The following is a 144,179-nucleotide window of genomic DNA, read 5'->3' on the forward strand; positions in this document are numbered from 1 at the left end:
AACCTACTACAACCTGCTTACCAGTCATTGACCGGGTCATGGATGGAATTATGAACGAGATACAGGCTATTGTTACAATGGATTCGCCACTCCCAAGGTGATATTAATGACTGATAAATGCTATGGAATTATAATGGAGAGTGTTGTTGGAATAAAAGATGACAGGAAAAACTAGAATACCCGGAGAAAAACCTGTTCCGCCTCCGCTTTGTCCAGCAGAAGTCTCACATTGAAGGACCGGGATTTGAACCACGGTATCCAACAGTGAAAGGCCGACGCGCTGCCGTCTGAGCCACGGAGGCTCCAATGTTTGTGCATTACTAATAAACAAATTTATGTGACGTTAGCACAGACGTTTTCGGATGTTATGCATAAAAGGTAACCTAAATTAGATCCCTGTGGAACACTGTTGGATGTCAAGTATTATAAGTTCTTAGTGTACAGGATGACCCAAAATTCCGTTAACGAGGCAATATTGCAGGCAGAGTGGTAATAATTGACACACATGATTCGGTTTTATTGACACCAAAATAAAGTACCGTACACAAAATGACCAACAGTTGACGCTAGACAGCAACACGTCATATGCAAATAGCCATACATGCTTTACATGACATGGCGGTTTTATCGACACCAACAAGGAGTGCATAAACAGGCCACATATGGTGCTGGAAAGTCTGTGATGCCACATGAGACCCGTGTACGAGATAAAAGGAGCTTCTGTGATAAGGCGTCGGATGCTCCTGCAATCGCGGCATGTTATTGTTTGGCCTCCCCCTTCCCCCAACCTCAATCCGTGTGATTATTGATTGTAGGGTTACCTGAAGTCGCAAGTCTACTGCGATCATCTGACGTCGTTAGAGATGCTAAAAGACAACATCCGACGGCAATATCTCACCATACCTACGGATATGCTGTACAGTGCTGTTCACAACATTATACCTCGACAACAGTAATTGTTGATGAATGAAGGCCGACATACTGAGCATGGGTTATAAAGAACATCGTCTTTACTAAACCTCGATTGTTATGCAAGTTATTGTCTGTGTTTCGTATGAAGCGCCATCTGTTGGTCATTTTGTGTACTTTATTTTGGTGTCAGTAACACCCTATGTCATGCCAATCATTTATGTGAGTTATTACCTCTGTACCTCCAATATTCGATTAAGTATTGCCTCGTCAAATGTTGTCGGACTTTTGGGTCAACCTGTATTACAGTAGAGAGGGTATACATTTTGGTGAACAAGTAGAAATATGTACCTTGCATAGTGCATATATGTGGTGCCAAGGTTTCCATTCTTGTGTACCAATAGCGAAGGCTTCTTCTTGCCCTTCCAGTTCCACGGTATGTGCTCGTCCAAGCTGGTAAAGGTTCATTATCCCGGCTATAATCCAACGCATCACTTGGCTGTGCAGTAGATGAGTGTTTGGAGTAGTTAAGTCAAGGTGCGTTGCAGTGGTCGACCTTCTGTGGTACATTTCCATGAGTGGTAGAGAATGAAGTCTTATCCAGATATACGGCTGCAGACTAGGAGGAAGCTGAATATGTCCCACTGGATCTTCGAACCTGCGCAGTAGCCAGAATATGATTAATTCTACTCTAAATTCTGATCGAATGAATGCTTCCCCTCTTAGAGGACTGCCTGAAACGAGGGAGTATCATACAACTTGACACTATCAGATGTGCCGTATAGTGACAATTTATCGGGTTAAAAAGATGTTTCTTATTTGACGCAGAAAGTAAATCGGTTAGAAATTATAGTGGAACCTTGAGATCTCGAATCACCTACGGAGCTAAATTTTATTTCGATTTATCGAAATTTCGAGATATTGAGAATATGTAAACCACGAACCTGCTACGTAGCAGGGGGAGAGGTGATACTCCCACGTGGCGCGTCCCAGGTGGCGGATAGGGGGGTCCTAACCGGCTTGCCGGCGGACTTGAGGGAAATAAAATAACTCTCGCGGACCAAACACACGCCCCATGCGGGTGGGAGACGCACATGTAAACTACACCCGCGGTATCCCCTGCCTGTCGTAAGAGGCGACTAAAAGGGGCGACCAAGGGATGATTGAATTAGGACCATGAAACTACTTTTGATTCGTACCATCACGCGGGGAACACCATGGGTTGCCTGTACTTGCGAGTAGTACCACTAAATTAGGTACGAAATAGGTTTGTGATTAGTTGCAGTAAAAAGCCTGGCCTGGTGGTTTCCAGTACCCGTGCATCGTACAAACGTGAGCAACACCGCGGGTCTGGGCGTAGCCTGTGAGTTGTACCGCTATATGAGCGGCACCGTGGATCAGCGTTGCCTGTGATTGGTGCCCACTATGTGACTAGTACACCTAGGTGAGGAGACTGACCGGTTTGCGTTGGCTATAAGTGGCGCCATTGTGTGCGAGACACCATAGGTCTGCGTTACCTGTACTAAGTACAATACTTGTGAGTAAAACCATCTTGTGTGGAACACCGTGAGTCTTCGCTACTTTTGATTAGTACCCCCAACATGACAAATACCATGGTTCTACTTTACTCGCGACATGTACCATTCTGTGGGGCCTTAGTCGTGGATTTTGCACCCCTGTAGACATCAAGCATCATTGTGCTTTATAAATTGTCCCTTGGTCAGTAATATTATTATTCACGAACTGTTTTTGTGTCTGATCCACTGTTTTGTAGGGTTCATGTCCATCCATTCATTCTTCATGACATTTTTTATTTTATTTTGTTCAGTGGATTAATTTGAACTTTTTGTTATTTCATTTCGTACCATTAGGGGCAGATGACCTCTATGTTAGGCCCCTATAAACAACAAGCATCATCATCATCATCAACAGTGTGTAAAGATATATCGACGGCCCCGAGGCGTGGGGTAGCGTGCCTGCCTGTTACCCGGAGGCCCCGGGTTCGATTCTCGGCCAGGTCAGGGATTTATACCTGGACCTGAGGGGTGGTTCGAGGTCCACTCAGCGTACGTGATTAGAATTGAGGAGCTATCTGACGGTGAGGTAGCGGCTCCGTTCTAGAAAGCCAAGAATAACGGCCGAGAGGATTCATCGTGCTGACGACACGCAATCTGCAGGCCTTCAGACTGAGCAGCGGTCGCTTGGTAGGCCAAGGCCTTTCAAGTGCTGTAGTGCCATGGCGTTTTGTATGTAAAGATATACAAACAAGCTCGTATTTTACGGCATCTCCCTTATTATAGTAATGTTTTTGAAGACGAATGTCCATTAAAAACTCCTCGGATTCAATTCCTCTCAGAATTCTCTGAGCAGTCCTCCTCCAGTCGAAATGCTTCAAGTGTTTAATCAATCCTTGGTTCATGTGCTGTAGTTGGGAGTTACGTTCGGTGGCAAGAAGATCATGCTCGCTGCCTTCAACTGCTGAGCGAGCACCTCGGGATCATCAGGGAAGTTGTTTATGAAAGCGATGATTTTCGTCCCTTCAGCTTGCTTCTTGCCAATACCACGCAGCCAACATTCGTGAATGGAGCCCGTCATCTGCGACTTCCGGAGCTGTTTTCGAACGTGACCGGTAATGAATTACACCCGAGAAACAGCGAGGCTTCGCCGATTTTCCAATCACTAAAAATTTTAGTATTTCCGTTCCTGTCATATTAGCTCCCAGCATCACTGTAACCCTTTCTTTACTTCTCGACTGTTCCTCACAAACCACAAACGCTGATTGCACAGTTAATTTTGTACAAAATTCGAGTTACGGAGTAGCTTATTTTTTGCTTCAAGGGAGGAAGCTTTTGCTTCGAGGAATCGAGAAATGTGTGTAAGCGAATTTTTAGTGACAGAGAAACAAATACATCTGAAGAATAGGATAAACGTCTGGAAAATTGAAGTTACTTCGAGATACTGAAAATTCGAGATATCGAGGTTCGACTAAATTTAATTTTGGCAAAATCATAAAGATGGAATACGTGAGGGTCATAAAATATATTTTAAAAAACCCTTTTTTTAAATCCAATTCCTTAAACTTATTGGTAAGAATAATACGTTTTACACTGTTCTTATCCATATTCAGAAGCGATGTATAATAATAATAATAATAATAATACCTAGCTCGATAGTTGCAGTCGCTTAAGTGCGGCCAGTATCCAGTATTCGGGGGATAGTGGGTTCGAACCCCACTGTCGGCAGCCCTGAAGATGGTTTTCCGTGGTTTCCCCATTTTTACACCAAGCAAGTACCTTAATTAAGACCACGGGCAATACCTTCCTATTCCTAGGCCTTTCCTATTCCATCGTCGCCATAAGGCCTATGTGTGTCGATGCGACATAAAACAAATAGCAAATAATAATAATAATAATAATAATAATAATAATAATAATAATAATAATAATAATAATAATAATAATAATCATAAAGTGTCTCTCCAAGCATGCAAAACTAAGACACTATAATACAGTAATAAAACCAGAATGCCTCTATGGATCAGAGACACTAATTTTGAACAGGAAAACTGATCTAGAATTTTCTAACATTCACAGCGACATCTGAAAACGCAGATTAAGATTCTTTGGACATATAAAAAGGATGAACACAGAAAGACTTACCAAGCAAATAGTTGAATTTTATGAAAACCGAAGTAAAGCCAAAACGGACACAATAAAATGGATTGGCGAAATTAAAACAGATCTAAAACTGGCAGGAATTACACCTGAAGACATCCAAAGCCGGGTTATCTTCAGAGCCAAAGTTCATAAGTGGCAAGTTGACCAAGAGGAGGAACCAAGGAAGAATATCGGAACAACATGGTCTCAAGAGAGAAAAGAAGCACACAGCAAACGAATGAAGGAAGTGTGGGCACAAAGAAAGGCAAATGCCTGTCTCTAAGTACCTTGCGTAGTCCTAATGGGCTCATTCGCAAATAATAATAATAATAATAATAATAATAATAATAATAATAATAATAATAATAATAATAATAATAAAGTTCCTCAAACATCGAAATTGACATTAAGAAAAGCCGAATGAAATTCTTCGATCATCGTCATCTCACTAGATTACCAGAAAATGTATTGACAAAAATGATAATATATCATATAACCTCACTTAATAACTCAACACCCTGGCTTAACGAACTTCGAAAGGACCTCAAAAACGGAAACATAAGCTCAACCGATATTCTAGAAAGAGACATCTTTAGTCCGAAAGTAAACAATTGGGAAGCTACATCAGAGCAACCACAGCAAGGACAGTACAGAACAAAGTGGTCGGAAGAACGTAAACAAAAAGCCTTCTCGGAAAGAATGAAATCCTGTTGGAACAACAAGAAGGACCCACAGATGAATTCATTGAGTTATTTGCTTAACATCTTCCAATATTAAGAGCATTCTTTAATATTATTAATAATAACAATAACTTTTTCTGGTGTGAACTGCGTCAAATTTTAACACTGACATATGTTTCGTCCGTGTCATGATGTGGCATTTTCAGTGACACTAAAATAGTGTTGAATAAGGATACAAGGATGTACAAGGGTACACTCAGCCTAGGGAGGTCAACTGAGTTGAGGGGGGTTCAATTCCCTCCTCAGCCAACCTTGAAGTGGTTTTCCGTGTTCTCCCACTTCTCCTTAAGGCGAATACCGGGATGGCACCTAACTTAAGGTCACGGCAGCTTCCTTGCCTCTTCCTTGTCTATGCCTTACGATCTTCCCATCCCTTACAAGGCCTTGTTCAGCATAGCAGGTGAGGCCGCTTGGGTGAGGTACTGGTCTTTCTCCGCAGTTGTGTGCCTCGACCCAAAGTCTAATGCTCCAAGACACTGCCCTGGAGGCAGTAGAGGAGGAATCCCTCGCTGTGTCCGACGGAAAAACCATCCCTGGAGTGAGAACGGATTAGGAAAGAAAGAAAACAATAATAATAATAATAATAATAATAATAATAATAATAATAATAATAATAATAATAATAATAATAATAATAATCGAGAGGAATGGTCACGCGTGTTGGCGTGCTACGGCTATGGAGCCAATCTTTTCATTCGGGAGACAATTGGGTTCGAACCGTACAGTCGGTTGTGCTGAGAATGGTAGCACATATGGATTTGTTAGTGTTATACGGACGGATGCCCTTCCTGAAGACAACCCTAAGAGTAGGGATGTATTTAACGTGCATAAGCATTCCGGACAAAAAAATGTCACCCCTGCATAAATCATTACAAGCATGATCTAATACCGTGTAACTCCGCCTCTGAACTTGATGACCGCTTGGATTCGGTTAGGAAGGAGGCAACCAGGTTGTGAAGGTACGTTGCATTCAAGTTAAGTCACTCGCTGAGGATTTGATCGCACAATTTCACCAAATTGCGGGGAAGCTAATGTCGGCGTTTTAGTCGCTGTTCCAACTGATCCCACAGATTTTCAAAGGAGTTCAAGTCAGCTGACTTTGCAGGCCAGTCCAAATATAATAGGGTGAGGGAGTGTTCATAAAATCCGTCACATATGGGTCTAGCCCGATGAAGTCTGCTGTTGTCATCTTAAAAACACCTGATCATCCAGAATGTTTAAACATGCAGATTCATATTAGTGGTCGCCTCAGTGAGCGGACCCAATCCATGATACGAAAAACACTCCCAGAAAGTCAGACACACCTCCGGCTTGTACCTGACCTTGCACAAGTCCAGGACGAAATGCTGCATTTGGCCTTGGGTGCTCTCGACGACGTGCGTCGTTGGAATACAGGCAAAAATATGATTCGTCAAATCTCATTAAATCCCGCCAGTCAGCTACTGTCCACATCCAATGATATCTAGCCCATTGAAGACGCAGTTTTATGTGCCTGTGTGAGCAATCTTCTCATGCGTGGTGACCAATTCCAAATATATTCATTGCACGCAATTCCTGTCGCAATGTTATCTCGGTAACAGGTTGGGATAGGGCCTTCATTCACTGGCTGTAGCAATTGCTGTCGGGTTTGAAAGCGATTTTTATTCACAAGCCGTGAAACGCGTATCCGATCCCTCTCAGTCAGGATCTTTCTTCCGATCACAATTACGACGTCGTGTTTCGTGCCCACGTGTAGTACACCACTGCTTGTAGACACGTTGAACAGTCCGGTACGGAACACCAACAAATCCATCAACTTCACGCACCCTGTGGCCATTGGCACGGCCAAGCACTATTGCCCTTTTTGCCACTCTGTCACATCCTTACATCTACCCGTGTTGACGTACACTGTCCGCTTGACACAATGTCTCACTGATCACTACTGTTTTATGTTCACGTAGAGGTAGTGCACGTACGTTTGAGGGTTGTGTCTTGATTGCGAACAAGGCAAAAACCGTCCAGATTCAGAACAGCTAAATATACCCTGTCCAGATTGCGAACAAGAAATGAAATGTCGTATGGCTTTTAGTGCTGGGATATCCCAGGACGGGTTCGGCTCGCCAGGTGCAGGTCTTTTGATTTGACTCCCGTAGGCGACCTGCGCGTCGTGATGAGGATGAAATGATGATGAAGACAACACTTACACCCAGCCCCCGTGCCATTGGATTTAACCAATTAAGGTTAAAATCCCCGACCCGGCCGGGAATCGAACCCGGGACCCTCTGAACCGAAGGCCAGTACGCTGACCGTTCAGCCAACGAGTCGGACTGCGAACAAGAGATTAGTGTTGACGTGAGATACATAAAACAGATACAATTTTCAAAACACTCTCATGTGTAATTTTTGTTCTAGTAGTATTAACATTAACTGGTACATTGGGATATTTTACATAACCTAACCATATTTAAAAACAATATTTTTCGTATTGAAAATGTTTAATAATTTAGTTTGAGGTAATCTTACCATTTAGAAGATTATTTTTTTAATTGTATAACATAACTAGAGGGCTAGTTGTTTATGGTGGATTGGAGAGATTATTATTATTATTATTATTATTATTATTATTATTATTATTATTATTATTATTATTATTATTATTGTTACGGAGTTATCCGTGGTAGTTAGAGGTGAAAGAAGGTGCTGGGATGAATAGGTCTCAACTTACGAAATTAAAAATTAATTTAAAATTTAACAAAGGTTATATTTTCTTTTCGAGATCAAGAAATAACAAGTAAAACAGGAACACAGTTGTATATCAACAAGTTAAGAATGTACAATTTCAGTTTATTAATGGATTTTGGGCTTCGAGCTTTAGATTCACAATCCCTGAGCAATGAGCTCAACTTTACTTATGAACAAGGTTCAACAAAGGGGCAGAAAACCCCAATCATGCCAAGGAGCACTAGCTCCCAATTACCAGTTAAGCCTGCTCGAGGCACACAAAAACCAAATTTAAGAAAGAGCAGCCCGCTCTCAAAGTTCAAGCCTATTCAAAGGCCACACCAAACTCCACATAAGAACAGGGGGTTATAATACCTAATCTACTGAGGCCTATTAAGTAAAGAAACAGGTCAATTACATGGCCCCAAAATATCAACTTGAGTGGAGGCGTAACTTGCACTCCTAATACACATTTTTAAAACCTATTTGGCACTAGGCCGCTTATGCAAGGGCTAATCCTATACTACGGAGGTGACACGATAGGAAAACTTTATTACATTATGAAACGACGAAAAACGATTATGAAAACGTAGTCACCTCAAAAACAATATGAGAGGGAGCTCGAGAGGGTTAGGCACTCTCTATCCCGATTTGTAGTTAAAGAGACGGAATTTTATACCAAGTGTCTTTTACATTTTAAAGGAAGGTTACATGATAAAAGTTTCGAACCCGCCCCGAGGGTTAAACTGCTGAGCTAGCAAGCAAAGAATTTATTAAAAGGCCATTACCTGATGGATGAACTGCCGCCTGAAGAAAGAGGCGCTTCCCGCCCCCTGCTACATAATCACACTAGGAAAGATGTTACTGAAGTGGCCAGGAGACAAGAAAATCAGCAGTTTATATATCCTCGCGGAAAATTCGAGACGTTTCATGAATGAGAACCCACACCCCCCTCAACTTTATTGGCTAGGATCAAGCAACATATCCATATCGGAGAAGACACAAATTATTGGTTAAAAATTAATTAAAGAAATTAGGGATTGGCTAAATTCAAAACAAGCGGAAAGAGAAGGGTTATACTGCCAACCCAAAAAATGACTGAAAGAAATTTAACAAAGAACAAACTTATGAACACAAAATTTCTCAAAAAACAGTTCCTTCACTTCGCACCAGGGTGCACAATTGTAGTTCTTCAGTAGTGCCATCTAGAAGAGAATGTTCACACTTCTCACTACAGAGAAAACAAATATAAATCGAAAAAGACACAGTTCAGAACTCTTCAAAATTTGCAATAGCGACATCATCTGAGAAACTTTAGAATGAACATGGTTGTTAAAGTTCAGGCTTCCTCCAGTAGGGGAGTTTCAACTGGCGCAATGTTTAAATTAGCGGCGTGGAGGTGTACCGCCCGGTAAAATTATTATTATTATTATTATTATTATTATTATTATTATTATTATTATTATTATTATTATTATTATTATTATTTCTATTTCTTTTTTGCTAGTGGCTTTACGCCGCACCGACACAGACAGGTCTTATGGCGTCGATGTGATAGGAAACGCCTGGGAGTTGGAAGGAAGCGCCCGTGGCGTTAATTAAGGTACAGCCAAAGCATTTGCCTAGTGTATAATGGTAAACCACGGAAAACCATCTTCAGGGCTGCCGACAGTGGGATTCGAACCCACTATCTCCCGGATGCAAGCTCACAGCCGCGCGCCCCTAACTGCACGGCCAATCTGGACTGTTCGCAATCAGGACGACATCCGTTTGAGCATGGGGCTCGTTCGCTGCGCTATCTGTGCAGGCTTTACCTAGTAACCGTGGGCTTTACGATCCACCTGTGCGCGCGTACTAGTGTGACTCATTTGTTTGTCAGGTGATCTCCTTTCCTTAATTTGATGTGGTGTTGCGTGACTTCGAAAGGGAGAGTATTAGGACAAACACTAACATCCAGTCCACTAGTCTGAAGAATTAGACATGCGCGATTAATATCCCTGAAAAGGCCGGAGAATCGAACCTGGCATCCTCTGAAACGAAGGCCTCAACGTTGACCATTCACAAAGCAGTAAATGAAAGCCTTCTTCAGTTTTCCCTATCCAGGCTCATTTTAGATTGGGCCGAGAGTTTTAGGACCGAGTGCCCTTCCTGACAGTTCGTAAATTTTGTTATGAAAATTCCAACCCGAGAACGAACGGAATTAGCACCTAGCCTTCAGAGTGAGCTAATCACTGAGCTAACCACGCCCCCTCCATAATAATCCTCATAAACGAGCGGAGGAAAAGGAAATTCGTTGTGATGTCGGACGCGCATACACTGCGATATTGTCACAGCTGACGATCGAACTAAATAGGAAGCTGACCCCTTGTTTGCCGCTAGCAGTTGTCTCCTGTTGCTAACCACTGTGGCTCGCTTTTCCTTGCAAATGTTCTGTAGGCCACTGTTTTTTTCCCCCGAAGCGTGACTATTGTTTGAGGTTTACGGTTTGTTCTCTGTCAATCTGTCACAAAATGAAAATATGTAAAGTAAACATAAAGGTAGGTATTAGGATTAGATACTCTTCAATGTCCCGTGCGAATAGCGGAATATTTGTAGTAGCCTGGATGTTTGACAAGCCATCAGCAAGGCGAAAGTGGGGGGGGGGGGGAGGGGAGGGAATTGAGGACGTCTGGCCCTTCAGTCTCACACGTAGGGTTTCTTCTTCTTGTTCCCTACGACTAGACGGAGGTTACTGCTGAAGAGTCTTCACTCTGCTCGGTAGAAAATTTCCTAATTACACGATGTTAATTCAGAGGTGTCCGGCTCCATGGCTAAACGGTTAGCGTCCTGGCCTTTGGTCACAGGGGTCCCGGGTTCAATTCCCGGCAGGGTCGAGAACTTTAACCACAACTGGTTAATTTCGCTGGCACGGAGGCTGGGTGTATGTGACGTCTTCATCATCATTTCATCCTCATCGCGACGCGCAGGTCGCCTACGGGAGTCAAATCATAAGACCTGCATCTGGCGAGCAGAACTTGTCCTCGGACACTCCCGGCACTAAAAGCCATACGCTATTTCAATTCAGAGGTATATTGTATTTGTGGCATAAATCCTTCTAAATGTGTTTTTGTATTGTAGATCTATATACAGTATTTTCTTTCTTTCTTAATTCTTTTAACCTCCAGGGTTGGTTTTCCCTGAGACTCAGCAAGGGATCCCACCTCTACCTCCTCAACTGGGTTACAACTGGGAAAAAAGAACAAAACCTCTCCCAGGCGGCCTCACCTGCTATGCTGAACGGGGACCTTACTGGGGAATGGAAAGTTTGAAACGGATAGACAAGGAAGAGGAAAGGAAGCGGCCTTAGCCTTAAGTTAGGTACCGTACCGGTATTTGCCTGGAGGGGAAGTGATAAACCATGGAAAACCACTTCAAGGCTATCTGTATTGGGAATAGAACCCCCTACACGCAGTTGACCTCCGACGCTGATTAGACCACGTTCCAGCCCTCCAACCGCATTTTAAATTTCGTGGCAGAGCCAAGAATCAAACCTGGTCCTTCGGGTGTGGCAGCTAATCACATTAACCACTATACCACAGAGGCGGACCATTATTTTCTTACTACACTTTATTAGATACGACTAAGACCCTAACTAGGAATGGTTCCTGTATATGGGGCTCTCACCAAGATTACTTGATAATAGAACTGTAAAAATATCCAAAGAAAAGCAGCTCGATTTGTTACAACAAAAGCGTAGCGTTACGAAATGTTGCAAAGTTTGGGCTGGGTAGACTTCGGAGAAAGGAGAAGAGCTGCTCGACTAAGCGGTATGTTCCGAACTGTCATTGGAGAGATGGCGTTTTATTGAGCCCTTATTAAAGTGCTCATTTTATTGCTGTATTGTAATTGATTGGGAGTACAGTGAACATTCATTTTATTATGTCTGGGAAACTTGGGCGTGTCCAGGGCATACGTTTCACAATTCGTCAGGAAGTTCGGTGCCGGTGGTCTATTGTCTGCAAGCTAATTTAAGAAAGAGGGCTTGCTACATGGTGTGCGCACGACCTTCGCGTGCGTGCTTCAGAACAAGGGAATTACGGAAAATAATGGCAGAGACCAATGGACCACATTTCGGAAGCCCGACACGAGGCTAGAATGTCATACGACATAAGTTTAAAGTAAGCGTAGGTGACGCGAAGATCTGACCCAATGAAATGGAAGACTCATTTCAATATTGGCAATACATTGCTGAAATCGAGACATGTGCCCTGAACGAGCATAGGACAACGTCTGTGTAGGCGAACTAATAAACGTGATCAGCGCGTGGGAAAGAAAAATGGTTAGCGGTCCATTCGGCAGGAGTCTTCGAAGTAGTCAGATTGTGAGAAGACGTGTGCGCGGAGTTAGAGAAGCCAGGTATTATAAGTCTTGATCATGTGTTGGAACATCCTTACACTAGCTCTGTATGCTCAGACCTTACTTTTCATCATTAGAAGCGAGCTACGAATATTTGTAGGCACGGGGCCTGTAAGAACAATGCGGAGATAACTTGGTCATTACGCACTAACATTTCTGGGTGGTAGTGAACTTGATAAATTCAACACTTTAGCGTCTGCAAAATTTAGGTATTTCAAGTTTATACTTGGGTGGAGTAAATTAGATTTACCTCGGACATGTACGCTTGATAGACAGCACAATTTCTAGTCCAGCATTGTGTACTGTAACCATATGTAGAATTGTGACATAATGCGGGTGAAGTGTGGAGTGAGAGGGAAAATTGACGTAGTTACGTTGTTAGATAAGCAGTGAGTTGTCGCACGGCTGATTGCGAACTGGTTTTCACAGTTACGGTGTTGTAATTAATATGTGGCAGGTTGTATTGACCCAGTTGTAATACCGTTGAATGAACGGAATGTTGTAGTCAAGTTCCGAACCATCAGATGCAATAAGACGTCGGAATCGTCATTTCTTCGCCAGGATGAAGATCCACGGACCCCATGTGTTTCAGTTTGAAGACATCGCAGTAAGAATGGCCCGCTGACCATAAGAACGCGGCGGAATCGACAAAAGATGAGTTTTAGATTTGCACTGTCATAATGTACTTGCGCACGTGTTTTAATGTAGCAAAGGGGATAGGTTAGGGTTCTTTATTTAAGTTCAGTAGGTTTAGCTGTTGGTTGGGAAGACTACGTCCTATCTCAGTAAGCTATATGGAAGGTTTAAATGTAAATAACTGTAAAGTACATGTGGACCGATTGCATGAGGTTACAGTTTGCCTTCCTATTATCGTGATTCTATGATTGAGTGGAAAATTGTCATATTTTTTAAAGTCATATTCTAGCTTTTAGCCATATTTCATAATTTGTTTTTGTTTGATGTTTGAGACGCAGTGAACGTCTCGGGAATTAATTATAAATGCTAAAGGTGTTTCAGTTCAGACTAGATTCATTAGATAATGGGATTTCAAAGTGTACGGGAATATGCCGTCACGTTTTTCCGATTTATTGCCTGAAGTGTGGATGAGAATGTGTCTGTTTTTCATTATTGGTGTTCATTTGTGATTGGTTCACAAATTCCTCGATCGCAGTTTTTCGTATTTCAAGTTCGGAATATTAGAATCAAATTTCTTTAAATCTTGTCATTATTATTATTATTATTATTATTATTATTATTATTATTATTATTATTAATGCTATTTTCTCGAGTGGAACGTGTAAGATATTTCAGTAACTTCCACATTTTCAAACATAAATTAAGTATATTTCCAGCTGTTTTTTTTTTATAGCAGAGTTGGTCATTGTATTTAAAGTTTATCGTAACGAGTGCGAATGCTCTTCTATGTGACCAGTGCGATATATATTTTTTGAGAGTTGAAATTATGAAGACGTCATTTATATTTGTATCGGATTTGGCATCTTTAGGACATGTGATATATTGTGTGGTGATCAGTAAGGGGACGCGTTCCTCATTCTTAAAAGCCTGCATTTTCATATTTGGGTAACTAGCCTCGGGTAGACTTATGAGCAGCGTGTGTTAAGGGTTGGACCCCGGATATTTTTGGTATTTGCTGCAATTTTGGGAGACTGAATCTCCACTTTGAGTCATTCGGCCGTGTGATAGGCGAGGATGATTTGTGTTTCTACCGAGGAGAGTTTTGTATAGTGGCCTATTTTGTAAATTTTATTGGTTATTTGTCCATGTTACTACGGTTGATGCTCTAGACGAGAATTTTATAGCGTGACGCCTAGAGTTTGACTAGTACTTCATGATATGACTGCGCTGAGGATTATTTGTGTCATATAATCTTTTTCAGAGACCCACGTTGAGTTATGTGATGAAGGTCAAAGCCCACTCTGTTTATTTTCTTGAATTTTGTGTAATGCATTTTATTTCAGGAACCCACGTTGATTTAAGCTTGACGTTGTAAGGTTCGTATTAAATAACACTAGTATGTTTTATTGTTCACCCACCTATTCAATACAATACAATCTTAACAATTAGGACTGTTTCCTTATCAAAATTGTTAACAGAAAATTAATACATTGGATGGTACATGTTTCGCCTATCAATAGTAGTCATCATCAGCCATATTTTTTACCTTAGCAATAGATCAGGTACCTGATTGGAAATGACTTATGAATACTATTAAAAACTATGTCTTTAGAATGGATTAGAGATCGTTGAACAACCATTACAATATAAAAAGTAGTATAATATTACTTAACAATATTTGTGTTAATATTTGAGTCTAAAAACATGGCAATTATTTGAGGATTATGACATAAGTGGTTGGTTCTTGATATTAAAAGATATTACAATGAAGACAAAAATCAGAAAGCACATTCCATTTAATTGTCAAATGGCGTGTTTTTAAAAACTTCAGGAAAGTTGAGCATTGGTAATGGTCGTTGGTTCTTGAAGTTAATACGTATTGATTTTCATTTACATGCTTATAAATTTTGAAGAATTTTCATATGGCGTGGTTCTTTTATGAGATAATATTGGTTGGAATGCTGGGGCCATAGGCTATATTGAAGTTTGTGTAGACGTCATTAGGCCATCTTCCTTGATGTGATATTTGTGGGAAGAGTTTGTGATACCTTGTTGTTGGAGGTGTTGCGGTGAGCGTACTAGTCGAAAGGGACCGTTGTTGTCAATCGATGGGTAGCCAGGTGTGTGATGAAATGAAAAATGAATTTTATCACATCTAATGTTTAACGTGCACCAGATGATTGCTTTGTGTCATGTAATCTATTTTAGGAGCATACGTTGAATAGGATGTGATTACTCAAAGTGTGAAGTTCATTTCATTAATATTTTCCATCGAGACTGTGTGTCCAGCTCCATGGCTAAATGGTTAGCGTGCTGGCCTTTGGCCACAGGGGTCCCGGGTTCGATTCCCGGCAGGGTCGGGAATTTTAACCTTAATTGGTTAATTTCGCTGGCACGGGGGCTGGGTGTATGTGTCGTCTTCATCATCATTTCATCCTCATCACGACGCGCAGGTCGCCTACGGGAGTCAAATAAAAGACCTACATCTGGCGAGCCGAACATGTCCTCGGACACTCCCGGCACTAAAAGCCATACGCCATTTCCATTTCATCGAGACTGTGTGATTGAGAGTTGCCTGAATGCGGTATGCTTTTCTTGGTGATGTCAGGGAAAATATGGCAACATGTTTTTGTTCTTTGACTTGTATACATTTTGCTATTTATGTGATTTTTTATTGTGTGTGGCTCCGATCCACAGGTGATTTGTGTTGAAGTGGATATTCGTTATTGAGCTGTATAATTTTTGGTAGGATGTTTTACCACTCAGCGTATATTTTATGTGTTTCGTTAGATTAGTTATTTTCACCCCGAAGCGCATTAGAACACGTTTTTCCTTTATGATTAGGGACCTCTACTGAAATGTAAAGTGTGCAGGAAATGGTAAATACTCATCTAAAGTGGAAGGAATTAACAAACCAGTCAGAAGCGTGCTGCGTGCACGCAGGTCACAGTGTCAAATAGCAAATTGTCAGGAATTTTCTCGACAAATGTTAAGTATGTTTGTCAGCATACACTAGATTAATTGTAATATTATACTTTGATCCTCAAGATGAACTCTATAACCATTGCGAAAGATCTGAGTCATGTATTTGTCACGTGTGATTTCTTTTTGCTATAATTTTCGTATTTCTTGTTTATTCTTAATAAATATGTTTTACGCAAATCTGCCGTCATGCCTCGACTTGTATCATTTATAGCTATTAGTTGACCTCGTCTCGCCCATATTAGACATACACTAGCGTCAGAAAGTTTAGACTCACTATGAAAGATAATAATTTTCTTAAATAATTGTTTTCTGTGTAATGATAAGTGGTACTTTAGTTTTGTTACTTATGTATGGATGCTTTCAGCACTTTCATAAGGTTATTTCAGTGTACGTTGTGAGATATTTCTTTATCTTTTCAAAGAATTTGACAGATTTATTGTCCCCATCTCTTACTGCCAGCTTTTAACTGGATAACTTCCGGCCATTTCCCAGGTAATAAACGTGCCTCTCACGTGATGACTTGTCCTTATTGTTTCCTCGCTGTCTTGGAAATGGACAGTTAGCCTACAGAAGTTATCCTGAGCAGTTGTATGTTAGTCTCTGTACCAGATTGTTCGCAGAGCAGTGAGACGCAGAGGGGAAACGGGTAGTCATGAGAATCGACCACGCAGTGGACGACCAAGGAGGACTTCTACATTTGAAGATAACCGTATCTTAATCCTCAACAAGCGTGACAGAAGGCTTACAGCGGTAGATATTTTCTCGGAGATAAATAAAAGAAGAGAACAAACTGTGTCTGTGACAACAGTGAAAAATCGTCTGCTTGAGGCGGGATTGTTTGGTAACGTAGCAGCATGAAAACAATATTGTTGAAAATCTTACACATGCAGAAAAGGCTACAATGGGCCAAAATGCATGCTAACTGTACCGATGAACAATGGAAAAAGGTGCTGTTGACGGATGAATTTAAATTTGAAAAATTCGGTTCCAGTCGTCGCCAATACGTTCGTCGCCGCCCCAACAAAAGTTATGGAATCCTGCATAATTCCGTCTGTGAAGCATGGTGGAGGAAATGTGACGGTGGTGTGGGGATGTTTTGGAAATAATCAGGTTGGTGATTTTGTGAAAGTAGAGGGAATACTGTAAAAGAAACAACATCACCGTATCCTTTCGCGCAATGCCGTATCATTTGGAATGAAACTGGAAAGGAAACAAGCTGAAGGAAAATTGGAATGAATTGTCTGGCGTCCTCAATCACCGGATCTGTCACTTATTGAACTTTTGTGGGAAGAACTTGGCAGGAAAGTGAAAGAAAAGGCGCCAAGCAGTGTGAATGGGTTGTGGCAATGTCTGTTAGAAACTTGGGGATGTATAAATACCGAGACTTCGGAAAAATTAACAGCTAGAATGCCACGCATCTGTAAAGCAGTAATCAAAGCAAATGGTGGACACATTGATGGAAAATGTGTAATAAAACTAGTTAGTTCTAAAACATAGGTATTTCCATGTTGATTTTCAACAAATAGCCCCTAATATTCATGGTAAGTGAAAATTCATGGGTGAGTCTAAACTTTCTGACGCTAGTGTATGTTCCCCATCAAATCCAGGGTGTGATTTTTAGTTATCTTCGTAATTTGAGTTGTGCGAAGTGACCACGTCTGGGAGCGACTGACTAGTCTGGGGCAGATTACCTTGATGGTAGAAAAGGGGACAGTATGACATTAGTAGACGAATAAGTTCGAGTGGTGTTTTTAAAAGTAGGAAAGATCACATTACGAAGATAAATTTGGAATTAAAGAGGACAATTTTGGGCAAATATTCGCTTATGGGAGAGGGAGTTAGGGATTGGAATAATTTGCCAAGGGAGATATTCAATTAATATCCAAATTCTTTGTAATTATTTAAGAAAAGACTGGGTAAACAACGGATAGAAAATTTGCCACCTGGGTAACTGCCCTAAGTGCAGATCAGTGGTGACTGACTTCATAGAACTAAATAGCAGTAAATTCTACGTTCCTTCAAATAGCATCTTGATGTGTGCCTTACTGTTGAATTTTCCACTGAATATCTTAAAAATTAGAATCTATCCAGGAAATGTTGTGGACAACTGCAGCAACATTAATTGCTAACCACTTTTATTGAGTGGGAAGTTATCCATGTGACTCATGATGTGTTAAATTATGCCTAACATGTAGAGGTCGTCATGCGGATTCCTGGAAAAGTGAACAAATTTTGAGGATTTGGCCTTCATTAAAAATACGTTTTCCCTGTTCGGGTATTTTTGCCAAAGGGCCTTATTTTGTTCAAAATTTAACATTTAAAATCTCTACTCAAACTTTTGTCCGTCTCTGTGGTGTAGTGGTTCGTGTGATTAGCTGCCAGCCCCAGAGACCCGGGTTCGATTCGCGGCTCTGCTACGAAATTTGAAAAGTGGTAAGAGGGCTGGAACGGGGTCCACCCAGCCTGGGGAGGTCAACTGAGTAGAGGTGGGTTCGATTCCCTCCTCAGCCATCCTGGAAGTGGTTTTCCGTGGTTTCCCACTTCTCCTCCATGCAAATGTCGAGATGGTAGATCACTTAAGGCCATGGCCGCTTCCTTTTCTCCTCCTTGTCTATCCCTTCCAATCTTCCCATCCCCCACATAACAGGTGAGGCGGCCTGGGCGTGGTACTGGTCATCTTCCCCAGTTGTGTCCCCCGACCCAGTGTCTGAAGCTCCAGGACACTGCCCTTGAGGCGGTAGAGTTTGAATCCCTCGCTGAGTCCGAGGGAAAAACCAACCCTGGAGGGTAAACAGAATAAGTAAGTACTCAAACTTTTTTAGTCTTATTCCCATACGTATATCTGGCTTGTCTCCGTGGCGTAGTCGCTAGCGCATTGGCGTTGGGAACTGAAGTTTCCGAGTTCGAATCCGATCTTGACTTTCCTTTCTTCTCTTAGTTTCATGTTTTTCGTACAATATTTGATTTTTAGACTACGGCAAATGCTTTAACGTTTGTTATTATTCCTTCTGTTTACAATGTTAATATGTAATTACTGTTTACATTATTTACAATATTTGTCACATTTTCACAGTTCGTCTGATAATGAAGCTTTGAACCAAAGCATTTCGCGACAACGTCACATTTATTAAATGCAGGTGCAAAGCAAGAATAACACCTTGACCTCATTACTTCACGCAAAAAACAGATGTTGTTAAAAAATTAAAAAAATTCAAGGCTGGATTCGAACTCCGAAACTTCAGTTCCCAACGTCAATGAGCTAGCGACTACTCCAGCAGGCAAGTCGAAAATAAAAACGCTCAAACAAGGCTAAAATATTTTTAGTGAAGGGCAAATCCTAAGACTTTGACAACTTTCTAGGAAACCATATGGTGACCTCCGCTTGTAAGTTCCTTTAATGACATGGTGTAAAATGTCCCATGTCTTGACACGGATACTGGGACCCTTTCTAAGAACGTCAAGGTCTAGAAAAAAAGAGGATGAAGTATTTACCTGTGTCCAGAATTGTCCAGCAAATGCCGCTTTAAAAGGCGGAGTCCGCGAAGTGTTGAATTCTTGTCTCTCATAAAGCATCGAACAATACTAGTTTGTCTTGCAAAGAAACAATTAACCGAGGTCTATAGCTGCAGTCACTTTCGTGTGGCCAGTATCCAGTATTCGGGAGATAGTAGGTTCGAACCCCACTGTCGGTAGCCCTGAAAATAGTTTTCCGTGGTTTCCCATTTTCACACCAGGCAAATGCTGTGGCTGTACCTTAATAAAGGCCACGGCCGCTTCCTTCCCATTCCTAGGCCTTTCCTGTCCCATCGTCGCCATAAGACCTATCTGTGTCGGTGCGACGTAAAGCAACAAGCAAAAAAAAAAACAAAAAAAAAACAAACGATTAAATCCCTGAAATGACTTGTAATGTCGGAGAAAAGGGGCAAGGTCAGCAACCTAGCGCAAGCTTCCTTTTATCACCACAACCCCTTTTGTGTGGGGATGGTAGAATACATCGACGGTATCCCCTGCCTATTGTAAAATGCGACTAAAATGACTTAGTGACTTTCACCTTGGGAGAATGTGTTGGTGATCACAGGTTTCCTAGCAGAGTCTGTCATTTATTCCACTTCTACATATTTCCTATCCGACCTTCCTTGGTCTATTCTAGTTCTTTTCCGATCACGACGGCTTTAGGTTTGCGACGCAAGACTGTATTTTATTTTCATGCCTTTCATGGCCCTCCACTTTCTTTTTCCGATACCTTCGATGTGTTGAGCCTCTTCCATTTTCCTCCGATTTATGTTAATAGAGGCTGGTTGCCCGTCTCATTGGCCAAATGGTCAGCGTTGAGGCCTTCGGTTCGGAAGATACTAAGTTCGATTCCTGGCCGCGTGGAGATTTAATAGCGTGTGATTTTGTATCTCTAAACTCAGTGTTTGTGTTTGTCCGAACACTTGCATCTTCATATTCAGACAACACACTACACTACCAACCACCACAGAAACACGCAGTAGCTATTACATCCCTCCAAATAGGGTTGGCGTTGTGAAGGGCATCAGGCCCTAAAACCGGGCCACATCAAAATACGTGTGGCACAGTTCGCATCTGCGACCACACAAGGTATGGGGAAAGTGGTAGGAGACGAGCGTTAATAGAGGACCGTCGCAGAATTGTAAGCTCACTGCACAAAAGGATAGTCACTATAGTGCGCACGCACAGATCGATCGTTAAGCCTGTACAGATGGCGCAGCGAACGAGTCCCGTGCTCAACCGCACGCGCACTGTCTCCACGTGGCGATCAGTAAGTCATTGATGTTTCAAACGGACAGTATACGTCAACATGAGTAGATGTAAGGATGTGACAGAGTGACTATACGGTAGGTAAATTTGCCGGGTGTGTTGGTGTTTTTGCAGCGAACTGTTCAACATGCAGTGGTGTTCTACATGTGGTCACAAAACACGACGTCAGAATTGTAGTCGGAAAAGGATTCTGACTGAGAGGGACCGGATACGCGTTTCACGACTTGTGAATCAAAATCGCTTCCAAACCTGACAGGAATTGCTGCAGTCAGTGAATGAAGGTCCATCCAAACCTGTTAGCGAGAGGACGTTGCTATGGGAACTGCATACAATGAAGATTGGGAGTCGGTCACCTTGCACACAGGCACATGAAACTGCGCGTTTTCAATGGGATAGAAATAATCGAACGTGGACAGTAACTGGCTGGCGGAACGTAATGTGGTCTGACGAATTCCTTTTTTTGTCTGTATTCCAATGACGCATGTCGTTGAGTTCGCCGAAGGCCAAATGAAGCATTTCATCTTGGATGTATGCAAGGTCATGTTGAAGCCGAAGGTGAGTCTGTGATGTTTTGGGAGCTTTTCTCGTATCATGGATTGGGCCCGCCCACTGAGGTGGCCGCTAACATGAGCCAGTGTGTTTATTTAAATATTATGGATGATCAGGTGTAGCCTTTCAGTCAGAATATGCATGATGATTATACTTATTAAACGCCAAAATTGAAAAAATAGTCATAAAATTAGAAGTGCCGGGGGAGTATCGGGGTGTGGTGGAGAGGTAGGGAGGAGTGAAGCAGCGGACGTGAACCAACCGGGCTGCGTCGAGCTGCGCTAGCAGCCAGGTAGCGTATAGTTAGCGCGCTCCCCTTAACTTCCCGATCAGATGTGCAAAACGAAAATATGAAAACAGCACATGAAACAAGTTACACAGGACGATGTTTGAACAACGATGCCAATAAGGTTTGAAAAATTACAATGAGTAACAAGAACTCGGGCATGCCGAGACGCATATTTTCATTGTTTAGAGTTATCAAAAAACTGTTCACAACAATATGTAATGTAATATAAGTACTTGTTTTGCATTTTACTAGGTTTTCATAAATATTGCGTTAATTTGAATTAGCAAATAAATATCCCGTACTTGAAATTCGTATTGCACATTCCATGTCAAAAAATTCTGTGACACCATATGGCGTCACACATGACCATGGTATGGTGAGATAAAATTTACTTAGTACATCATATAAATACATCCCAAGATGATATAAACAGACTACAACGCGTACAATTGCTTTGGCACCAGCGGAATGCAATTCAAGAACATGCCTGGCACCAGTGGAATAGTGTGCTACAATCGACTCGGCACTCAACGTGTTAATACCCCGATTTTTCAAGATGACAACAAAGCAGTTCACCGGGTTGGACTCATATGTGACTGGTTTTATGAATACACCTCCACCCTATTACATCTTGATTGGCCTGAAATATCACCTGACTTGCACCCCATTGAAAATCTGTGGGACATGCTGGAACAGCGGGTAAAACGCCGACGAAACTTCCCCGCAATTTGGTGAAATGGCGCAGTCAGATCCTCAGATGCGACGTACTTGTACAACCTTGCGGATTCTCTTCTTAACTGAATCCAGGAGGTTTTCAAGTCCAGAGGTGGAGTAATAGTGTTTTAAATGATGCTTGTAATGATTTCTCCAGGGGGAGTAAACTTCCCCTTAACACAATAATTACGACAACGGTGCTCTTATTTGTTTATCTTCCCTTCACACTGCCAACAACTCCGCTGGTACTCTGTCTCTCCCGGGCTTATGTAGCCAAACGGAAAAGGGTGTAAGGAAGTGCACTGCTGGCGACAGTCGCGACAGAGCGTGCAGCAGACGAGGATTTTCCCTCAACGGATAAGGTCCCTTGTGCTTTAATTAAATAAAGGACACATACAACGTAGCAGAGCAAAGGTGAAACTCCTCTGTGAACAATCATAAAAGAATTACAAAACATATTCACATATCAGTATCGTTCCCTGTACACAATTCAATGTGATTTCCAGTATCATTTGGGAAAGGAAATGCTCAAGGCACCGAATGTATATAGAAATATCACTACACAACACACGATGCTGAGTCCTAGCGCGCTGGATTGACTGCTGACCGGCCCGGAGTAGGGTCAGGACTGATCGAGCAGAGTGGTCAGCTGCGGGAAATGAGCCGACGAAGGGACCGGCGCACCCCGCGAGTTGAGTCCCTGCTTGCACTGCGGGCGCCCGTGTCTACTTCCGCTGCAACTGACTACGGGGTTTTGAAACCGAATTCCTGCAGGTAGATTTACGAGGTTGTCCCCAGTGGCTCAGTCACCTTTCGTCATTGCGATGTACATTAATGACGCCTGAGTGTACGCCTACTGAAGCTCGGCCGAGTCTAGGCGCGTCCAAGCCAAAAGAAACAACAGAACTGTAGTAGCACCATGGTGATCGCGTCCTGCAGGTCCAAAAGGCTGGACACACACAATGTGGGCTGCGATATGGAGATATCAAACACATTGAGACATGGTAGGATGTACGGCCAGGTAGAAATACAAGATGTTTCCTTATTTGACAAGCTGACAAAACATTGCACTTCTAGTAATCCTATCCAGACTGAATTAAAATGTACTTACAGTTCTAATTGTACCGGGCGGTACACCTCCACGCCGCTAATTTCAAATGTGCGCCAGTTGAAACTCCTCTGCTGGAGGAAGTCTGAACTTTATCGACGGTATTAATTTTCAAGTTTCTCAGAAGATGTCACTACTTGGAAAGTTTGGAGTTTTTGAACTGTGCCACTTTTGATGTATTTTTGTTTTACCGGTAGTAAGAAGTGTGAACTTTCTCTTCTAGAGGACACTACTGAAGAACTACAATAGTGCACCCTAGTGCGAAGAAAAAGAACTGTTCTTTTGGAGAAAATTTAATTTCAAAAGTTTGTTCTTTGTTAAATTTCCTTCTGTCATTGTTTAAGTTGGCAATATTAACCCTTTCTTTCCCCTTGTTTTAAATCCAGCCAATCCCGAATTTTTTTAATTAATTTTCCACCAATAATATGTTTCTTCTTCGTATTGTGTAGGGGTTTTCTCGGTGAACCAATAAAATGATTGTGGGCGGGTGTTTTCCTTCCTGAAACGCCTCGAACTTTCCGCGAGAGTATATAAACTGCTGATTTTAGGGTCTCTGTGCCACTTCAGTACCATCTTTCAGTGTGTAAAGTACATAGCAGGGGGCGGGGAGCGCCTCTTTCTTTGGGGAGCAGTTCTACACCAAGGTAATGGCCTTTTAATATCTTCTTTTCTTGCTAGCTCAGCATTTTAACTCTCGGGGCGGGTCCGAAGCGTTCCTACCATGTAACCTTTTCCTAAAATGTAACGTCTCTTAACTCTATTCTCTTTAAAGTCACATATTGGGATAGAGAGTGCTTAACCCTCTCGAGCTCCCACTCATATTATTTATTTTGAGGTGAACTTATTTTTCACAACCGATTCTTCCTTAATATAATGTAAATTGTTCTTTTCTGAAGTCACCTCTGTAGTATGGGATTAGCCCTTGCATTAACGGCCTAGTGCCAAGTAGGTTTTAAATAAAGTGTATTAGGAGTGCGGAGAGCTTCCTTTCAAGTTGGTATTTTAGAGGTCATATAATTAACCTTTTCTCACTTCATAGGCCTCAGTAGATTGGGTATTTTACCCCTGTGTTTATGTCCGTTGAGGACAGCTTGAAGGTGGAGTTTGGTGTGGCCTGGGAGAGGCCTAAATTTGAGAGCGGGTCGCTCTTTAGTGTAAATTGTTGTTGTTGTACGCCTTGAGGAGGCTTTACTGTGTATTTGGAGCAAGTGCTCCGGGGCTTGATTGTGGTCTTCTGCCCCTCTGTTAAATCTTGTTTTGAGGTAAAGTTGGGCTAGTTGCCCAAGAATTGCGAGGTCGGGGCTCGAAGCCCAAATCCTGTAAATACTGTAATTGTACTTTTGTTGCCTTGCTACTCTGTACCTGCCATTCGTGTTATTTCTGAATTTTGGAAAGAAAATATAACCTTGTTAAATTTTATATTAACTTTAATTTCGTAGTTTGAGACCTATTCACACCCGCACCTTCTTTCACCTCTACCTACCACGGAAATCTCCGTAACACTAATAATTACATTATCAGAAATTATTTAGTAGAACAATTACATAGTATTATTATAATGAAATAAGTAGTTGTGAAAATGTAAAATATTTTTATTTTGCTAGGGGCTTTACGTCGCACCGACACAGATAGGTCTTATGGCGACGATGGGATAGGAAAGGGCTAGGAGTTGGAAGGAAGCGGCCGTGGCCTTAATTAAGGTACACCGGGCGAGTTGGCCGTGCGCGTAGAGGCGCGGCTGTGAGCTTGCATCCGGGAGATAGTAGGTTCGAATCCTACTATCGGCAGCCCTGAAGATGGTTTTCCGTGGTTTCCCATTTTCACACCAGGCAAATGCTGGGGCTGTACCTTAATTAAGGCCACGGCCGCTTCCTTCCAACTCCTAGGCCTTTCCTATCCCATCGTCGCAATAAGACCTATCTGTGTCGGTGCGACGTAAAGCCCCTAGCAAAAAAAAATAAATTAAGGTACAGCCCCAGCATTTGCCTGGTGTGAAAATGGGAAACCACGGAAAACCATTTTCAGGGCTGCCGATAGGGGGATTCGAACCTACTATCTCCCGGATGCAAGCTCACAGCAATGTAAAATATAATAGATTAAAATCTCAGTAGCACTAACCGTCTGAGATCAATGTACGTCCAACTCCCTGCACATTTCTATCTTCTTTTGAGGGCTTATGTAGTCAATATGTCCTCGTTCAAATAAAACTGGGTATTTTTACACTTCTTAGATCAGTCCTTCGTGTTCATTTCGATCCGCCTCCGTAGCGTAATGGTTAGTGCTATTAGCTGCCGTCCTCAGGGGCCCGCGTTCGATTCCCGATACTGCCAGAATTTTAAGAATGGCAGGAGGGCTGATATATGGTTGAAATGGTACATGCAGCTCACCTCCAATGGGAGTGTGCCTGAAAAGAGCTGCACTACCTCGGGATGAGGACACGAGTTTACTTTTAAAGCTGCTTCTGTGGATCCGTGGTAGAGTGTCGGCCTCCGGATCCCAAGATAGCGGGTTCAAACCGGGCAGAGGTAGTCGTATTTTTGAAGGGCGGGAAAAAGTCCACTCGACACTCCATGTCGTACGATGTCGGCATGTAAAAGATCTCTGGTGATACATTTGGTATTTACCCGACAAAATTAATTAAATCTCAGCCATAAACGCCCATGAGAGATCCGGTTTACTCTGTCTGACATCTAGTGGGCCTAGAGTAAAACGGAACGTCGAAATTTACGAGACAGCCAGATGGCGTCAAATCGAAATGTCTGCACACGGTAGCTGAGGCCATACGATTATTATTATTATTATTTCAAGAAAGAACTCGATCAGTCCATTCGTGTCCATTTCAAGAAAGAACGCAATGAACTACATGGACAACAGGCTCGAAACCCAATTGAGCGCTGCCCGTTACATCCGGGATGAGATCGTTATCGCAGACCGGTATGTGTTTGACAGAGGTGATGCAATAATACGAAACACTTTTTGGCGTCCAGCCTCCTGCTCGTACGGGAATTCCAGCTCTTTGACTTATGTCGGCGGGACGAGCTGCGTCCATCTGTCGTGCCCTGGTGGGCGACCATGGTGTAGAGGTTGCTGGTTCGGGGGCTGCACCAGAGCCCGGCGTCTTCTATATATGAAAGCTGATCAATTCGTTGGTGGATCTCGGGCATTTGTTGTTGATCTTGTCGCATCTCTGTTTTGGTCTGAATGGAGGATCGTGTCATGCCTTTAGGTAGGTCGACTCGTTGTAGGATAGCCAGGAAGTCTTCTAGCGACTGTAAGTTTTTGGATTGGTGTATTGTTACGGGTATGCCTGTAGCCTTTTCTGTGGTAAGCCTGGGAGTAGTGGCTGTACCTCTGCTGGCGGTGGAATTGCCCTGGATGCGGCGGATGATCTGCTTCTTCTTGATCTCCGGAAAGGGTGGTGTACTCATGCTCAGATGATCCAAGTACTTACTGTCGGATTCAAAAGTATGAACACTCGAGTTTTTACGTCTATAAAAAACGAATTGGTGCACCAATCTGAAACCTAATTGCTCCTAATTATAGCTCCGTTCTTTTTGCGTTTAACAGTGGTATACAACTATGTTTCACTTGTGTATTACTGAAGCTTTTGTGAATGTAACGAAAAATGACGGAATTTTTGGCATTCTACGCACAAACCTCGAATTCAAAACTAAGTAACTTCAAAATACGTCATCCGAACGTAATAAATAAATAAATGACAATATCTCGTAGCCTTACAAGAGTTTATTACCATAGCTTAAGAAGCAGTTATCAGTCAATGGGTTTCACAGTCCAGCGAAGTCGAACAAAGCTGTGGTTAACATCGTTATGAGCACTGCAATTAACTGTTTTCACAATCGATATTTATAGAAAACCTATACGATCTACAGATGTTAGTTATACTGAATGGTATTTGAGCAAGAAATTGCATTAACTCAAAGCGAGGAGGACAGCTATACTGTATAACTGCCTGTAAACCAGGAGTGTTAAGGTCATGAGCTGAATGACAGCTCTGCGTACACGAGAAACAACTGTTCCTAGCTCTAGCTCATGACGTAATCAGCCTGGAGGGGTGTACATTACATGAGCCGGGCTGAGTGGCTCAGGCGGTTGAGGCGCTGGCCTGCTGACCCCAACTTGGAAGGTTCCATCCTGGCTCAGTCCGATGGTATTTGAAGGTGCTCAAATACGTCCGCCTCGTGTTCGTAGATTTACTTGCACGTAAAAGAACTTCTTCAGGACTAAATTCCGGCCCCTCGGCATCTCCGAAAACCGTAAAAGTAGTCAGTGGAACATAAAACCAACAACATTATTATTAACATTATTATTATTATTATTATTATTATTATTATTATTATTATTATTATTATTATTATTATTAGAGCTATTTTGTGTGGCTATTGCTAGCCTGGCACATCCTTCGTAAGGCAAATCCTCCGACGAGAAAAGACAGCATCATCCATGAATGTGTAACAACGTGTTACTGTGTGTGGTTTGCGAGTTGCAGGATTGTTGGTGACATCACAAATGCCCAGTCCCCAAGCCAAGGGAATTCAAGGTTTAAAGTCGAAATCCCTGCTGAAAATAGAACCAGTGTACCGAAGCCCACGGGGCTGAACACTCGGCCATAGTACCGGTATTCAAAAAGACCCGAGTTAAAAATATACGTGCTGAAAATTGGATATCATTACAGCAAACATTTTTAGTACAGCGATAGCTTACCGTACATGATCTAAGAAAGCCAGTGAACTGGATCGTAGTTCACTACGAACTTTGTGAACTGTAGAACGTTGAGTATCCCAGCGTTCATTGTTCAGTTCGGCGTCACTCCACTCTGGCCACGGAGGAAGAGCGTAATGCGGCAGATTTTCGTCCTCTGTATGCCTCTTCTTCTTCCGAACGTACGCTGAGTCACGTCTGTTTCGTCTGCTTATACTCACCGTTGACACAGCCATGTGGGAAACTGCAACAGAATATGAGACAGTCTGTGTACAGATCATCGATCTAAGTAGGCTACCATATTCCTAGTTATCTTATGCGCTGCTACTGATGATCATTGTTTTAGGTGAAATGCTCTGTCTCAGAGATGATGAGGTCAGAAGGCCAGCGATTAAATATCATTAGAGCCCGGATTTTTATGCATTAATAGGTTACAATGCAAACTTACTGAAGCGAGTAGCAAGTATAGTGTACCTTCACAACGTCTGTGCTATGGGGTTTGCATAAACTTTAGGTGCACGGCCCATCAGAAACCCTATAATTTATGTTACTCTTGCTACATTTTGGAAGAGCGGGTGGCCGACACTTCCTACTAACCAAATAAGTTTGCAGTCTAACCTGTTACTGCATAAAAATCTGGGCTTTAAATATCATACTTCATGGCCTGTCAATCAGGATTACAGTCTTCTATGTAATACCGGCGATAACACCGACGTCAACTAAAACACAAACATATCATTAATATTGTATAATACATGTACATACAATGCTCAAATATATTCTCATGTTAGTTTTTCATACAAAACCAATACTTCTCATAATTATCTGAATTTAACTAACTTAACACCAAGGCACTACAACCGTGAAGAGCCTTGGCCTACCAAGCGACCGCTGCTCAGCCGGAAGGGCTGCAGATTACCAGGTGTCGTGTAGTTAGCACGACGACTCCTCTCGGCAGTTATTCTTGTCTTTCTAGACCGGAGCCGCTCGCTCACCGTCAGAGTCGGACCACTTGCTATGAGGAGGACACAGAGACTTTGTAAAGCAGACAATAATCATTGGACCGGGCGAGTTGGCCGTGCGCGTAGAGGCGCGCGGCTGTGAGCTTGCATCCGGGAGATAGTAGGTTCGAATCCCACTATCGGAAGCCCTGAAAATGGTTTTCCGTGGTTTCCCATTTTCACACCAGGCAAATGCTGGGGCTGTACCTTAATTAAGGCCACGGCCGCTTCCTTCCAACTCCTAGGCCTTTCCTATCCCATCGTCGCCATAAGACCTATCTGTGTCGGTGCGACGTAAAGCCCCTAGCAAAAAGAAATAATCATTGGAGTCTGTTCATTCATGGCTGAATAGATTTGTGTGTATGTGAATATGTGTTTACTTATCCGGTCATCCTAGGAAGAAATTCGGGAGACAAAACAAGAATTGTTTTTTTTCGGAAGCGTATTTTTCAAAATTTACTTCGGTACATGAACTCAAAACTTTGCTATAGTATGTCAGTCTCCCTACGTTTCAAAAAGGGTTCTATTTATTTATGGACTAGCTGGTGTACCCGTGCTTCGCTACGGAATTCTACATTGCATACGGAATTCTCGTGTACACGTTGTGAGCAAGATTGTATTAAATTGCGTAGCTCTTAAAGTTACCCTAGAAACGCGACGGGGAATTCACCAAACCTCTTTTCTCATATGAAGACTGAGTTAGGGAATTTTCACTGTAATGGTAGACCCACTTGCCTACCATCAGTCACAATCAGGTTGGGGAGTTCCATTATAATTGTAGACACTCACTCCCACCTGCCTTTTTTACATCCTCAGAAAGACTGTCCTAGTCGTTTTCCCAACTGCAATGACGTCAGTGGGAATGGCGCGACTAAAAGCAATGCTTTCATATGAAGTACTAGATCAAACGAAACACCACACATTTTCTCACTTTTAACGAACAGGACTACACTGCCGATCTAACAGTCCACAGTTCCAAAGCTGGAATGACCAAGCCGCAGACAGCCGTGATTCGTGAACACTCTTCGTCTTTTTTCGGCGGGAAAAGGGTCGAATAGTGGAGACTCCCAGGGCAAATATATGCCCTTTTACTAATCTGTTTCCTAGGAATACCCGATGAGTCGGAAAATATCAACTCACTACACTGGCGGCGGAAAAATCTATCTAACTTGGGGGCAAATTTTCCTCCAAGCCAGAGGAGAAACCCCCTCTTCACTGATAATTTGGAATAAAATGAATGTAGAATTTAATACAAGTGAAGAGAAAGAAGCTTTTGTTAAGAAACGGATCTTTTCACGGTTGAATTTTGAGTTATTAAGTGAATTGTGGTTCTATAATTTGGAATAGGTCTAAATTGTTATTCTAGACCAGATCATACTACTACTACTACTACTACTACTACTACTACTACTACTACTACTAAGAAGTCAGCCTCTGCCTTAAGTATGCACAGTGCTCATTCAAACCAGCGCGTCAGATTAGGGATCGAATAACTGTAATACCGTACTATGAAGAAAGAGTATGTTACGTTCCAGCTGTATCAGAAAATGTATGAACCAGAGGAATGGCATGCTAAAGAAGAACGTTTTCTAACTCCCCGGCTATTTCCCGCCAATATTCAGCCAGGCTTTTGTACTCGGAACGCAGCAGTAATCCCATCTATCGGAGTTGAGAGGCTGCATAAGGGACAAATAACATCACAACAAACAATGGTCAATGTAATGTTATTGTTGATCAATGTTACGCGCCTTCGATATTGTAGGCCTTCACATTTAGTTTTCTTCCGATTCTGAAATACCACTCATCATAGTCGGTGCAGTAAAACTTAATAAAACATAAACGATCGGAAATTGTATTCTCTGTAACTGTTGTTATCTAGCACTTTTCGATAGGACCAAAATCATAGGTATTTAAAAATTGAAATTTAGGTGCCTTCCCCTAAACTACAACTTCATCCAGGGTGAATAAAATTGTTTATAGCTTAGACTGTAGTTCCTTATTCCCGACTCTATATACGGATTTTCATTAAATTCTGTCAACCCATTTTCTCGTGGCTCGGCGTCGTTATGGACTTAGCAACAAAAATACAAATTCATGAATATCTGTGTTATCATAGCCGGTACGGTAAAAATGTATAAGACCTACATGGACGGAAATTTAATTCTATAAAATTTTGGTTATGTAGTATTTATCGATACGACCACTAATAATATTAATATTTGAGAATTCAATTTTAGGCCTTCCGCTAAACTACCATTTCATTCAGCGTGAATAAAATAATATATAGCCTAGATTATAGTGGCTCATTCTCAGACTTTGTATACCTGTTTTCAATGAGATATGACCACTAATGACGTAAATATTTAAGAATTAAATTTTTGGCCTTCCCCTAAATTACCATTTCACTCAGCGTAAATAAAATTATTCATAGTCCAGGTTGTAGCGACATCGCAAACCAATTTTTATTTAGATAGGACCACTAATAATGTAAATATTTGAAAATAAAATTTTAGGCCTTCCCCTAACCTACCATTTCTATGAGCGTGAATAAAATTATTTATGGCTTAGATTGCAGCGGCTTTTTCTCTGACTTTGCATACTGATTTTCATTAAATTCTCTTTAGCCGTTTTCTAGTGATGCGTGTACATACATACATACATACATACATACAGACAGACAGACAGAAATTACGGACAAGTAGAAAGTGCATTTCCTTGTTACTGTGGACATGACCGATACATAAATACCATTCTTTTCAAATTCTGAGCAATGTACAGACAAGACTCTTATTTTATATATTTATAGACGTAGCATTTTTCGTTTTCTCAACGAGTGCACATCACCAAACATATGCTAACTATAGGGACTAATTCAGGTAAAAAAGGATAATTTTACACATAAGCCTCATTTTAAATACATGTTATAAATTCTTGATATTGTCATTTTAGTGTGATTTCAATAAGAACATGCCTTACTCAACATATTTTAAATAGTCTTATTCGGCCTAATGTGGCAGAAGGTCAAGCCGGATAACAAAAACGCCGGATAGCCAGGAGTTCTATAAATACTCTCTCCCAACCTCAGCCGTTGGATTTAAAACATCCTTTCTAATATCACAACCGAATTTTATTAATATTCTCTGACTTCTTACGCAACACATGCTATGTTTAAAAAATAAATCACTTTCCTCTGGACTTTCCACTGCTTTTAAAGATCTATTATTTATGCTGTCAGCACAAAGAAGACCGAAAATAAAGAGTCTGATGTGCAGGATACAGAATTACAAAAAAATATTTTCTTCACACCAGTAAAAATAATTTGAGCCGAAAAAGGTGGGTAAGAATTTCGGTTTAATTATTATTAATGGTCTTCATTTACGTATTTGTTTAAGTTCTTTATATACAAAAATAAAGTAATTTAACAGCGTTGTGAATAATCATAATAAAAAGAACAGTAATAATTGGTCAAAACAGAGCATGTTACATTTTTGGCGACAATTACACTGTTTAGAATGATGTGAAAGGTATATTTACTTTATATATCACCGGGCGAGTTGGCCGTGCGGTTAGGGATTCGAAGCTATGAGCTTGCATCCGGGAGATAGTGGGTTTGAACCCCACTTTCGGAAGCCCTGAAGAACTAAGGGCACGGCTGCTTCCTTCCCACTTCTAGGCCTTGCATATCCCATCGTCGCCAAAAGACCTATCTGTGTCGGTGCGACGTAAAATGAATTATATATACTATGAAACTGTTCACTATCAGATAAGAATAAATGTTGTCCGGCTGCATGGCTGAATTGTCAGCGTTCTTGTCTTCGATTTAGGGGGTCCCGGGTTTGATTCCCTGCCGGGTAGTGGGTTATAACTGCGTGCAGTGAATTCCTCTGGCTCGGAGACATGGTGTTTATGTTTAATCATATTACACTCCTCTTTGTCTACATACAACGCATCAGACTAGCATCCACCTCCAAAGCGCGCAATAATGAGGACATTTCTCCACATAATGATTGTGTCAGTAAGGGCACACGTCAGTAAAACTGAGTCAAATATCAAGCCCCGATCCCAATAAATTGAAGTGTCAGAACGAAGAAGAAATTAATAATAAATATTTCCTTCGTTACTACTTTTTTAAGAAAGAACCACGTGGAATAATCTACCATCTGAAAATTCTTCTCAGTTCCGGATCACTCTATTCCAAAATACTTCAGCACTCGGACTAATTATTTATACACTCCAACGTACATTAACACTAAGTATATTACAATCAGTTTAGTACCAGTAGCACAATTTAAAACTTACTGCTTGAACGTGGCGAACGTCCCGCCATGCTTTGGTCCTAAAAAGAGCTCTTTCACGACTAAAGGCCGGATATTACGAGAACAATTCTTGTAATTATGCTTTCTATTAGACTGTTGTAATTCTGTAGATTGCGACTTTTGACAGCAATATTCTGCAATTAATTCTTTCTATTTGTAACTCAATTCAAATTGTTTCTATGGTGATAAAGTTCCAGTATCGAAGTGCGTTGTTAGAGTATTATTGGGTTCGACAGCGCACATTGTTGTATGTGATACTTCATTTATGAGCTAAAAAAATGTTTTTTTTTCTAAGCGAGGAACATGTAGGTTTAAGGATACCCGAAAAAAGTGCCATGAAAAAACGCTTTTAAGGGATGATACTCATGTAAATAAGAAAATTACAATATTACTAGCCTATGTGTTACGTCACAGACATTCTCCCGCTTTAGTGTATGAGGATTCTCGTCCAAGTGCATCAATGTGGTTGACATCCGGCTCCAAGGATAAATGGTTAGCGTGCTGGCCTTTTGGCCACAGGAGTCCCGGGTTCGATTCCCGGTAGGGTTGGGAAATTTAACCATCATTAGTTAATTTCGCTGGCACAAGGTCTGGGTGTATGTGTCGTATTCATCATCATTTCATGTTCATCACGACTCACAGGTCGCCTACGGGCGTCAAATCAAAAGACCTGCACCTGGCGAGCCGAACATGTCCTCGGACACTCCCGGCACTAAAAGCCAAAGGCCATTTCATTTAAATGTTGTTGACTATGGGTTCTTACAAGGGAAGCTTCTGGACTTTCAGATCATAACTTACCTGGCATTTTGTTGATAGGATGGATGTGTAAGGGCAACTTGCATCAAAAACCAGTTACGAGTTGTAAATAGAAGGTCTCGAAATCAAGGCTGGAAATATTGCTAGAAACTTCGGCTTGAGGCATGCCTATCAACTTGGTGACTGGAGACGCTGCGGGGAGGGGAGTGTTAACTGCCAGCTGTCTGTTGTTCGCTCTGCGTTGTTTTTCCTGGGGTGATGGTAGTGATTATTGTTTTAGGAGGAAATACAGCTAGGCAAACTTCCTCTATATAACACTAATCAGAGAGAAGAATGGAAGGAATCCGACACTTCGAAAAATTAAGGTATCGGCCATAGAGACAAGGGCTACGAAGGGCGTGAAAATGGAAGACTCGGAGTAGAAAAGAACAAGAGTAGACCAAGGGAGGTTGGACAGGATAGATGAAAGTCACAAGTAGAAGCATTGCGATGGATTTCTTTTAAAACCTCGCGTGTTCCGATGCTCTTCCTACCCATTATATTCCTTAAAACTGGTCATGCCTCTCAGCCATATTTATATGTAGTCCATCAGAATTATTTTCGTTGTGTTCATTTTACTATGTTAAGGTCCATTTTCCTTTATACATTATCATATCGTATTACAGGGATATTCTTTACATGGCAAATTTACGCACTTCTACAGCATTATGTATTTAAGGTTCATTCTCCTTTACTCATTAGGACAGGAAAGTCAATATCACGAAAATTACTCTGATGGACTGCATATAAATATGTGGCTAGGGCCAGGACCAGTCGTAAGGAGTATAATTGGTTGGAAGTGCACTGGGACATGCGAGGTTTTAAAAGAAAGCCATCGAATGCCAAGACTCAGTTAAGGGTGGGAAAAATGTTTATGAATGAGGTGATCCACGCAGCTTGTCTGTCGTGTACGCGTGATCTACTGCACACAGTCAAGCCCTTAGAGGGGTTACCTATGCTAGTTGGTACAAATGACACTTCTTACCTTGCCTTTCACCACATATTCCGATGTAATTTTGGAAACTGACAGTTGAAATTCGCAGTTATTTTTGATGACCATTTCATGGCACGTAAATAAAATTATGTGAGCAAAAGTTCACGTATTTTGCTATGTTATCACAGTAAAGCTTCATTGTCAGATGGCTAAACTAACCTATTCTAAAACCACAAGCTGACATCGAATCTACCAAAACCTGGTTAACATTTCTTCTCTGACTTACTCGTACTTACCTGCGATCACTTTTATCGGACTAATGCCGTCCTTCTTCATTTGAGGGTACATGACTTCCTTTGGAAAACGAGTATTGGGCAGGAATCGAGGCAATGTGACCAGCTCATCAAAGTTGTCGTTTGATCACCGTTGCTCCATTACTCGTTGTGTTTAAGATGCTGATGTTACTTTAAAGGTCCTCTTATTCTAACTTTCGCCATTACTGTATTCTAAGATAATGTGTCGTGGTATTTTGCAAACATTTTAAGTGTCCTTTGTAAGTATTTAAAGTCTTTCATTCTAGAAGTATTTGTTAGTATGTGATAGCTTCATCTAGGCTAGAGTTCTGGGCTAACCTATTAAAATAACCAAATCGCCAACTAGATAGGAAAGGTTTGGATTATAGGATGCATTCAAAACATCTGTGCCATGCAAATTGTATATCGGATCGGTGAAAGAATGTTCGCCTCGGTTAATGCAAATTAGTAAGTTCAGGTATGAATATTAAAAGAAGACAGTGTGTTTTAGTACTAATTCCGTACCACACAGAGTGGGAAGTAATGGGGTAAGGTGGATAGTATACTCCAAAATAACCGCTATGACTACACGTCCTCCGGCCGATCATAGAGTTAGTCTTCCCAACTTTGTAATGGAAACTTTTTGACAGTAATCGGGACTCTGGTTGTGGAACATTATACGTAGGTATAGTATCCCAGATAAATTTGTCGCCTTCAGAAGCTTGTAACATAATAGCAGTTATGTAAAGGCCGATAGTGGGACAATGAACTGCTCCATCATCGATACAGGTATCAGACAGGGATTTATTTTATCACACTTTGTGTTTCTCCTCATCATCAGTGTTGTTATGCGGAAATCGTTGAATGGACCACATGCAGCTTGATTTTGCCGACGACGTCGCATTGCTGGCGGAAACCAGTACTTCTCTGCTGGACATGACAAAACAGCTTAGACACCGAAGCTGGAAAAGTTGGACCACGTATTAGTGTTGATAAAACAATAACCATGTTGACTGGCAATCATTCTACCATCTCACCGATCATCATTGCGAAGCTGTCAGTCGAATAAGTGAAAAAATTCACTCACCTGGGTAGCGTCTTCTCGCAAGATGGCAGTGTAGATGTAAATATCCACTATAGAATTGACAAAGGCTCAGCTGTCGTTCTTCGCTTGTGCCCCATCCAGTCCGCTTCAACGGTTCATAAAGATTTGTTAAGAAGGAAGCCATACTTTAACATCTGGACAACATTTGCACTTTTTAAATTAACCCCGAATGAATCCCACAGGAGGTAATATATGACTTAAACGACTGGAATGTGGGTTAAGATATTCTTATCTATAGTAAATTCTCCAAACTTTACGACCGTCCTTGACACTCGAGACGATATTTAAATTACACTATCATATAACCAGGCGAGTTGGCCGTGGGATTGGAGGTGTGCAGCTGTGAGCTTGCATCCGGAAGATAGTGCCATCGAACCTCACTGTCGGCGTCCCTCAAGGTGTTTTACCGTGGTTTTCCATTTTCACATCCTGTACCCTAAGGCCATGGCCGCTTCCTTACCATTTCTAGGCCTTTTATATCCCATCGTCTGTGTCGGTGCGACGTAAAACACTTTGTAAAAATAGACTATCATATATCACTAAAATAAAAATCACAAGGATTCTCCTAATAATAATAATGATAATAATAATAATCATAATCATAATAATAATAATAATAATGATAAGGAGAAGAAGAATAACTGCGAATATAGTTCTACGAAAGCCTAAATTTAAAAAAAATGAACATTAAAGCGAACTAACCATTCAGTTAATAAAAGCTCATTGTACTATCCCAAAATAAACGAATTGGCGGTTATAAGAAATTAAAAAAATAATAAATACGAAAGCCATTCACGTAAACTTAAATTACATGATCATTAAGATCCTCATTAAGAAACCCTTACATAGTTTACATAAAGAATTGAAATACGAGTAATAATAGCAACAACAATAGGAATGAAAATAATAAACAACGTGGCGGTGACGTGTCAAGGACAAGGGCATGACGTGGCGGAAGTAGGTCAAGGGACTTCAGCTTGGACCCAGACCAATGACAGACCAACGGTTATCTAAACGTTTCGCGGTTAATATGCAGGATATTATTAAGATCAGTTCTAGAATTTAAGTTCCTAAATATTAAAAAGCGATAAACATTAATATTATTTCTAAATATTTGAGTGTGACTTGACAGAATCTGATGTTGCTCTTTTGAGAACGAAGCATGTCATTCTTTACTAGGGTGTATTTTTATCCCTTGTTTAATGATGTTTGTGTACAGGTATATTGTTGTATAATATTTATATTTAAACCGTGTGTTCGACTGACTGAAGAGCTGCCGACAGTGGGGTTCCAATCCACTATCTCCCGGAAGCAAGCTCATAGCTGCGCGACCTTAACCGCACGGCCAACTCACCCGGTTTAAGTTATATTGGTCGACAAAGAGATGAAACTCGAACTTTATAAAACATCGTTAGGCCAACAGCGATTTATGCTAGTCAGACATGGGCAGTTATGGCGCAGACAGCATGGAATATCACCGTACTCCACCTACGTTGCTTCTGAAAACGTTTTAGGCGTCGCTTGGTGCGATCGAGGCACCAATGAGGAAAATTTGCGACCAAGTGGCTGTAGAAAATTGCAAGATATTTTGGCGGTACGTCGAATGCTTCTAGCCGGCCATATTATTCCCTTACCAGACAGCCGATACTCGAAGAATGGTATGCGTTGGAAGGCACCAGGAGGCAGGTGGAAGCCGGGCAGACTATGCAAAAAATGGCGTCAAGCGTTCGAAAAAGACCTACGAATAGTTACCAACAGGTAGGACAGTATAGAGAACGCCGCTTCGAACAGGACTCGTTGGCGGAAGCTTGCTGCTCGATGGGCTTCTCGCGGAGAGAACCAGTGGTGATGATGATGGTGATGATGATGATGATGATGATGATGATGATGATGATTAGATGTATTTGTATTAGCCTTAGCTGGCACATTCCATGTCAAGTGAGCCTTACCTGTCACCATGTTGATGTACTAGCAGGGATACTGCATTCTAACACACAAAGTCCACGACGCATCTGAATGCACACCACCTTATTGACAGCCACGTCCAAACACTCCAGGCATTCCATGTTTCCGAAGGCAACGATCAAACGTAGGACATACAGTATGTTTAGAGAAATTGTTGTTGAGGCGCAGTATCCACCCGTGATTACTTCCCGCATGTTTGGGAACATTCATTATATGTACAATCTACTTTGAAAATGGAAAATTTCAATTTCCTCAAACTGTCTCTCAATTTAATAGGGAAGGAAAGTTCATCGACTTGCTGATATCCTACACAACTTGCTGGAAGTTGGAATATTCGGCTGAATCTCTAACCTTGCCGGTCGCTCCCTGACCGACAAAGCATACACTCGGTTAGATGGTCAATTTTAAAGATCTTTCATCTAGGCCTGATGGCATGGTTGCCGATTACTTATATAAGGAAACGAAGTAACACAGCACTGGCGCACAGACATGACGGTTTATAAAAAGGAGCAGATGTTCTGACATGAAATTTTAAGTTGATCAGTCTGGTACCCATAAGTTCAATTAATCTCTGTGATTTTGATTACTCTATTTAAAAGGCATTCGTGTTAAGGTATTTGTCCTCAAGCGACGAAGAGAGATTACTTTTTATCGGAGAAACTGATGGGGTAGTCGGAAAGCGTAAAGAAAAGCTGTAAACGCAAAATTCCCCTCAAACTCTAATTGACTGGATCAAAATGGTGTTCAGTAATGAGTACCTAAGCGTCGTGTTCTGCTGAATTATCAAGACACTTTCCCATGACAGTTATCTGTCTATAAAGGTCCGGCCAAATCTCCAGTGCTCTTCTTCCTTGTGAATGGTGCCATAAAATGATATCTGTAGAGTTGATCACCAGCGACGGTAGACAGAATCCATGATTGCCTTAATCAATTTGGCCTATGTCTTGATATCTGCAAGAACGAGCAACTTACTGCACTCAAACACCTATTCAAATTGATGGTCCGCAAGGAAGATATAAGAACCTTCCAATTAAGTATCATCTCTATTACACCGTGATCGCTGTACAAATGAAGATTTGTGAGCCAGCGACAACACAACATGTATGCCACGGAGGGAGTTCACAGGTGTTCTTTGTGATAAACGAATGCCATTCCCTCAGAAATATTATATCTATTGGAGAAAGGTATGGTCAGTTGCTCTATAAGATGCCGAGGTTTATGCCAGTTATTGATGTACTGAACCATAGAAGTACGTGTGTGCCTCATAAAACGCCAGAATATTCTCCATGCGAGATAATGTCTGCAATAACACTAACCGAAAGCGAATTGTAAGTTCTCGTCAACAAGAACTGAGTGAAGTTACACTAAACTGGTATTGACACGTTCTGAGAATAGCAGCCTTCATTGTAATTCACGACTGAACAGTAGCCTATTGGCAACCAAACAACGTAGGTTGTATTCCATAACTTGCCTGATACCTGATCAAGGGTAAATCTAGACGTTGGTACCTGGTCAGAGCCCACCAGCTACGTCAAGGTTCCCTCTGATCAGATTCTCAACCGAACTTCTCTTGCAATAGAATTGGCAGCCGTCGCCGTAAGACCTATCAGTGTCGGTGCGACGTAAAGCAACTAGCAAAAAAAAAAATAAAAAAAAAATAAAAAAAAAATTGGCACTTCGTTTCCAATCCCATTCTAGCCAACAGGCATGGGCTACCCATCCAAGCGGTTACCATAGCCAATGTTTTGAGAGCTCACGGGATCCAGTGCTTCAACGTGGTTACGGCGTTGGGTACGCACCATGAACGTCGATATACAATTCATCCACTCACACCGATAATATGCAATCCATCCGACTAACAGGCATTCATTGACATTTGAAGCGAACTCTGGACCAGTGAAATAAAGACAAGATATTGAAGGAAGATGTTGGACTGGTCGAGGAGTGTCCAGTTTTTGTACACATCAGATGCAACTATGTCAATTGCGTAACCATGGTGAAACCTCTAAGATCTCATTGCTAAGCAACAATCAGCCTCCCAACAATTGAATGATAGAACACGTGATGTTGGTTAGAGTAAGAGCATGACCCCACAACTGGTAAACTGGAACTAAGTTATCTCATCCCTAGTTTCTCAACCTAGCTGACCGGGCGAGCTGGCCATGCGGTTAGGGGCGCGCAGCTGTGAGCTTGCATCCGGGAGATAGTGGGTTCGAATACCACTGTCGGCAGCCCTGAAGATGGTTTTCCGTGGTTTCCCATTTTCACACCAGACAAATGCTGGGGCTTTACCCTAATTAAGGCCACGGACGCTTCCTTCCAACTCCTAGGCCTTTCTTATCCCATCATCGCCATAAGACCTATCTGTGTCGGTGCGACGTAAGGCCACCCCCAAAAATATCAACCTAGCGGGAAGCATCGACTAAGCCGCCAGTGTTCAGGTTTCGATGAGGCATAATGTTTATTAGTTTTTAAAAGTTTCGAAGGTTTATGAACACTTTACAGAGGCTTCTTTCAACAATTTGCTGCGATATCCTTCTCGTTTTAATTATGAGTTATGCGTGGCAAATCTTGTTTTCGTCTCGCAAGCTCAGTTGCGATCTGCCGACATTAAGGGGGACCTACACATTTGAACATAGAAAAATGGCGTGTATTTACATTCTCTTCCCACGCAATGGAATTGGTTACTAAAAGGAAACTTAGTATGATAAACACGTTATTCCTTAAAAATATGCCTACATATTTAGAAATCAAACATATGCCATTATATTGTAACGCAAATGTGCAACATAGATTATTTTGGCATAGTATATTTGCATCGGCGCTGTTTGAAAAACAAGATGATTCCAAAGCAAAGGCGAGAATATGTCACCAATTCTCCTGACAAGGTTGATGAAGGCAAGATTCTGCGTAAAACAAGCAGTAACGAGCAGTGTGATAGGAAGCAACACTGGGGTGGGGGGGGGGGATAGAAGAGGTTTCCGTGGTAGGTACCAGAAATGAGAAAAGGACCATCATTCGACAATTCGGATAATGGAATATATTAGACAATTGACTTTGTAATTACATACACAGATTATCATGGGATTTGAAAAAAGTCCAAGAGATAACATAGATGAAGTCCAGTAATGCGTTTTCCCACTTTCATTAAAGACCACAGAGTTCGAACAATCAAAACAAAGGAAGAAACTGATACCCAAAATCTTCTCACAAACTTCAGAACGATTTACACATATCGTAGACTCATAACATTCCTTTTTAGGATAACAAGGATAAACTTTTCATTAAGCAACATTTTTAGCATGACAACCATAATTTTTGGTCACGGTTTTAAAAAAAACTAACACCTCCAGGGTGTTTCACAAAACTCTAATAATGCACGCAAAGGAGGGACGGGAGGGAAAGGAGGAAGATGAAAAATAACAAGGATGAAAATTTGTAAATTTTGGTTTGGTGGAAGATGGAGTTTTCGGTAGGTAATTATGATGGGTAATAGGAGGAGTATGAGTGTATAGTAAATTGAATAAGTTATGATATGTGATATGGTTTATTTGCGGATGATTGCGTGGGAGTTGGGAGGTGGTTTTATTGTATTGGTGTTTGGCATGACTATTTAATTTTTGGAGCTGGAGAGAGGTGAGTTTATTATCATTTTGTAAATTTAGGTTTGTTTGTAATATAGCGAGTAAGTTATTAAATGTTGTGAGGACGAGTGTGTGCTAGGGCTGAAATGTGGTGTTGGAAGTAGAGGTGGTAAATGTTGAAATGTGGTGTTGGAAAGGTATGGAGAAGTGGTGGAGTACTCATGAGTAAGTTGTATTGAATGTGATGATGGTATACGAGTGGGTGGTATTTGTAGATGTTGAAATGTGGTGTTGGAAAAGTATGAAGTTGTAGTAATGTAATTTGGCTATTTGTAAATTTTGGTTTGGTGGAAGATGGAGTTTTCGGTAGGTAATTATGATGGGTAATAGGAGGAGTATGAGTGTATGGTAAATTGAATAAGTTATGATATGTGATATGTCTGTTAAATAGATTGTGTGAGTGTAATTGTCGGAGAAGTAGAAGTGGTATATATAGAAATGAGGTGTTGGAAATGTGGTTATGAGGTGATGTATGGTTTGGTATTGAGATGGTTTATTTACGGCTGAATTCGTAGGAGTTGGGAGGTGGTATTGTGTCTGGTATGAGTATTGAATTTTTAGAGTTGGAGAGAGATGATTTATTATCATTTTGTAAATTTTGGTTTGTTTGTGCAGAAGGGACGAAGAAATATGTTGTTGGAGAGGTGTTGGTATATGATTGCCGAAATTTTCAATGTTATTATGGAGTGTTATGACGGAATGAAATGAAATGAAGCAATATTACCGAGGTTTTGTGAAAGTTGTGGTATGGTGGATTGGAATGTAATGACGGAATATTGTTGTTATTTTGGCTGGTTTGGTATGTATTTGTGTAATGTTGCTGTGGTAGTTTATTTTGGAGTAGGTCAGGGAACAATAAAGCTGATGAAAATGCTGAAGGTAAACATAGGCATGGTTGGCCTGAGCACAAAGCAGAGTAGGTCAAACAGAAAAACAATGGCGGTGTGGGAATGTGCTGAGTAAGAAAGGACAGTTGGTGGAAGGTGTAGTCTTGCCCCGGGATCACATATGAGATATATTGCAAGTAAGGCAAACGGTTCGAGGGAATCTACCGTTGGCCAGTTGATTATTAATATTATTATTCCTTTATTATTATTGTTTTATTATATTATTATTATTATTATTATTATTATTATTATTATTATTATTATTATTATTATATTATTTGTTTATTTATTCAGCTATTTATTTAGTTGTAGGGTGGCTTAGGTAAGACTCTATTGTGAACATGTATTGGGGCTAAACGCCTGTGTTGTTCATCAATAAATATGTATGTATGTAAACAAGGATGAAAGAAAAACAGGAATCCGACTGCGCAATACTTAGAGAGAGTTCTTTCACCGGCTACTGTGCTAATTAAAAGGTTTGAACATATCATGTCGACGATGGTCACTGTTAGTCGAAATTTTAGATTTTCATCTTCATTTTATGTCGTGAAAATTTTAAGTCCAAAGAACGTCGAAACAGATTAGACACAGAATAAGGCCTTCAATAAGCAGAATGAATAAACAGACAAGTGCCTGAAAGGGCGATTTTAGTTCTAGCAAAATTACAAGTGAAGTGTTTGCTCACCCAGAGTCCCAACGATACGATGTTTCCAGGTGGACGGAAAAGACTTGCGCTTGAATACAGCAAGCCGCACAAGGACAGTGGCCCCCTCCACACACACACACTGCATAGAATTCGATGCCAGGCTGGTGAGACGAGCACGGCAGTGCATTATACAGTATGTACCTATTCTATTCGTACTTCAACGTACTGCCAGAAAATAATAAACTGAAAAGGATTTTACTCACTCAACATACATTCAACAAAGCCTTCAGAAAACTTACAGTCATGGGAAAAAGTATACGTACACCTTAAACGTTAAGCAATATTGTCGTTTGTAATTGACGCATTGTCCATAGGCCGCTAGAAATTTCACCACTTTCCTCTATTTCGGTATTTCACGAAACATGACTATGAATATGTACCGGAAATAACAATAGTACTTTGGTAATATTTGTTTTAACAAGCATATCATCCAATAACTTCGAAATATAGATGCATAAAAAGTATTCGTACAGGTGGAAAATCTTCAGATCAAAAACCTTGATGACATCACTTGCAACGCAGGAAAGCAGTAAAGGTCACGTCTTTTACCAAGTCAGTTGTGCTTCAATCGTTGTAAACAACAAGTGATACAGTCTATCAGTAAGATGGGCCGCAAAATGAAAGAATCAACACAAGAAGGGAGAATGATTATAAATCGGACTCATAATTCCTGTAAATCTCTCTCGGAAATATCTAAATTTGTGAAGAGACCAACATCTACAATTCAGGGAATTATTGACAGGTATGGTGAGAGAAAATCTTTCAAAAATGCACGTAGATGTGGACGTCCATGCACACTAGACGAACGAACTGAAAGACTAAACTTCAGGAAACTTAAGAAAAACCCTAGAATCAGTGCTGCAAAACTGAGGTCTGAACTAGGAAATGATTTAAAACTTCATATCTGTGCTTCCACAATTCAAAAGGTTTTATATACGAATGACTATCATTCTAGAAATGCCAGGCGAAAACCTTTAATTACCCCAGCAAACAGGAAGAAAAGACTACAATATGCTACAGACTACAAACACGCTTCTCTACAATTATGGTATCCAGTTATATTTACGGATGAAAGAATAATTCACTATTTTTCAAGAACATTGCAAAAAGGGGCGTAGGAAAAAGAACACAGAACTCGAAGAAAAAAATCGCTTCCTTCAGTGAAGCATGGTGGAGGTTGTTTAATGGTTTGGGGGTGCTTGAGCTCAGCTGAAGTAGGTTCCTTAGAATTCATAGATGGAAAGGTGGACCGTAAACATTGTATTGAAGTTTTGAAGAAACGTCTAGTATCTAGTGCCGAAAACATGGGACTTCTGGGTGATTATGTAGTCATGCAGGATAACGGCCCTGGATACACGACTGTGGATTTTGTAAAACACACCAACATATATGGAACAACTCCCCGCACCACCTCCAATCCCCGAATATGAATCCGATTGAAGATGTGCGGGATTATCGTAAAGAGAGACTGGGCACAATTAATATTTCATCAAAGCCAGCTTTGAAAATAGCTCTCTTGGAAGAATGTGGGTAAGATTGACCCCACCTTCACCCCCAAGCTAGTTCATTCAATGCCTAGGCGGCTTGAGGCCATTGTAAAATCAAAAGGATTGCCAACAAATACTAAATATGCACTAAAATCAGTAGGGAATGAAAGTAAAACCGGACTGTACGAATACTTTTTATGAGTATGAAATCAAGGCATTTTCATTTATTTATGTATTAATGGCAGGGACGTCCATCAATTGTATGTTTTATGGTGTATATGTCTTTACATAGTGTACAGAAAGCTAACATGGCAATAAGTGCACTAAATAAAGTATTTTTTGTTTCAGTATTAAGTGTATGAATACTTTTTCCTATGACTGTATATCTACTGTATCTGTCTGCAATCATGTTAACCAAACATACAGCTTCTAATAAAGAAAAGCGCGCCCATAATCTTGTATCATTCCTATTCGTACAATCAAACTGCACACTTAAAATAAACAAACAAATAAAGGGTTCCTGGAACATGTTAGTATCTACTGGAATGTTCCTAAGACTTTTTAATTGCCTGACATCGTCGCCGCATAGAATACACTAATTTCTTGCACTTGCCGGGGCTGATTTTCTGCCATTCCTGAAGAATCACACTTTTAAGTTCCTCCTCCGTACGCATACGTTGTCTACGGTGATGTAGCCCAAAGATGTTCGATGGGGTTTTAATCCGGAGACTGGGAAGATGTTCTAAGCTGCTTAGGAATGTTCCAGATCAAACATGTCTTTTTAATATCAGCAGTGTGGTTTGGTTGATTATTATGCTGGAATATATAAACAGGTGCCATCACCACATTTTCAGCACTCTGCTTCACGTTTGCCCACGGGATTGCAATACAGCCCTCCTTGTTCTTTATTCCGTCGATGAAATGTATGTTACGCACATCTTTGGCTGACATACAGCCCCAAAACATTACAAACCCACCACCGTATTTTATGGTTGGGAGTGTATTCGCCTCATCATTGTCCGTACCAAATTTTCTCCATAGTCTCATCAGACTAGATACCATCTTTCCAGAATTCTTTCTCCTCATTTATATGCTCCTTAGCGAATGCTAGTCTAAGCCGTCTGTTTTTTCTACTTGCATATGGCATTTCCGAGGGATTCTTCCATAGTACCCATGCCGATATAGGATCCGGCGGATGGTGAAGTTGCTGATATTCTTTCTAGTTCGTTCCTCCGTGAGTTGTCTCAATAATGGTGCACTTAATTTGGAATCTGTCTTTATCAACCGGACAATAAATCGTTCTTCCTTTTCACTTTAACACTTTCTCCTGGGTTTCCTTGGCTTGTTCTTAACAGTGCCTTTGTATTTAAGTTTATCAACCACATATTGCACCGTAGAATGTGTTCTATTGACTAGCTGCCCAATCTTTCGTAATGAAAATCCTTTAAGTGCCGGTTTATGTACAGTGTTCTTAAGCTCCGTACTTAACTCTGCACTCGTACCCATGTCCACCACAGATACACTAGGAATAGGAGAGAAACGCACTTGAGCAGACGTATGCCGTCATTGGGACTTTTCCGTGCATCGCAAACAAACAGTGGGCATCATCCTGTCCATGTGTACGGATACAACTGGTACACGCATTTCTTGATGCCGGTACATTCACATAAAATATTCTTGCCTGTATGGAAATAAGTATGGTTTTCACTAACGAATTATCATTGACAAACTATGTTTTTTTACCCGTAATGTACGTTTTATTTCAATTTTTCAATCGTTAATGTGAATATACGAGTCTTCATAAGAAACTGAAGCCTGTACGAATAACAGAGACACATACTGTATATACGCCAAGAAAGGAAGCCCAGTAACTTCGAGAAGTTTTGGGTGACGTAGCAGATGACGTAGACCGTAGAATATAAACACAGAATGGCAGTCAGTATGTAGTGAGACACGGAAAGGAAGAGACGGGTGAGCACCAAATATGATCAAACCATTAATACATAGATGATGATAATAATAACAGTAGAAAGCATATAGTCCAGTAGAAATGTAGATATTGCAGGGTATATGGAGACGTAGATGCGACGCTGGTTCGAGAAGCTTGAAGGACGTAGATCGAAGGGTTATGGCAGGAGTACGTTACAATATACAATTAATCATTTAAAATGGCAGTGTACCTCGGCCACTATTTTGCCATCTCCTGGATAATTTCTAAACACGTGAATCTTTCTTACTAGTGGTTTTACGTCGCACCGACACAGATAGGTCTTATGGCGACGATGGGATAGGAAAAGCCTACGAGTTGTAAGGAAGCGGCCGTGGCCATAATTAAGGTACAGCTCCAGCATTTGCCTGGTGTGAAAATGGGAAACCACGGAAAACCATCTTCAGGGCTGTTGATAGTGGGATTCGAATCCACTATCTTCCGGATGCAAGCTCACAGCCGCGCGCCTCTAACCGTACGGCCAACTTGACCGGTCATGAATATTTTTGTATGATTCTTTTTTATTACGATTAGTAATGTTATACTACAACCTGTACTAGAGTCAGTGAAGTCCGTCAAGTATAAATTACTTTTTCATATTTTCAAGTAGTCAATTTTTAATTAATTTTAATTTAAAAATATTATTTTAAAACTTAACCAACAAAGCTAGTTCGATAATTTTAGTGTGTCTTCATCTCTATGAAATATACATGCGTGAAAATTTTTATTTTCATATCTTAAAAACTCTGAGTTATCACGGAAACGGTTCTGAAAACTGAATGTTACGAGAAACGAGCAAGAAACTTACCGATGAAGGGCCTGCTTGAGTGACAGGGCTTCACGTTTCTGGTCATATCTCAGAGAGTGTAGGAGATATTAGTATATTTTGCTCTGTTATAAAGAGAAAAGTTTGCCAGTATCCAGTAGGTTCGAACCCCACTGTCGGCAGCCCTGAAAATGGTTTTCCGTGGTTTTCCATTTTCACACCTTAATTAAGGCCACGGCCGCTTCCTTCCCACTCCTAGTCCTTTCCTGTCCCATCGTCGCCGTAAGACCTATCTGTGTCGGTGCGACGTAAAACAACTAGCAAAAAAAAGAAAAAAAGAGAAAAGTTTAAATTTAAATAAAAGTAAATTGAAAAATTGCGTTTTTGTTCGAAGAAAGGTGTTGGTCCCCCCCCCCCCCCCCTTAAGCCTTGTGGTTCTCGGATGCCACTGGAGGATTAACTTCTTCCACCGCTCGTCATTCTGTCCCGCAAAGTGATCCGTCCAGGGCCACTTGAGTTTGACGATACGTCGAGGGGTGAACGCGGCCCTCACTATCAAAATAATTTTGCTGTAAATGTGCGGAAGCCGCAGATAGTGGCGTGTAACTATGAGTAGCTGTTCACAGGAGTGTCAGGGTTGAGGGGAATTAGTCAGAACGCAACTGCACCACGTTCAGTAAGTTCAGTGTTACTGAACTGTGCACTACTACGTACCAGTGAGCAGAGCGCTCACCCTAGACCATCCCTGATATACATTTTTCCTGATTTTGTTTGATCCTCGATTTCCATATTTTGTATTTGGCTTGCCAAATTCTTAGAATTCTTACGATAAATTACCCAGTTTTAATTATTGTTTACATGTTTAAAATATGACTGTTGAAAATAAAAAGGCTAATTAGCTTGAAGACCAGGCGAGTTGGCCGTGCGGTTAGGAGCGCGCGGCTGTGGGCTTGCATCCGGGAGATAGTGGGTTCGAATCCCACTGTCGGCAGCCCTGAAGATGGTTTTCCTTGGTTTCCCATTTTCACACCAGGCAAATGCTGGGGCTGTACCTTAATCAAGGCCACGGCCGCTTCCTTGCCACTCGTAGGCCTTTCCTATCCCATCGTCGCCATAAGACCTATCTGTGTCGGTGCCACGTAAAGCCACTAGCAAAAAAATTAGCTTGAAAAGGAATTGGACCATGCAGGGAATATGTTTCAGGACGGTAACAGTTCTTCTGATTATTCTTCTGAGGTAGATGGGGTTGTACAGTAAATAATGACCAAACCAGCGAAAGTGTACAACCTGATGAAGAGGGTGAAGAGGAAGAAAGTGCCGTTAGATTTGGGCTTCATTACAATCGCCCTGGCAGCTCAACGCAATGGAGAATCATGGAGAATCCACCCACGAAATCAGCGCAGACACAGACCAAGGAGGAGCATTGTAATTTACCTTGCCGGAGTGAGAGGGGAGGCCAGGAATTCGGAGACAATTACTGAAGTATGGAAAATCTTTTTTTTTTTTTCAAATGTTAGTTCTTGAAGAAATAACCCATCCTATGACAAAATTTCAGAGTTATTTCGAGGAACGTGTTCTCTCCGGAATTATATGGAAAAAAAAAACCACACTAGCAAGTACCGTTTGAAGATGTTTGCTGAAGGAGATGCGAGAATATTTTATACACAAAGTATTGAAGTACATTTTTGAAACCAGCCAGAGGGACTTTCTCCTTTGGATAATATACCAAGTGTGAAGAGAATGACTTTACCGTTCTGGTCGGAGCATGGAAATGGACAATTGATTTTTCTCCGTGCCCTCTGCAAACGAGTTGGCTACTCAAAATAATTTTATAATCCTAGTGACTTGAAAAAGTAAAGGGTACCTTTAAAAACTGTAAACACTAGACTATTAGCTCCTTTCTGCAGTTCCTGGGACAATGATAGCCTCAAGGAGTTTGGCAAACGAATTGCTCGGATTTCCGGCGATACGCGATCAACTGTGGGATTCAATGCATGGGAATGTCACATCCATTCTCACGACGCTACCACCAGGTAAAGAGCTGGATGATGTTTTTCATCTTCAAGATATGACTGTGTATTTTATGGAAATTGAACTTTAGTAATGAAAAATTTATGGGAATGATAATAAGTTTTCTTTCAATAAATGGCTACGGTGAAGACAACCCACTTATTGTCGTGGAAAAAAGTTTAGGCACCCAAGTTTATACGTTAATAAAACATTTATTCTTCGTCCCACATAGAAAAAAGCTACGCCAAAATTTAGCTAATTTTCCCACCTCTACCGCCACAAGGGCAGAGTCCTGGAGTGTGAGACATTGGGTCGGGGGATACAACCGGGGAGAATGACCAGTACCTCGCCCAGGCGGCCTCACCTGCTATGCTGAACAGGGGCCTTGCGGGGGGGGGGGATGGGAAGATTGGAAGGGATAGACAAGGAAGAGGGAAGGAAGCGGCCGTGGCCTTAAGTTAGGTACCATCCCGGCATTTGCCTGGAGGAGAAGTGGGAAACCACGGAAAACCACTTCCAAGATGGCTGAGATGGAATCGAACCCACCTCTTCCCATTTGACCTCCCGAGGCTGAGTGGACCCCGTTCCAGCCCTCGTACCACCTTTAAAATTTTGTGGCAGAGTCGGAAATCGAACCCGGGCCTCTGGGGGGTGGCAGCTAATCACACTAACCACTACACCGTAGAGGAGGACATCAATACTTTTATTGTTATGAATTTTCAAAGTGAGCGCTTCGTTGGAAATGGAAAACAATACCGGCACATTTTTGTTCAACCTGCGTTAAAATATTAACTGGTACGATAAACATTTCTACTACACATAATTAAACGTACATTTTCGTATACCTGGTTTCTATGTGGGACAAAGGTTCTTAACATATGAACTCGGGTGTCTATACTTTTTTCCACGATAGCAGTGTCAATCATTTCTGAACGCCCCAGGTCAGAATTTATACCTTAATAATGGTTGCCGTATAGAATAGGTAGTGACTCGTTGGCTGAACGGTCAGCGTACTGGCCTTCGGTTCAGAGGGTCCTGGGTTCGATCCCGGCTGGGTCGGGAATTTTAACCTTAATTGGTTAATTCCAATAGCACGGGGGCTGGGTGTATGTGTTGTCTTCATGATTTCATCCTCATTACGACACGCAGGTCGCCTACGGGAGTCACATAGAAAGACCTGCACCTGGCGAGCCGAACCCGTCCTGGGATATCCCGGCACTAAAAGCCATACAACATTTCATTTCATTTCATAGCTAGTTGTAAACAAAACTCGTGTATTTTTCTAGATCGAATCAATGAGTGTGCATTTCTGGTCAAGCGAAAAGTCGCAGATAAAGCCAGTGAAGTGTCGTCCAGCTGACAAGGTTGGTGCTCCTACGAGAGTAACCAACTAATCGATTTTAATGTCTTCTGTAGCGGCTGTTCTTGTTCTTCGCCATTAGACACACTGCTATCACCAGCCGCTTGCTGGCTCCGAGCTCAAAGAGGCCATTAATTTCTCTCTTGCTCACTTTCTCAGTTCTCTTTACTGTACGTCATTGTCACCTCACTGCGCTTGGGGTCTTCTAGAAGTTAGAATGGACCAGTCGTGATAGATGTCATACTCGGTGATTAACGCTATAGAATACGCTGCGCGGTTTGGGTCGCGCATCTGTCAGCTTGTATTCAGGAAATAGTGGGTTCGAACCCCACTGTCGGCAGCTCTGAATTCTTTATTCCTTGGTTTCCCTTTTCTAACCATCTAACAATTTGTTTTACGTCGTACCGACACAGATAGGTCTTATGGCGACGATGGAATAGGAAAGTGCTAGAAGTGGGAAGGAAACGACCGTGACCGTAATTAAGGACCCAACTTCAACAGCATTGTTCCAGCTGTGATTAAGCACTGAAACCGTTCAGTACCATGTTACCAGACATGTCGGGAAGCCCGGTAAGTTATCTGTGCAGCTTTCCTCATCTCGAGCGAAGCCGTTGCTCGGAGTGAAAGTAGGGGGGATGGGACTTCGATGTCCGAGTTTAATTCTCCGAGGTTCTTCATCCATAAGATTTCCATCCATGACATGTTTGTGAGGCATGATTTTTATACTTGCTATTCTGTCGATCCCCGGCACAAGTACAGTACGCTGCCGAACTACTTAAAGCGCGTTGGACTTGCTCAAATGATGTGCTGGCTGTTGTATACATGGTCGTATAGTTAGGACTGAGCTCCGTGATATGGTATATCAAGCGTGGTGTACAATATCTCTTAAGGATAAAGGTGTTATTGTTTATAAAGAATACACTTCTGCCAATTATTGGATCTGGCGCGAAATGGTGTGTGTTGCTCCGAATGGAACGATGCCCTCAAATGACGTCTAATGTTGCTGCAGTCCGAACTTAGCAGGGGAGAAGTCGGAACGGTAACCCCTGTCGGCGTTTCCACAGTGAGGTCGAAACACTTCCGCACGTCCTTGGATTTTGACTGCACGGTGAAAATCTTCGCAGTTCCTGTCACCATACCATCCGAATTTTTTCAAAGGAAGTTTCTGAAATCGCTATACAAGGGTGCACGGATTGAACCGATATCATAGCCTTAAATGATGGCTCAAAAATCACTATATACTAGATCCAACTGTGAGATGTGAAGTGACTTCAGACCAGCCACAAGAGGTTCACAATGAGAAGGATAATATACGAACTTACGAGTGCCCTGATAAACATAAATATAATCTTGGACATATTGAGGTTATTGGATTGATGGTGGGTGTTCGTGGAACGATTCCAAGCCTTCTTGTAAAACCCTGCAAATAGCTAGGTATTCCAAACAATGCCATAAAAGGAATTCCAGTCTTGGCAGTTACAGGATCTGCCGCGATTTTACAAAATCAGTTATATGCTATGCAATAATATATTATTGTTCTTAACCTCTTCTGCTGTTTTCCTATCTTTTATCACCAATTTTCTAACCATATTATTTATCTTTATTATGCTTCGTCCTTGTAGCCACTTTAGCAATGTTCAGGAAGATAATAAATACTAAATAAATATACCAGGCGAGGTGACCGTGTGGTTAGGGGCGCGCAGCTGTGAGCTTGCATCCGGGAGATAGTGGGTTCGAATCCCAATGTCCGCAGCCCTCAGGATGGTTTTTCTTGGTTTTTTCACACCAGGTAAATGCTGGGGCTCTACCTTAATTAAGGCCACGGCCGCATCCTTCCATTTCCTACCGGGCTGAGTGGCTCAGACGGTTGAGGCGCTGGCCTTCGGACCCCAACTTGGCAGGTTCGAACCTGGCTCAATCAGGTGGTATTTCAATGTGCTGAAATACGTCAGCCTCGTGTCGGTAGATTTACTGTCATGTAACAGAACTCCTGCGGGACAAAATTCCGGCACCTCGGCGTCTCCGAAAACCGTAAAAGTGGTTATTGGGACGTATAGCTAATAATATTATTATTCCCTTTCCATGGCCTTTTCTCTCCCATCTTCACCATAAGACCTATCTGTGTCGGTGTGACGTAAAGCAAATTGTAAACAAAAATAAATAAATAAATAAATAAATAAATAAATAAATAAATAAATGTCTGCGTCTGCGGTGTAATGGTTAGTACAAATAGCTGCCACCCCGGGAGGCTCTGCCACAAAATTTGAAAAGTGGTACGAGGGTGGAACAGGGTCCACTAAGCCTCGGGAGGCGAAATGAGTAGAGGGGATTCGATTCCCACCTCAGCCATCCTCGAAGTGGTTTTCTGTGGTTTCCCACATCTTTAGCGGTCAAATGCTGGGATGGTACCTAACTTAAGGCTACGGTCGCTTCCTTCCTTGTCTATTCCTTTCTACCTTTTTATCCCCTCACAAGGCCCCTGTTCAGCATAGGTGAGGCCGCCTGGGCGAGGTACTGGTCCTCCTTCCAAGTTGTACTCTCCCGACACTATGTTTCACGCTCCAGGACACTGCCCTTAAGGCGGTAAATGTGAGATCCCTCTCTGAGTCCGACGGAAAATCAACACTGAAGGATAAAGGGGTTAAATAAAAAATAAATAAATAAAATAATACATGCAATTCCAAGGGAGGCAGGAAAAGAAAACAGGCACAAAGTGGACTGAAGACAGGAAAAAGCACAGTGAAACAATGAAAAAATACTGGAAGAAAATGGAAGAACAACTAAGGAGGAATTGAAATTGTAACGTGGTCCTTAGAAGGCCGGAACGCAAGAACTGGAGGATTCACTTCTTGCACCGCTCGTCGTTTTGTCCCGCAAAGTGATCCGTCCAGGGCCACTTGAGTTTGGCGCTCACTATCAAAATAATTTTTCTGTAAATATCCGGAAGCCGCAGATAGTGGCGTGTAACTGTGAGTAGCTGTTCACAGGAGTGTCAGGATTGAGGGGAATTAGTCAGAACGCAACTTCTTCCTTATCTCTGCACCATGGCACAAATTCCCTCTGACAAAATTAACGCACAGCCAACACGTTCACGTGGATAATCACAGGCTGGCCTATTAACACATATAAATCAGTGCTCTCAGTAAACACTATGCCTTGATCGCCTTTCTCTCATTATATCATCCCCATCAACATCTCACGGCAATTCTAGTCTCTAACATAATATCCTTAATTCGATACCCTTTACGTTCCTGAACTTTCCTGCCCCCAAATTTGAAGGCCCTGCTCTGTATTCACGGTGAATATAGCTTTACCGTACAACTCCTCGCAGCTGAAAAATGTATGCTTCATTCATAGAAAACATCCTGATCTAATGTTTTCTCTATCTACTCCGTAAAATCTCTGGACGCCGACTGCGTGCCACCCACTTGATACTATGAAGAGTCTGCCCAATATCTCTATCAAAATAAATTCATAGGGAATAATACACCATTAAAACGAAACACACACTTATGACTAACATATTTTACCCTTTGTTCCCATCTGATTATAATATAAGCACTTAGTTCGGGGCTTAAACATGCATTGCAGCCCTGAACGTACTTAATCTCACTAAAACTGAGAAATACAAGTGCCGCACTGGCGTACATTTAACCAATAATTAACGGACTTTAGAAACCCTATACTAGTGCACGAATATCACTTTGCATGCTTATAGAACTTAAGGACTTAGCAGCCATCTCTCCATCAGCTAAGAATCACATGACCGATATGTCATGCGTGCATAACCCATAGCAGCTGCAGTCATCACGGGGGTGATAGTCTTGGCCTCGAGTCCTGGATACACCATGGTTGGCGTCTGCTTGATCTTGGAATCGTGCGGAATGGTAATATATTTCAGAACATCTGCTTCACCGGTTGGCGTGATCGTACACAAGATCTCAACCTTAGTGATAGACTACAATTTACTATAGCCTACGCGAAAATTGTAGACCTGATTTGTGTTCACTAATTTACGGGAACTAGCCCGGTTGAAATCAGTCTTTCACAGCGGTTATGTCTGCACGGTTCGCACATGTTACCATCGCGATCCGCGAACGCGTTATAAATGTTTATGCTACTTTATAGCGTTATTAGCTATTGTGAGCTAACTCACAGCGATCGAATAATATTCTTACAAAGCTCACAAATAAGTATATCTAATAAGTTTGTGAATTACGCCATGCCACACTTGGCGTTTCATAACAGCAAATAAAAATCAAGTGAGAACTATCACTGATTATTGAGGGCCACATAGCGCTGAGAATTTATAAGTTTCTGTAACACGAATAAACGACTGACATACACTGAGCGAGAAAATGATACTGAACACAATAAGCGAATGAATGTGTTCGATTGAGCAAATACGTAAACAACGAGCAACTAATTTCGAATGAGTACACACTAAGCGACTGAGAACCGATGAGAAAGCTTACCTCTTCAAGCAAGCTTTTATAGCCTTGAAAATATGCCGACTTCGAGGTGAAACCCCGCCTTACAGAGAGTTCTTGTTGTAACGGCCCAGAAGATGTCAACGGCCTCTCCTGTACATACGCACTTCTCTCAATTGAGCAGAAGTAAGTAATATTATCGACTCCTGGCACATAACTCCATCCCCTGTTTCTTGGACGGGGATATAGGAGAAAGAGGTCTACTTCTGTAAGCCCTTCTATACTCCCCCGAAGCCAATGAAGCATAACCATTTACTTAGGTTAGCCTAAGATAACAGCCGTGAAATTTCAAATTTTGCGCGCCTACGTGCCTAAGGTGGCACCCATGAGGATTTAGCTTCGTTAAGATGCCAGTACGATGATCTCTTGTTTAAATATGGACGCTGACAGCCGTCAAAAAGCACGTGGAATTTCAAATTGCACGCCACCACGTGCCTAAGGTAGTAGCCAAGAGGTTTTGTGCCGTCAAGATGGCAGCACTGAGGTTAGCAATGCTGTCTTGTTTAAAGATGGCAGCTGTCTGTCAAAAAAGCACGTAGCTTTGGTTACAAACAAGAGCACGTGGCTTTGTTTACAAACAAGGAAACGTGGTCGTGACGTCACGGTCACGTGGTCACGAAATCACGGGGTCAATGACCTTTGGCCGGGGTCAATGACCTCGGATGCTGACGCAGCAGAAAAGTGCTGACTCAGCGGATTTAGAACCATCACAGCTCCTCTACTGGAATTATAAGAATGTTGCATACCACATTATTAAATTTTATATGTCGTGACTATGACGGTCTCTCATAATAATAAGTTATCTGTCTAAGTGCTGACATTTCACCTAACAGGATGCATAATACGGTAATGATTTATTTTAATCAGATGTAAGACGAAGACACTGACCGGACATTTTGATCACATCATTGCCGACTATTTATTACTCTGTGCTAGCGTTGCAATGCCGATCTCCATTAGTGTTTTAAGGGAAGGTACTATCAGACAACCATCGTCTATTAGCACTAATTGGAGGAAACACATGGATGAAGTCGATGCCTAAGAAATGACGGTATGAGAAAAAAGAAAGAAAAGTGCTCCGCGGGATGTTAAAATGAGTCCCTGGGTCTTCTAAAATTAGTAACTTCCAGGTCAGAAAAGCGGAGTTCTCGAGTTGGTTCACGTTAATTTTGGGTCTTGTGGTTCACGTAAGTATGGCTTTTACTGCCGGGAGTATCCGAGGACAAGTTCGGATCGCCAGGTGCAGGTCTTTTGATTTGACACCCGTAGGTGACCTACGCGTCGTGATGCGGATGAAATGATGATGGAGACGACACATACACCCATCCCCCGTGCCAGTGAAATTTGAGGTGAGCTGCATGTACCATTTTAACAACTTACCAGCCCTCGTCCTATTATTAAATTTCTCACAGTACTGGGAATCGAATCCTGGCCCCCGAGGACGTCACCTAATAACATTAACCGTTACGCTACGCAGGCGGACACGTAATTAGTGGACTTTGGTACATAATTATATCGATAACTGGTGATAATAACCATATTAGAGAGAGAGAGAGAGAGAGAGAGAGAGAGAGAGAGAGAGAGAGAGAGAGAGAGAGAGAGAGAGAGAGAGAGATTTCCTTACATTGTCAAAAGATATGACCGAGCAAGTGGTTGCATACTTAGAGGCGCGCAGATATAAGTTTGCATTCGGGAGAGAGTGGGTTCGAACCCCTCTGTCGGCTGCCGTCAAGATGGTTGCTGACGGTATTCGATTTTCACATCAGACAAATGCTAGGTCTGTATCTTAATTAAAGGCCACGGTCACTTCTTTTCCATTTCATGCCCTTTCCTGTCCCATCGTCACAATTAGACCTGTCTATGTCGGTGTGCCGAAAAGCACATAGTAAAAAAAACAAAGGAAATTATAAGAGTTCATGCAAGACCAACTCCAATAGTCAGGCTGTAACATGGAAAAAAAAAGCATGGCGGCCATAGTTCTTATTGGCTAACAGGAAATTATTACGTGTATATTAGTGATGGGATCATCGGATACAAAATAATCGCTTATTCGATTATTTCATTTTATTCGATTATATTTCCCATTCCATTATTTCTCGATTATTCACTCGAATGAATGAGTCAATCGAATAGTGAATATTTTTTCATCCGATAATTTTTTCTATTATGCATTCGAAACTCCATTCGAATAGTGCATATTTATTCGATTCGATTACTTTTCGATTATTTTTTGTTTATCCATCCTAAACTCCGTTAGAATCAATGTGCAATCGAATAGCAAATTTTTCAATTCGTTCACTTTTCGATTTTTCATTCGGAACTAGATTCGAATGAATGAGGCAATTAATTAGGGAATGCTTTCGAAATTATCAAATGAAAATTAATGTTATTAAGATAGTTAATTCATTTATTTAGTTTTAACATTTAGAGATACGTTTGGAAAATGGATTAAAGAGTTCATCTGTTCCCTTATTTCAATCTATTAACCGTTCGACACACATTAACCGAAAGAATTGATTCATGACGTATCCGAATATTATACGCGATACAACTGAATGGTATTTGAAACTCATTCGATCATTTTATTCGATTAGTTATTCGAATATTTTAAAAATCGGATGGAGGTTATTGGAATTTTATAAGTATTCGATTATCCCATAACTAGTGTATAATATACCAATGGCGGTAATTTAACACGATAAATATAACATCATTGGGAAAACCGTTGTTGTATGCCTTTAAAAGCTTCTCCATCAACTAGCCACCGCATGTAATCTACTAGAATAGAAATAGAAATATACTTATTTAAATTTAATTACAAAGACGACCAGAGGTCCCTTTGGCTGTGACAAACTGCCACTCTAACTTAAATGTACCAATTAATGTACAAAATATAATAACAAGAATACATAAATCAGATACATTTTCATATGACAATCCATAAATAAGGTACATTTTCATACTGAAGATAAAAATGATTAAAAACTAAACATCTAGGGGATTACTATATTACTTTTAACATTTCGGAATCATAGACTGTACTAACCACGACTTTCTGAGCCCAGTTTGACAGGTTTGTTCCTGGCTCAGTCCGTTGGTATAGGTAGGTGCTCAAATACTTCAGCCCTGTGTTTAGTAGAAGCAAAGTTCATTCCTACAGTAACAAGGAATTTCACTCAGATAACATTTTCTCGTCGATTTCATTTAACAGGATGGGTGGAAAGAAATGAAAAAAATGTTAAAATAATTTTATAACCTAATTTTGACCGCTTATAAATAAATATAAGTGCAACATTTCTCAATTTGTTTACTCTCATTTGAGCTATGGAAACATAACTTGTTGCCACCTGCGCTCAGACGTGAAATTTTTAACAAAGGTACTACAGAGCCGAGCCAGTTTGTGAAGAGGTGGGGGTGAAATATTTTTTTAATGAATCAAGTTATGGTTAGAAAGTGGGTGGAGATGATCAGGCTAGACTCTTTTCCAGCCGAGGGAAACTGGTGCAAATGCTACAAAATAAAAAGTAAATTACTTGCTGTTGTGTTTTAGCCGCTTGCGTTTGTTATATTTGTTTTTTTGTGCTTGCCTCTCAAGGTTCTTTGACAATTCCCTGGACACATTTTTAGCATGCAGCATTTTGGAGCAGTTGATAAAAATATGCTTTTCAAACACTTCACACATTTTTTATAATTTTGTTAAAGTCACGCCACAAATGCGTTCATAATTTTTATTTGTTACAGAGCACCCTATTAAAGGATTCTCTAATGTAATATCAGCATCACTCTGATTTTGCAACTTCAAAATTTCGGCGCCATTTTAGTGTACCCATCCCGGGCATATTAGGACAAATATTACACAATTCGGTTTCACAAACAGATGTATAGATAGAATTGTTGGATGAGAACCGTCAGAAGTCACTTCCCAGGCTTGAAGTCTCGTCCTCCTATCTTTCATTGCGTCGTAAATCTGTCAATCATGACAATAGCTGTGTGTCCAGCTCTGCGGCTACAAAAACACATTGAACTCCTCTTTTTTTTCTTTCTTTCTTTCTTTCTTTCTTTCTTTCTTTCTTTCTTTCTTTCTTTCTTTCTTTTTCGTTTATATCATCTCGGCTCGTTCTCAAGCAGGCATTCATTTGAGAGCCACCACTTCTTATTATTCATTATCTGGCTATATATTCAGCCTAATTCAATATATCACAACAGCCATTATCCTTTATCATTCCAACATCTCAAACATCTCACAAGTTTCAGCTTCCATATCATCTTAAATCCGTTCAATTAATTCACAGAGAAGACTCTATTCTCACAGGGTATCTATATAATTCACATATTACCTCGGTTTGGACATCTTCAATGATCATTTATTATCATATGGGATTTATAAATACCTGAATCACCTTGAAGCAAACATATGGTTTATATTCAAATTACTATGAAAATCTTAACCAGATAGTAACATTACGAGGAAATGATAAATTTTTGCTAAAGCGCTATTCTTCTCAAAATATGTGCTTCATATACACTAAGAATTTATAGGATCTATAAACTAATTCATGCAAATAAGCCTGCTAAATATCAATGATTATTCTTGAATCACCTAAAAACCCTAATTAAAATAGTAAATAATCCTTTCCCAGTCACACGCGTATAGTGTTCCCTACATTCAATATTATTAATTATAACATTTTAATATTTACGAAATAAAAATTGCTACTGGCATGCACATCTCATGGTTTAATGTATTCAAATTAAATGTACTTATCGAATGCTGGGTATGGTTTGCCGTCATTTCGAGGTACACCTTAGATTATATACCACCATGATGAGTGCTCTTCTCTTTCCTAGTCCTTGGTTCCTCTTCATACTAACACGATCCATGTCTCGAACTGTGGTCTTCTTAGTGGAGTCTCTAGACGTCCCCTGTAGAAATGACTGCAGGCACTAAGGCGCGATTCTCGTAGGCTCGACGATCACTCACGAACATACAGGCAAAATGGGAAATCAGTTACTAAACACTGTTTATGTACTTTCAAAGGAATCTACTGGTGATAAGATCCACTAATAACTTTAAATAGATTAATGCAAATAGTGGCAAGTTTGTATAAATCACTGTTCATTTCCCCATTAATCACACAGTCTATCACCACGAGTGTCCATGCAGTATGCAAACGCTAATTTTATCAGGAATAATTCTTTAATTTTACTGAACGTCACTCACTCTTAAAATGCTTTAGATCGGTCACTATTATTTACTGAACGTAATTAGCTGTCTCACTACCTCTAAACAACCTAATGCGTTTGCCCTTTCACTAATGATTCCATCATGAGCCGTATTTGACTGTCGTTAATATTTAAAAGATGAAATATTTAGATAACACTTCTATTCATCAATACTGTACATTATCTTCTACCACACGGCTTATTCCGCGATATTTTACATCGCTCTGATGTGTTTTTCTTCCTTGACACAACACTTCATACACTGATATCCAAGTTCACTCCTAACGTGTAATTACTGCGGCTACACAAATTACAATAGGATACTGTAAGTCCAAGTTCTACTTATAGCATCCGGGCTGAATGGGGTGGAGGAGGAGGTAATCCACGCCGCTGTTTGAATTGACGCTCCGGTAAACGGAATATTTCAGCGACGTGAAAGCAATCAAATTATAGCTCGTGACTCCTACTTTCTACTGATCTCATATAAAACCAAAATGATCAGTGGGTCATTCACAATCTCAAAAGCGTCCTTTTAGAAATTCACGCGTCATGGCTCATCACTCAAGACCTCCCACTTTTTTCCACACGTTGTCAGATTTCGGCAGTCAACTTTAATCTGCGTACTACTGTATGACAGGCGTCATTACCTATCCACTATTCAAGTATTGCATTTATATGCATCAACAATCAGCATTAAATACATCGGTTCGAATGAGACCTGACTCATAAATTTCCAGAAATTATCTCAGATGAAGGTGTTCTTATTCTTCCACTTCTTAGTAAATTATGGTGAAGTGGCACCAATGAATGCGGTGTTGAATTAGTAAAGGACATTTATTTCTCAGGGGTTAACACACCTTAATTCAGCCCTGTCTCCGACAACCTGCATTTCCACGCGTAGCGTCATCTCTCCTTCTCGCTCGCTCGAAAAGAGAGCGCGATTTCGAGGTTCAGCAGTACTGCGCTATCCTTTTCTCGTTACAGCGCAGAAAACTGCTCCCTTCGGGCTGGAGTATCGCAAATCACATCCCGGTTCGGCATGTAGACTGCTAATTACTACATTATATGTCACAGAATGTTGCGGAAAACGGCATATATAATTGGCCAAACCTTCTAACATGCCTATGGCATGGTGATGAAGGGTTACAGTATATAATGTATGTATGTCACAATATAAAAATGTCAAAAAAAGGAAGGAAAATTGAGTACACCACTGTTGGGTTCACTGAAGTAAAACAGAAGGCTAAATGGCAAAGAGTTTAAATGTTGGTTAATTCCTAATAATTCCTAATAATAACCGGCAAATAATAAGTTACAGAATATTTAAAAACATTTAAATTATGCTTTTGAGAGGTTAGGCAAAGTTCTCGTTTTCCATCATTATTAGTATCATCAAGAATAGAGTAAAGATCTGCTGAACATTTAATTTGACAAGCAAAACCAAGCTCCAACCCTTCTAATGCGAATTTTGCTTTGCAAGGCCTCTCTGTATTCTTGTCACTATTGAGTAGCAAGACCTCCTTTGTACATTTATAAATTAATTTAATCTTGTAGATAGCGGTACGGTAGATCCGACTTATTGGTCGAATGGTCAGCGTTGAGGCCTACGGTTCAGAGGGTCCCGGGTTCGATTCCCGGTGGGGTCGGGGATTTTAATCGTGTATGATTAATTCTTCTGACCCGCAGACTGGGCTTTTGTGTTTGTTCCAACACTTTCCTCTCCATGTTCAAATAACGCACTACACTACCAACCACCACAGAAACACGCAATAGTGATTACATCCCTCCATATAGGGGTTGACGTCAGGAAGGGCATCCGGCCCTGAAACAGGGACAAGTCAACATGTGCGACACAGTTCACACCCGCGATCTCACACATGTGGGTAAAGCGATATAAAAAGAAGAGGGAGAGATACGGTGGACTGAGTAGCTCAGATGGTTAAGGCACTGGATTTCTGAGCTCAACTTGGCAGTTCCGCTCCTGACTCGGTCCGGTGGTATTTGAAGATGCTAGAATACGTAAGCTTCGTGTCGGTAGATTTACAGGCACGTAAAAGAACTCCTGCGTGGTAAAATTCAGACATAGTGACGTCTCCGAAGATAGTAAAAGTAACTTAATTAGTGGGACGTCAAATCAATAACAGTATTATTAGATAGCGATTTGTTTACTCAACTATAATCGGTCGCAACTGTTATTAAATTATATTTACTATCTTTTTTTATATGTAGGATATTAGTTTTAAAAACGTATCCTTTTATTATATGTAATTTATTTCATCTTCATTTAATCTCGTCACTCTTCTTTCTTGTATAATTATTAACTTAATTTGCATTATATATAATTGTTGTAAAGTAATATAAAGTAAAATATGCATGTTTCAGTGCCTGGTTAGATGGAAGAGAAGGACTGAAGGCCTTAATCTTGCCAGGTAAAATAAAACTTTACTAAACTACTAAGACAAATCACTAAATCCTGCATGTTACACTGCCATTCCTATAGGTTTTCTTTCCATTACACTCAAAGAACTAGCACAAACTCCCGGAGGCAAGCACAGACTCTTGTAAAATACATTTACATCTAAAAAACGTGACACTTTGAAGCACTGATGGAATATCATCACGTCCACATCTTCCCAAACCACAAACTTAATCTCAAAACAGAGTATGCCTACTACTGTTTTATCATTTTTATTCCAGGAACACTCTCCAATATCATTTTATTTCATCTATCATTCATTAATCATTGCCCCAGAGGAGTGCGACAGGCTTCGGCAGCTGGCACAATTCCTATCCTCGCCGCTAGATGTGGGCTTCATTCCATTCCTGACCCGGTCGAATGACTGGAAACAGGCTGTGGATTTTCATTCTCATCTTCTAGTGACCCTATGTATCATATGTGATGCGTCATGTTCTTTACCTTTTTCTGGCGCAGTCAATTATTGTAACTTGTGGTGACATTTTGTATCATACGACCCAATAAATTCATGGTTCTTCTGAGAGGCCGAGGTGCCGGAATTTAGTTCCGCAGGAGTTCTTTTACGTGCCAGTAAATCCACCGACACGAGGCTGACTGACGTACTTGAGCACGTTCAAATACCACCGGACTGAGCCAGAATCGAACTTGCGAAGTTGGGATCAGAAGCCCAGCACGTCAACTGTCTGAACCACTCAGTCTTCTTCGATTGCGAGGTATGGGTGGCTGCACGATGTAAATCACAAAACTTGGTGTAGTCCCGAACGTATCATATAGGATACAACCAAAAACAACCTTAGAATCCTTCTCCAAAATATTTCAAAACAACTGTCTTTACATGTATGTCGAATTTTTCCCTTTAATAACAAACTGAACGGAATGAAATGAAGTTAATGTCAAAATCTTCCCCCACAGAACCCCCAAAGTTTCCATGGCCAAACGTTTGCCCCCCACCTAAAATATTACTTTTGCAGATTTTTCATTGTTATCTAAGAGCCCATTAAACACAACATTAAAAAAAAACATATCTACATTGGTCGTTGGTCTTTACGAGGATGATTACAGAACTTAAATGCCCACTGACTGATATAAAGAAACTAATATTTATCGCTAACTTTCATGAAATTACAACCACTGCGTACGGAAGCAACGACCCCACGTTTCCAACATACTCCGGCCAACCGAATCGTCATCTTGAAACATTCGAGAATAGCATTAAGGCCTGAGTATAGTAATTCTTAGTTCAAATTTATACTATATTGATCTATTGCGGGGTTTCCGAGACAGAGACACAACACAAAGGTGCATGTAAATATAAAGAACAGGGAAACAAAAGAGAGGGAAGCAAAGGAAACAAAGGAGTGATTAATCGGACGAGTTCACTGGAAAGGAAGCCCACCGCAGTGCACTCAACGGCATTGAGTAAAGATAAATACAGGCCGAGGAAACAAATTGCAAATGAAGAATACGTGCAGAAGTTAATTGAGAGTTTAAAGGAAGGCAGCATATCCCGACAGTAGTTCTTGCGAGACAACTGTTTTTCAATTTTAAATCCATACTATGACGAAAATGATTTCTTGCCACACTAAAAAGTATACGTAAATAGTTACTTACACAACTGTCATGGAATATGATTTTTTACATGCGCCTCGGACAGAACTTCGAAACGAGTACTTTAGTGGCTCTTGTGTACAGTAGTGTTTGTTTCATACTGTTGCGAATAAAACTCCATCTGTTTCATGAGTCTGGTTTATTTAAGGACGGCCCAATACATGCACACACACATATATTTAAACACAAGCAATTCTAGTCAGTTATGAATGGCCACAATAATTAGCGGTCTATTTACAAATCTCTCTACCATACGGCGCAGCAAGGGTCCAGCCCGTTCCTTTACCTGGGACTCTAATCCTTACTTTCACTTTCCCAAAATCGAGTCATCTCCTACAGCCGCTGTGCGTAGACAGCTCGATTTGAACCACCGCTGTCTCATAGGATTGAGACGGCTGTGATTTGAACACAGTGAAACTGGCTGTACAACACACGACTGTTTGTTGGTTCGGCTCCACAGATGTACTTCACACAGTCCCATGCAGTGAACGACTAAGCAGCTCAACAGTATTCAACAGCAGGACGCGTTTCCTCGCTGGCTCACGGCGATTATCAGTCCACAGAATTACACGAACACACAGTACAGTCTACCGTTCTGTCACCTCCAGTTGCACATTCACTGGTCTCTCCGACACCACAACAACAGCTCCTGGTTCAGAGCTCGGTGGGACACTATCGACAGCCAATACCTCTGTCGCCCTCAGCCCAGCCACTGAACCCCAACACACCAACTCCCACATGGATTCCAACACTGACTGACTCTCAGCGGCTAGCCTCCCTTTTTATAGCTCGCAAGATTTCGTCCAGAAATTTCACGATGTCACTACAGGCAGACCATTCCCGTTGAATCTCCAAGGAACTCACAGCTAAGCCAGCAGCCCAGAACAATACACGGAAAGGCCGGCCCCACCCCACAGGCCGGCTGGGAGATTCCAGGTCGTCTGAGTCACCAGCCCCTTCCTGGAAGTACCGAAAGGAGCTACCACGGGGCTGGCACGTAACAATACTATTTACTTATACCCTATATCAAATTAAGTACCGGTACCGAGCGAGTTGGCCACGTGGTTATGGGTGCGCAGCTTTGAGCTTGCATTCGGGAGATGGTGGGTTCGAACCCCACTGCTGGTAGCTCTGAAGATGGTTTTCCGAAGACTCCCATTTTCGTACCAGGCAAATGCTGGGACTCTACCTTAATTACAACCATGACTGCTTCCTTCCCACTCCTAGCCCTTTCCTATCCCACCGTCGCCATAAGACCTGTCTGTGTCAGTGCAGCGTAAAGCAACTAGTAAAAAAAGAACATTAATTAAATACTCAGTTATCATTAACTCTGACAGCGTCGCGCAAATCATCCATGTACAAGGGATACCCAAAAATAACCGAAATGACATTACCGTGGAGGAAGCTTGTGTATTCCGCATTTCTGCCGCTAGATGTGTATAGCGCAACTCATTGCCAGTTCAGTGCTGCCTGTGTTATCGACCTGGCTTGTTCTGTTCATCTGCAGTGTTTGTTTTTGCTGGCGCTGTTTTGTTCATGTGTTGTTTTTTATGATGGGAAGTTTTAAGAAGATTGCGAAACAGTTTTCATAAAAAAGGACACGATTTGTGGCAGACAGGAGACTGGTTCGTCCACCACGACAACGTACCTACGTACACACACAGCCATCTCTATTAGACAGTTTTTGGCTAAAATAGCATGGTTCCGCTGCCCTACGCCAGATCAGCCTCCGTGCGTCCTTTTCTTATGTCCGCGCACGAAAAGGGCATGAAAGGGCACCGATTTGACAACATTGAAGAGGTGATGAACAAATGAGGGAGGAGCTGTCAGCCATTTCTAAAGATGACTAGAGAAATGTTTCGAACTGTGGTAGTACCGGTAATAATTTCGTGTGGCTATTTCTAGGCGAGTGCAGCCCTTGTAAGGCAGACCCTCCGATGAGGGTGGGCGGCATCTGCCATTTGTAGGTAACTGCGTGTAATTGTGGTGCAGGATAGTGTTATGTGTAGTGTGTGAGTTGCAGGGATGTTGGGGACAGCACAAACACCCAGCCCTCAGGCCATTAGAATTAACCAATTAACTTTAAAATCCCCGACCCGGCCGGGAATTGAACCAGGGACCCTCTGAACCGAAGGCCAATACGCTGACCATTCAGCCAACGAGTCGGGGTAGTACCGGTAGGACAAATGTATTCGTTGTTATGGAGAGTATTTTGAAAGGGATAATGTTGTTTTGGAAATAATTGAATAAATATAGCTTTTAAAAATAATTCCGATTTTCTGGGTATCCCGCCGTATTACCGATTCATTTTCTTGTCTGTAAGTATATTACTAAGAAAGATATAAGAGGTGCGTTTAAGGAGTTATGTTTTAATAAATGATCAAAATGAATGTCATATTATGAAACAGCGAACACTCCACTAAACTATCAGAGTCTTAAACATGGTCTTCCGGTCCTGAATTAATGAAGGTAATACGAACGTTATGATATATGTGATACGTGCGATGTTCATCTCTCGGGAAAGTATTAACCACTAGTCGGTTTTGTGATGGTGGCAGATTACTTGGATGGATACGGAACCACTGCGCTGCTATCAGGCTGAGAAACAATTTAACACGTTTAGGGTAGGTGTTCTCTGATTCATAACAGCCGGAGTTACCAAATCGTCTACTGCACTCGACATGAAGAAAGAGTAAAGACCGAAGAAAGTGGTTTGGCAATTCACTACACCAAACAAGGATCCCTTAGAACTCATTAACCCAGCAAAGTGCAGGGTGTGATCGACTGCTGGCTTCTAGCTCGCTTCCAGGAACTGAGGTCAAGTTTTGTCCAAATGTACACCAATAAATAGCCACGCAGCTCCGTTTGAGGGTTAATATACAATCACTTAATGCAGTCACTCTCATTGTAGGCAGTTTGCCATGAGTGAGAGAGACTGATACACAGTACTCCCCATATTCTCTTTTATAAGATTTAAAGACAGTTTTAGACTTCATCGTTCTTTATCCACACTGTCTACCAATGGAAGTTGTAGTCCCTAGATCCCTCAGCAGAATGGTGAAGTCTCTTCTTTAAAAAAAGTGCAAGAAAAGCGACAATGGAGAACATTCTTCATAAGGGAACAAAGAGCAAGAACAGGGATGGCGAACCTATGCCACGCGTGTCACTAGGTGACACGTGAACACAATTTCGGTGACACACCACACGCACATATTAACGTTCTTATGCACGTCTTGTTCTATAGACTATACTTATCTCATGCATCGTATAGTCAGAATGTTTCAAGTTTAAGATATAAGTACCGAAAATCTAAATTCAGGTTCCATTCGGACGTGCATTATGGCAACACTGATAGATATAAATGTCAGATGCAGCCGGCGAGGCATTCACTCAATCACGTCCGTCAATTAGTGAAGTTAAGTGAGTGTGTGGTTGTGTAAATGTTCATTGCTTTGAAATTTGTAAGAGAAATAGTTGTCAAAAGATTATCCAATTTTGAGATTTGGAAAAACTATGGCATTTTATTTCAAAGCCTCATATTGCACACACAAGTGATATGAAGGTCAATTTTTGAGTGGTTAGATATTGACAGTTTAGAAATGGAGTTGACTGAATTTCAAGAAAGCAGTACATGGGGAAAAAATTCGTACAACTTGGTAAAGCATTGGTGAAAATCGAGTGTGATGGTGAATACTCTCTCCACAAACCGGAGAACTTAATGCTTGAACAGAGGAACAGCCTCGGCCATGAAGAAACTTGCTTCAGCGCTACTTACACTATTTTCTACAATGAACGCCAACAGTTAGAAACCGTCTTGGTTCAGATCTAAGTGCTTCTTGCTTGTTATTGAAGACAAGAAGTTATGAACCTAACATAAATGACATGGCTACTAAGATTCAGCAACAAGTTCCACACTGAAGTTGAGAACGATATTTCACTTAATGTCCTTTAGCAATATTAGTAATTGTGATTTCTATATCAAATAATACTTAATAAAGAAGTGTATTACATTGGGCACTTAATATACCTTTTTAAATAAATAATGTTAGGTATTTTAAATCTTACATATTTAAAAATGTATTTCTGCGGTATTGACAAAATACGACCACGGAACGTACAATCAAAAGTAATATTTTACAATATATATGTAATAACACATTATGAAGCATAATTTGGAATTATGGATGGAAGTCGAGGGGGGGGGGGGGTTGTAGCCATTCCAAAGGAAAATAACAAGTGGCACAGTAGACAGTTGAGAATAATAAACCAGACTTAAAATGGCACACTAGTTGGAAAAGGTTCGCCATCCCTGAGCTAGAAGATAAAGTAGCCGATAATTCCCAGCCCTTAGGCTATGATTAGATTTAGTGGAGGGAGGTGGTGAGTTCAATCGGGAATGCTATTTTAAAATAGTGTCTCGGTGTCGATGACGGTTAAGGCGCTGGCCTTCTCAGCCAAAGTTCGCAGGTTCGATCCTGGCTCAGTTCGGTGGAATTTGAAGGAGCTTTTAAGTACGTCAGCCCCCCTATCGGTAGAATTTTTTCTATTTGCTTTTCGTCGCACCGACACAGATAGGTCTTACGGTGACGATTGGATAGGAAAGGCCTAGGAGTTGGAAGGAAGCGGCCGTGGCCGTAATTAAGGTAGACCCCCAGCATTTACCTGGTGTGAAAATGGGAAACCACGGAAAACTGTCTTCAGGGCTACCGACAGTGGGGTTCGAACCCACTATCTCCCGGATGCAAGCTCACAGCTGCGTGACCCTAACCACACGGCCAACTCGCCCGGTAGATTTAATGGCACGTAAAACAAAATTCCGGCACCTCGCGTCACCTTAAATGGTAAAAGTAGTTAGTGGGACTTAGAAAATTAAAGAAGTAAAGCTATGAGGAGAGACCCGCCGAGGAAGTTGGCCATGCGGTTAGGGGCGCGTAGCTGTGAGCTTGCATTCGGGAGCAACCCAGAAAATGATTTTCCGCAGTTTTCCATTTCCACACCAGACAAATGCTGGGGTTGTACCGCAATCAGGGCAAGGCCGCTTCCTTCCCACTCCTAGTAGAGTTGAGCACTATGTCCCTGTTTCGGCACACTCTGCCAGTGCACAGTTGAGTTCCGCTATTCCGGAACACCGAGTGTTAGTTGTTCCGAAACGTTATCAAGCGAGACCGAGGCAGTGATTCGCTATTCCGTCAGAAGCGCCACTATGAACTGCCATTCGCCTATTAGCTGACTGTCGATACCGACAGTGTGCCGACACCTGCTGGAGTGTTCCGTGTTCTGTCATATCCTCTTCGTTCTGTGAGTTCTGTTACACTGGCCTTCGGTACATGCGAATAACGTAATGTATTCTGTTTTGTTTTCAATTGTTCTGTAGGAATGTTTTCATTGAAGCCTAACGGTAAACTTTGCATAATGTCAGACCGGAGTCCTGTTTGGGACTTTGTTTATTAGAATAAAACCGGACAGAGTGAAATGGAATTTGTTCTTCTATTTTGTCTGCAAACATTACTCACAATACAGACCGATACATCCAACTGCCATTTTAACGGTGTTTTCTGTGTTTCATATTGACCAAAAAATCTTGACCTAAAAGCAGCCTTCAAACGTGATTGGGCACGAATTTCAGTGTTCCGACTGTTCCTTCACGTTCCGTGCAGCTTTATGCTGGCCATAACTACACCCAGCACGTCCGGTACAGGAGCACTTTCCCGCTGACGCGGAGCATGTCATGTTGCCTCACGAAGTTCTCTTTACCGCGCAGTTATAGACCCGTGTGCCGTGTGCCGTGTGCCGTGTGCCATATGCCGGCAAACTGAACCGAGACACTCCACCTCAAGCTCCTAATGTTTCGTAACAACTGACTGTACCGATCTACCTCATCCTAATTCCTAGCCCTTTGCTATCACATCGTCGCCATAAGAGCTACCTGTGTCGGTGTGTCGTAAAGCCAATTGTAAAAAAAGAAATAAAAAGGAGAAATCATCGGACTTAATAGGCTCTTTCTATTAATCATTATCAGACTGCTGTCCTCCAAATTCCAGGATACCAGGGTAGCAAGTTCAATCCTCACGCAGATAATCGGGTTACAGGAGGCCGGGAGAAAGTCAATTTGGCACTCAATCATAAGATGTAGGTCGACACGTGTAAGAACTCTGCTGACACACAATGTGTTTGTCCCACAAAATTAGACAAAACTAAATTTTTTAATTTATTCTACTTGCCTTAAGTGATATAAAAGAAATAAGCCATAGATGTGGTCACAGAATACACTCCAAACATCCCTCATCTGCCGTAAGATGTAACGACAAGCGACTAGCAGATGACCGCGGGACTTTGTGTTAATTTATCTAAATTCATTATATATTAATCCAAACAAAATAGAATGCATTGCACTAAATAGAAAAATAATTTACAGCAAAGGTAGCGTGGCTGCCTCTTATCCGGAGGCCCCGGATTCTATTCCCGGCCAGGTCAGGGAAATTACCTGGATCTGAGGGTTGCTTCAAGGGCCACTCAGCCTACGTGATTGCAGTTGAGGAGCTAACTGACGATGAGATAGCGTCCCCGGTCTAGAAAGCCAAGATTCTTCGTGCTGAACACGACACCTAGTGATGTGCAGGCGTTCGGGCTCGACAGTGATCGCTTGGTAGGCCATGGCCCTTCGGGACTGTTTCTCCATTGTTTTATGATTTTAATAAATGACATTGGAATGCAATGGCTAGTCATGAGTAACTCCCGTCCACTTACTTTTCCTGTTAATAATTTTGCATATTCTTCTCTTATGCTTAAGCTCTACTGAATCTAGATTCCACATGATCCATACAGTTTAAAACTTCTAGAACTGTCCTGGAAACCTCCAACACTACCTTCACTGACGGAAATCTATCATGTTCTTCATTAACTTACCCTCCATATTCTCGGTCGTTGAACCATGAAAAGACCTCGGGTACAATACATGTTTCTTCAAGTCGTCGATTTTATACAAGAAAGTCTGCTGTGTGTTTGGTATTTCATTGACTTTACATATAATTTGTTCATTACAACTGGAGTCGAAGGTTCACTATAAGCGGCATTTCTAATGGATGGTTCGTGGTAAACGATGTAGTTTCTCTATAATTGAATATTGCCTATAACCAAGTTGCTACAACGAAAATGAACTGGTTATTGTATTACAAGTCATAAGTACGACGGAATTACATCTGGAGTGGGAGCAGGAATTAGGAACTAACATCATTGTGGCCTATAAGTGACACATTAAATTCCTCCTTTCAGAACCTGGGGCTGGAGTATGCACACAAAGAATACACCCACGGTATCCCCTGCCTGCCGTAAGAGACGACTAAAAGGGGCGACCAAGGGATGATTGCATTAGAACCATAAAGCTACTTGTGATTAGTACCATCGTACGGGGAACACCATGGGTCACCTTTACTTGCGAGTAGTACCACTATGTTAGGTACACAATAGGTTTGTGATTAGTAGCAACAGAAGGCGAGTCTCTGTGAGTTTTTCAGTACCCGAGATTAGTACCATTGTGAGAAACACCACGGGTCTGAACGTTGCCTGTGATTAGTGCCACTATATGAGGAACACCACGGGAATACCGGCGCCCGTGATAGTACACCTCGGTGAGAAACACCATGGGTTTGCGTTGCCTATGAGTGCCGCCGTTATGTGAGAAACACCTTAGGTCTGCGTTACCGGTGCGAAATACAATACTTGTACGTAGTACCATAACGTGTGGAACACCGTGAGTTTTTTGTTATTTGCTTTACGTCGCACCGACACAGATAGGTCTTATGGCGACGATGGGACAGGGAAGGGCTAGGAGTGGGAAGGAAGCGGCCGTGGCCTTAATTAAGGTACAGCCCCAGCATTTGCCTGGTGTGAGAATGGGAAACAACGGAAAACCATCTTCAGGGCTGTCGACAGTGGGGTTCGAACCCATGATCTCCCGAATACTGGATACTGACCGCAATTAAGCGACTGCAGCTATCGAGCTCGGTACACCGTGAGTTTACGCTACTTTTGATTAATACTGCAACATGACAAATACCATGGTTCTACTTGCCTAGCGATAAGTACCATTATGATGGTCCGTTGATCTGGATTTTGGACCCCTTTAGAAAAAGTGCATCCTCAATTCTGGTCAGTAATACTATTATTTATAATAGTTTCTGGGTCGGATCCACTAATTGTTCTTAATTCATATCCATCAATTCATTCTTGACCATCACGTTTTATATTCTGGTCAGTGGATGATTTTGAACTTTTAAATTGTCATTACATTTCGTCTCATTTCGTACCATTAGGGGCCGACGATCTACACGTTAGGCCTCTCTAAACAACAAGCATCATCACCACCATCACCATCAAATTGTAAATCTGTCCATCTCCAATCAACTGTGGAGAAACCAAATCATACCAACCATCGTAAGAGCCATCTATACAGAGTGTCCCAGGAGGAATGGTCAATACTCAGGGATGTGACAGGAATGATCATTTGAAGCAAAAACTTCATATGAACATTTGCCCTGGTTATCGAAATAGAACTCCGTTAATGTTAATTTGTTTTTGGGCTAGTGATGCGCTCGTATGTCTCGTACGTCTTTGACGTTTTGAAATAGGTACATTTTTACTCATGTAATATTCGCCATACACGTGTTCGTTCGACATTAATACGTGCAGAAAGTCGCCATGTGTTGGTAGTAGAAATATGCTGCACCATTTCAACAATGTTTTGCTGTTTCTGCACAGGTTTTTGAACAACACGTTCAGAAGAAACATAGGAACTTAGAAGAAAACCTGTTTAATACAATTTGCTGAAAACTCTGATAAGCACTCTACGATCAATAATTCGACGTGTCGGAAAGCGCCGACAGCAGCAGGAGTACTACCATAGCAGAAGCCGTAAAAATAACCATATCTGCATATTCTTCATTAGTGTAGGTGTGTGGCATTTTAGCCAGCTCGTGTACAAACAAAGTAAACCGATGCTTCTTTATGATACATTCTCATATCCTTCGCACTACTCCACTCACAATAGAGCATGGAGAACTGCGCGTTCTACGGGCTGGTTTAATGGCAGAAAAACACCCCAAACAAAGAGTTTGGAAGCAACGAGGTAGGTTGGGCTAGAATAAAACGGCAAAGGGTTTGGGTGGTTAAACATTAGCCACTAGCCCTAAAACAAATGTATATTAAATGTGTTCTATCTTTGAAACCATTCAGAATAGGGCGTATGTCCATATGAAGTTCTTTGCTTCAAATCATCATTCCTGTCATATTCCTGAATACCGGGCGAGTTGGCCGTGCGGTTAGGGGTGCGCAGCTGTGAGCTTGCATCCGGGAGATAGTGGGTTCGAACCCCACTGTCGGCAGCCCCGAAGATGGTTTTCCGTGGTTTCCCATTTCCACTCCTGGCAAATGCTGGAGCTGTACCTTAATTTAGGCCACGGCCGCTTCCTTCTCAGTCCTAGACATTTCCTATCCCATCGTCGTCATAAGACCGATCTGTGTCGGTGCGACGTAAAGCAAGTAGCAAAAAAAACCTGAATAGTGACCATTCCTCCTCTGACACTCTGTATGTATAAAGTAAGAGCTTTGTATGTACATTGCTCAGAATCTTAAAATAATATCTGTATCGGTCGTGTCCATAGTAACAAGGAAATGTGTTTTTCAATTCTCCGTCACATCTGTCTGTCTGTCTGTCTGTCTGTCTGTCTGTCTGTCTGTCTGTCTGTCTGTCTGTCTGTACTTGATTTTTATAATCGAAACTCTAAGTTCCCGGCGAGGGACAGACTTTTTTCACCAATAGAGCATTTCAAAAATTAGGAATTGCGAGGCGGGCAATAATTCCATTGTGGACATTTATCTCCTGTATTCAGTTATCACATTGTGCCTATGCTAATGGGTTTTTGATAAATTCACCTGCACACACCCCAGCGTCAGCGGGTTGGGCCTAACACATCCTACTCTGATAAGACTAGTTTCAGGCCTAAGACGAAACGCTGGTTTATAGAGCTAAATCCTGAAAATCCTTACATCTATTGATTGTTACATTTCTAATCCATATTCGTGTAACCTTTGTTGTAACCATGCAATGCCTTCCGTGATGAAATCATACATTAATGCGCTCCTCGAAAAATACGAAGTTGATTATCTGTTTAAAATCGCGCAACATCCATTAGCAGTGCGCAGGAATAAATTAGAGACGCGATAAACCGCGAAGCGGCAGAGATATGCGGGTGGAGTCTTGTATAGAGCTTGCCTATTTTATACCCATCATGATCTCACTCAAATTAACACGGTGAGGGAAATGTTTCGTTAATATTGAACTTGTGGGGATTACGACTTGCAGCTGACAGTCGAACACTGACATGCAGTATATACAGTAAAATCATCACAGTTCAGAGCTACTTAGGTTTCATTAATACGAGATTGGTGAGAAATAATTGAGGCGTTTAAGTCATTCAAGGAAAATATTTATAATATTAACGTTATTGATTTTTACGCTTCACTACCTACTCAACCGTCTGAGCCACTCAGCCCGGCCCAGGAAAATGTAGACCTACCAGCATCTATTTCCAGACCTTCAATTCTTTCGGTCTTCCAAAACTATGGCGATATTTGTTAAGGTTTGGTTTAGACCTCATTTTTTGACAAGGAGGTTATTTTATTCGGAAATAATTCTTCGCGGTCCGCCTCTTTGGTGTTGTGGTTAGTGTAATTAGCTGCCACCCTCGGAGGCCCGGGCTCGATTCCCGGCTCTGCCACGAAATTTGGAAAGTGGTACGAGGACTGGAACGGGATCTACTCAGCCGAGAGAGGTCAACTGAGTAGAGGGTTTTTGTTCCCACCTCAGCTAGCCCCGAAGTAGTTTTCCGTGGTTTCCCAGTAACCCTCCAGGAAAATTCCGGGATGGTACGCAATTCAAGGCCACTTCCGCTTAGTGGGTTTGAACCCCACTGTGAGCAGCCTTGAATATGGTTTTCGTGGTATCCCCCATTTTCATACCAGGCAAAACCTTCATTAATCCACGGCCGCTTCCTTCCCACTCCTAGCCCTTTCCTGTCCCCTCGTCGCCACAAAACCTCTCTGTGTTGGTGCGACGTAAAGCAACTTGTAAAAAAATCTATCCATTCCAATCTTCTCATCCCCCACAAGGCCCCTGTTCAGTATAGAAGGTGAGGTCGCCTGGGCGAGGTACTGGTCGTCCTCCCCTGTTGTATCGCTGAAAACATGTCTCACGCTCCAGGACACTGCCCATGAGACGGTAGAGATGGATCCCTCACTGAGTCCGGCGGGAAAAGCAACCATGGAGAGCAAACTGATCAAATAAATAATAATAAAAGAGAAATAGGCGAATCTTTTGAATAGCACAAGAGTTTTAATTTTATTTTTGCAATTTGCTTTACGTCACACCGTCACAGACAGGTCTTACGGCGGCAGTGGCATCAGACAGGGCTAGAACTGGGGAAGAAGCAACCGTGGTCTTAATTATTAAGGTAAAACCCACAGAATTTGCCTGGTATGTAAGTGGGAAACCTCGGGAAACCATCGTGAGCACTGGAGACAATGGGGTTCGAACCTACAACCTCCCGAATGCAAGCTCCACGCTTATGTGTCCCAGAATGCGTAGCAACTTCAAGGTTTGAATAAGGAGCGATGAAGTGGAACCACTGACAGTCTACGCTAAAGGATCCATGGGGCAATACACACTCCCTAGACGAGATGCACGAGGTGTTCGCTTTCACATGTCTCTTACGACAGGCAGGGTATTCTGTGGATATGTTCTATCAACACCGCCCACAGGGTTTTCGGGGTGCTTAACACATGGAAACTAGCTTTATAATGTTGTGATGATGTTTGTTGTTTAATAGGGCGTAGCAGCTAGGCTATAGGCCCCTAATGGTAGGAGGTGCAATGAAGTGAAAAATAAAAGTTCAAAATATATCCACTGACTAGAATACCGTATTTACGCGAATAATCCCCGCCACCGAATAATCCCCGCACCGTAACTTTAGGAAGGCTGATTTTGAAAAAAATATGCCAACATTGACTCAAATACAACCCGCACCCCAATTCCGTGCCTCAAATTTTTAAAAATATGCGGGTATTATTCGAATAAATACGCCGTATTCGCGTAAATACGGCGTATTTATTCGAATAATACCCACCACCGAATAATCCCCGCACCCTAACTTTAGGAAGGCTGATTTTGAAAAAAATGCCAACATTGACTCAAATAAAACCCGCACCCCAATTTCGTGCCTCAATTTTTTAAAGAAAATGTGCGGGTATTATTCGCGTAAATACGGTATGTAACGAATGATGATGAAAACATGATCGTGAAATAAAACCAATCTGTGGATCCAATGCACAATGTCTTAATTACTGGGATGATACGTATTATCTAAAGGCGAACAAAATCCAGGTCACTGGTCCCTCATAATGGTACCAATCACTGGTAAAGCAGAGCCAGGATGTGCCTCCTATAGTAGTATCAAGCACAGGTAACCTAGACTCATGGTGGTACTAATCTCAGGAAATGTAGACCCATGTTATGTCACACACAATGGCACCGCTCACAGGTAACACAAACCTATGGTGTCTCGCACATAAAAGTACTACTCACAAGCAACGCAGATCCGTGTTGTTTCTTACATAGTGTGACCAATCATGGGTATTCCTGTGGTGTTCCTCACTTAGTGGAACTTACGACAAGCCACGTATATTTATGGTGTTGCTCACACAGTGGTACTAATCATAGGCATTGTAAACCCACGGTGTATCACATATTATGGTAACAGGCAACAGAAACCCATGGTGTTCCTCACATAATGGTACTACTATTCTCAGACAACGCAGACCCATGGATTTACTCATACAGCGGTACTAATCACGGGCGCCAGCAAAACCGATGTTATTTCACATTTAGTGGCATTAATCACAGGCAACATAGATCCATGGTGTTTCTCATAGTGTGGTACTACTCTTAGGTAACGCAGACCCACTCTGAACACAGTGGAATACACACGATGAGCATTATCAAAAATAACCCCCAGCCGCATAGTGTTTCTCTCATAATTGTACTGCTCCTATTTAAGGCAGACCAATGGTTTTCTCGCAAGGTGGTACTAGACGCAATTAACATCAGCCCATGGTATTCCGCACCTAATAGTACTAATCTCAAATTTTTTCATGATTCTAATGTCATCCATTGGTCGGCCCTTTTAGTCGCCTCTTACGACATGGAAGTGATACCGTGGATATATGCTTCATCTGCGTCCCCCACCCACAGGCGGTAGCTTTATAATCATATCCGAATTGTGATACAAGGAAAAAATTCGTATAAAGAGGATGTATATTATTATCTTTCCAAAAATTAATAAAGATAGCATATCGCTTCTTACTTATTGCATTTTTAAGGCATATGAATAATAAACCATGAAACATTTACCGTGCTTCAAATTTAGCTTTAAAATACCCCTCTATAACCCGCAGATATTTGCGGAATGGAAGAGAGGGATCACCTGATGCATGCTGTATATCATGTCGAGACACAATGGGGTCAACCTGACATTGACAAGTGAGACGGCACTCCAGGTCTGTTTGAACGTTATTGTCTAAACCCACAATGAGAGGCTCGCTGAACCATAAATAAACTTAAAAAACAGGTGCGGTGTTGCGAAAGGTCAGGGCATGTTATTACTAGCGAAGAGTTACTTCACGTGACAATCCAGAGGTGTAAGCTTGTAAAATATTTCCGTACTCTACAGTCAAAACTCTCCATACGGACACTCATCTAATGTGGACAGATTTTTATGTACCAAGTTAAATAAAATAGAAATAATCATAACGCACAGTACACACTCAGGTACGGGCATGGGCAGTGGGGTTTAAGAGTCCTAAAGCATGTTTTAGCTGTTCACTGCGGACAGAACTGAGATTTCGAGATGTAGTACATTGTGTACTGCCTCGCTGAGGGGCTCAGACTGTTGATGCGCTGGCCTTCTGATTCCAGCTTGGCAGGTTTGATCCTGGCTCAGACTGGTGGTATTTCAAAGTGTTCAAATACGTCAGTCTCGTGTCAGTATATTTACTGGCACGTAAATGATCTCTTTTCTTTCTTTCTTCATCTGCTTACCATCCAGGGTTGGGTTTTCCCTCGGACTCAGCGAGGGATCCCACCTCTACCACCTCAAGGGCTGTGTCCTGGACCGTGAGATAAAACTGGGGAGAATGACAGTACCTCGCCCAGGCGGCCTCACCTTCTGTGCAGAACAGAGGCCTTGGTGGGGGATGGGAAGACTGGAAGGGATGGACAAGGGAAGGAAGCGGCCGTGGCCTTAAGTTAGGTACCATCCCGGCATTTGCCTCGAGGATGGCTGAGGAGGGAATCGAACCCCTCTCTACTCAGCTGGCCTCCCGAAGCTGAGTGGACCCCGTTCCAGCCTTCGTACCTCTTTTGAAATTTCGTGGCAGATCCTGCAATCGAACCCGTGCCTCCGGGGGTGGTAGCTGATCAGACTAACCACTACACCAGAGGGGTGGAAAAAAAGATCTTTTGTGGGACAAAATTTTTCGGAAACCTTCATATGTAAGCTCACCGGACAAAAAATTCGTCACCCTTGTGCGCACGCACAGATGGATTGTTAAGCCTGTACAGATGGCGCAGTGAATGAGTCCCTTGTTCAACCGTACGCGCACTGCTTCTGCGTGAGGATAAGGGAGAAGCATTAAGCGAGACTTTGATGGTGTAAAGGGGCCATGTACGTCAACAAGGGTAGATGTCCATGGCCATACGGCGTGCGAAGTTGCTGGAATTGTTGGTGTTTCGTAGTGGACTGTTCAACGTCTCTACAAGAAGTGGTGTACTACACGTGGTCACGGAGCACGACGTCAGAATTGCGGTCGGAAAATGATGCTGACAGAGAGGGACCGGAGACGCCTCTCACAGCTTGTGAATCAAAATCGCTCTTAAATCTGACAGGAATTACTGCAGTCATTGAATGAAGGTCCATCCCAACCTGCTAGGAAGAGAACATTGCGCGGAGAATTGCACACAGTGAACATTTGTAGACATTTCACAAAGGCACTGAAAGCTGTGCGTCTTCAATGGGCTAGAAATCATCGTTCATGGACACTAGCTGACTGGCCGAACGCAATACGGTATAATGAATAACGTTTTTACCATATTCCAATGGAACACGTCGCTGAGTGCGCCGAATGCCAAATTAAGCATTTCATCCTGGATGTGTGCAAGCTCGGGTTCAAGCCCGAAATGGGTATGTGATGTTTTGGTGGTGTTTGTTTTATCATGGATTAGAGCCGTTCACTGATGTGACCGTTAACATGAACCAGCATTTTAGCAGTATTATGTTGGAATGCAAACTAACTTGGTTAGTAGGAAGTATTGAAGAGCCCGCTCTTCCGTACTGTAGCGAGAGTAACATAACTTCTAGGCATTCTCGTAAACTATATCCCTGATCTGTATGTAAATCTCATGGAATAACCGTTGTGCAGGCAAAAGTATACATGTTATTCGCGTCAGTAAGTTTGCATTCTAACCTCCTATTGCCTAAATTTCCTGGGTCTTATTATATCCTTTCGATGTCCGCCAATGATAGGTTTCATATTGTACCAGGAAAAGTTGATTTCAAAGAGCATATGAGGTCTTTCTGAGGGGTACCTAGTCCTTAGGAGAGGGTACAGAGAGGGAGGATCGCAAGGCGAAATAATAGATCTTATAACATTCTTCCATTTATTCAATCTATGAAATGTGACCCTATTATATCGCTGAATTGTAGTGATCATAGATATTTATTGGAAAATAAGCTTCAATTTCAACAACAAAATATCGAAAAAATAATGTCCTTTTCAATCAGTATCAGTTATGTCCGTCATGACTTTCTTGATATAAATTAATAAAGCATGTTGTAAGTTAATATTCCACTTCAACGAAATCCTAAAGTCCTTTCTATTATCACTTGTGATTTTGAAGTATGTTTTCTACTTAGATTAAACAAAGCAAATTTTGTAATTCCTTCTCGTAAATATCTCAAATTATTTATATTCAAATATAGAACACTTGAAATTAAATCCGATCTTCTGGTATAAAGTTTTAATTATTGTCCTATTTTGCGTAATTTATTATACACTATATGTGAATATTGCAAATTGAGAGTTTATGGTACGCTTTCACTATAATTAAAGCACTGGTTTGAAATTCTAAAGTTCTAACAAGTGAGAACATACGATATTACGAGAGCACACTGTCTTGTAAAAGTCTGTCTCTACTTTTAAGTATTGTAAAGCGTTAATTTTCCAAGTTTATAAAATATTAAGTAAGTGAGCTTTTGAATTGAGATAATGTTATTTGTCAGCAATGACACTGTCTATAAGAGTTCTGTTAAAAGTCAGAATTATGTTTCTGAACGGAAAGACACTTATATCACCTGAAATAAGTCATCTTGTTGAGATCGAACTGTTGAATACTGCTCTGCAAGCAGCAATATGGAACTCAGCTAACAGTAAGCACCACGATGTTCCACAGTACCACGTCCCAGGAACTGTCCCTCGTAGTACCAAGTCCACGTTCCGCGTTGATCTGCATCAAATATCCGTCGTTCTCCGTCGTCTTGAGTCAGGATTTCTCATGTTAATAAAAGAGTGGCTTTAACACGAGAGAGTCCATCTGACTAGGTTACTGATAGTGTCATATGTTGAAACGAGCACCGTTCGATTTGTGTTGTTAGAACTGATTATAACTGTTTCGGAAATAATCATCATTCACTAGATGAGAAATGTGTCGAAGCACTGTTTCTTTCCGTATGTTGCGATAATTGGAAAGTGAAAAAACATTTCTATGCACAGTTCATCTTTACACTCACTGCACATCGTTCGTCTTCTCAGAAATAACTCTCATTCGAAGCACAGTTCATCATGACTCAATTTCACAGCAATAAAATAAGTAAATAGCTCTCTCTCGTAATTTGTCGTAATGTTCCTTCTCACTATCACAGTTCCTTAAATACTCGTGTACGAATCCTATTAAGTCACGATGTCACTGAATTACGAAGTATGCGTAATGTATTACGGCATATTTACAGTTCATTAGGCAGTCCATCACACGAGATGTTTCAAATGGTACAATCTGTTACAAGTCTTTATGCACAAATTAAAGTGTTTTAGGCTATGATAATACTCACAATTGTCAACGTGTTGCAAACCTACACTCACGATGTTCTAGATTGAAGTAGTTCAAGACCATTACAATTTAAAGTAGTCGTGCTAATTTCAAGTGTGTTAAAGTTAATCACACGAAAATCGAGATATTTGGTAAGTTGAAATATTGGTTAAATATTACAAGTCTTATGACTTCGATGTTATAAACACGTTAATTTCCGAAGTTCGAATGTCCCTGACAAATTTTAAGTCCAACAATTTATAGGTTACTCACTGGTGTTCACATAAACTAAGTGTCAACTTGCTGTCGGAACTTATACAAGTATTACGACGGTCCCGCAGAATGAACACTGAGTTGGACTTCACTTGTCGCAAGCAGCATGACAGGTGAGCTAGCTGTAAAAAATTTGAACTGGCTTTGCAGCCACAATTCTCAGCGGTGCCGGGAGATTCCGGTACCATTGAGGAATTTTAGCCCTTCGACCCGGTGAGGGCCTTGAGTGCTTTTTCCTTATATTTCTATCTAGTACTGCATTTCTGTTGTGTAGTTTGTGGGACTGTGAAATTTAAATCGCGCTGACCAGAAAATGGTCTGCACCCCTTAATGGGGTGGGGTTAGAGAATCAGCTCCTAGGTTTTCGATACCGAAGACCTACGGTATCATAGTTTCCTATGTTTCTGATCAGCGGATTTTTACTCTCAGTGAGCGAGTCGTAAAACTTCACAGCCGTGTTACGTATCCTGCTATGAATGGCGGGGAGCTGGTACCGCTCATGCAGGTCGTCATTGGTTTCGTACCATTGTGCACCCGTCAAACGGCGCAGCGTACGATTCCTTATGCGCTGCACTTTTAACAGGTGCGACTTGGCTGCAGTGCCCCAAATAGTAGTGATGTGCTTGAGCCCGGCTCGAGCTGCTCGAACAGATGACGTCAGAGTTCGAGCCTGTTCGAGCTTCGCTCGAGCTTTTGCGCGCGCCGCAACCTAGCGCCTTGCTGTTACTAACACCCAGCAAACTTGAGAAGGATATGTAAGAGTATTTATGCTGGACAGTACCGGTTCGTCCTCTCTACTGTTACTTCCGTGTATTTTGTACACAATATAATTTCGACCCATACCTATATATTGGAGACAGTCGATGATTCGTTACACATGCCTCCATCCGAATAAACCTATTCTCTACTAAAATGTGTTGTTTGGGCCGTATAAAGACAGAAAAAGGAAACCATTCACGTGTCGTAATAGTTACATATTTAAATGGTTACAAGACTAAAAATGTATATTTTACCTGCAGTTGTTGTTGACACGTTTCTCGCTCGGGTGCATGGCTCAATGGCAAGCTTGTTGGCCTTTGGCTACAGGGGTACCGGGTTCGATACCCGGTAGGATCAGGATTTTTAAAACCATAAGATGATGTCTTGTTTTATTTGTTCCAGATGGGCTCGAAAACTACTGAGCCGATTGACCTGAATTATTGTAAATGATACAGCTTGAAATCGCGAGTCACGTTTGAGTTTCATATAGCCTATATTTCACGGAATCAGACAGTAACATTGCTGCATCATAATATTTATACATGTATTTGTGTATACGATTGATGAAATGTCAATCCTTTCTTACTCAAAATCTTCTATACGAGCAAGAAGGGTAATACTCTCCCAAGGAGTGGATTCAAACCCCCCAACATTGAGGACAGAAGGAGAACCTCGCCTGAGGCGCTGCCAGCTGTCTTAGCCACCCAAAGCATCGCATTTTAAGAATAATATTACCGTATTCATAATTTTGCACGGTCTAGAAAGCCAAGATTAACAGACGAGAGGATCTGTCGTGCTGACCACACAACACCTCGTAATCTGCAGACCTTCGGGCTGTGCAGCGGTCGCTTGGTAGGCCATGGCCCGTCGGGGCTGTTGCGCCATGGGGTCTGGTTTGGTTTTTTATTCATAATGTTGCGTCCAACGTGCAGTTGTTACACGGCACACAAGTACTGCCTTGGGAGGAAATACTTCTGTTAATACGCGGGGAATATTACGGGTACATCCTTCGTCATTTTCATTGCATATTGTCATAATCTAAGCCTTCTACTTTTATGGCCAAACTTTATTCCTCATAAGATATACGTCAATGACTGAATGTAGTAATATGTGAAAGCACGCACCTTCGTTATAAATATTATACACACATGTGTGTGAAAGGTGCTTCACTTCATATGCTGTTTGCTAATCTGCACGTTCTATCTGTAGCCCGAGACAGACTCCGCCTTCGATCACGTGACTGCTCGAGCTTGCTTCGAACCTCGGCGCGTATCGGGTCGGCTCGATCCCGCTCTCTACGCGTGTGATGGGCAAACGATACCCGTGTTCAAGCGGGATCGAGCCGACCCGTTACGGGCCGAGGTTCGAGCAGTCACGTGATCGAAGGCGGGTTCTGGCTCAGGCTACAGCTAGTGATAAGCAAACAATACCTGTGTTCTAGCGGGATCAAGCCGACCCCATACGCGCCGAGGTTCGAGCCTGTTCGAAGCAAGCTCGAGCAGTCACGTGACCGAAGGCGGGTTCTGACTCGGGCTACAGCTAGTGATGGACAAACAATACCTGTGTTCTAGCGGGATCTAGCCGACCCGATACGCGCCGAGGTTCGAGCCCGTTCGAAGCAAGCTAGAGCAGTCACATGACCGAAGGCGGATTCTGACTCGGGGTACAGCTAGTGATGGACAAACGATACCTGTGTTCTAGGGGGATCGAGCCGACCCGATACGCGCCGAGGTTCGAGGCTGTTTGAAGCAAGCTCGAGCTGTCACATGACCGAAGGCGGATTCTGACTCGGGCTACAGCTAGTGATAGGCAAACGATACCTGTGTTCTAGGGGGATCGAGCCGACCCGATACGGGCCGAGGTTCGAGTCTGTTCGAAGTAAGCACGAGCAGTCATCGCGTGACCGAAGGCGCAGTTGACTCGGGCTACAGCTAGTGATGGACGAACGATACCCGTGTTCGAGCAGGATCGAGCCGACCCGATATGCGCCGAGGTTCGAGCCTGTTCGAAGCAAGCTCGAGCTGTCACATGACCGAAGGCGGATTCTGACTCGGGGTACAGCTAGTGATGGACAAACGATACCTGTGTTCTAGCGGGATCGAGCCGAGCCGATACGAGCCGAGGTTCGAGCCTGTTTGAAGCAAGCTCGAGCTGTCATATGACCGAAGGCGGATTTTGACTCGGGCTACAGCTAGTGATAGGCAAACGATACCCGTGTTGTAGCGGGATCGAGCCGAGGTTCGAGCCTGTTCGAAGCAAGCTCGAGCTGTCACATGACCGAAGGGTGAGTCTGACTCGGGCTACAGCTAGTGATAAGCAAACGATACCTGTGTTCTAGGGGGATCGAGCCGACCCGATACGGGCCGAGGTTCGAGTCTGTTCGAAGTAAGCTCGAGCAGTCATCACGTGACCGAAGGCGCAGTTGACTCGGGCTACAGCTAGTGACGGGCGAACGATACCCGTGTTCGAGCAGGATTGAGCCGACCCGATACGAGCCGAGGTTCGAGCCTGTTCGAAGCAAGCTCGAGCTGTCACATGACCGAAGGGTGAGTCTGACTCGGGCTACAGCTAGTGATAGGCAAACGATACCTGTGTTCTAGGGGGATCGAGCCGACCCGATACGGGCCGAGGTTCGAGTCTGTTCGAAGTAAGCTCGAGCAGTCATCACGTGACCGAAGGCGCAGTTGACTCGGGCTACAGCTAGTGATGGGCGAACGATACCCGTGTTCGAGCAGGATCGAGCCGACCCGATACGCGCCGAGGTTCGAGCAGTCACGTGACCGAAGGCGCAGTTGACTCGGGCTACAGCTAGTGATAGGCAAACGATACCCGTGTTGTAGCGGGATCGAGCCGAGGTTCGAGCCTGTTCGAAGCAAGCTCGAGCTGTCACATGACCGAAGGGTGAGTCTGACTCGGGCTACAGCTAGTGATAAGCAAACGATACCTGTGTTCTAGGGGGATCGAGCCGACCCGATACGGGCCGAGGTTCGAGTCTGTTCGAAGTAAGCTCGAGCAGTCATCACGCGACCGAAGGCGGAGTCTAACTCGGGCTACAGCTAGTGATGGGCAAACAATACCCGTGTTCGAGCGGGATCGAGCCGACCCGATACGTGCCGAGGTTCGAGCTCAAATACGTCAACCTCTTGTCGGTAGACTTAATGGCACGCAAAGAACTCCTGCGGAACTAACTTCCGGCACCTTGGCGTGTCCGAAAACGGTAAAAGTTGTTACTGGGACGTAAAGCCAATAAAATTATTATTCTTTCCCGATTTCCCCAGCGCTTTAAAACGAGGATGTAAGGGGTGTTTATTTCCTGTTTGGGGCCATAACCATAGAAGTAAAGAACCCCATTGTTCGTTATTGGCTTTACGACCCACTAGCTACTTTTTCGGTTTTCGGCATCGTTTTCTTTAATTGCCCATCTTCTTCTTCGTCTTAATCTGCTTACCCTCCAGGGTCGGTTTTTCAGTCGGACTCGGCGTGGGATCCTACCTCCACCGCCTAAAGGGCAGTATCCTGGCGCTTCAGGCTCTGGGTCGGGGATACAACTGGGGAGGATGACCAGTACCTTGCCCACGCGGCCTCTCCTGTTATGCTGAACAGGGGCCCTGCGGGAGGATGGGAAGATTGGAAGGGATAGACAAGGAAGAGGGAAGGAAGCGGCCGTGCCCGTAAGTTAGGTACCATCACGGCAATAGCCTGGAGGAGAAGTGGGAAACCACGGAAAACCACTTCAAGGATGATTGAGGTGGGAATCCAACCCACCTCTACTCAGTTGACATCCAGAGGCTGCGTGGACCCGGTTCCAGCCCTCGCACCACTTTTCAAATTTCATGGCAGAGCCGGGAATCGAACCCGGATCTCCGGGGGTGGCAGCTAGTCACACTAACCACTCCACAACAGAGGCGGACTAATTGCCAATCAATTAATAAATTGATTGTTTCATAACGTAATGCTTACGCACGTAAAATCGGTATAAACTGTATACCTCAACAGTAAACTATGTAGACCCTGTCTAGGCGGACATTCTGAGCCTTTCGCCAGTCAAATGCGAGCGGCCGTCCACTGTGCTATTCATGAAAAACAAAACGGAACCTATTAAGAATATTTTACCTGCATATGTCGACGTCGTTTACGTGGAGGTGTCTCCCCCTCATTTGGAATGGTGTCATTCGACGAAGGACGAATATTATGAATTTTTAAGTATCTTATCATCGTCGATGTATTTTTACTATCGTTTTAATATTTTATCACATCGAGTGCATTTTACTCGTTTGTCTGGAAGCTCTTCAAAGTAGTCCCAAGTCCATGACCTTTTTCTACCGGCCATTGTCTGCTCTGTCTGAAGTAATAACAAATTCGTCTATTATAATAATATATTTTCTTTCTTTCTTAATCTGCATACCCTCCAGGGCCGATTTTTCCCTTCAACTCAGCTAGGGATCCCACCTCTACCGCCTCAAGGGCAGTGTCCGGGAGCTTCAGACTCTGGGTCGGGGGATACAACTGGGGAGGATGAGCAGTACCTCGCCCAGGCGGCCTCACCTGCGTAGCCTTAAGTTAGGTACCATCCCGGAATTTGTCTGGAGAAGAAGTGGGAAACCACGGAAAACCACTTCCAGGATGGCTGAGGTTGGAATGGAACCCACCTCTACTCAGTTGACCTTCCGAGACTGAGTGGACCCTGTTCCAGCCCTCGTGCCACTTTTCAAATTTCGTGGCAGAGCCGGGAATCGAACCCGGGCCTCCGGGGGTGGCAGCTAATCACACTAACCACTACACCACAGAGGCGGACATAATAATGTATTATTGGGAGATAGTGGGTTCGAGCCCCACCGTCGGCAGCCTTGAGGATGGTTTTCCGTGGTTTCCCATTTACACACCAGCCAAATGCTGGGGCTGTACCTTAATTAATGCTACGGCCGCTTCCTTCCCAGTCCTAGCCCTTTCCTGTCCCATCGTCGCCATAAGACCTATCTGTGTCGGTGCGACGTAAAGCCAATAGCAAATAAAATAATAATGTATTACTAATTATTAATGAGAAAATAATAGTTCGTTGCATACGAAAAACATGTTAACTATCGGTACTTGAAAGTAATGATTAACAACATTAAGCCTGCAAAACACGACAAAGTTATACAGAAACGTATTTCTGAAGAGCGGACAAAATGTAAAATGCAAAGGTACATATTAACGAAATAAATATTACCAATCTGTTGTTCGTACTGCCAGAAAGACTTAAACAAAGGCTCTTTCCATTCACTGAGAACGTTGTGTTCACCCCCCCCCCCACACACACACATAAATATACTGAGTGTACCTAGTAGTAATCTAACAGGACGAATTTTCCGTCCGCGTTCCGCTTAGTCGATGTGTGGTGTCGCCTGACAGTTCGAACAGGTTCGATACGGCATCGAGCCTACGTAGCGTATCGGGCCGACTCGAGCCTGCTCGAACTTCCGTATCATTCGCCCATCCCTACCAAATAGGGCTGACATATTCAAGCAACGGTCGTATAGTCGATTTGTAGAGCAGGAGTTGGTTTTCTATTGTTAGCCCATTGTCGGCTCTAATCATCGGGAATAATTTAAAGAGGTGCACATTTGCCTGCGCAGTAATGTTAGAAATATGATCTCCGAATGTAATCCTCTGTCGAAGGTGACACCTAGATACTTAATTTTCTTAGTCCACCTGATTGGTTGGCCGAAAAGTATCAGGGGTTCGGGGTTGGGGGGGAAGCGTTTAGTGAATAGCGTGGCGCTACTCTTGTCAGTATTAATTTTAACTCTCCACTTCTCTAGCCAGGGCTCGAGAGTGGAGAGCGCGTCTTGAAAGTAATCTTTCAACTTAGGTGCCTGCCATGAGACAGAGGATATCGCCGTGTCATCCGCGTATAAATGTAATTGCGCATGCGTCGGTTTTGGCATGTCTGACATGAAGAGGTTGAAAATTGTCGGCGAGATCACACTGCCCTGTGGTACCCCAGCCTCTATAGGCCGCAGGTCCGACAGAGCAGTGCCAACCTGCACCTGAAATTTTCTGTCAGCTAGGTAGCTCGTCAGTAACTGTAGTACGTACGGGGGGAAACCTAAGGTCCTTAATTTATAAATCAGTCCTTGGTGCCAAACTTTATCGAACGCACGCGCAATATGGGGCCTCAGCTTATACTCCGTACGGCCAATGTTACTCGGCACGACACGAGGTTAAATGTGGTTCCTTTCTCGCTTATATCTCTTGAACGCCTTGATGGAATTTGTTGAGATTGACATATGTTTGCCTTCAGAACACTAGCTACACAGTGAGGTATGTCTCATTTCTGTATTTTCATCGGTTAAAAGTTAGAAAATTTTCTTTCCAGTACATTCCAGAGAAAGCCATACAACATGTGGTACTGACGTCACCCGCAGGTTCATCGCTCGTCATGTGTCCTACTTGCCACGAGGAACTTCGTATCGAGCTCACATAAGATGTCGGGCAAATGAACACATATTACTGCCGTCCTGTTCCAAATTTTTCGGCAACTTTAAAATTAATGTACCTGGCTAAAACAGTTCCTGGTACAGTGTATATATTGCGTATGTTTGTCTTTACCATCTAGCCACTCAGCCCGGCGTATCAGAAGTAGCGAGATCCAAAATGTGGTGCGATTTTCTTCTACGTCCGATCAGCGCTTATTTAAATCAGAACTGTGCATTCCTAAGTTACCTGACCGTGACGCTGGAGTTCATTGCTCTTCAACAGTGCGCATTCTATTCTTACTTTGTTGCATTCTGTTCCATAGCAACTAACTTTTTGAATGGAGCTGATAGTTCACTCAGAGAGCTACCAGATGGCGTAAACAGTACATCATCGAAGAAAATATCTCCAGCACTTCTTAACTCGCGCGAGAGTTCCGGACTTTTTCTTTTTCTGCTGATATTTCAATTATCCCGGAATGAAGTCTATAAGAAGTAAGTTCTAATCATTTTTGACTTTTAGATTTCTTTACCTTATTTGATGTAACTCTCCAGGCTACCATGTCTCACCATACTGTTGGGATATTGCGGACAAAAATTTACGCGGCAGTTAGCTTTTTTGACTAAGCTGTCAAGTTATCCTTGTTATTTAAAAATTAGTACTTATGACAAGAGAAATCTTAAATATTCGCATCATTTAATATTAATAGTACAAGGAGCACTCTGAAAAACACTCCACGTTTATGGCTTTGCCCCACTGTCGGCAGCCCTGAAAATGGTTTTATGCGGTTTCCCATTTTCACCAGGCAAATGCCGGGGCTGTACCTTAATTAAAGCCACGGTCGCTTCGTTCCCGCTCCTAGCTCTTTTCTATCCCATCGTTGGCATAAGACCTATCTGTATCGGTGCGTCGTAGAGAAAATTACTTTTAGGATGGTTCATGTTTGTGGGTTACTGTAGTCACGTCCTAGTTCGTGAACCATGGGCAACGGCTGAGTGGCCTAGTAAGTGGTCCTGAGAGTCGGGATACCAGTTGGTATGGAATGGGAGTGGGCATCTCGGACATATTCTGAGTCGTGGCCCTCCTTGTGCTCAGGCGGCTAGGACTACACAATTCACCGGTGGTCCATAACCCGTTAGAGGAGAGATCCTCACTTGGACTATGTGCAAGTAGGGCAGCATCCTGCTTCATGAATTTACCGAGCTCAGAACACTTTAAGCAAGCCTCGGACCTATGGGAGTAATGGAGTCCCACTCCCATTTGACAGGCGAGGGACTCCTTGGAAACAACTTGGCGAACGAAATGGAATTCGATGGGGAGCTATCAATATTAATGGGGCTTATGGAAGAAAGAAGGTAGAATTTGCTAAGTCAGCAAAGAGGATGCATCTGGATGTGCTAGGAGTAAGTGATATTCGGGTAAGGGGAGATAAGGAGGAAGAGATAGGAGATTATAAAGTGTACTTGACGGGTGTTAGAAAGGGAAGGGCAGAGTCTGGGGTAGGGCTCTTTATCAGGAATACCATTGCACGCAACATAGTTTCTGTTAGGCACGTAAGTGAGCGAATGATGTGGGTAGATTTGTCAGTGCGAGGAATTAGGACTAGAATTGTGTCCGTGTATTCACCATGTGAGGGTGCAGATGAGGATGAAGTTGACAAGTTTTATGAAGCATTGAGTGACATCGTGGTCAGGGTCAACAGCAAGGATAGAATAGTGCTAATGGGCGATTTCAATTCGAGAGTTGGGAATAGAACTGAAGGATACGAAAGGGTGATTGGTAAATGTGGGTAAGATATGGAAGCTAATGGGAATGGGAAGCGTTTGCTGGACTTCTGTGCTAGTATGGGTTTAGCTGTTACGAATACATTCTTCAAGCATAAGGTTATTCACCGCTACACATGGGAGGCTAGGGGTACCAGATCCATAATAGACTATATCTTAACAGACTTTGAATTCAGGAAATCTTTTAGGAATGTACGAGTTTTTCGGGGATTTTTCGATGATACAGACCATTATCTGATCTGTAGTGAATTAAGTATCTCTAGGCCTAGGGTAGAGAAAGTGAAATCTCTCTGCAAACGAATAAGGGTAGAAAATCTCCAGGACGAGGAAATTAGACAGAAGTAAATGGATATGATTAGTGAGAAGTTTCGAACAGTAGACAGTAAGCAGGTTCAGGATATAGAAAGTGAATGGATGGCATACAGGGATGCTGTAGTAGAAACAGCAAGGGAATGCCTAGGAACAACTGTGTGTAAAGATGGGAAAAGGCGAACATCTTGGTGGAATGATGAAGTGAGAGCAGCCTGTAAACGTAAAAAGAAGGCTTATCAGAAATGGCTCCAAACAAGGGCCGAGGCAGCCAGATTTGTACGTAGATGAAAGAAACAGAGCGAAACAAATAGTTGTTGAATCCAAAAAGAAGTCATGGGAAGATTTTGGTAATAACCTGGAAAGGCTAGGTCAAGCAGCAGGGAAACTTTTCTGGACAGTAATAAAGAATCTTAGAAAGGGAGGGAAAAAGGAAATGAACAGTGTTTTGAGTAATTCAGGTGAACTCATAACAGATCCCAGGGAATCACTGGAGAGGTGGAGGGAATATTTTGAACATCTTCTCAATGTAAAAGGAAATCATCATTGTGGTGTTGCAAACAGTCAAGCTCATGGGGAGGAGGAAAATGATGTTGGTGAAATTATGCTTGAGGAAGTGGAAAGGATAGTAAATAAACTCCATTGTCATATGGCAGCAGGAATAGATGAAATTATACCTGAAATGGTGAAGTATAATGGGAAGGCAGGGATGAAATGGCGTCATAGAGTAGTCAAATTAGCCTGGAGTGTTGGTAAGGTACCTTCAGATTGGACGAAAGCAGTAATTGCACCTATCTATAAGCAAGGGAACAGGAAGGATTGCAACAACTATCGAGGTATCTCATTGATTAGTATACCAGGCAAAGTATTCACTGGCATCTTGGAAGGGAGGGTGCGATCAGTCGTTGAGAGGAAGTTGGATGAAAACCAGCGTGGTTTCAGACCACAGAGAGGCTGTCAGGATCAGATTTTCAGTATGCGCCAGGTAATTGAAAAATGCTACGAGAGGAATAGGCAGTTGTGTTTATGTTTCGTAGATCTAGAGAAAGCATATGACAGGGTACCGAGGGAAAAGATGTTCGCTATACTGGGGGACTATGGAATTAAAGGTAGATTATTAAAATCAATCAAAGGCATTTATGTTGACAATTGGGCTTCAGTGAGAATTGATTGTAGAATGAGTTCTTGGTTCAGGGTACTTACAGGAGTTAGACAAGGCTGTAATCTTTCACCTTTGCTGTTTGTAGTTTACGTGGATCATATGCTGAAAGGTATAAAATGGCAGGGAGAGATTCAGTTCGGTGGAAATGTAGTAAGCAGCCTGGCCTATGCTGACGACTTGGTCTTAATGGCAGACTGTGCCGAAAGCCTGCAGTCTAACATCTTGGAACTTGAAAATAGGTGCAATGAGTATGGTATGAAAATTAGCCTCTCGAAGACTAAATTGATGTCAGTAGGTAAGAAATCCAACAGAATTGAATGTCAGATTGGTGATACAAAACTAGAACAGGTCGATAATTTCAAGTATTTAGGTTGTGTGTTTTCCCGGGATGGTAATATAGTAAGTGAGATTGAATCAAGGTGTAGTAAAGCTAATACAGTGAGCTCGCAGTTGCGATCAGCAGTATTCTGTAAGAAGGAAGTCAGCTCCCAGACGAAACTATCTTTACATCGGTCTGTTTTCAGACCAACTTTGCTTTATGGGAGCGAAAGCTGGGTGGACTCAGGATATCTTATTCATAAGTTAGAAGTAACAGACATGAAAGTAGCAAGAATGATTGCTGGTACAAACAGGTGGGAACAATGGCAGGAGGGAACTCGGAATGAGGAGATAAAGGCTAATTTAGGAATGAACTCGATGGATGAAGCTGTACGCATAAACCGGCTTCGGTGGTGGGGTCATGTGAGGCGAATGGAGGAGGATAGGTTACCTAGGAGAGTAATGGACTCTGTTATGGAGGGTAAGAGAAGTAGAGGGAGACCAAGACGACGATGGTTAGACTCTGTTTCTAACGATTTAAAGATAAGAGGTATAGAACTAAATGAGGCCACAACACTAGTTGCAAATCGAGGATTGTGGCGACGTTTAGTAAATTCACAGAGGCTTGCAGACTGAACGCTGAAAGGCATAACAGTATGTAATGGTAATGTATGTATGTATGTAGTGTTTTAGGAGGAGAAAAATGTGTACAATATATGTTTAAAGCAAAAGTTTAGCACGTGCAGCCTTTTTTGGCGCAGACATCTACGCGCGATTTCACTGTCTGTTGTTTCTTTCTCGCGGACTTTGCGCAGCCGACATGATCGAGCCGTGAACAAGCTGCCAACTTTCGAACCTACGAACGTAGTACATTGACAAATGAAAGCATGCCGGCTAGTGACAAAGGCATTGGTCTGGATTGCTTAGGTTCGGTTAATGACAAAACCGTTAATCTGGGTTGGTTAGGTCCAGCTAGTGGCCAAACCATTTATCTGGGATTGTTGGGTCCGGTTAGTGACAAAACCATTGATTGCTTAAGCCCAGCTAGTGAACAAAGCATTTGTCGGGATTGGTTGGATTCGGTTAGTAATAAAACCATTGGTTAAGTCAAGCTAGTGACCAAACAATTTGTCTGGATTGCTTAGGTCCAGCTAGTGAAAAACCATTTGTCTGCATTGGTTGGGTCCGGATAGTGACAAAACCACTGGTCTGGATTGGTTCGGTCCGGATAGTGACAAAACCACTTGCCTGGATTGGTTAGGACCGGCTAGTGACAAAACCACTGGCCTAGATTGGTTAGTTCGGGCTAGTGACAAAACCACTGGTCTGGATTGGTTAGGTCCGGCTAGTGACAAAACCACTGGTCTGGATTGGTTCGGTCCGGCTAGTGACAAAACCACTGGCCTGGATTGGTTCGGTCCGGCTAGTGAAAGAACCTCTCGTCTGGATTAGTTAGGTCCGGCTAGTGATAAAACCATTGGAGTGGGATCAAGCAAAGGTGGTCTGGGGAGGTAAGCCGTCGGTTTCGAGCCGCGAATGCCTTTAGCGTTCCTTAGGGTGATTATACCGGGTGTCCACAATTAATTTTATGGTATTCAGCGCGGTACAGCACGGGTTTTTCGCCTGGTGGCAACACTTTTAACTAATAAAGTTTGTGTTATAATCCGCGAGCGCATTGCTTGGTCAGACTCCTCCGACCAGTACAGCTCGTGCTGTGCCGCGCATAATACCGTATTTAGCTGCATTTTTATTGTGTGCGTGTTGGTAAAGGAATATATTTGTTTTGACTGCTGGGAATGACGTACTATTCTGTTGTATCACAGCCAATGGGAATGTTAGTACGTGCTTCAGCAATGCAGAATGGGGCGTGCTAAATTACATCAGGTCATACAAGTAAATGTGTTTCTGGGAGACCAGCTGTCGCAGTGAACATATTTCTCCATTGCAAAGTATTCCACGTAAGATTTTTACTGTTTCATCTCCATTATAATGCTATAAAACTTAAGCTACACTTACTGAATTTCTACCATTTATACCTCTATTGAAAAATTTCTTAACCTTTTCGTTATTTCTAACTATGGCGTGCACTGAACCTCAGTTATTCCAGCTCTACTGGGTTAAAGAATTTTGTATTTATATTTTCTTATAACTCCTTAAAAGTTTCTTTATCAAGTTTAAAAAGCTGCCAGCAGCTAAGTCAAGGCAAGTACAATTGTCTCGATGACCCTTTCGCTTTACCGCAGTCCAGTTCTGTCCAACGACGTGGGTTTCTTTACCGGCGCGAAAGAGAGCTACCCCAGCGAAATTCAAGTCGCTTGGTTGACGCAAGAGCTTCAAGCCTCCTTTTCTTCGGCTGGCGGGGTGATAACTGTTAGCTTCGCTTGAGTTTAGCAGCATCTTACGGCGGCAGAGAAGTTAGCTTGGGTTCATGTTTGTTGTTATAGTTAACACTCGAAGTGTTCAGCGTCACACCCTCAGAGGCTAAAAGAGAAAACAATATAGCCACTTGCAGATAGTCTTTCGAATAAGAATAACCATTTTATGAAATCAATTGTAATAAAAGTAATTATTTTACTTTTGGATTTCAGCATGTGTGAAGTTTTTGGTAGCGATTCATTGATGGCTTGGGTAGAGTATGTGTTCTGATGCTCGCGGAAAATTATTTAGGTTGCCCAGCATGAACACGGAGCCAAGCCAGAAGTACATTTATTTATTTATTTATTTATTTATTTATTTATTTATTTATTTATTTATTTATTTATTTATTTATTTATTTATTTATTTATTTATTTATTTATTTATTTATTTATTTATTTATAGTATGATCTGTTTGATTGTTAGTTATCTACTTAGTTTATAAAATAGTAATGTTGGCTTTAGAGAGAGTAGTGGGGCTGCGATTAATTATTTTAAATTTTTGCAACTGGGGTAACAAATGTGTTAACCACTCGTACTGATTTCTAACAATAAGTAGGGAAGGAGTACCTCTTTCTCGGAGAGGGATTACAAGCCAACGACACCCGACTGCCCCTTTGAATATTGACTGTGCAACCTGACCTTCTTAGAGCAAGGCTGTCGCAATTTTGCTGTGATGGTTGGTCATGTAATTTTGAAAATTAAAACACATCATTTAGATTTATTCCTTAAAGGATGTCAAATAGAGGCATTTAACATTAACATAATTGTAGTCAAAATTATCTTAGCTGCGTACAGCTCTAAAACCTCGGGATGAACTTATATGAAATAGTTTGATTAAAAAAAGTAAAGTTTGGGCATTTTGCGTAACATCCGAATTCTATCCCTGAAGAGATTTTCTTCTTTGAGTAATTCAGTCTAATGAGCGGTTTGCCCCTGTGATGAGCCTTCTCCAACTGGATCATCATGAATATCTTTCTTGGACTTCTACGAAGGCGTTTTCCTGGTATTTTACCTTCCGAAATTCCCATCTACACATATCTAAGTCGAAGCCTATGTCCCATCAAAGAAAGTTTTCTCTTCCTAATCTAACTCAACAGCTGTATTTTTTGTTGGACAATGTTCAGTACCTCAGTGTTGGTCTTCTCCACCCAAATTATCCTTTTGCAGTCGACGCCAACACCACATCTCAAAGGCCTTTTAATATCACTCTTGTTTAACGTCCAGGTCTCAGAACAATACAGCGCAACAGACCAAACATAAGATTTCATTATTCTTTTACGTAAGACGAGGGTTATTTTCTGATATAGAAGAGACTTTTTAATCTCTGTTGTTTGCTTTTCTGTTGATATTAGTGGTTTTATTTCAGTGTGACATTGAAGGTTTTCTGTTATGATCTGGCCAAGGTACTTGAACTGTGCTACTTGTTGTGGGCTTCCCACTGATCACCAAGTGCAATGGACGTGGGTTACTACTAAAAATCATGACTTTTACTATGTTAATATTTCTTTTAATACCAAATTCCTTAGCTTTTTTCATTCAGCTTTAGCAAAATTTTGGATGGAGTTGTTGGGCTACCCGCAACTATAGCTTGATAATCGACGAATTTGATGGTCTGCATTAGTCTCCCTCCCATTTTCAATCCAAGCTTGAATTTTTTATCGATTCGTTGATGATTTTCTCAGCAAAGACATTAAACAGGAATGGTGAGTGGAGACAGCCTTTTCTCAATCCGTTCAGTATGTGTGTAGGGGATTTTAGTCCGTTATCGTAATTGAAATTTTAAGATAATAGAAATCTTAACGTGATTTCGAGAGCTTGCGTTGTCTCACGCACACTCAGAGCAAAAAGAAAAAAAAATCACCTAAAATCACCATTTATCTCCTCACCACAGTCATTTGAATTTCATATATACCGGGCGAGTTGGCCGTGCGCGTAGAGGCGCGCGGCTGTGAGCTTGCATCCGGGAGATAGTAGGTTCGAATCCCACTATCGGCAGCCCTGAAAATGGTTTTCCGTGGTTTCCCATTTTCACACCAGGCAAATGCTGGGGCTGTACCTTAATTAAGGCCACGGCCGCTTCCTTCCAACTCCTAGGCCTTTCGTATCCCATCGTCGCCATAAGACCTATCTGTGTCGGTGCGACGTAAAGCCCCTAACAAAAAAAAAATCATATATAACATGAATGGCTTCAAAGAATCAAAGATAAGATATTTTCGCATGATCTTTTACTGCAGAGAGTAATGCGTAAGTTACAAGATTGTGAGGAATTGCAAAAAGAACTCGACAATGCTGTAAGACAGACAACAGGCAGTGGCATGATGATAAATGGGATTGAAAGTCAGGTTGTGAGTTTCACTAATAGGTAAAGTCCTCTCAGTTTTAATTACTGCGTTAATGACGTGAATGTTCCTTATGGTGATCACTGTATGTATGTACCTGGGTAAGGAAAGATCTTCATTGTTGTAATCACATAAATGGGATTGTATAAAAGGGTGCAGATCTCCGTATATTGTTATGAGGGGATTTAGGGGTTGTTATTATTAGGCTATCACTCGTTCTTCCTGAGGTCAAGTTCAAATTGCATGAGTTCATTGATAGCTATATAGCCTAAACCAATTCTCTAACCACAGATTCTTCCACAATGCTGGCACACGGTGTATTGTGTAGCAACTGGTCCTTGAGGGTTTATACTTCTGCTATTCATATGCTATTTCCTAGCATTGATTTTATCGGACAGAAGTTTCCTCTGCTGTAGATAAAAGGATATATGCCCTTGGTGGACGAGGTAACGCCATTCTGGACGAGTTTGTGCCACAACCTCCCAATTTTCAGAATTTATTTGACATTTCTTTAGATTCGCCTTCAGAATGTCTGTATAGCGTTTTTGTTGCCCACCTTGTTTTCTCTGTCCGGCCTTCAACTGACAGGACATGATTTGTTTTGGGAGACTAGACTCAGGCATGCGAATTACATGACCTGTCCATCGAAGCCGGTGTTTTATTATGAGATCCTCAACGGTGCTTGTATTAGCTTGCTCCAAAACACTTACGTTAGTGCGTCTGTCTTACCATTTTATTCCTAGGATTCTCCTAATGCAGCATTGATGATATTTTTCTAGGCATAGTAATTGCCTTCTGTATGTAAGCCATATTTCACAACCATAGAGTTGGAACAAAAACGGCTTGGTATACATATAGCTTAGCTTGAGTACTGATATGTAGTGTGCAATGACACAAATAAATAAATAAATAAATAAATAAATAAATAAATAAATAAATAAATAAATAAATAAATAAATAAATAAATAAATAAATAAATAAATAAATAAATCCTGATCTGCATTTAGGGCAGTCGCCCAGTTGGCAGATTCCCTATCTTATGTTTTCCTAGCCTTTTCTTACATGATTTCGAAGAAATTGGAAATTTATTGAATATCTCCCTTGGTAAGTTATTCCAATCCCTAATTCCCTAATAAAAATGACCTGCATCTGTATGCTTACAAATTTACTGTTGTGTATGCGTTAAAGCCTCCAGACGAAACTTTGCGTGCCGAGTTGAGTGGCTCAGACTGCTGAGACGCTGGTCTCTTGACCCCAACTTGCAAGTTTGATCCTGGCTCAGTCCGGTGGTATTTGAAGGTGCTCAAATACGTCAGCCTCGTGTGGATATATTTACTGGCACGTCAAAGAACTCGGTCGGGACTATATTCCGGCACTTCGGCGTCTCCTTGAACCGTAAAAATAGTTACCGGGAGGTAAACCCTTTAAGACTGTTAATAACCTTCGCATGTTTAGATCTTTCCGTGGTTTCTGAGTGAAGTGGAGTAAGGTCTTTGGGATCCTCAGTTTTTCATATGAGGCCATTTCCAGAATTTTCTGTGATGCTCATTAACAAAGTTCAATCCCGTCTCAGTCCTATTGTAAATATTTTCCGGGCCAGTATTATTTTCGCCGTCCCCATGGTGTAGGGGTAGCGTGCCTGCCTCTTACCCGGAGCCCCGGGTTCGATTCCCGGCAAGGTCAGGGATTTTTACCTGGACCTGAGGGCTGGTTCGAGGTCCACTCAGCCTACGTGATTACAATTGATGAGCTATCTGACGGTGAGATAGCGGCCCCGGTCTAGAAAGCGAAGAATAACGACTGAGAGGATTCGTCGTGCTGACACCTCGTAATCTGCAGGCCTTCGGGCTGAGCAGCGGTCACTTGGTAGGCCAAGGCCCTGGGCTGTAGTGTCATGGGGTTTGTTTGTCAGTATTATTCTGACCTCCTCCACTCCGGTACAATTCTGAATCTGGAGAAAAAAATGAAATGGCGTCGGGAGTGTCCGAGGACAAGTTTGGCTCACCAGATGCAGGTCTTTTGACTTGACTCCCGTAGGCGACCTGCGCGTCGTGATGTGGATGAAATGATGATGAAGGCGACACGTACACCCAGTCTCCGTGCCAGCGAAATTAACCAATTATGGTTAAAATTCCCTACCCTGTCGGGAATCGAACCCGGACCCCTGTGACCAAAGGCCAGCACACTAGCCATGGAGTTGGACACTGAATCTGGAGATTCTATTAAGGTACTAACAATAACACGTAAATTAATCAAATATTGATGCATTCTCACTTGATGCAGGCAACATATCGGTCAAGGGAAGCCGGGCTAGTGTCGCGGGTGAAAGCCACAAGAAACGACATATTCCCGGAAATGAAGCCCTGTTTGATAGCATCTCCTATGCTCTGCCACCGTGGCCAGAATGGAGTGACGCAGAAGTGAACGTGGAAAAATGGCATGTTACGTACTCAGCATCTCCCAAGGTAGAGAGACAGAGAGCTTCAGTAGGGACTACACCATCCTTGTCGTGGTAAGCACACATCTGAGTTCTTTAAGAATTTACTTAGCGTAGAGATAGAAGTGGTCGCGATTATTCGCAGTAGTGATATTAAACATAATGCTCATAAAGGCATATACTTCCGTATTTTCATTTTTCACGACCTACAGACCGCTTTTTATAAGTTCTGAAACAAGACAAAATTCAAAAATTACTCAAAATACGAAAATTATACTAGCATGGTATTATTAATTTTATGGCATTCATTAACACAACATTAAGTATAGAAGAACAGCATGGATGATGATGATGATGACTGATGATGTTTAAAGAGACCTAACAGCTAGGCCATCGGCCCCTGATGGTACGAGGGCAAGGAAACGAAAAATAAAACTTCAAAAAGTATCCACTGACTAGAATCTAAAACAAACGATGACAGAAAATGACCATGAATACAAAACAATCAGTGGATCCAGTTAAGAATACCGTATTTTCTGACATGCGTCTTGTCCAAAGGGGTCCAACAATCAGTGGATCCAGTTAACAAAACCGTATTTTCTGACATGCTTCTTGTCCAAAGGGGTCCAACAATCAGTGGGTCCAGTTAACAATACCGTATTTTCTGACATGCTTCTTGTCCAAAGGGGTCCAACAATCAGTGGATCCAGTTAACAATACCGTATTTTCTGACATGCTTCTTGTCCAAAAGGGTCCAAAATCCAGGTCACCGGCCACTCATAATTGTATTAATCACTGGTAAAGCAGAACCATGGTGTTCCTCATAAAATGGTACTATTAACAGCTAACCTTGACTCAAAGCGTTGCTCGCATGGTGGTACTAATCATAGGCAATGTATATCTACGGTGTATCACACATTATGGTAACTCCCCCAGGCAACATAAACCCATGGTGTTTCTCACATAATTGTACTGCTACTCTCAGGCAACGCAGACCCATGGTTTTACTCATACCCCCCCTCTGGCACTACAACCCTTGAAGGGCCTTGGCTTACCAAGCGACCGCTGCTCAGCCCGAAGGCTTGCAGATTACGAGGTGTCGTGTGGTCAGAACGACGAATCCTCTCGGCCGTTATTCTTGGCTTTCTAGACCGGGGCCGCTATCTCACCGTCAATAGCTCCTCAATTCTAATCACTTAGACTGACTGTACCTCGATCCAGCCCTCAGGTTCAGGTAAAAATCCCTGAACTGGCCGGGAATCGAACCCGGGGCCTCCGGGTAAGAGGCAAGCACGCTACCCCTACACCACGGGGCTGGCTTTACTCATATGGTGGTAGTAATCATGGGAGCCAGCTAAACCCAGGGTGTTTCTCACTTAGTGGCACTAATCACAAGCAACGTAGACCCCTGGTGTTTCTCATATAGTGGTACTATTCATAGGTAATGCAGACCCATTGTGAACACTCTGCAACCGACCGGTGGAATACACAAACAACGCCCAGATTCGTAGTGTTTATCGCATAATAGTACTGTTCTTATTGGTTTTGTTCGCAAGGTGCTACAAGTATCAAATAACGTCAACCCATGATGTTCCGCACGTAGTGGTACCAATCAAAAATATTCTCATGGTTCTAATGTTATCATCCCTTGGTCACCCCTTTTAGTCCCCTCTTCCGATATGCAGGTGATATGGATGGGTGTATTTTACTCCTGCGTTCCTCACTCACAGAGAGTGAACAACATGGATATATACATATTCACACAATGCACAAATTAATGTACTAGCTCCGTAGATACTTCACTGAGTCTGGTATTTAGGCGCACAAATTCCCTGGGATTGCCGGGGAGAAAGGCCAACCGGACGACCTGATTTGTCAGAGCGACAGTCAGCCTGAACAAATCAGGTGTTGTCAACTCACTCATACCTCCTGTGGGTGGGGGACGCAGGCTAAGAATACACCCACAGTATCCCCTGCCTGTCGTAAGAGGCGACTAAAAGGATTGATTGAATTAGAACCACGAAACTGCTTGTGATTGGTACCATCACGCGTGGAACACCATGGGTCGCCTTTACTTGCCAGTAGTCCGATTCGTTGGCTGAACGGTCAGCGTACTGGCCTCTTCGGTTCAGAGGGTCCCGGGTTCGATTCCCGGCCGGGTCTGGGATTTTAACTTTAATTGGTTAATTCCAATGGCACGGGGGCGGGGTGTATGTGTTGTCTTCATCATCATTTCATCCTCATCACGACGCGCAGGTCGCCTACGGGAGTCAAATAGAAAGACCTGCACCTGGCGAGCCGAACCCTTCCTAGGATATGCCGGCACTAAAAGCTATACGACATTTCATTTCATTACTTGCCAGTAGTACCACTATTTTAGGTACACAATAGGTTTGTGATTTGTAGCAGCAGGGAGTGGTTCACTGTGGGTTTACAGTACCTGTGCTTGCGTTGCCTGTGATTAGTACTATTATGTGAGGAACACCATGGGTTTTCGTTACCTATGAGTGGCGGCATTATGTGAAAAACACCAGAAGTCTCCGGCACCTGTGCGACGTACATTGCTTGGAGTAGGACCATAATATGTGGAACACCGTGAGTCTACGTTACTTTCGATTAGTACCCCTATATGAGAAATACCATGGTTCTACTTTGCTAGCAATAAGTACCATTATGAGGGGCCGTTGAACTGGATTTTGGACCCCTTTAAACAATAAGCACGATCGATTAAGGATTGTTCTTTGACTGCAGTCCCTTGGTCAGTAACACTATTGTTTTAAGAAAATTTCTGTGAAGGTGGGGAATTTCGGGTCGAATCCACTGACTTTTTAAAGTTCATGTTCATTGTTCGTCATCTTTCTGGATTCTAGTCAGTAGATCGATTTTGGAATTATTTTTCACGTGAGTTTGCTCCGCTGATTACTTTAAATTTATATTCATCCAGTCACTCTTTATCATCACGTTCTAAATTCTGGTCAGTGGATGCATTTTGGACTTTTAAATTGTATTTACATTCAACAAGCATCATCAGAACACACATCATGCCTCTCGTTTTATAGAAACGCCAAAAGTTTGAGACAGCGCTTGTAACACAGTTAACCAATGTGAGAAAAAGAAATGGCTCGTGAAAAGAGAAAAACAGTTATTTGATCTTACTAAAAGAGCTGGATTCTGATGACTTCGTAATTATTTGAGAATGCACTACGAAAATTTCAGTATATTGTTACACATAATGAGTCCACTGTTACCAAAATAAGATACCGTCATTAGGGAAGTAGTCATTGCCCTCATATTTTCTATTTTCTTCTTCACTGTCTAATCTTTTTTCTATAACTTTTAATTTTTCCAGCAGGATCTTAAGAGGCTGGTTTCAAAGAGATACTTCGCAATTGGGAAATATCCCGGTGATAATGGTCACTTACAGTAGTCTAATAATAAAGTTAAAATATAATTACCCAACAACAACAACAACAAAAAACAACGAACAAATCCATGGAAAGTAAATATTACAAAAATTACTGCCAGTTTTATATATATAGGAAACACACCAGGCAAATGCTGGGGCTGTACCTTAATTAAGGCCACGGCCGCTTCCTTCCAACTCCTAGGCCTTTCCTATCCCATCGTCGCCATAAGACCTATCTGTGTCGGTGCGACGTAAAGCCCCTAGCAAAAAAAAAGTAATTATAGATTGCGTTTGCTACGAAGTACTAGCTTAACATTACACGTGATAATGAAGTTGAAAACACAATTACCCAACAACAACAACAACAACAACAACAACAAGGGTACAACAAGCTATTCCACATAAAGATAATACTACATGAAATGCTACTAGTTTAACATTCTAAATCCAGCAGGAAATCAAAAATTCACTGTCAATCATTTACAAATATTACATTTCACTTTACACTAACACTAACGATCTTCAAGGATATGGTATTGGATCCTGCTGCAGGTAATTTATTCCAAACCCCTATGGTACTGTTTGCGAAGAAAAACTTGCCCACATTCTAATGCTGGTTTGTGACCCTAATTTTATGCTTGTGATCATTTCTCGATAAGTACGAGGGAGGTTCGAACCTATTCCTAATCTTACTCCAGGCAATCCTTCCCGTGTAGCTATTATCAAGACCACAGAGTCGAGCTCTGGTTCTTCTAGATTCTGGGATTCTTGTTAGTGTACTGCTTACTCGACGTATCCCACAAACAAGTAAATCCTTACCGTCTGTGGGTGGGGGACGCAGATGAAAAATACACCTACAGTACTCCTAACTGTCGTGCGAGGCGAAGAAGGGGGGCAACCAATAGGTGATACTTTTGGAACCATGAGACAATTTGTGATTAGTACCATTACGCGATGAACATCATGGGTCGACTTTACTTGCGATTTGTACCGCTTTATGCGCCAGGTTGTGCTTACTCTTACAGTAATAATCACTACTATCTGAGGAACTCATACCGCTTCAGCTTGGTCTTAGAACACCATGGGTCTATGTTGCCTGTGGGTGGTGCCATAATGTGTGATACACCGTGGGTCTACATTGCCTACGGTTAGTAACACTATGCGAGCAACACCGTGAGTATAAGTAGCCCGTGATGAGTACCACTACACGAGGAACACCATGGATCTAGTTGGCGCCCTTGATTAGTACCTCTATGTGAGGTACACCATGGGTCTACGACTAAAAGGGGCCCCAGGGGCTCTGAACTTTGGAGCGTGGATTGGCGACCACGGGGCCCTTAGCTGAGTCCTGGCATTGCTTCCACTTACTAGTGTCAGGCTCCTCACCTTCATCTATCCTATCCGACCTCGCTTGGTCAACTCTTGTTCCTTTCCGACCCCGACGCTATTAGGTTTGCGAGGGCTAGGGAGTCTTTCATTTTCACGCCCTTCGTGGCCCTTGTCTTCCTTTGGCCGATATCTTCATTTTTCGAGGTGTCGGACCCCTTCCATTTTTCCCTCTGATTAGTGTTATATAGAGGATGGTTGCCTAGTTGTACTTCCTCTTAAAACAATAATCACCACCACCACCACCACCACCACCACCACCACCACCACCACCACCACCATGGGTCTACCTTAAAGTGAGGAACCTCATGGGTCTGCGTTGCTTGTGAGTAGTACCCTTATGTGAGAAACTCCATGGGTCTTGGTATCCTGTGAGTAGTGCCGTTATGTGTGACATACAGTGAGTCTACATTATCTGTGATTAGTACCACCATGCGAGGAACACCATGATTTTTCGTTACCTGTGATTAGTACTACTATAGGAGAAACATCCAGGTTCGGCTTTACCTGTGATTAGTAATATTATAGGAGGAGTATCATGGTTCTACTTTACCAGTGGTTAGTACTACTATGAGGGGAGGTTACCTGGATTTTGGACCCCTTTGGACAACAAGCATCATCCCAGAAAGTAAGGCACTATGAAACGGATCTACTGATCGTTTTGGATTCATGGTCCTTTTTTCATCATATTTCATTTTAGATGTCCGGCTCATGGCTAAATGGTTAGCGTGCTGGTCTTTGGCCACAGCGGTCCCGGGTTCGATTCCCGGCAGGGTCGGGAATTTTAACCACCATTGGTTAGGTGATACATTTTGAAGTTTTAATAATCGTTTCATTTCGTTGCTCTTCGTATCATTAGGGGCCGATGACCTAGATGTTGGGATTCCTTTAAACAACAGCCATCATCATTATCATCATCGTCATTATCATCATCATCATCAAGTAAATTCTTCATATAACTCCAAAATCTCCTCAATAACTTATCGCTCAGTAATCACTGGCATAATTATTTTTATTATAATGACAATACCGCACAATATGCATACATAAGCTAAAACATACAGACATATTTACACAGTTGAACTAAAGATACTGTTCTTTTTGTACACAACTCTACGTGGTAGCGTTGGCAAGTTTTTCCACATAGTTATCAGACACAGTGTTCGTCTGGATCGTAGAAGTACTTTCTATGACACAGCTTGTGTCCGAAGCGCGTTATGGTATGTCGCAGTTCATAGGCAGGATTCTTCCATTCTGATTTCATCATGGCATCTTTTGGTAAAAATCTAACCATATATTGGCCTTTTTCCCCTTCATTTCCTGGAGTAAAGCTTGGTATTGTGGCGTAGAGGGCAATGACATTTTGAAGCGCAATTATTGTCCTGGATTTTGCACCCCTTTAGACTACAAGCATCATCGATCCAGGATTGTGCTTTAGAAGCAGTTCATTGGTCAGTAATATTATTGTTCAACGCTAGTTTCTGGGAACTTGGGGCATTGCGGATCGGATCCAGTGATTGTTTTAAATTCATATCCATCCATTCCCTCTTCATCACGTTTTGAATTTTGGTCAGTGGGTGATTTTTGGACTAATAAATTGTCATTATATTTCGTGTAATTTCGTACAATTAGGGACCAATGACCTAGATGTTAGGCCCCTTTAAACAACAAGCATCATTATTATCCCTCTTCTCTTCGCCCCTCCCTCAATAATTAAATCGGTGTGATTTTGGAGCGATATGCCTCTTGAGTGCTGTTCTGTGATTTCTTGGCTCAAGGCCACGACCGCTTACTCATAATATTATCGGATATGTTAATTGTAGGTAAAATATCAATATTAAATTAGTAGGCTACTTGTTTAATATTATATTTATACTCTACAAGTACAATCTTCGAGCGTGTTCGAAGAACGGAAACGGTTGTGCTATGAGGTTTGCATAACCTTTAGTGGGACGACCCATCAGAACTCCTAGAATTTCTGTTGCTCTTGCTACAGCACGGAAGAACGGGAATCTAACCTAAAACGAAGCAATATTAATTAATCTTATAACGAAGCAATATGAATTAATCTTATAACTAAGGGGCTGTAACATAAGATAGGATTAAAATGACTACAATGATCCTGGCAAGGAGAAAAATCATTTTTATACAAGTGTAAAATAATTTAAATAAATAATATTCGTCATAGAAATAAAAACACAGCAGGAGGTTCCAGGCTAAACGTATACAACTGGATAAATAAGAGACAGATGACTGTTAAAATTGTGACTGCCTTTTTTGTTCTATTTGCTTTACGTAGTACCGACACAGATAGGTCTTATGGCGATGATGGGATAGGAAAGGCCTAGGAATGGGAAGGAAGCGGCAGTGGCCTTAATTAAGGTACAACCCCAGCATTTGCCTGGTGTGAAAATGGGAAACCACGGAAAACCATCTTCAGTGGCCTTAACCCTAGAAGTGCTGAGTGTTTTTCCCTAAATGCCAGGCCATTTTCGCATCATTACACATTTATGAATTTAACAAATTTAATCACGCTTAGATAGAGAAAAGTTAGATACACAGCTCACCGTATTACTCAGAAAGCTTCATTTAACAAGCTTATATAAGTATAATATAATTTAATTGCTTATCTCGTGCGTATCAGGCGATGAAAAGTTTGGAAAACTAATTTTTTTTCATATTTTCAAGTTTACCATTAGTAATAAAAACACTCATTTTAAAAATCACTATATAAAAACACGTGAAATTTCTTCTAGTTTTTAAAAACTTAACGTTCTCAAAAGTAAACACAGAAATAAAATCACAAAAGAATCAAAAATTTCCGAGCTGCACACAGTTCCTTCAACCGCCGAGCACTAGTGGGAGTCATTCTAGGAGATTTTCCTTTCCTACTAGGCCTCACAGGCCTCCAGGAATGCTGCAGTTTATGAAAACATTCACGGTGCAGCTCATGTTTATTAGAATGGCAATGTATTTTTTCCACTTCGGAGGCAGTTACATCAAACCAGGATCGCATACGATAAAAGACCTTCATTTTCTCCAGAATCTCTTTTAGGTTTAATTTTTTTCGCCACATAGTCATTACTTTCTTTCACCAAGTGCTTCCAAATACAGTCCGTAAAGAACAAGTAGAAATAGATAATGGGTGTACTGTTTCGGGGAGGACAGTTCCAAATGCCAGGATCCCTTATGGTAATCGCCCACTACACCGCGTCGCGCAGCGCAGCCGAGAAGAAATTTCCGTGGTCTGCTTCTTGTGAAATGAAATGGCTTAACGCCCACTGCAGGGAGCCGCGCCGCGCCGCGCCGCGCGGAACAAGCTTGTGGAATTTCCGCGCCAGAAGCCCCCAGGTTTCTGGAACGGAACTTTTTCCTTTCGGCGCGCTGGTATGGGCGAAGGTACAAGGAAGGAATAACGGAAAGAATGTGGTTTCGTGGCGTTTCGGCAGTCTTCGTGAGTCCTCGACTAGTGCCAGCACGCTCGTACCTTCACGCGGTTAATGGTATTGTGCACTGTACGCCTTTCTCGGCGAAAGGTGATATTATTTTCTCGCTCTACACACGGCTTTTTTATTTGCTAGTTGCTTCACGTCGCACCGACACAGATAGGTCTTATGGCGACGATGGGACAGGAAAGGGCTAGGAGTGGGAAGGAAGCGGCCGTGGCCTTAATTAAGGTACAGCCCCAGCATTTGCCTGGTATGTAAATGGGAAACCACGGAAAACCATTTTCAGGGCTGCCGACAGTGGGGTTCGAACCTACTATCTCCCGAACACTAGATACTGGCCGCACTTAAGCGACTGCAGCTATCGAACTCGGTACACACGGCTTAACTAGGTTCAATAGTTAATAGAATTTTTCTTGGGACATGCGAAAGCAGTGGGAAAATTTACTTCGGTCCTTATTTTTCTTTTCTTTTTTTTTTTTTTTTTTTTTTTTTGCTAAGGGCTTTACGTCGCACCGACACAGATAGGTCTTATGGCGACGATGGGATAGGAAAGGCCTGGGAGTTGGAAGGAAGCAGCCTTGGCCTTAATTAAGGTACAGCCCCCGCATTTGCCTGGTGTGAAAATGGGAAACCACGGAAAACAATCTTCAGGGCTGCCGATAGTGGGATTCGAACCTACTATCTCCCCGATGCAAGCTCACAGCCGCGCGCCTCTACGCCCACGGCACTTCGGTCCTTTAGTAGATCAGGAAATAAATGGTGAAACTCTCCGTACGTTTCCCTTTTCTCATAAATGTTGTGGGCCCAAACTTTTCTTTCGCGTTTTTCTTCTTCCTCATTTGCAAGTATCGCAACCGCAAATAATAAGTCCTCCTCGGAACTGGAACTCATATTTCTGTGTGAGCTGCACTTCCCCAACTGGAGAGAGGCGGCGCGGTGAGGTGTGCTGTATGGGCGAAGTCTCGGAAAATGGCCCGTGGAATGTACCACAAGCTTGTTCCGCGCGGCGCGGTTCCCTGCAGTGGGCGATTACCTCTACGCGGAACTTCTCGGAAACATCGAACTCCTGTTCGGGTGGATAAACCCTGCACCACTTTGGTGTTACGGAATCAGTGTCATCCAATAAAACGTCGGCAGGCCTGCTGTGATCATTGGAATCACTTTCTACTTCAGATTCTGGAATATAATCATCTCCGCTATCAGAAGAATCATAAGGTAAAGAAACTATGTCGCTGGAATAGGAAGCATCCCAATCAGCTTCAAGAACTTCACGAATATCACGTGAATCATGTAGCTCATCATCCATGATGAAAGTTTACACTTTAAAAGAAACAATTTAAAAAAAGAATAATCTGTTGAAAGATAACGAAATATATTCACAGAAACAGCGAGCGAGCGCGAAGTTACGTAGCAACTAAGACGACAGGGGGATGAGGAAAGAGTAGCTGCCTTTATACTTTGACCTTGACTGAGTCATTTCTGGCTTGTGACGAATGTGTGATGAAAGACTTGAAGCTTCGTTTTCGATGTCTTACTTGTTAAAATAGCGTATGTGAACGATAAATGATGTTATAACTGACTAAGCAATTGCATGTACTAAGCGTCGCGCGTGCGACGTTGGCATTCTAGTGACATATTGAGTCGCGAGCGCGACGTTTGGCAGTTCGAGGGTTAATTAAGGTACAGCCCCATCATTTGCCTGGTATGAAAATGGGGAACCACGGGAAACCACCTTCAGGGCTGCCGACTGTGGGGCTCGAACCCACTATCTCCTGGATGCAAGCTCACGGCTGCGCGACTCTAACCGCACGGCCAACTCGCCCGGTATGACTGCCTTTTGGATAAATTGAAGACAACTGGATATCGAATTCATCACTGCCTTCCGACTAGTACTTTGAATTACTTTCGAGGGGAATAATAGAGAGAGAAAAGCGAACGTCAAGAAAACGCGGTTTTGAAACCAAGAATAAGAAATGGTGCAAAGGTCAATGATAAAATCATTAAGTACCGGGTGTCCACAATTAAAGTTACGGTATTCAGCGCGGTGCCGGTCCGGTGGTGTAGGGGTAGCGTGCTTGCCTCTTACCCGGAGGCAGCGGGTTCTATTTCCGGCCAGGTCAGGGATTTTTACCTGGACCTGGGGGCTGGTTCGAGGTCCATTCAGTCTACGTGATTAGAATTGAGGAGCTATCTGACGGTGAGATGGCGGCCCCGGTCTAGAAAGCCCAGAATAACGGCCGAGAGGATTCATCGTGCTGACCACACGATACCTCGTAATCTGCAGGCCTTCGGGATGAGCAGCGGTCGCTTAGTAAGCCAAGGCCCTTCAAGGGCTGTAATGCCATGGGGTTGGGTGGATTCAGCGTGGTAGGCACGGATTGTAATGATCTAGGTGTCTGAAATTTCGTTGATATGCTAACGAAGCATAACGAACACGGTTATGTGCCAAGTATAACACCTATACGAATAAACCAGCTCGGGGAGTGAATTTTCTTATTTTAAGTTAACTATGTAATTAAAAATATTTTCTGCACACCGTCACGCAGATCATCCAGTTTTGACTCATCCAGTGGCGTTTTCTTCGCTTTGTTGTCAGAACATTGCAAAGAGATTTGTACGTGTTAATAAAACATCAAAATTAAAGTTATTTGAAGCACTGAGCAGTCCACTGAGCTACCACAGTCGTAAACATGGTCATCCAGTCCTGAGTTAATGAAGGTAATACGAAATGTATGATATATTGGAATTCAATATTGCTTGTATAGGGAATTGGGATATTTATATGTCGTTAACGGATTAACCAATACAACATGGTGATGGCGGCAAATTACTTGAGTTGGGAGTGAAGAGACTACTTGTTTACCGTATTTTTGCTGTAGATGGGTACGGAACCGCAGTGTCGAAATCAGGCGGGGGAACACTTCAACAAGGTTAAGTTACGTGTTCACTGATTCATCATGTCTCTGATTATCTGTGTGTACATTACTGTCCAGCGGAGTTCAACCAGTCAGAGGCGATTTCTTATAAAGCAGTACGGAAATAAATTACACTAAGATGAAGTGTTATTTTCTGTACTCTTTTGAATACGGAAAGAATGTAATCACGTCATAGTATAAAATATATATTTTCTCCCTCTTTCTATTTAAGTTTTGTATCATTTTATTTACCTTACAGTATTACAGTTGAAATCAATACGATATAAAAATGAAATTTATTTCAACATATGAAACGGAAGAGCCTCCGTGGCTCAGGCGGCAGTGCGTCGGCCTCTCACCGCTGGATACCGTGGTTCAAATCCCGGTCACTCCATGTGAGATTTGTGCTGGACAAAGCGGAGGCGGGACAGGTTTTTCTCCGGGTACTCCGGTTTTCCCTGTCATCTTTCATTCCAGCAACACTCTCCATTCTCATTTCATAGCATCTATCACTCATTAATGTAAATCACTTTGGGAGTGGCGATCCCATCGTAATAACAGCCTATATCTGTTTCATTCATTACATCCCTGACCTGGTCAAAGACTGGAAAGCAGGTTGTAGGTTTTCATATATGAAACTGAAATGTAATTTAATACACCTTTCACAGGGTTTATCAGATCCATACCGACAAAAAAATCAGATCCATGGTGCAATCGGATTGGCGGAGAAGACTGTTCGTTTTTGAGAATATGAGGTTAATTTACCTCCGGGCACGTCATTCAATTTCGAGAGTTCACCGTATTTCTTATACCAGAGCATAAGCCACTGCCGTGCTTCAGGGAAGAGACGGGGGGGGGGGGGGGGGGGGGAGTGAGGTGTATAATGGAGACAGAGATAATGCTCCGTACATATGTACAAGTTCCCTCGTTCGACGGCAAAATATTCACACTTCATTTATTAAACAGTCATAACTGCATAATGCAACATTTCCACCCCACGCCATTTGCCCCATAGAACCAAATGACTGCATGATAATATATAAAATATCGGGGTACCGCTATATAGCACCATACGCCAAGGCGCTTGATGGAACGGGAACTTTTTAGTCTAGAGTCGAATGCCACCTCATGAGGAAAGAAAGAAAAAGAAAATTTTTCAAAATGATGGGTGATCAAAAGCTCTTCCGACCGTGCAAGGATCTACTGCACCCTTCCGTTCCGTAGAATCAAACCACCGACCTCCCAGGGCCATGGTGCGTTCGCGGCAAAAGATCAAAGAAAATAACACATAACTAGCTTAAAGGCATAAATGAACGGAAGGAAACTTGGGATACAATGTTATTCGGCAAAATGACAGGCAAACAAAAGTTTAGTTACCTATTTATAAAGCCTTGATAAATCAAATTAATTAAAATTGACCCTGAATACTTATAATATAATCATAATTGAATATGCAATGTCCAACGGACTACATACAAAATTGTAAAATGTCAAAGTTGATTTCTCCTTTCTCTCTTTCTTCTTCCCGACATGACGATAAATATTACATTATAATTTGTATAACATATTTTTAAAAAATCAGAAATATCCTTATAAATGCGACGGTTATCATTAAGAACTATCTTCACTATCAGAAGAAACAATTATCTATACAACAAAAAAATTGAAGATAACTTGAAGTGGTCACCTAGCTAAATTAATTATATTACAGAAAAAATAAACAAAAGAATAAGTGAATGCTAGTCGGTAAAATCCTAATCAAAATAAAATGACTGATGTCGGGTCCAGAAATCGAACCCACATCCCAGTGAATCCATTGACAAAAATAACGAAATAAAACTCGTTTTGTCATCCACATAAAGAGTAAAACACGACTAAAAGAACATATAAAAACGTATAAAAGAGGAAAATATGTACACATAATATAAAAAGAAACAATAAACAATATACACATGCAATTGGCTGTATAATGAAAAAGAAAAATAAATTATGTGACAACAAAAATCCATGGTTATCTTCTACACTTATAACAGCTTCGATGATATTAACATCTGTTGCGTCACTTTAAAAAAAATACAATAACACCGTTCTTGCGGTCACATAACTTCAACCCTTTTACTACTATCGTTTGTAGATAATTATAATAGTCTCGAAGATGTAAACTGTATATTTCCAGTCTGAAATACTAAATAAATCAGAACACCAGCAAATCGTGGTTCTGCCTTGGATCCTTCACGTCAAGTGGATACTGGTGTCATCACCGCCATCCCTTTTATAAACTTTCCCCAACTCATGCAAGAGACAGTGGCAAATCCCCACTACTTTTTTAATTAATAGTTCCACGTGTCGTATGACATCGGTAATACACTCAAACGTGTGATTCAGATTCTTAAGTAGTCTGGTTATGTGCGGAATCTGGATCGTTTGGCCGTTTATTTAAAATTCATTATCAAAATAATGCCCCTACAGTGTCCTCCATGAGGGTGCTGCCTACATAGTAAGCGTCCTAACGCTTAGCTTGTTATATAATGCAATGATCGCGTATTTTTCCACACGTTAATATATTATAAAAAATTGGAATTTTGGCAGAGGTCTATTATGAAACCGTATAACATTCCGAGGTTTCCCATATTAATTGTTATGCATATCACGAAATCTCATCATACAAATGAAGCTTGCAAGCTGGCAACATCAGGTTTCGGCCATTGTTTTCAACGGGTGGAGGTACCATTATTGATTTTTCTGGCTTGACATTTTCCATCTCTCTCTCTCTCTCTCTCTCTCCCTCTTTCTCTCTCTCTTTCTCTCTCTCTCTATCTCTCTCTCTGGGATTCTTTTAGTTAAGACGGAGTGGTGTTTAGCAGGCTACAAAGGTTGTGTAAACATGTGCAACCTAATGCAAATTTCTGTAACATGTACGAAGGAGCTTAAGAAAGGTTTTTCACTGCCTAAAATTATTAATAAATATGTATATGACCGATACGGTCACAATACACAGCACAAGAACACACGGTAATTGAGACATACATGGCAGTCAAGGAGTGCACCAGATCGTTTCTCCTCTCGTCTGTTGGTCGCAGTAACGTTCTTTATTTTTTTCACGTGCGCGATGATGCAACGCTGCTGCCCCACGATTGTGTATTCCTCAGTAATTAGTAATATTTTATTTTACCTGGCAAGATTAAGGCCTTCAGGCCTTCTCTTCCATCTAACCAGGCACTGAAATATACGTATATTACATTGTATGACTTTACAATAATTAGATTAAATATAAATCAATAATACAAGAACGATGAGTGATAAGATTAAATTAAGATGAAATAAATTGGATTATAATAAAAGGATAAAGTCTTAAAACTGATATCCTACGTGTGAAAAAGAGGTAGTACCTACATTTAATAACACTTGAAAAACAAACCGGGTAAGAATTTTAGAATAATCTTCTACCAAGACATACATGACAATAGAATGATTGTGAGTAGCAGCATCAAGTTTAAAGATGTTCTTTACTGGTGCATAAAATGTATCCAAAGTGCTTCCTTGAAAGTACGAATAGCGCTTAACCCTCTGATATTTTCGGGAAGGAGGTTCCACTCACGGCAGGCAATTACTGTGAATGATTTATCGTAGATGGAAGTTCTATGGGCAGGTAAAGTAAGGATGGAATTATTAGTATACCTGGTGTTAAGACTGTGATAAGAACAGAGGAATTTGAAATATGAAATAAGGTAAAATGGCTGAGAAGAATGCAGAATTTTATGGAGATGGCATAGGGTATGCACAGTGCGATGGATTTCTCGTCGGGGCCCGATTAGGTGGTTATTTGAGGGCGTTACATCGTCATAGTATCGTAGGTTATAGATGTATCTCACACCTTCCTTCACTCACAACATTTTAAATGGAAAGAAATACTGAACGAAAGCAGCAATACACCCAGTGGTTTGATTACAGTAGATGTCCAATATGCCTCCCTCCTACTTCGATGCACAGTTCAAAACAATGTAGTAGTGACTTTTTGACTCTGTTTAGGATGTGTGGTATGTCAAGAAAGACCTAAAAAGCTGCCTGTATTCTTGGTACAAGTCCATCTTCTCTTCCTACGGGATTCATGTGGTATAAGAAGCGACTATGCGAGACGAACGATTAAGTTGTGCATTCACACCGAATATTACTTCTGTATCCCACTTCACACTTCCCCTCCATTCTCTTCCCACCTCTGACGTACAGCGGCTGGTTCTCCGACATAGCAAATAGGGCAAGTTCTTTACTTTGAATAGCACGCCCGGAAGTAAATATGTAACCTTAATTTCTCGAATGAACAATTTTCTCTCTTAATTCGATTGCACGATCATTTTTAGCATAACACGAAAAGCATCACTGTGCTCTTTTTGTCGGTATAGTTCTGAAGTACCCTGTACAATTTAAGAATGATGTGTTACATTCATCTGATTTGAACAGTAATTTTCTTTTACATTCATTTAGTTACCAGGATCCTCTGGGGCATGCACAAATACCACTAAGCCTAGAAACTGACAGCTGGATTCGTCTGGTATCCATACCTAACATGAAAGTGTATGATGAAAGTACTGCTGACGCGAGACTGCTCGACCTCATTTCACCTAACACTCACCTCCTAAGCAGTGACGTGATGCGATGGATTATGGCTAGTGTCATGAGTTTGTACCAACTGGGGCGATCAGGAAATCCTCCGCTAGAAGGTCAAGGAAAGGATTTCTCTCTTTCTGCACGTTCATGGAAACCTTGGCAGCACATATATTCGCTCTGCAAGGTATGTTGATGTTCTGTTCAGTTTACAAGCCGAGAAAAGGCTCTATTGAAGTGTCTTCCATATACTCTTTTTTTTTTTTTTTTCATAAACGTATTCCCATGCTGCAATGTTCATCAAAGATCAAAAATAAGTTCGGTTGAAATTTTGTATTTTCGTTATGTCATTAAATAAAATAACTCATTTTCAGGGAGGTAGTGTACCAGTAAGTCAACAATATAATTTAATGCTTTTCAAATATTCGGGAATATAAAGTTTAACTAAAACGTACTTGGTGGCCGCGATCGCTAAGGCGTTGAAGTCTAAACGGTTTGACAGCGTGGTTGGCCGGTTCGAATCTCGTTGGTCGAAAATTTTTCACCTTCATAATTTTGGCCGGCAGGGTAGGGGAGGATGTTGTATACAATTTCTAATCACTAGATTACGTGCCAAAAGCCTGAATTAAATTCCAAACCTCTCCGCAGTGCTCATATGGAGTGAGGGCATATGTCGCTGTTGATGGTGATTCGTCCGTCGTATTGAGACGTTAAAGCCTTGTGCAGACCCTTGGTGCTATTTGACAGGAGTAGTGTCGGCACAGGGTTTCACCCACTCCTTTCCTACTATTATATATCACAGGGCCTCTCAAACGTCCAAAATCTCACGGGTGCAAACAGAGGCGCAGAGTTTCTGTGCACCGTGCATCGGCCCAACTCTGCTCGGTTCGGACCAGCGTTTTGTCTCGGAGTGACTTGGCTAAGCTCGGCTCATCTTTTCTCGGATGATGGAGCGCTGCAGAGCAAGTGAGGAGTGAGTGAGACAGGCGAAGGGAAAAAGAGAGACAGCATTATTTCTTAAAATCCAGGAGTGGGGTCTGCCCTCTGGTCAACCTAGCGAAGCCGCTTTTTTCAGCTTGCGCCTCGCAATGTACCGGTGCATGCACCCCGAGAGGCCCAGATACAGTATATCACATCATTCATTCCATATCATTAACTCCTCTAATGAGGTTGACGTCAGAAAGGGCATCTGGTCATACAAACCAGCCACGACGGATTCATCTCACCTCACACACGAACCCGTACAGAAACGGGACAAGGGCAGGACAAACGAACAAAATTGAAGTAAAACACTCTTGCGGGACAAAATTCCGGCACGTCGTCTCTGGAAAGAATAAAACCACTCAGAGAGATTTAAACCAAAAAAGGCTATTAGAGGTGTGCCGGCACTGGAGTACCGGTACGTGTCATCTGTCCTCGGACTAGAAAGATGACAACCTGCTCTAGGAGCTTCTCTACTACCGGTCTACGGCTACTGTTCGTTACCAGCCAGGGTGACCAACTGTTCAAGTAAGGAACAAGGAATGATGGGCGAGACAGTCAAAAAAGGGGGACATACCACAATTTCAGGGGACGGCTACAATTTTAGTTCTAATTTTTTAAAACCACAAAATATTTAACATTTTCGTAAGCATTGTAGCATCCGTGGCTCAGGTGGCAGTGCGCCGGCCTCTCATCGCAGGGTTCCGTGGTTTAAATCCCGGTCACTCCATGTAAGATTTGTGCTAGACAAAGTGGAGGCGGGGCAGGTTTTTCTCCGGGTACTCCGGTTTTCCCTGTCATATTTCATTCCAGCAACACTCTCCAATATATTTTCATTTCATCTGTCAGTCATTAATCATTGCCCCAGAGGAGTGTGACAGGCTTCGGCAGCCGGCACAATTTCTAACCTCGCCGCCAGACTGGGGCTTCATTAATTACATTCCTAACCCGGTCGAATGACTGGAAACAGGCTGTGGATTTTCAAAGGCATTGTGTTGCCAGCTTCCCTCTTTTCTTGACCAAGAGCATTCTTACTGAAGTTTACAATTTGCTATACGTCACACCGACACAAATAGGTCGTATGACGACGATGGCATATTAAAGGTCTATGAGTGGAAAGGAAGCGTCTGCCGACAGTGCTTCTTAGTTTTATCAGTTACATGAAACCCTCTCTAACAGCACTTGTGGGCCGATGACTTATATGTTAGGTCAATTTAAACAAAAGCAAACATGCATCAGCACTTATTCTAACTTTCAGTCTCTAGTTGTAACTACTAAGTATAGAAGTACTGAAAACCTTAACATAAGTAAAACTTTAGCATCATTTACTGTATTTATCTGGACTTCTTGCATTAGCCGTAATTTCTTCGTCATTTAGTAAATTCGGAATGCTTCTCCGAAGATACAACAGAGTGATTCATAATATTTAACAGGTCATAATTTCCCTTTAAAAGCCCGTAGAAACAGGAAATTCGTTTCAATGATCTCAGTGGCTCTGGAAGAATCAGTACCTATTGTTGAAAAGTTTGTTGATTGTCGTGACAATAACGAGCACTGTTGGCAAATTAATAATTCATTCGCATCCTTTAGCTGGAAATCGTAACTGAAACGTACACACTTCGAGAGCGTGTTTCCATTGTGAAAACATACTGGAATACAGAAGTACTGGTTACAACATTTTTTCTTCTACTAGCAAATGTACCCGTGCTTCGCTACGGTATTCTACATTGTATACGGATATCGACGTAAATACTGTGCGTGCAGCAAATGAGATTGTTTTAAAATTGCATGTCTCTTGGCCTTATCCGAGAAATAGCATGGGGAGGTCCACATACGTTGTTTCCAATGTAAAGTGAGGGTTGCGGAGTTGTGATGATAACGCCAGGCTCACTTGCCTACTGCCATTCACAATCGAGTTGGCAAGTTTACATTATAATTGCAGGCCCCAATGCCTACTGCGTGGTCACAATCGATTTGGGGAGTTTTAGTTACAATGGCAGACCCATTTCCTACTTTCAGACAGGTTACAGTTGAGGAGTTTTTATTATAATACCAGGCAACTTCCCTACCACCAGTCAAAATTGAGTTGTGCAGTTATCATTATAATGACAGTCCCTTTTTACTGCTGCTAGCCAGCTTACTGCCAGTCACACAGAATTAGTGAGTTTCCATAAAAATAGCAGGCCACTATGCCTAATGCTAGTCAAATTTTAGATTGGAACATTTGTTTAAATGGCGGGCACCCTGGCCAAGAGCCAAACACAATAGAGTAGGGGACTTTCGAACAAAACTGCATGATCCCTTGCCTTCTGCAAGACAAATCGAAAAGTGAATTATTCATTAAAATGGTAGGCCCTCCTTACTAATGCCAGTTACACAGGAGTTGGAGAAGGACCCCATTCCTACTGCCAGCAGTCAAAGTCGGTGTAGGGAGTACTGCTTACAATAGCAGACACATCCTTTCTCGATCGCTACAAATCGACATCAATGAATATATACAGATGGACATACGAAAGTATATGAATGTTTACAATATTGCAGACCTTCATTTACAGATTAACTGCTGCTAAACGGTACGTCATATCGACAAAGGATTGTACCGTAAGGCGCAGTATTCAGCGATCTAAATGGCTGGTCCTATGATATTTTCTCGCATCTAATCTATTCATGGGTCAGATTGAATCAGAAACGTTGAATAGGTTGAAATTTGTGTAAGATTATCTTACATTGCATTACTTTTCGGATAATTATGTGACATAGCATTTGGCTCACATATGGGTACTGGGTGGGCCAATGTTCGTGTAGAGTTTTATCACACTATCTTTCCTGTAAGTGATTGAAATGATGCACATGAGAAGAAAAGGTTTAGAAATTAATTTCCAATTAAGGCAGGTAGATTTCCATTAAGTTTGGTTGTGTGTATTTTGAGGGAGTGCAAAGTCACGGTTTCGGTTTCGTATAAACCCCCAATTAGTTCAGGGATTTAGAAACAATATTTGCCCTAAAACCTCCCCAAAGGATAGGTGGATTCTAAATATGAAGTTTGGTGGAAATATATCCAGTAGTTTTCAAGTTAGAGAAAGACAAACAGACCAAACAAACAAACAAACAAAGAAACAAACAAACAAATTAACTAACTAACAGACACCAAGGAAACCTACCCTTGGACAGATGGATGCTATATATAAAATTTGGTTCAAATATCTTGTTAGTTTTCAAGTTGTAAGAAGTACGCTTTACACGTACCCGCTCTTGCGTTAAGTCCGCTGGGATTTGTACCGAAAAACGGCCCGTTAATGATATCTCCCTTACTAAATCCTGTTATCGAAATGATGCACATGAGAAAAAAAGGTTTAGAAATTAATTTTCATTAAGGCAGGTTGATTTTCATTAAGTTCGTTTGTGTATACTTTGAGGGAGTGCAAAATCACGGTTTCGGTTTCGTAAAAATCCCCACTCAGTTCAGGGATTTAGAAACGATATTTGCGCTAAAACCTATCCAAGGAGAGGTGGATTCTAAATATGAAGTTTGGTGGAAATATATATTTAGTAGTTTTCAAGTTATAGAAGGACAGACAAACAGACAAACAGACACCAAAGCTAAAAATGATGCAGATGGTCATTATTACACCTGAAACGGATAACTGTACGGAAATTTCGCCAAAATAATCAATGTACGGACACACAGTCGTTACGATTTTATTTTTTGCGCTAAAACCTACCCAAGGACAGGTGGATTCTAAATATGAAGTTCGGTGGAAATATATCCAGTAGTTTTCAAGTTATAGAAGGACAGACAAACAGACAAACAGACAAACAAACAGACAAACAGACACCAAAGCTAAAAATGATGCAGGTGTTCATTATTACACCTGAAACGGATACCTGTACGGAAATTTCGCCAAAATAATCAATGTACAGACACACGGTCGTTACGATTTTATTTATATAGATGACGGATAAGCATGAGCACGTTGAAAATTGCAGACTTCCACTTCGAGATTCATATCTCCTAAACGGTTTATGATATTAAGAAACGGTTTGCGCCATCAGACGCCTCATTTATCGCTCTACATGTTTGTTCCTAAAACATATCGTCGTATCTCCCATATTAAGGGAGTAAATTGAGTTCACATTTTGAATAGGGTGAAATTTGGGTGCATTTTTAACATTTTACATTACGTTTTGCCTACTTATGTATAAGCTTGAATCATAAAATTTGGTACACATATGTCCCTTAATCGTGCCAATGTGCGCACCTAACGCGATGATCCTATCATTCTTATAAGTGTGTCAAACAATGAAATATACTTGTAAAAATCACCAAATTTACGAACAATCCAGAAATACGGCCAAATTTAACGTATAACGGAGAGAGATACGACAAAATGTCACAGGACCAAAGTTGTAGATCACTCCGAATTGAAGGGACATTGTGCCATCCGTTTTGTGATACGACTTACCGTTTAGCCAAAAAATAGCTCAAAAGGAATGTCTGCACAGTCATTAAAATTGCCTTCATATTTCGATATCTTTGGGGGTAAAAAGTGAAAAATTTGAACATCTTGGAATTTTCCCGTCGGTTAGGGACCAAAAGCTATAATTTCACCAAATTTCAATTGTCTACCTCGTCTGGCAGGTTGTGCCGCCATCTTGATTTGGGGGGATAGGGGATAAAAATGAGGAAATTCCCGAAAATTTTTAAGCCCACGAAACCTATAGGTTATCGTTTTGGATATACTATACGACTGTGTTCTTATGCTGTGCCCAAAATTTGAGCCCCCCCAGCGTGACCCCTTCAGGGAATTTTGAGAATTTCCGATTTTTCTAAGGATCCTGGGGTCATCAGTTTCCCTCGTACCAAGTTTCAAATTTCTGAGATTTCTGGAAGTGCCTCATTAATTCACGTCTTTTTTCATTTTTAAATATTTATATATACATCGCTCCAGCCCGACTTGCTTTTATATATATAGATGACGGATAAGCATGAGCACGTTGAAAAGTGCAGACTTCCACTTCGAGATTCATATCTCCTAAACGGTTTATGATACTAAGAAACGGTTTGCGCCATCAGACGCCTCATTTATTGCTCTACATGTTTGTTTCTAAACCATATCCTCGTATCTCCCATATTAAGGGGGTAAACTGAGTTCAAATTTTGAATAGGGTGAAATTTGGGTGCATTTTTAACATTTTACATTACGTTTTGCCTACTTATGTATAAGCTAGAATCATGAAATTTGGTATACATATGTCCCTTAATCGTGCCAATGTGCGCACCTAACGCGATGATCCTATCATTCTTATAAGTGTGTCAAACAATGAAATATATTTGTAAAAATCACCAAATTTACGAACAATCCAGAAATACGGCCAAATTTAACGTATCAGGGAGAGAGATACGACAAAATGTCACAGGACCAAAGTTGTAGATCACTCCGAATTGAAGGGACATTGTGCCATCCGTTTTGTGATACGACGTACAGTTTAGCCAAAAAATAGCTCAAAAGGAATGTCAGTACAGTCATTAAAATTGCCTTCATATTTCGATATCTTTGGGGGTAAAAGGTGAAAAATTTGAACATCTTGGAATTTTCCCGTCGGTTAGGGACCAAAAGCTATAATTTCACCAAATTTCAATTGTCTACCTCGTCTGGCAGGTTGTGCCGCCATGTTGATTTGGGGGGATAGGGGATAAAAATGAGGAAATTCCCGAAAATTTTTAAGCCCACGAAACCTATAGGTTATCGTTTTGGATATACTATATGACTGTGTTCTCATGCTGAGCCCAAAATTTGAGCCCCCCCCCAGCGTGCCCCCTTCAGGGAATTTTGAGAATTTCCGATTTTTCTAGGGATCCTGGGGTCATCAGTTTCCCTCGTACCAAGTTTCAAATTTCTGAGATTTCTGGAAGTGCCTCATTAATTCACGTCTTTTTTCATTTTTAAATATTTATATATACATCGCTCCAGCCCGACTTGCTTTTATATATATAGATGACGGATAAGCATGAGCACGTTGAAAAGTGCAGACTTCCACTTCGAGATTCACATCTCCTAAACGATTTATGATATTAAGAAACGGTTTGCGCCATCAGACGCCTCATTTATCGCTCTACATGTTTGTTTCTAAACCATATCCTCGTATCTCCCATATTAAGGGGGTAAATTGTGTTCAAAATTTGAATAGGGTGAAATTTGGGTGCATTTTTAACATTTTACATTACGTTTTGCCTACTTATGTATAAGCTAGATCATGAAATTTGGTACACATATGTCCCTTAATTGTGCCAATGTGCGCACCTAACGCGATGATCCTATCATTCTTATAAGTGTGTCAAACAATGAAATATACTTGTAAAAATCACCAAATTTACGAACAATCCAGAAATACGGCCACATTTAACGTATAAGGGAGAGAGATACGACAAAATGTCACAGGACCAAAGTTGTAGATCACTCCGAATTGAAGGGACATTGTGCCATCCGTTTTGTGATACGACTTACCGTTTAGCCAAAAAATAGCTCAAAAGGAATGTCTGCACAGTCATTAAAATTGCCTTCATATTTCGATATCTTTGGGGGTAAAAAGTGAAAAATTTGAACATCTTGGAATTTTCCCGTCGGTTAGGGACCAAAAGCTATAATTTCACCAAATTTCAATTGTCTACCTCGTCTGGCAGGTTGTGCCGCCATCTTGATTTGGGGGGATAGGGGATAAAAATGAGGAAATTCCCGAAAATTTTTAAGCCCACGAAACCTATAGGTTATCGTTTTGGATATACTATACGACTGTGTTCTTATGCTGTGCCCAAAATTTGAGCCCCCCCAGCGTGCCCCCTTCAGGGAATTTTGAGAATTTCCGATTTTTCTAGGGATCCTGGGGTCATCAGTTTCCCTCGTACCAAGTTTCAAATTTCTGAGATTTCTGGAAGTGCCTCATTAATTCACGTCTTTTTTCATTTTTAAATATTTATATATACATCGCTCCAGCCCGACTTGCTTTTATATATATAGATAGATGACGGATAAGCATGAGCACGTTGAAAAGTGCAGACTTCCACTTCGAGATTCATATCTCCTAAACGGTTTATGATATTAAGAAACGGTTTGCGCTATCAGACGCCTCATTTATCGCTCTACATGTTTGTTTCTAAACCATATCCTCGTATCTCCCATATTAAGGGGGTAAATTGTGTTCAAAATTTGAATAGGGTGAAATTTGGGTGCATTTTTAACATTTTACATTACGTTTTGCCTACTTATGTATAAGCTAGAATCATGAAATTTGGTACACATATGTCCCATAATTGTGCCAATGTGCGCACCTAACGCGATGATCCTATCATTCTTATAAGTGTGTCAAACAATGAAATATACTTGTAAAAATCACCAAATTTACGAACAATCCTAAATACGGCCAAATTTAACGTATAAGGGAGAGAGATACGACAACATGTCACAGGACCAAAGTTGTAGATCACTCCGAATTGAAGGGACATTGTGCCATCCGTTTTGTGATACGACTTACCGTTTAGCCAAAAAATAGCTCAAAAGGAATGTCTGCACAGTCATTAAAATTGCCTTCATATTTCGATATCTTTGGGGGTAAAAAGTGAAAAATTTGAACATCTTGGAATTTTCCCGTCGGTTAGGGACCAAAAGCTATAATTTCACCAAATTTCAATTGTGTACCTCGTCTGGCAGGTTGTGCCGCCATCTTGATTTGGGGGGATAGGGGATAAAAATGAGGAAATTCCCGAAAATTTTTAAGCCCACGAAACCTATAGGTTATCGTTTTGGATATACTATACGACTGTGTTCTTATGCTGTGCCCAAAATTTGAGCCCCCCCAGCGTGCCCCCTTCAGGGAATTTTGAGAATTTCCGATTTTTCTAGGGATCCTGGGGTCATCAGTTTCCCTCGTACCAAGTTTCAAATTTCTGAGATTTCTGGAAGTGCCTCATTAATTCACGTCTTTTTTCATTTTTAAATATTTATATATACATCGCTCCAGCCCGACTTGCTTTTATATATATAGATGACGGATAAGCATGAGCACGTTGAAAAGTGCAGACTTCCACTTCGAGATTCATATCTCCTAAACGGTTTATGATATTAAGAAACGGTTTGCGCCATCAGACGCCTCATTTATCGCTCTACATGTTTGTTTCTAAACCATATCCTCGTATCTCCCATATTAAGGGGGTAAATTGTGTTCAAAATTTGAATAGGGTCAAATTTGGGTGCATTTTTAACATTTTACATTACGTTTTGCCTACTTATGTATAAGCTAGAATCATGAAATTTGGTACACATATGTCCCATAATTGTGCCAATGTGCGCACCTAACGCGATGATCCTATCATTCTTATAAGTGTGTCAAACAATGAAATATACTTGTAAAAATCACCAAATTTACGAACAATCCTAAATACGGCCAAATTTAACGTATAAGGGAGAGAGATACGACAAAATGTCACAGGACCAAAGTTGTAGATCACTCCGAATTGAAGAGACATTGTGCCATCCGTTTTGTGATACGACTTACCGTTTAGCCAAAAAATAGCTCAAAAGGAATGTCTGCACAGTCATTAAAATTGCCTTCATATTTCGATATCTTTGGGGGTAAAAAGTGAAAAATTTGAACATCTTGGAATTTTCCCGTCGGTTAGGGACCAAAAGCTATAATTTCACCAAATTTCAATTGTCTACCTCGTCTGGCAGGTTGTGCCGCCATCTTGATTTGGGGGGATAGGGGATAAAAATGAGGAAATTCCCGAAAATTTTTAAGCCCACGAAACCTATAGGTTATCGTTTTGGATATACTATATGACTGTGTTCTTATGCTGAGCCCAAAATTTGAGCCCCCCCCCAGCGTGCCCCCTTCAGGGAATTTTGAGAATTTCCGATTTTTCTAGGGATCCTGGGGTCATCAGTTTCCCTCGTACCAAGTTTCAAATTTCTGAGATTTCTGGAAGTGCCTCATTAATTCACGTCTTTTTTCATTTTTAAATATTTATATATACATCGCTCCAGCCCGACTTGCTTTTATATATATAGATGACGGATAAGCATGAGCACGTTGAAAAGTGCAGACTTCCACTTCGAGATTCACATCTCCTAAACGATTTATGATATTAAGAAACGGTTTGCGCCATCAGACGCCTCATTTATCGCTCTACATGTTTGTTTCTAAACCATATCCTCGTATCTCCCATATTAAGGGGGTAAATTGTGTTCAAAATTTGAATAGGGTGAAATTTGGGTGCATTTTTAACATTTTACATTACGTTTTGCCTACTTATGTATAAGCTAGATCATGAAATTTGGTACACATATGTCCCTTAATTGTGCCAATGTGCGCACCTAACGCGATGATCCTATCATTCTTATAAGTGTGTCAAACAATGAAATATACTTGTAAAAATCACCAAATTTACGAACAATCCAGAAATACGGCCACATTTAACGTATAAGGGAGAGAGATACGACAAAATGTCACAGGACCAAAGTTGTAGATCACTCCGAATTGAAGGGACATTGTGCCATCCGTTTTGTGATACGACTTACCGTTTAGCCAAAAAATAGCTCAAAAGGAATGTCTGCACAGTCATTAAAATTGCCTTCATATTTCGATATCTTTGGGGGTAAAAAGTGAAAAATTTGAACATCTTGGAATTTTCCCGTCGGTTAGGGACCAAAAGCTATAATTTCACCAAATTTCAATTGTGTACCTCGTCTGGCAGGTTGTGCCGCCATCTTGATTTGGGGGGATAGGGGATAAAAATGAGGAAATTCCCGAAAATTTTTAAGCCCACGAAACCTATAGGTTATCGTTTTGGATATACTATACGACTGTGTTCTTATGCTGTGCCCAAAATTTGAGCCCCCCCAGCGTGCCCCCTTCAGGGAATTTTGAGAATTTCCGATTTTTCTAGGGATCCTGGGGTCATCAGTTTCCCTCGTACCAAGTTTCAAATTTCTGAGATTTCTGGAAGTGCCTCATTAATTCACGTCTTTTTTCATTTTTAAATATTTATATATACATCGCTCCAGCCCGACTTGCTTTTATATATATAGATGACGGATAAGCATGAGCACGTTGAAAAGTGCAGACTTCCACTTCGAGATTCATATCTCCTAAACGGTTTATGATATTAAGAAACGGTTTGCGCCATCAGACGCCTCATTTATCGCTCTACATGTTTGTTTCTAACCCATATCCTCGTATCTCCCATATTAAGGGGGTAAATTGTGTTCAAAGTTTGAATAGGGTGAAATTTGGGTGCATTTTTAACATTTTACATTACGTTTTGCCTACTTATGTATAAGCTAGATCATGAAATTTGGTACACATATGTCCCTTAATTGTGCCAATGTGCGCACCTAACGCGATGATCCTATCATTCTTATAAGTGTGTCAAACAATGAAATATACTTGTAAAAATCACCAAATTTACGAACAATCCAGAAATACGGCCACATTTAACGTATAAGGGAGAGAGATACGACAAAATGTCACAGGACCAAAGTTGTAGATCACTCCGAATTGAAGCGACATTGTGCCATCCGTTTTGTGATACGACTTACCGTTTAGCCAAAAAATAGCTCAAAAGGAATGTCTGTACAGTCATTAAAATTGCCTTCATATTTCGATATCTTTGGGGGTAAAAAGTGAAAAATTTGAACATCTTGGAATTTTCCCGTCGGTTAGGGACCAAAAGCTATAATTTCACCAAATTTCAATTGTCTACCTCGTCTGGCAGGTTGTGCCGCCATCTTGATTTGGGGGGATAGGGGATAAAAATGAGGAAATTCCCGAAAATTTTTAAGCCCACGAAACCTATAGGTTATCGTTTTGGATATACTATATGACTGTGTTCTTATGCTGAGCCCAAAATTTGAGCCCCCCCAGCGTGCCCCCTTCAGGGAATTTTGAGAATTTCCATTTTTTCTAGGGATCCTGGGGTCATCAGTTTCCCTCGTACCAAGTTTCAAATTTCTGAGATTTCTGGAAGTGCCTCATTAATTCACGTCTTTTTTCATTTTTAAATATTTATATATACATCGCTCCAGCCCGACTTGCTTTTATATATATAGATGACGGATAAGCATGAGCACGTTGAAAAGTGCAGACTTCCACTTCGAGATTCATATCTCCTAAACGGTTTATGATATTAAGAAACGGTTTGCGCCATCAGACGCCTCATTTATCGCTCTACATGTTTGTTTCTAAACCATATCCTCGTATCTCCCATATTAAGGGGGTAAATTGAGTTCAAATTTTGTATAGGGTGAAATTTGGGTGCATTTTTAACATTTTACATTACGTTTTGCCTACTTATGTATAAGCTAGAATCATGAAATTTGGTACACATATGTCCCTTAATTGTGCCAATGTGCGCACCTAACGCGATGATCCTATCATTCTTATAAGTGTGTCAAACAATGAAATATACTTGTAAAAATCACCAAATTTACGAACAATCCAGAAATACGGCTAAATTTAACGTATAAGGGAGAGAGATACGACAAAATGTCACAGGACCAAAGTTGTAGATCACTCCGAATTGAAGAGACATTGTGCCATCCGTTTTGTGATACGACTTACCGTTTAGCCAAAAAATAGCTCAAAAGGAATGTCTGCACAGTCATTAAAATTGCCTTCATATTTCGATATCTTTGGGGGTAAAAAGTGAAAAATTTGAACATCTTGGAATTTTCCCGTCGGTTAGGGACCAAAAGCTATAATTTCACCAAATTTCAATTGTCTACCTCGTCTGGCAGGTTGTGCCGCCATCTTGATTTGGGGGGATAGGGGATAAAAATGAGGAAATTCCCGAAAATTTTTAAGCCCACGAAACCTATAGGTTATCGTTTTGGATATACTATACGACTGTGTTCTTATGCTGTGCCCAAAATTTGAGCCCCCCCAGCGTGCCCCCTTCAGGGAATTTTGAGAATTTCCGATTTTTCTAGGGAACCTGGGGTCATCAGTTTCCCTCGTACCAAGTTTCAAATTTCTGAGATATCTGGAAGTGCCTCATTAATTCACGTCTTTTTTCATTTTTAAATATTTATATATACATCGCTCCAGCCCGACTTGCTTTTATATATATAGATTTGCTTTACGTCGCACCGACACAGATATGTCTTATGGCGACGATGGGATAGGAAATGCCTAGGAAGTGGAAGGAAGCGGCCGTGCCCTTAATTAAGGTACAGCCCCGGCATTTGCCTGGTGTGAAAACGGGAAACTACGGAAAACACATCTTCAAGGCTGCCGACACTGGGGCTCGAACCCACTATCTCCCGATTACTGGATAGTGGCCGCACTTAAGTGACTGCAGCTATCGAATTCGGTGGTTACAACACAACGGACTTTCCTAAGATAATTCAATGTGCGTGAAGTTCCAACAAAGGCAACAATTATGTTGATTGTAAGGAAGCTGGAGACAATTGGAATACTAAACAGTGAGAGTGGTAAACATTATTAGGTGCACAGACTATTGATAATGTTCGAAGACGCTTCGAGAATTCAATCAAGAAATCGTTGCGTGATTGAGCCAGGAGACAGGTACTTCATATGGCACATGCCATAGAGCTGCGAAGAAATCGGGGTTGCGACCATATAGAGTGTATATGATGCAATTCTTGAAAGAAGCAGATCATGAGAAATGAATGTGTTATCGTAGATAGTTTCAGGGGTTTGTTATTCAAGGTCCGGACATTCCCTCCATAACTTGGTTTCATCTGTCATGTTACATCAACACACAAAACAGCACATACTGGGCTGCTATAAACTCCCAAATCATCCACTAAACACCACTGCATGTTGAAAAGCTTGGAGTGTGGTGCGCAATGTCAGCTTCTAGGATTGTCGGCCCCAGTTTCTTTGGTACTAATGTAGACACTGCGCTTTACCTTCAATACATTTGTGGAACAGCTGGATGGTGTCGAACTGACAGAAGGTTATTTCTAACAAGGTGGAGCAACGTGCCATACGTCTAACTTTTCCCCGCAACTTGTAATTAGTTTCTTTGAAGACCGAACAATCTCCAAAAATATGTGGCCTCGCTCATCACTTGGCCTCACCTCGCTGGACTTTTTCTTTTGTGAGTATCTTAAAATCAGAGTGTGCAAGAATAGACCTCAGACACCTGCTGAACTTCATGAGGCCATTAGACACGAAATAAGCAACTTAGGCGAGGATACACTTCACAGAACGTCGCAGAATATGTTGACAGGAGTACAGTTTTCTTGGATGCTGGTGGAGGAATCTCGCAACAAATGTCCGGCTGGTTAGCGTGCTGGCCTTTGGGTCACAGTGGTCCCGGGTTCGATTCCGGGCAGGTTCGGGAATTTTAACCATCATTGGTTAATTTCCCTGGCACGGGGGCTGGGTGTATGTGTTGTCTTCATCCTCATTTCATCCTCATCACGACGCGCAGGTCGCCTACAGGCATCAAATCAAAAGACCTTCACCTGACGAGCCGAATCTGTCTTGGGGTCTCCCAACACTAAAAGTCATACGCCATTTCATTCCTTCCCAACAAATTATTGTAACCAGTTTCTTTGCTGACCGAAGATGTCTTATTTATTCAAATCTTATGACTCTTTAAAGTAGCTCAGGTTTATAGGGACCGCTCTGTATAAGCTGCTTCTTTGCACGTTCAAAGATGGTATTGTTAGCAACGGTTACGCTATGTTTAGTTGAAGCTAGATGGCAGGAGAGTTGTGTAGTGTGAAAATTCGTACCGATGACAACAACACGTAAATGCGTTCAGATAGAAAATCAGCCAATTGCGGGTCATTTAGAAAATACCTTAAAATGCGGGACCCTATTACCAACCCAGTGGCACTGAGACATGTAATTTGCTGTACCAGAAAGTGTTGTAAAGGCTACCTGCAACGTCAAGAGATATTGGATGTTCGTTGTCGTGCTGCACTATTAGGGAAGTTGTAACAAGAACAGGACGTGACGGTGTATATTATTTCACTAGCTGTAGTAATCCGTCGTTGACGAGACAATGTTTTACGGTAATAGTGTAAGTGTACATAAAATATTGCAGTTCTCAGGCCTCAAGGAACAGATATAGGAAGGTGGCGTGGCTCTCTTCAGTCAAACGGCATTTAAACGGGCGTTACTTGGCGTTTGGGGTAGTTATTCAGCAAAATCCACAGTTCCAGTCCGTCAGGCAAGCAAGTCGATGTTGAAAACACACTGGGGATAGGAGCTATGCTACGAATTTAAGGTAAATAAAATATGAGGTATGAGATTGAATTCTTTATTTATTCCATAAAAAATACAATCCTTTTCTTAATCATCGTTATCCGGTCGATTACGTTGCCCTTTTCTATCACTACGAGCGCTAATGTGAGTCAATGCATTGTTTCACTTAAGCCCATACATTCGGTGTGGACATTTAAAAGATAAAAAAATCGCATGAGGGTATTGAACCAAAGACCACATTACAGAAATAATAATGTAAAAATGTTAATTTGGCTAGGGTTTGAATCAAAAAGAAAATAAGTAAAGAAATAAAACGATTTTAGGCTCTTTTCTGGAACTGCATTCAGGCAGGAAGTGATTTTCGAAATTTACTTCTTAGTTTGATAGAACTATCCAGGATTTACAATTTGAAAAAATTCCGGGCCCTTTATCCTTTCAGCTTTCAGAACAATTGAGGAAATTGCTCAGTTTTATGTTTTTCGAAGTATATGATGATGCTTGTTGTTTAAAGGGGCCTAACATCGAAGGTCATCGGCCCCTTTCGTAGTTTAGGACCCCTTACTTTGCTAAGAAATGTCCTAAACACTAAAAATCATGCACATTATAACATGGACTTCCAGGTATCAAAATCACTAAAAAAAATTAAAATCGATAGTTTCAACCCAAAATGATTCACAACATCCCCTTAAAATGCCTTACTGTTTTCCAGGTGACAAAAGGAGCAACCCACAAGCCAGTGTTGAACCCTTCCGGTAAGTACGTCGTCCGTCTGTTCTACATGGGCTGTTGGCGTCGTATTACTGTGGATGACTATCTACCGCTTGATTGCGAGAAACGTCCTCTGCTACCAATGACAACGTCGGGTACTGAGCTATGGCCTGTCCTGCTTACAAAGGCGCTCCTCAAAGTAGCCTCCCTATCGTGGAATGCTCAAGCAGAGATTCGTGACTTCAGTGTGATTGGTTCTCTTACAGGATGGCATGCTCAGGTACGAACACAGTGGATGCGTTAAACGAAGCCCACTTTTTAACCAATTGGCCCTGTTGTTCACTGTTGAGGTACGAATATTCCGCGTGGATTACTCCTCACTCAGCATTACAGTCCGGAAGTTCAGGCATTTATTTATATTAAATTAGGCAGGCAAATAAGAACTTAACATATGCAGGAAAATAATTAAAACATTTTTTAATAAAAATGGGCACGAAAATAATACTTTAATATAAGCTACGTAACACACATCTGCATCATATTTTAGTACTTAACCTTAGAGTACATCCCCTTGTGGGTGGAGATCATAGAATTATGTCAACGGTATCCCCTGTCTCTTGTAAGAGAAGGCAAATAAAAGGAGGACCAGTTCCTCCTAACTTGGGAGCGTGGGTTGGCGGTCACTGTTCCCATAGCTGCGTCCGGAGTTTCTTCCTCTTACTTGTGTCAGGTTCCAGTTTTACCTTTACTGTCTGACCTCCCTTGGTCAATTCTTGTTCATTTCTAACCCGGACGGCCCAGGGAGTCCTTCATTTTCACGCTCTTCGTGGTCCTTACTTGTCTTTAGCCGATACCTTCATTTCTCGAAGTATCGGACCTCTTCCATTTCCCTCCTGATAAATGTAGACAGAGGATGGTTACCAGGTTGTTCTTCTTCTTACACCAATAATCACCACCAGCACTTAATTTTACGTAGCAAGGACGGGAACTGGCAACCATCTCGACCATTTGGCTTGTGCAGCTTTCAGCAGAGATTTTTGTCATATGAAAATATAGTTTATGCTCAACGAGGCCGAAATATAGGCCTAAATCTTATATGCCAGAAAACGGAATCTTACTGAGGCTCATTATAGTTATAGTTTCATTATGATACAGGTTTTCCACCAATCAGTGTTTAGATTTTCATTATGGTACAGGTTTTCCACCAATCACAGTTCAGATTTTCATTATGATACAACTGTTTGACCAATTACGTAAGTACAGCATCGCACCTGCGCTCAACGCACTAGCTTTGCACTTGTTTCCAAAATCAAACATGTCGGACACATATATTAACATCAATGCATCTTCTACTTCCAATATTCCACAACAACACGGTACATTTCCGCGAATTCACTTCACCAATTCTACAATAAACAATTTGTATTTAGAAATAAAGCTAAGTTATGATAACCTTCTATCAATGTTTTGAAAACATATGACATTGTCAAGGTCTCACAAGGGGGCATTCCCTACTCGTCACCACCGATTTCGCTCAAATTTATAGAACATTCAGGGCTTGGCTAGAAATGAAAATACCCGAAGTGGGAACTCCAGATGGCCAAGCGTATAGAAAATAAAAATAAAAATTAAAATGTTGACGCGGCTCTCGCACCCAAGAAGCCACTTACGTTGGTGCTCACGCCGAGCAGTTGTTGGCGTACCGGTAAGAGCTTGGACTAGTAATTGGATGGTCGTGGGTTCGACTCCCCGCGTGGAGAATACTTTTCTCAATTTTTATATTATTCATTTATTTTAATTTATTTCATTCATTTATATGCAAAAGGCATATAGGAAGTCGTTTTTTTTTAATGAGCGCACAATTGTAGAACATTTGGAGTTGCCAACTTTCCCGACGTGTTCAAACAGAAATTCTTCTTTTTTCTCCTTTACTGGATATATCTCCTCTTTGGTGAATATGCCATAAACGTGAATAGTCGTTTCGCTGTAAGATTCGCTTTCACCTGACAAGTGAAGGTTGCTTGTAGCGGCTGTACACAAACAATAGATTCTTGGCACAGGTAGAATAAAGTCTGACAATGAAATCCCAATTTTTTTTACCTTTTCTATGCTTTTTGCGTATAAATAAATGAATGAAATGAATTATTCATTTATTATTTGCGTAATTGGAAAATGAATAATATAAAAGTTGACAGATAAAAACAGTGTCCACACGGGAAGTCGAACCCACGACCATCGAATTACCAGTCCGAGTTATTACCGCTACGCCAACTGCTTGGCGTGCGCACTAATGTAAGTGGCTTATACGGTGCGAGAGCCACGTCAATATTTTTATTTTTTATTTTATTTTCTATACGCTTGGCCATCTGGAGTTCCCACTTCGGGTACTTTCATTTCTAGCCAAGCCCTGCATGTTCTATAAATTTGGGCGAAATCGGTGGTGACAAGTAAGGAATGGCCCCTTGTCGGATCCACTCACGGAAAATCAATAACCCAGCACATGCGCTCTGTGCTCTATTCAGTAAACTCAACTGTCAAGCGACATCTCGACAGAAATTTATGAATATTTAAAAATTAGAGTTATAATTATCGTCGAGCATAAACAGTCGTACGCAACTCGCCTATAATGGTGATTAAGACTCTCGTATGGAAAATATAGAACACGCTTCGCTCGTTTTAAAAACATACTTGTGTCTTAATTATTGCCATGATAGGCTTGTTGCATAATGTACTATTATGTATTTTTTTTAAATCTATTAAGTTAAAATGCATTTTTCTTTATTATTAACTAGTAAATGCACCCGTGCTTCGCTAGTACATTCTACATTGTATACGGATATCGAAGTAAATTACTGTACATGAAGTGAATAAGATTTTTTACATTGCATGTCTCTTGACGTTATCCGAGAAACAGCATAGGCAGGTCCGCAGACGTTGTTTCCAATGTAAAGTGCGAGTTGCGGAGTTGTGATGATAACGACAGGTCCACTTGTATACAGCAATTCACTGTGCGTAACGTCAGTCACATTGCAAGGGGGCACCTATTCCTAATGATAAAGAGAATCAGCTAAAAGAGTTTTGAAAAATGCACGCTCCCTTGCCGTCTGCTTGTCAAATAGAGAAGGGAATTGTTCATTACAATGGCACATAGGCGTTGGAGGAGGACCTCACTCCTACCGCCAGTTAAAGTCGATGTGGGGAGTACTGATTACCACAGAAGACGCCCTCCAGCTGACAGTCACTATTGATTTGTAAAGTATTAATTACAATGTCAGACACACCCCCTTCTAGATCGCTACAAATCGACTTCAGTGAATAAACGTAGATCGACATACGGAAATGTATGCATGTTCACCTTCATTTACAGAATAACTGCTGCTATACGGTGCACGATATCGAAAAGCGGATTGTATGGTAAGACGCTTCTGGCCTCACTTAGCGACCTAAATGGCTGGCCCTATGATATTTCCTCGTATCACATCTATTTAAAGGTAAGATGGTTTCAGAAACGTTGAATAGGGTGACATTTGTGTAAGATTTTCACACAGTGAACAACTTTTCACATATGCGACAGCTTCAAACATAGAATTTGGCTCACATATGGCTACTGGGTGGGCCAATATTCGTGTAGAATTTGATGATCCCATCTTTCCTATAAGTGAGTCAAACAATCAATTATACGTGTACAAACATTTTTAGGTAAATCCAGAAATACAGCCAAATTTAACGTACAAAAATGCTATAATTTTTCCAAATTTAAATTTTTTAACTCGTCTGGGAGATTGTGCCGCCATCTTCATATGGGGGAGGGGGTTAAAATTAGGACTTTCAGGAAAGATTTAAGCCCATGAAACCTATAAGTTATCGTTCTGGATAAATATCACCGACTGTGTTCTTATGCAGATTTGAAACTCCCAGCGTGTCCCCCTCAGAGAATTTTGAGAATTTTAAATTTTTATAGGGATCCTGAAGTCATCAGCTTGCCTGGTACCAAGTTTCAAGTTCCTAAGATTCCTAGAATGGTCTCATTAATTCACGTCTCTTTTCATTTTTATGCCTTAATTTATGTATATATATATATATAAATTGTACAGTATAAAGAGATCGCTCCACAATGACTATCATTCATTAATATGGAACATATTTCATCCATTTCCCTATTAGTTCTAGGAGCGTCCTATTCCCAAAGTACGTTTTCCAGGTAGTCCGTCATACTTGAAAGTCATACTGAAACATGCACACGTCCACTATCTCAGTCACTATTGACAATTTATTTTCTCACCTTCTCACCCCTATGCTGAAGGGGATGAAGTTGAACTTTTAAAAATCCGGAATGTTACTATTCATCTCAGCGACCCGGAAAACTATGGATTCGGCAGTATACTCGATTATTTTCACATCCCATTCCCCCCTCTCCCACCCTAAAGGGGGCTAAACTTTGATTCTTAAAAAAATCGGGAGTGTTAGTATTCATCTCAGCGACGCCGATCACTATGGATTCGACACTATTTTCGATTATTTTTGTGTATCACTCTCCCATCGTCCCGCACCACGAAGAGGGCTGAACTTTGAAAAATTCCGGAGTGTCACTATTCATCTCAGCTACCCCAAAACGTATGGATTTGACGCTACTTTCGATGATTTTTATATCTCATTCCCCTCGCCCCCCGCCCCTAAGGGTTCCTGGGGGTGTCCTACCCCCACGTGGTTTGTCTCCTGATACTAAAAATCCGGAGTGTAAAATTCAACCTTGGCAACCCCGAAAACTATGTATTCGACACTATTTTCGTTTAATTTTATATATCATTCCCCCCTCGCCCCCTATCCAAAAAGGATCTGAACTTTGACTTTTAAAAAATCGGGAGTGTCACTATTCATCTCAGTGGCCCCGAAAACTGTGGATTCGACTCTTTTTTCAATTACTTCTATACCTTGCCCCCCGACTCCCCACTCCTGAGAGAGCTACGGATGGCTTACCCTCACAGTGCTCGTCTCCTGATGGTAAGTCATAAGTGTACCAAGTTTGGTTGAAATTGCTCCAGTGGTTTAGGAGATGTCATTTACACCCATACATCCATTTTTAGTCTAAAATAGTAATAAGTAAGACTACAACAACTTACGAAAAGACAAAAGGCAAAAGGCATAAACTATAAAATAGGGTACGGAAACTACTACTACTAAAATAGGCAAAAATGACAAAATAATAACTGGTCCTACCGAAACATGTTCGTCTCTGTGACACTTCGATGTATACTTATCACTCATCATTCAAAGGATGTCCGGCTCTATGGCTAAATGGTTAGCGTGCTGGTCTTTGGTCACAGGGGTCCCAGGTTCGACTCCCGTCAGGGTCGGGAATTTTAACCGCAATTTGTTCATTTCGCTGGCATGGGGACTGGGTGTATGTGTCGTCTTCATCATCATTTCATCCTCATCACGACGCGCAGGTCGCCTACGGGAGTCAAATCGAAAGTCCTGCATCTGGCGAGCCGAACATGTCCTCGGACACTCCCGGCACTAAAAGCCATACGCCATTTCATTTCATTCAAAGGCGGACATAACGGGTGGGCAACCCTCACTCTTTCACCCAGTTATGTTTGTGCAGTAGTGCAGATATTCACGAGAAGATCGCGTTGTGTTCTTTAAATTTAATTTTGTTTCTATGCAAATATTTGTAGTTAGGCCTATCTGTGTACATAATGGTTAAGTACAGTAGCAGTATTGATGATGAACTTACGGTTGGAAGCAAACTGTACTTGATTTCACGTTCTGACAGAAGGTACGGCGGACATCCAGTTAATACGAGAAGGCACGAATTAATACCATGGAGCGAAGACATACCTACAGAAATTCCACGACTACGTAAAAAATGTCAATGCACACATTTCAATGTCCAACTGCTTGGCTGAATGGCCAGCGTTGAGGCTCCCGATTCAGAGGTACCCGGGTTCGATTCCTGGCCAGGTCGGGGATTTTAATCGCGTGTAATTCTACTGTGTATCGGGGACTGGTTGTTTGTGTTTGCCCCAATTCCCTCCTCTTCATATTCAGACAACACACCACACTACCAACCACCCCAGAAACACGCAATAGGGTTGGCGTCAGGAAGGACATCCAGCCGTAAAACAGGGTCAAAACCACATGTGCGACACAATTAAGAGCCATTACAATATGTGATGAAAGGAAGTGAAGGAAATATCAAACCACAGATTTATAGCAACTATCATGTCAACCCTATTTCCACTGAAGAAAAATTGGTCATTACAAGAACGGAAGCATAAGTATCGTAATATTCTTTTCCATTTCAATAAAGTAATCCTTAATTTATCGAAAGATTACATTTGTGGAGTATAAAAATAATATTAAACAAGTAGCCTACTAATTTAATATTGATTTTCAACATTCACTGACCATATGCTGCTAATGTTATGAATAGACGACCTTGGCGTTGAGCCAACCAATCACAGAGAAGCACTCAAGAAGCATCACATCGAACGAATTTTATTCTTGTGGGAGGAGCAGAGTGGAGAGGGGAGCGATGAGTGAAGTCCTGGCATGAACGCCACTAATGAATACAGGGTCTCCCTTATAATAAGAATTTATTGCAGCCAGATGGCCATATAATGGGATACAATAGGTTTCAAGGTTACAAAATAAGCATGAAATGTTGTCACACTACATACAGGGTCTCCCTTATAAACGAAGATCGAATGCACGGTGTTTGGGCGTTGGGCGAGTTGGCCATGCGGTTAGAGGCGCGCGGCTGTGAGCTTGCATCCCGGAAGATAGTGCGCGCGGCTGTGAGCTTGCCTCCGGGAGATAGTGGGTTCGAATCCCACTGTCGGCAGTCCTGAAGATGGTTTTCCGTGGTTTCCTATTTTCACACCAGGCAAATGCTGGGGCTGTACCTTAATTATGGCCACGGTCGCTTCCTTCCAACTCCTAGGCCTTTCCTCTCCCATCGTCGCCGTTAAGACCTAGCTGTTTCCGTGTGATGTGACGTGATTTGTCTCTTCCGCTGCCACTCCTCTCCGATAGATGGGATTACTGATGCGTCCAAAGTGAAACAGCATGCCTGAATATTGGTGGAAAGGAGCTGAGGAGTTAGAAAATTGTGCACCTTCTATATGATTCTCACATCAATGGCGGGTGCTGCAGCTAGAAACTACTAAAAAATAAATAATCGAAAAAATATTACCCAAGCATTTAAAACACTACTTGAAGGTTTTTCGCCTCAATTCTCGGATGAACTAGCATAAATCCCAAACATTATGTGCAGTATCTACAAAGTTACCTAAGTGCTCATACACAGAATCCATATTAGTTAAGAGAGTACGTAGCTCATGGTGGAGGCTCGAACTGCCGTGGTCCATCGTCGGGGTCTAGCACGTCATCTCCAGAGTCTCGCGTTTAGTGGACAGATGATTCATGGCTTCGGCTGCTTCCATTATCTTGGCGTAGTATTCCTTGTTTGAATGTTGCACGCCGTCACAGATAAAGGATATTAACCTTTCAGAACACCATAAAACCCGCGCACTTTATCACTAGGGTTATTAATTGCTGATTCTTTGTCACTCACGTATATTTAATTACGCTCATGCATTTATCCGCTCCAGAGTTCAATATATACACACAAAGGTAATATTAGACGCAGCGACTGTCGGCTGACATGAATATAGCGCCAAGACTCTTTAAAGAATGACTTTTACAGTTTGCACGAGTGTTTTCTCTTTCAACCTCCAATGGGCTATGCAAAAAAAAAAAAAGTCATTGACACAAGGAAATGATTTTACCACTAAAGCTTTAGTAGTTCCATACTTATTTTCCCACATAATCGCCAAAGCAATTTAGGCATTTCTCGTAACGTGTCACGGAACAGCCTTCGTAATACAACCTGTCACAATAATGTTCGGTGGATGAAGTCAGAACAGTCGATCCGGCAAAACTGGCGACACGCAACGCTGCACCTGCGTAGCAGCAGGTTTTGACCACCTGCTCCCAACGTTTCCGATGCCGTCTGCAAAGAAGTCTTCCGCTAGTGAGGAAATTTGCGTCTAGATAGTCTCCTGAAGTTATTCGCTTGTTTGTCCACCACAAATGGAGGTTTAGGATCATTGAACCTTCTACAACAATCCCAGACATTTTAAGGTCTTCTCTGTACACAACAGTGACTCAACACTTACGATTTCGGAAACTTTGTTCACGTTGGGTCCCAACAATATTGACTGAGGAACACAAAACTCAGCGAATGGCGTCAGCGGTGATGTTCCTCACACGTTACCATAGTGAGGGAGGAGGGGTTTAAAAGTCTATCGTTACCGGCGATGAAACTTGGGTCCTGTTTGACACTCCAGAAACCAAAGAGCAGTCTAAGCAGTGGACGCATCCTTCTTCTCCAAATAAGCGTAACAAGTTTAAACTGACACTGAGCAACAGGAAAACAATGGCTATCGCTTTTAGGGACCATAAAGGTGGCTTGTTGGTGGATTTATAGAACAGTAGGCTGACCAGACGCACCTTACCAAACTGGCGGCAGACTTCTCTACAGAGGGCAACGGAAATCCGGTTTCACCATACGAAAAATGTTTTAATCGTTTTGATGATTACGTGGAAAAATAAGTGTGGAACTACTAAATATTAATGATACAATATTTTAATGTCCATGTGACTTTTTATAGCCAATTGGAAGATGAAGGAACAGCCTTCCTAATACAACCTGTCACAATAATGTTCGATGAATGAAGTCAGAACAGTCGATCCGGCAACACTGGCGACACGCAACGCTGCACCTGCGTAGCAGCAGGTTTTGACCACCTGCTCCCAACGTTGTTCAGTTGAGCATCGTGTGTGTGTGTGCCGCGTAAGACCTGTTTGACACAGTGCGTGTTTAGTGCGTTCGTTCTAAAGTGCGAACAGGAACATGACCGACCAAAATATCAATGTACAGATTTGTTTTAAGCTTGGCAAGACACTGATGCTGGTACGTGTTTATGAAGATCAAGCACTCTCCTTGAAGTGTGTGTACGAGTGGTTCGCGCGTTTTCAAGAAGGTCGGGAAAGTGCGCATGATAGCGGATGAACTGCAGATTAACCGTGAATCGTTACCCAGAAGTTACGGAAGAGGAAAAAGTGCTCTCGTCTTGTGCCACATCACTTGAGGGACGATCAGAAGCAGGCACGTTTAGAGGCCAGACTTCTTCCTATTCCCACGACTCAAACTCGCTTTGAAAGGAAAGCGATTTGACGATATCCCTGACATCCAGCGAAACGTGACGAGGCTTTTGAACACCATCCCAAAGAAAGCATACAGTATATAACGTATAATTGAATCGTATGTATCTACAGGCTTATACTGAATACATTATTTTTAACAGTATTCACAAATATATAAACAAACTCTATTTCACAGCATCATTTTAATTATAAACCTTGATATGGTAACTTTCTAGAATACAGGATACAGCAGTGAAACAAGAAACAAACTTCGGTTAACACCTATGGAAACAATCCGTTACTGTCTTTTACTTGTTACTGTTAACCTTTCCTCCCTTCACGCTGAAACTTCTCGTCAATACCACGCAGCAAGATTCGTAAATGAAGCTTGTCATCCGTGACTTCGGAGGTTGCTTTCGTACGTAACCGGTAATTAGTCCACACCGGAGGAACAGTGAGAGTTCGCCGATTTTCCAGTCACTAGAAGTTTTAGTTTTAGGTTTTCCGCCACATTAGCTCCCAATATCACTGTAAACCTATCTTTACTTGTTAAATGTCCCTCACAAACTACAAATACCGCATTGCACAGTCAATGTTGCACAAAATTCGAGTTACAGAGTATTTTTTGCTTCAAGGGAGGAAATGTTTGCTTTGAAAAATCGAGAAATTCGTTAATTCGAATTTCGAGTAATAGAGAAATAAATGCACGTGAAGAATAGGACAAACAGCCGGGAAATTTAAGTTCCCTCGAGATAGAAAAAATTCAAGTAATCGAGATATCGATGTTCGACTGTAAATAAATTGTAAGGAACAAACACAATCTCGAAATTGGATTGAAATCTATGTAAATAATGTTTTAGGAGGTATAAAACCAAACCAAACCAAACCCCATGGCACTACAGCCCTTGAAGGACCTTGGCCTACCAAGCGACCGCTGCTCAGCCCGAAGGCCTGCAGATTACGAGGTGTCGTGTGGTCAGCACGACGAATCCTCTCGGCCGTTATTCTTGGCTTTCTAGACCGGGGCCGCTATCTCACCGTCAGATAGCTCCTCAATTCTAATCACGTAGGCTGAGTGGACCTCGAACCAGCCCTCAGGTCCAGGTAAAAATCCCTGACCTGGCCGGGAATCGAACCCGGGGCCTCCGGGTAAGAGGCAGGCGCGCTACCCCTACACCACGGGGCCGGCCTTTTAGGAGGTATGCTCTCTGTAATTACTTTTTTTTGCCGATTTCTCGGGTATTTATCCGATTTAGGTCAACTCAAGACCGCATCAATGGTTTTTAGGTTTCATGTCTGTTTTTCGGTCTGTCTGTTCCCCTATTATGGCGAAACGGCTGGATAGATCTTGACCAAACTCCATATATAGAGTATACTCATCCAGGGGAAGGTTTGGTTAAGCATGTTTTAAAAATCACTTAATAGAATGGGGGTTTGTAGGGAAACCACAACAGTTTTCTTCCATTTTCTCTTATACTGTTGATTTTCTATAAAATGCATTGACTATATGCGAAACGTCGCTTAATATCAAACAACTTTAGTTATGCACATAATTTCGCTTTGTCACTGGACACTCCTTCTTTTGAGAGAAAATTCAAAGGCCCCGGAAAATATAGAAATGTGGAGACCTTAGTTTCATGGTAACTGCTTTCTAAACGTAAGTCTTTTCACAAAGCAGAATACGCAATCGCTACTCAATTTCGAGAGATCTTCAACTAAGGTCCTCTGCCTTATTGTCGTAGCCCAATTCTTTATAATTTATACAGGAAAGCATTTCTGGATTATAATCAAATCACTCAAACTAAATTGTGACTGGCATGAGGGAAGGGAGGGCTCTCGTTATAATGAAAACTATCCATTTGGCAAGTGAGCCTGCCGTTATTGTAGAAACTATCAAACTTGATTTTGAATTCGATTATCATCAACATTTCCCCAATGTGCACCTTACACCGGAAACAGCGTATGGATTCCTACCCGTTCTGTTTCTCGAATAGCGCAAAGGGACTTGCAATTTCAGTATAACTTAATCTTACTCATTGCGTATTCAGTAACCTACGCAGAACTCCGTATACCAGGTAGCGAAGCACGGATATATTTGCTAGGAGTTAAGAAGTTCAATGGTAATGTTTAATAAGGTAATAGGTAAAGAGTAATAAGGAAAAGAATACATGTATCAAAACATATTTTGGATTACAATCAATTATTACTACCTCTCCAGCAAACTGATATCTATTAGCCTGTAACCTACGGGAAAATTCCAAAAATTTCAAATTTTACCATTTTACTCTCCTCACCAAAATTAAAATAGCGGAAGCAATGATCCAGTTGGCTAGAATATTACAACTTCACAAAATAATAGATTTTAACATTTAAATGACGGAGAAATTGCAAGATGTTCAAATATTTAATATTTTATCCCCCGGAAAATATCGAAATATTCAGCCAAATTTAATGACGGTGCAGACCTTCGTTTCGAAGTATTTTATGGCTAAATGGTAACATATTGCACTTTTGGTTCCTAAATTAAGATATTTACAACTTTGGTCCTATGACTTTTTGTCATATCTCCACCCCTTCTACCTTAGATTGAGCTTCATATTCCC

Source organism: Anabrus simplex, chromosome 11 (assembly GCF_040414725.1).
Source record: "Anabrus simplex isolate iqAnaSimp1 chromosome 11, ASM4041472v1, whole genome shotgun sequence".
In the NCBI taxonomy this organism is placed as follows: Eukaryota; Metazoa; Arthropoda; class Insecta; order Orthoptera; family Tettigoniidae; genus Anabrus; species Anabrus simplex.